Source organism: Amblyraja radiata, chromosome 1, assembly GCF_010909765.2.
Source record: "Amblyraja radiata isolate CabotCenter1 chromosome 1, sAmbRad1.1.pri, whole genome shotgun sequence".
Taxonomy (NCBI): domain Eukaryota; kingdom Metazoa; phylum Chordata; class Chondrichthyes; order Rajiformes; family Rajidae; genus Amblyraja; species Amblyraja radiata.
In genome coordinates, this window is record NC_045956.1 from 19,485,613 (window position 1) to 19,629,791 (window position 144,179).

A 144,179-nucleotide genomic window follows, 5' to 3' on the forward strand; every position below is an offset into this window, starting at 1 on the left:
GGCAGATAGGGAGGTGGGTAGGGGAGAGTGAGGGTGGAATCAGGAGAGAGTGGAAGATGGATTGTAGATGGACCAAAAAAAGGTTGATGGAGCCAGGTAGCGAAGGGAGGAGGGTGGATAGGAGAGGAAGGGGGAAACAGCTAGGGGACATACAGGAACACACATACAGCAATGTTAGCAGTGCTTTAACGTGATAAGTATGAAAAACAGTAATGTTTATGGGAACCATTAGGAGAGAGGCTAATGTGGGTGGATAAAACCAGAGATAGAAAGTAGACATTTCAAGCAAAAAGCAAAGGACTGGAGGAAATGTCAGGCGGTATCTGTGGAGGGAATGGACAGATAATGATGATATTGGAATACAACCAGAAAGATACCCAATACCGAACCAGTGGCACCCTTTAAAAATTGACGAGTTGGAATGTAGCTATCGCTGTTCCTCGGTAGTATAGTGGTTAGTATCCCCGCCTGTCACGCGGGAGACCGGGGTTCAATTCCCCGCCGGGGAGGATTTTTTTTAAACAATATCCCCGTGAACCGATGTTTAATCGTTAATATTTATTTACAAAATCAGTCCGCGTGCCAACGTTTAATCTATTTGGTAAATCTTCACTCTTTCACAGCTAAATCTTGCGGCGTGGTCGGTGCTTTTAGATTACAGACAGTGTGCAATGCGAACATGTTGCAGTTTCGGGCAGTGCAGGTCGTTGTCAGTTCTTTCACCTCTTTGCAAAGTTGTGTTTTATGATTATTTTCGCTCTCCTGCGCAGCACAGCGTCATGTTGGGGTCGACTTTATAGGTAGCCGCTGGGAGAGGGCAGAATTCAGTTCCAGCGCTCACAATAGAGCTGTGAAAACCAAAGATCTTATGCTATAAGATCTTTAGTGAAAACCAGGTGGGACACTGAAAATACACTGGAGGTGAAACACCTGCAGGGTTGCGGAATTTACGCTAGGAGGCTGACGAGAGTCAAGAGTCTTTTATTGTCCCGAAACGAGAACAATGAAATTCTCACAACAGATATGTGCACAAAGGACTCTGTAAACACCATAATAAACAACAACAAACACGTCTATGAAAAAATAATAGTGCAAAGACAAAAACACAAAGTTTTAGGGGGACTCAGCGGGTCTGGCAGCATATGTGGACGCAATGGATCCTTCTTCAGAGTATTTAAATTACAATTCTCACTACACTTCAGTGGTTCAAATAAGAAAATGTCAGTCTTTTGGAAACCCTGATTAGATTGATTTATATGAGATATGGATTAATTCTGTAAACAATATACCTTTGAGATTACAACATATATTTCCTTTGCTTTCCTTTACCTTGTTTAGATAAAAAAATCTTAAATGTATCGAATACATTGACGTGTTCTACATTTAATACAGTGGATTGTGTGTGTGTGTGTGTGTGTGTGGGGGGGGGGGGGGGGGGGGGGGTAAAGCATTCCTAATGCTGACGAGTAGTGATTGAACTTTTATGTTTTTTTAAATTCTTTTATTTTATTAGAAGTAAGTACAATCATATGGCACCAAAGTGCCTAATATATATTTTCATAATACATTTTATGTACAGCTTCTTTTTTTTTTGTTATATTAAAGAAAGATTAGAATAAGAAAAAGAAATTAGATAGTAAAGGATAGAAAGACGTGAAATATATAATGTGTGAAGAACTTTTATGTTAAAACTAAATAAATAGAATGTGCTTACTTAAAAATCCTCAAGTGGCAAAATTAATGACTGTGCAATATTATTCTGTTAAATCTCGAACATGTTGTGCAGCAAATAGAACGAACAATTGTTAACCGGAAGGCAATATATCAGAAAACCCCATTATGCACTTGAGGCAGGGTGAGCTATTAGACAATAGACAATAGACAATAGACAATAGGTGCCGGAGTTAATTAAATTATAGATAACCAGTTTGGCAAATTCTGATAGAAAGGTGACTGTGCCTGTGGCATTTTTGCTGTAAATTTAATTTATAGAATGCAATGTAATATGTAGTGTTCTTGAGAGACGTAAAGAGAAATTGGATTTCTCCCATTTTTGGCCCACAAAACAGAAATTACGTAGAACATCAAAATTCATGAAATTGAATAAAAATGCAATCAAATATGATCTAAAATATGGCCTGTTTGTTTCTTGAAGTGAGCTGTGCGAAGTCGTCTATTGTAAATAGAGTAAATTGGAGGGATATTATATCACTTTTTCACACAGAGAGTTGTGAGTCTGTGGAATTCTCTGACTCAGAGGGCGGTGGAGGCAGGTTCTCTGAATACTTTCAAGAGACAGCTAGATAGGGCACTTAAAGATAGCGGAGTCAGGGGATATGGGGAGAAGGCAGGAACGGGGTACTGACTGGGGATGATCAGCCATGATCACATTGAATGGCGGTGCTGGCTCGAAGGGCCGAATGGCCTACTCCTGCACCTATTGTCTATTGTCTATTGTAAAGTTACTTTGTCTTTGGTGGTCTATTGGATGAAATGCTTCCGTGCAGACAAGGGAGAATGTGGACGAAGAGGCCCAGTGATTTCCCATATGTTTGAAAAACCTAAGATCATTCGGCTGATTGAGCACAATCTACCAGTGGCCCCATATCACAGTTAAATGTGGAAACATCAATTGTGCAGATTGCAGCAAGAAGTTATATTTTAAAATGTATTCGTTGATGTCGCAACAGTGATGAGGATTCAAATATTCAGAGCTTTGAAAACTGAAAGCGATGAGATGCCGTGTGCAAGACATTGATGACAGAATGCCTAGTTATAATATTCTTGTGGTGTGTTCTTAGCCTTCTTTGTGTCTGTTCAACGAACGCTGTAAACTCCAACCACAAACTCAAAATTAAGTCGGTAGGGGAGGAAACATGGGTTGATCCAATTTATGATGCCACTCGGTGCGTGACTGACGCTGGAAAAACGTTGGATGCCCTGAGGTGAATCGTGTGGGAAAGTGCCTGGGCCAGATACACAGTGATTTCACCCGGAAATATTCTCAGACATGATCTAACCTGGGTTAACGCAGTTTCATGCAGGGGCTGCGCATTAAAAAAAACACAAGCTCATTTACCCCAGTCTCGGGATGTTATTACGGCTTACTCTGATCCCAGTTCAAATTAAATTAAGACTCGTTTTTTTTTTTTAATCAGACGTTTTCACCTTTCCCAGTTACTTTATTTATCTGCAAGACAGCGAAGATCAAGTTCTTATGTGCACTAAATTTCTATGGTTCGGTTACCAAGTTCAAACTTGTTTTTAAGAACCCTCAACATAATTGCAGGTCGGTGTGCGATAAAATGCATGCAAGAAGAAATTGAAATATTATGAGTCATGTGCAAATCATCTATTTCAGCTCTATTTAAGTTTCGAACAGATTATGTGTAATTTTCGTTCTAGTTTAAAAAAAACAATAGCATTCCTTAAAGGGGCAATGGTGTCAGTACGATGTTGTCAGTTTGAAACTATTCTTACTGTTATTTTCCGCTGATTTCTCAGCTTAGGTCACAGGAAGAACATGTTTGTTTAGCAATCGCTTGGCAATGAATGGGGAGAAATTCCGTTACTGTACTATTTTTTATTAAATCAGACCCTGGAGGAATGAATGTACCGTTCCAATGTCCTCTCACAAAATACAGTCTCGTGGATTATCATGTTCCACAGTACCCGCCCGAAAACGTCAAACGCGTCCTATCTGCAGCTTAATTTCCCGTCGTATTAACCGATCTTGCAAAAGTAACCATTTGGCCCCTTGAATAGAAATGCATAACCAATTAGCGATGGACGCCTTCGCATATCCATCGTACGAAGTTTTAGCAGTGACAAGGAACTCTAGTTTGCACCGTCTGGGAAAATTACACGATTGTAGACCAGCTTCTTCTAGACATGCGAATAATTGGTGAGATCATTCAGGCTGCATGTAATCACAAAATCTTTTCAATATGAAAAAAAACCCACTGTGCCAAACCTGCACCATTTGCGCAAAGCTAACGCACAGTTCTGGTGCGGTATGTTTTATTGAAGAGAGACACTCAGCGTGCGATGGGGCTTGTTACCTTGGAACAGCTGAAATTATTGACAGTGCAGGTTGTTTCGAACGAAAAAGTGACTGTTTCATCCAATCCAGTGGCGTCCCAACGTGAATAAAACGCCCCTCTCCAACGAGTGCTGTGCAGAATCTCACCAAGTTCAGCTCTCTCTCTCTCTCTGTCTTCTGTTGTGCGTGGGTGAGAGCAGTTTGCTCCATTCATTGCTTGCTAATCGCTAATACCATTTACAGAGAGGCGTGAGCCAGCGGGTGTTCACAGTTCCATATTTGCCAGTCAGATTGATGGGGGCTGGCAGACTGGAGAGCGGTTAAGGAGCATGCTGGCCACCTAATCTTTGGAAACCTCGCCTGTCACCGCTAGCCTCGTCCATCATGTTGGGACGCCGAAAGGATGGCTTATTTAAAACCCGGCAAACTTTGTTTCTTGTTGGTTGTCCCTTGTGTCTGGATGGCAAGCAGGAGGCGCCCCAAGAGCAAGAGGAATCTGGCGATCGCCGCAGCGTGTTTGATTTATGCCTTGGTGGTGATGCAGGGCACTGTTTTAATCCAGGTCCGGCTCTTTGACTATGTGGACAGAAGGGAGGTCGCGTCCGTTAATCGGCTCCCGAACAGCTTTCCAGCCGGGGAAAGCGAGCAAGAGAGGGTCACCTTCAACCCAAACGTGGTGTACATAACGATGAGATCAAAAAGGATCAAACCGGCCAACATCAGGGGGACAGTGAGACCCAAACGCAGGAAGAAATGGACGGCTAAACGCGCGCAAACTATGCGGGACAGTGACCCGGGTCCATTCAAGAGCCAAGGAAGCCAGTTAATAGACCACCGATTGTGGGGGGCCGAGAACGCAACACGTTTACACGCAACACTCGCCAGAGCTAAGGTGGAGCGGAGGGTGGAGAGTTTTCATCGTGCAGGTGAGAGGAGGTCCATCCAAGCAGAGAATCAAAACACTGGGAGCAATATTCGGATTTACAGCGACAGCGCTCCTCCCTGGCTCAGCCGCCAAGATATCAACGCCATGCGTTTCCTGGCCGATTCAAGCATCGCTCAGATCCACAAGGTCCCCCAAAACGGACGCCGATCCCTATATTTACTTGAAGGAGTTGCCGGGGAACAGCAATCATTGAACCCCAGCCCCCGGGACCTGTCGAAAGCACCGGGCTGCCGGCAGCCGTGCGGGGTCCTCAAGAGGCCGGTGGATGTCAGCGAAGTGTTTGCTTTCCATCTAGACCGCATCTTGGGCTTGAACAGAAGTCTGCCCGCTGTGGTCAGAAGGGTTCATTTTGTTAGAGGTGAGTCGCGCACCAGGTAACCTCGCTCCAGTCTAGCCAACCCAACCCTTGTCGGTCAGCTGTGGAGCGGGAACCCAGAGTGAATGTCCCGGTTGAACTTTCCAATAGGCTGCTCGGAGGCTGCAGGAGACAGCGCGCTTGCTCAGAGCAATTGCAGGCAGTTCTGCTGTAAAACATGTTTCCACAATTGGACATGACGCGTCTGATGAATACTATGTGTAGAAAAGGAACTGCAGATGCTGGTTTAAACCGAAGATAGGCACACCATGCTGGAGTAACTCAGCGGGACAGGCAGCATCTCTGGAGAGAAGGGTCTCATTTGAAGAAGGGTCTCGACCCGAAACACACCCATTCCTTCTCACCAGAGACACTGCCTGTCCCGTTCAGTTACTCCAGCATTTGAGTTTAATTAGGAACGATACGATAGAACTGTATTTATCTCGGAAGCGAAATTGATCTGCCAACAGTCATAAAACACAGGGAACATGAAATTAAAGTGACGAATGGAAAGGATTGGGGAAGTGCAAAGATTTGGGGGGGGGGGGGGGGGGGGGGTCATTATTCCCCACGCCAGAAGGGGGAGGAGTTGTAAGTAAGTAAGTAATTTTTTTTTTATATAGCACTTTTAAATCAAATCATGTTGAAGCCAAAGTGCTTCACAGAGAAAAAATAGATTATCATACAATTATGGAAATCGGGATAAGCGTGTGAGACATTTAGCCTACTTCAGAATTCGAAAAGTGAGGAGAAATGACGGTAGATAAAAACGAGAGCTGAAGGGACAACAACAGCCAGAGTGCTTGGCGAACATTGGCCGTTTGCTCACTGCATTTCATCAACAGTAAGGCATTATTTGTGTTTTTTCTTGATTCCTTTGGCATCTAAAACGTTTCAGAAGTGATAAATCTGTCTGTAATTTTTTTAAATGGTTCTCGTGGGTTTTTACATACAAAATGAAAACGCATCTGAAGAAAAATTTACAGCCAGATTGATCACTTCTGAGAATTTTTAGATACCAAAGGAATCAAGAAAAAGCACAAATAATGCCTTACTTGATGAAATGCAGTGAGCAAACGCGATAATTCCCAATATTTTCAATGTTTACCAAGCACTTTAGCTGCTGTAGTCCCTTCAGTTCTGCTTCTCTTTACCTTCATTTCGCTTCACGTTTGGAATTCTAAAGTTGGGGACATGTCTCTCACACTTACCCCGACTCCCACAATTTTTTTCAGCGCAAAAATTCAACATTTTGGCGGTTTTTAACAGGTAGGAAGGTACGCGTTTCTAGCATTAATAACATATATCGGAAGTGACGGATGTCTTCCAGTTGGATTTAGCGGCCCGTGCGTCGAGCCCTATGACCCAGTGACCTTTCGTGCAACCCCCCTATAAAATAAAAAAGAAGGAAAAAAAGACACAATACACTATAGGATTCAACATGAACGTCCACCCAACAGCAGAATCAACACTTTCCACTGTGAGGGAAGGCACCAAAAAGTCCTGTACAGTTTGATAGCCACACAGGGAAGAAGGATCTCTTCTTCTGTTGGTGAACCAGTCTGTTGCTGAAGGTTGACCAGTGTGTCATGGAGGGGGTGAGCTGTATTGTCCAGGATGCTCTGCAGTTTGAGGAGCATCCTCCCCTCCAAGACCACCTCCCATGAATCCAACTCTGCCCCCAGGACAGAGCCAGCCTTCCTGATGAGCTTCTTATTCCTGTTGACGTCCGCAGCCTTTGCCCTGCTGCCCCGGCACACAACAGCCAAGAAGATGGCACTGGCTACCACCGATTGGTAGAATATCTGCAGCATCTATTACTATTTGTACTAAGCGGAGCTGATTGGCTATAGCACGGTTTCGATCGGGAACTAGATAATCACTTACAAGATACTGACAAATGACAAGCAGAATTAAAACAAAACGTCTTGGTTAAAAAAAATATTTAGGTGAAAAATACTGTTTTCATAAGAATTCAGGAAGGAATGAAAGAAATTCGTAAACTGCTAATTTCACCGCAGATGATCATTGCAATTCATGGGATCATAAGTGATAGGAGTAGAATTAGGCCATTTGGCCCATCAAGACTACTCTGCCATTCAATCATGGCTGACCTATTTCTCCCTCCTAACCCCATTCTCCTGCTTTCTCCCCATAACCTCTGACACCCGTACCAATCAAGAATCTATCTATCTCTGCCTTAAATATATCCACTGACTTTGCCTCCACAGCCTTCTGTGGCAAAGAATTCCACAGATTCACCACCCTCTGACTAAAGACAAGCAATCACTTCTATTGCCATTTGATACGATATTAAACAATGTAACATACAGTTTTTGGTATGTTTAGCTCTTAGTAACAAAAATAAACTTCCAGCTAGTAAAAATAATTTTATTTCTAAAAATCCTATGTGAAAGAATTCTGTTATAGCAAGTCTGAAATGCTCTGGTCCCCTTCAAGAAGAGTCAAGAGAGTTTTAGTGTAATGTGTCCCAGATAGGACAATGAAATTCTTGCTTGCTGCAGCACCACAGAATATGTAAACATAATACAGAACGGGAGATAAATTTCAGTGTGTCTATATACCATAGACCATATATATATATATATATCTATATATATATATATACACAATAAATAAACAGATAAAGTGCAATAGTAATAATAGACTGTTATTGTTCAGAGTTTATTTGATGTTGTGTTTAATAGCCTGATGACTGTGGGGAAGTAGCTGTTCCTGAACCTGGATGTTACAGATTTCAGGCTCCTGTACCTTCTTCCCGATGGCAACGGAGAGATGAGTGTGTGGCCAGGATGGTGTGGGTCCTTGATGATGTTGACAGCCTTTTTGAGGCAGCGATTGCGATAGATCCTTTCAATGTTGGGGAGGTCAGAGCCGGTGATGGACTGGGTAGTGGTCACAACTTTCTGCATTCTTTTCCGCTCCTGGACGTTCAAGTTGCCGAACCAGGCCACAATGCAGCCAGTCAGTATACTCTCTTCTGTGCACATGTAGAAGTTTGAGGGAGTCTACATCAGCGCCTCTACTTCCTGAGAAGATTACGGAGAGTCGGATTGTCAAGGAAGACTCTCTCTAACTTCTACAGGTGCACAGTCGAGAGCATGCTGACCGGTTGCATCGTGGCTTGGTTCGGCAATTTGAGCGCCCCGGAGAGGAAAAGACTACAAAAAGTAGTAAACACTGCCCAGTCCATCATCGGCTCTGACATTCCTTCCATCGAGGGGATTTATCGCAGTCGCTGCCTCAAAAAGGCTGACAGTATCATCAAAGACCCACACCACCCTGGCCACACACTCATCTCCCTGCTACCTTCAGGTAGAAGGTACAGGAGCCTGAAGACTGCAACAACCAGGTTCAGGAATAGCTACTTCCCCTCAGCCATCAGGCTATTAAACCTGGCTCGGACAAAACTCTGATTATTAACAACCACTTTTTGTTATTTGCACTTTATTTGCAGTTTATTTATTCATGTGTGTATATATTTATATCATGGTATATGGACACATTTATCTGTACTGTAGTAAATGCCTTACTATTTTTCTGTGTGCTTAAGCAAAGCAAGAATTTCATTGTCCTATACAGGGACACATGACAATAAACTCACTTGAACTTGAACTTGAGTCCTCCTTGACATACAGACTCTCTGTAATCTTCTCAGGAAGTAGAGGCGCTGATATGCTTTCTTTATAATTGCATCAGTGTGCTGGGACCAGGAAAAATCTTTGGAAATATGCATGCCCAGGAATTTGAAGTTTTTGACCCTTTCCACTATATAAATAGAATTGTGGGTCCCTATCCTACCCATTCAAAAGTCCACAATGAGTTCCTTGGTTTTGCTGGTGTTGAGACCAAGTTATTGTGCTGGCACCATTTGGTCAATCGGTTGATCTCACTTCTATACTCTGACATCACCATCTGTGATTCGTCCAACAACAGTGGTGTCATCGGCGAACTTGATGATGGGGTTTGCACTGTGTCCGGCTACACTGTCATGAGTATAGAGTGAGTACAGCAGGGGGCTGAGCACGCAGCCTTGAGGTGCTCCTGTGTTGATTGTTATCGAGGCTGCCATATTTCCACCAATACGGACAGACTGTGGTCTGTGGATGAGGATGTTGAGGATCCAATTGCAGAGGGATGCGCAGACATTGACACAATTGTTTTTATATTGCGAGTTTCCACAACGCAAGGTTTCTTATGAATCAACTACCACGTTATAACAGAACTACCTGTACATTTCAAGCCTTTACTTTTATGGCAGTGTTCCCTTTGTTGGAATACTTTTTAAACTTTCTCAGGATTTCTCTTACCTGGTGAACTTACTTTTCTTGTGGAGATGCTTGTTCTTCCTGTGATCGCATGGGTTTCCTCTGGGTGCTCACATTTACTCCCACAGCTCAAAGATGTGTGAGTTTGTAGGATCAATTGACCTCTGTGAAATTGTCCCTGGTGTGCAGGGAGTAGAAGTGAAAGTGGGATACCAGAGAATCAATGTGACTTGGTGATTGATGGATGGCGTGGATTCGGTGGGACAAAGGGCCTGCTTCCATGCTATATCTCTAAACTAAAACAACCAATTGGCTTCATGGCAGGAAGTAGAGAGTAATAGTGAAGAGTTGCTTTTCAGATTGGAGACCTGTAACCAGTGGTGTATCATAGAGATTGGTGCTGGATCCTTTATTGTCCGTCATATGTACTTATGATTTTGAAGAGAATATAGTTGGCACAGATTCAAAGTTATACAGCACAGAAACATGCCCTCTGATCCAACCAAGCTTCATCATGCCATCTAAGATACCCATCTAAAATAATCCCTTTTTATCTAAACAAATTACATACATGCATCTGAACTGTCTTCCTTCTTCCTTAACTGTGGCCTCCTCTCTACAAAAATGGACAGAGCCCTTGACCACATCTCATTAATTCCCCAAATCTCTGCTCTCACCCCTTCTTCTGGTCAGAGGAAGAACAAAATTTCCCTTACCTTCAACCTTAACAGCCGCGGCATTCAACAAATCATCCTTCGCATTTTCTGCTCGGTCCATAAAGATTCCATCATTAAACATAATGTCCCCTCCCTCAAATCCTTGAGTAATGTCCCCCAGCATTTTGTGGAGATCCCCCCTGTGGTTCCCTGGTTCTCTCTTCCATCCCTGTCTACCATTCTCTGTTGTCTGACAGTTGCTCATGCCAAACACAGGAAATGGTACTTCCTTCGCTCCATAGATGCTGCTGCACCCGCTGAGTTTCTCCAGCTTTTTTGTGTACCTTCGATTTTCCAGCATCTGCAGTTCCTTCTTAAACAGGAAATGGTACACCTGTCCCTTTCATCTTTTCCCTTCCCACCATCCAGGGACATAAACAGACTTTCCCGGTGAATCAGTGATCCATTTTCAGAATGTTTAGCAAGTTTGTGGCACCAACATTGGTGGTACATTAACCTTGTCTAAGGTTACAACAGGATCTAGATTAACTGGGAAAGTGAGCAAGTGTGTTTGTGTGCAAAATTAGAACACATGGTATTAGTGTGCAAAATTAGAGCACATGGCATTGGGGGTAGGGTATTGACATGGATAGAAAGCTGGTAGGCAGACAGGAAGCAAAGAGTAAGTAGAAGGGTTTCTGAAGAAGGGTTTTGGCCCGAAACATTGCCTATTTCCTTTGCTCCATAGGTGGCAGACAGTGACTAGTGGGGTGCCGCAAGGCTCAGTGCTGGGACCCCAGCTATTTATCGATTTAGACTAAGGAATTAAATGTAACATCTCCAAGTTTGCGGATGACACAAAGTTGGGTGGAAGTGTGAGCTGCGAGGAGGATGCAATGAGGCTGCAGTATGACTTGGATAGGTTGGGTGAGTGGGCAGATGCATGGCAGATGCAGTATAATGTGGTTAAATGTGAGGTTATTGCTATTGAGGGAGTGCAGCATAGGTTCACCAGATTAATACCCGGGATGGTGGGACTGACATATGATGAAAGAATGGATCGAATGGGCTTATATTCACTGGAATTTAGAAGGATGAGGGGGATCTTATAGAAACATGTAAAATTCTTAAGGGATTGGACAGGCCAGATGCAGGAAAAATGTTCCCGATGTTGGGGCAGTCCAGAGCCAGTGGTCACAGTTTAAGAATAAGGGGTAGGCCATTTAGGACTGAGGTGAGAAAAACCTTTTCATCCAGAGAGTTGCGAATCTGTGGAATTCTTTGCCACAGAAGGCAGTGGAGGCCAATTCACTGGATATATTTAAGAGAGAATTAGATTGAGCTCTTCGGGCTAACGGCTTCAAGGGATATGGGGAGAAAGCCGGAGCAGGGTACTGATTTTGGATGATTCTATTGAATGGCAGTGCTGGCTCGAAGGGCCAAATGGCCTACTCCTGCACCTATTTTCTATGTTTCTATGATAATACAGTTAGAGCAGTTGAGCCAAGTCATACAGTGAATGGCATGCGTGAGAGTGTTACTGAACAGCAAGACCTTGGGTTACCAGCACATAGTTCCTTGAAAATGATAACAAAAATAAACAGTGAATTAATATGTATGAAATGTTTGAGTTTATCGGCCAAGGCATTGGGCATAGGAATTGGAATATGATGTTACAGTTGCACGTATAGTCTTGTGTGCAGTCTGGATGCCACATTACAGGAAGGATGTGATTAAGTTAGAGAGGATGCAGAAGTGATTTGCAGTTATGTTGCTTGGACAGGAGAGCTTGAGTTGTAAGGAGAGACTGGATAGGTTGTGATTCTATTCTCTGGAGCAAAGAAGGCTGAGACCTTACAGAGCATTTATAAAATGATGTGGGACAAAGATAAGGTAGGTATTCACAATATTTTTCCCAGGGTAGGGGGCATAATGTTATGGTGAAAGGGGAAAGATTGGAATGAAATCGAGGGGTAAGTATTCACATAGAGTGTGTTGAGTGTATGGAATGAGCTGTCAGAGGATGTGGGAATGGAAGGCACAATTACAGTAGTAAAGTAAAAAGTAAAGTATCCTTTATTGTCATTTAGACTTTTCAGTCTGAACGAAATTTCGGGCCTTGCAGTCATAACATAGAATAAAATAACAAAACACACAATAAACACAGATTTAACATCCACCACAGTGAGTCTACCAGGTCCTCCTCACTGTGATGGAAGACAAAAGCCTTAAGTCCTTGACACTTCCCCCCTTGTTCTCCCTCTGCGTTGAGGCGATCCAGGTTTCCGATGTTGGGACCCCGCTGGGTGATGGTAAGTAAGTCCAGCAGCTGAATCCGAGCTCCGCGAACGGACCGGTTCAAACTCCGCGGCCCGGGGCGGTCGAAGCTGCCGAAGCTGTCACCCTCTAGTCCAGCGGACGAAGCTGTCATTGCGGGAGCTCCGGAGAACAGGTCACCAACCTGGGACCTCCGAGCTCCCAACGATGTCATCCACTGAGCCCGCGGCCGAGCCTCGAGGCTCCGAAGTCGGGTCGGAAGTCGGGTCGCCGCCGCCACAACGCCACCACAGCCCCGAAGTCGGCCAGCCTTGTATTGGAAAGTCCTGGCTCTTCCTCCAGAGCCTCGAGGTCGGTCCCAGTTGGAGGCCGCCAGCCCCGCCATTAGGCCTCAGCACAGACGGAGACGGACACGGGGGATACAACAAGAAAAGGTCTCATCCCCCCGAAGAAAGAGACCAAAAACATGTTTCTCCCTCCCCCCCCCCCCCACACATACACAACCTAAATAAACTAAAATTAACTAAAACAGGACAAAAAGGAAACAAAAAAAAAGAAAAGACAAACGGACTGCAGGCGAGCCGCAGCTGCAGGGCAGCACCGCCACTTCCGGAAATGGAAGTGTAGGCATCTTAGCCAACATGGATGAGTTGGGCCAATGTGCCTGTTTCCATGCTTTATACTTTCTATATACTATTACAGCTCCAAATTTCATTTTTGTACGGCGGCTTTGACAATTGGAATAGTTATGCATTTACAATAAATGTAAACATACCGTTATTTCTGAGAGAAAAACAGAAAATCATGGAAGCACTCAGCAGGTCAGGCAACATCTGTGGAAAGAAAAAAAAGAGTTCACATTTCTGGTCAAATACTTTACAGTTATGGCATTGTCCCCATTGTTGAATCTAATACATTAAATATATTTCTCTTCCATGCAGATATTTTTCTCTTCCCGCAGATGCTGCCTGACCAGCTGAGTGTTTTCAGTATTTTCTGTTTTTATTTCCTATTTCCAGCACTGGGCATCAATTGCGAAAGAGCTCAAGGAATGCAGATTTACCCTCATCCAGCCATGGTATTTTTTTAAATTAAATTAAGAATCCAAGTGAAATCATCTGAATTCTCAGCATTTAAAATAGCAGTTTAATTTTAGAAATTGCTTTAAGACTTCCTGAGAATGTTTGAAACTAATTGATATGAATCAGTTTTGCCAAGTGCAACTTCAATCACTTGATAATCCGGAGCTTGTTGATGGTTATTTATCAAGCACCAGAATAATATTGAGGGGGTGGTGATGCCAATTTTCATTTGTTCCCTGTTGACCAGTTATTCTCAGCAATGATGTAGATACCACCAGACACCTAGGATTACAACCCCCTGCTGAGTGCAGGAGCTTAGAGCAAATTAATCTGGATGAGAGTGATAAATAACACATGCAGAACATTTAAAAAATACATTGCTACTAACTAAGGAAAGTCGAATGTCAAGGTAAAATTGGGGAAGTAGGATGGTTAAAAAATATCCCTAAACTGAAATGTGAAAAAAATCTGAAGAGTTCATAAACAACCTAATTTTACAAAAATAAACCAAAAACTGCAGAAGAAAATTTGGGATCTAAAAAGTGGGATTATTAGGGATAAAATATAAATATACGGAGTGGTCAACACATTGCACTATAAACAATAGGCGTGGCAGTTCCAAACAAGTTACTAAATATATTGCTGACACGGTTTAAAGTTATTGAAGTCGACTTGTTTGAGTTGATCTTATCCAGCCAATCCGCCTGAATACAAATTGGAAGATTATGCCTCTAACTATCTGTATATCACATGTGCTTGGTGTGAGGCTAAAAGTGACGTTTAAAGAGCTAATTTCGAGTGACAGTGAAGTGTTCTAGGAATAACTGTCTGCTGATGCTAGACTGCTGTCCCACCATGGAAATATTTACTTCACTCATGCTTGCTTTAGCTCTGGAGCTGGTGCATGCCTGTGAGAGTGAAAGGAAATGCATGGAGGCAGAACTGTGCAGGAAGAACCCACCCTATCTTTATGGCGGTTTTCCTTGAGGTCAGAGGGTGTGTGCATACTGTCGTTGCTGGTCGCAACATCAGGGTCAATGGACATCACGCTAAATCTAAAGTAAACTTTGAAGTGTTAATGGTCCAAAGTATATTACAACTTGGCAAAGTGGAAGTTGATTCATTGCCCACAATGCCTAAATAGTGTGAGATGGCAATAAACCAGAGATCATGTTGACATTGAACAGTGCCCTGACTGGGCTACACTTGGAGAATGGAGTATAGCTCGGGCCACTGTAACACAAAGCAGAAATCTATGCCTTGACGTTAGCACAAAGAAACAACATCAATTTGAATTTATATAGACCTGAAGAAGTGTCTCGAACCGAAACGGCACCCATTTCATTTCTCCAGAGATGCTACCTGATCCACTGAGTTACTCCAACATTTTGTGTCTATCTTTAAATTTATGTAGTACTAGACCAAGTGCAGACCCGTTGGGTCTGTTCCCCCAACGTGCGGTTGTGGGGGGGGGGAGGCGGTATGCAGCGTCACACACACTAACTATCCCCCCTCCCGCCCCCTGCACTCACGCTAATTATCCCCCTTGATATTATATTAATATTATTAATTTGCTCCTTTTACCCCATAACCACCCTATCTACTGACGCATAGCCCCCAACTTGCAGTCACATCTAGAGAGAGGAGGGGGGGGGTAGAGAGTGAGGGCAGAGAGAGAAGGGGCAGAGACACAGAGAGAGGGGCAAGAGGGAGAGGGGGTGGCGAGGAGGAGAAGAGGGAGGGTTGGTGAGAGGGGAAAGGTGGGGGTGGAGGGGAGGAGAGAGAGAGGGTGAGAGTGAGGGGGAGAGAGGGGGGGAGAGGTGAGGGGAGGGGGAGAGGTGAGGGGAGGGACGGTGGGGGAGGGGATGGAGGAGTGGAGTGGGAGAAAAAGAGGGGAGAAAGAGAGAGGGGGGAGAGGAGAGGGGGGGGGAGAGGAGAGGGGGGGAGAGGAGAGGGGGGAGTGAGGGGGGTGTGCTGAGAGGGGGGTGAGGTGAGGGGAGGGGAAGAGGTGGGGAGCAGGGAGGGGGAGGGGTGGTGGAGGGAAGGGGGTAGAGGTGTGTGGAGGGGAGGGGGGTTTAGGGGAGGGACGGTGGGGGAGGGGATGGAGGGGAGGTGGGGAGAGAGAGAGGGGGGGGAGTGGAGAGGAGAGGAGAGAGGGGAGAGGAGAGGGGGGAGAGGAGAGGGGGAGAGGAGGGGGGAGAGGAGAGGGAGGGGGAGAGGAGAGGGAGGAGAAGAGAGGGGGGAGAGGAGGGGGGGGAGAGGAGAGGGGGGGAGAGGAGAGGGGGGAGAGGAGAGGGGGGGAGGAGAGGGGGGAGAGGAGAGGGGGGGAGAGAGAGTGCATTTTTATTTCAACCCAAACCTCCCAAACAACCATTTGCAGGCAGTGCTTTTTTACTTTAACCATATTTTCATTTTCAAACCACATTAAGGGTACTTACTCACAGTTGTGTGCACATGTGTTCAGTGTTATTCACAGTTCAGAGAAACGTGACCCTCTGCCTTCCTCCAGCTTGCAGACTAATTGAGGCACACCACTTCCTGGTTTTATAGTCCATCCCCCCTGCCGCCAGCGGGAGCAGCAGAGAGAATGGGGAATTTTGTAAAATCATTAATATCTCTGTCATTTTTCATTGACTGGAAAAATCCTCGGCACACATGCGGCGGAGGGGGGCTCTGAGCGAGGTGGCCAAAAATAACGGCCGTAGGTGGCGGCGTTCTCTCGGAAATCGCAGCACAGATTGCCAAAACCGGTCAAGAACAGACTTTTAGTAATATAGATGTTTTATGTATATTCCATCGTAAAGCATTTAAAAACATGAAAAGCTGTAAAATACTCTAGGTCTGTGGTTCGATAAGTGAATCAATGGCCTTTTCATGAGAACTGGAGAGAATTTAAGATGGTTGGCTGTCCATTTCCTTGAGTAATTGCTGCCTGACCTGCTGAGTCCCTCAAGCATTTTTTTTCCGCTCCAGACTTCGGTATCTAAAGACTCTTGTGTCTCCAGAGTTAAAGGTCTGTTGGTCATAAAATTCTACGGTGGTCATTGATGGTGGTGCTTGCACATTCCTGTCATGCAGAATTGGCAGCTTGGATGCTAAATCATAGTGCAATACTGTCCTGAAACCAGTGCTGCCAAATTAGTCTTCAGCCATGCAGCTAGCACTATAAATGTAACCGGCAGAGAATCCAGTTTTTAGCAGAAACCTCCCTACCCACACCTATAGATAAAGTCAGTTACTTGCAAGTTGGTAGTTAGCATTGTTTAAATTAAGCAGCTGGTATTTCTGGCACATGTTGCTATTTTCGAAGACAACTGATGTAACAGAATGTGAGTTTTCAGTTCAAGCCTTCAAACAACTTTGGCTTCTTTGGACATCATTCCCTTCATGAATGACAAGGAGAAGAAGGTGCAGGAATGCAGAGGAGGAAGAAGAAAAGCAAAACAAGGCCATCTGCTGGAGGAGGATGGGCCTTAAATGGAGGTCTTATCCAGCGGTTCTCCTGGGTGCTCCAATAAAGAGCAATTGCTGGGACAATTCCACTTTAGCTCAAAATCCCTTAACAGTTGTTGGCAGCTGTTGGCGTAGCAGTAGAGTTGCTGCCTAACAGCACCAGAGACCCGGATTCAATCCTGACCACGGGTGCTGTCTGTACATTCTCCCCATGGTTGTGTGGGTTTTCCTCGGGTGCTCCCGTTTCTTCTCACACTTCAAAGAGGTACCAGTTTGTAGGTTAATTGGCTTCGGTAAAAATTATAAATTGTTCCCTGGTGTGACGGATAGTGCTAGTGTAGGGGGATCGCTGGTCAGCGTGGACTCGGTGGGTCGAAGGGCCTGTTTCAGTGCTGTATCTCTAAACTAAACTAAGTGCCACATGCTGCAGCCATGACTGGAAGCATTGAGCAGGGGGCAGACGTGTGTTGCCAGTGGCTATTAAATGTCAAGTTTTACAATTCTGGGATCTTCCAAGCTGAAACAGGGCAGATCTGTAATATTTCAGTGCATTGTTTCATTTGAGTGGCAACATGGTATTGGTGTTGATGTGTAGATTCAAGATTCTTTGTAGCCTCTTGTATGCTGCACAGCATTGCCAGCAACTCTGGTGCAGGAGGAAGAAGAGGAAAGGGAAAGAAGATGAGAAGGTACAGTGCCCTCCATAATGTTTTGGATAAAGACCCATTGTTTATTTATTTGCCTCTGTACTCCACAATTTGAGATTTGTAATAGAAAAAAAATCACATGTGGTTAAAGTGCACATTGTCAGATTTTAATAAAGTCCATTTTTATACATTTTGATTTCACCATGTAAAAATTACAGCAGTGTTTAGATTTAGTCCCCCCATTTCAGGGCACCGTAATGTTTGGGACACAGCAATGTCATGTAAATGAAAGTAGTCATGTTTAGTATTTTTTTGCATATCCTTTGTATGCAATGACTGCTTGAAGTCTGCGATTCATGAACATCACCAGTTGCTGGGTGTCTTCTCTGGTGATGCTCTGCCAGGCCTGTATTGCAGCCATCTTCAGCTTATGCTTGTTTTGGGGGCTATGTATTTGAAAGTATTTTGTGTGTTCCGTTGCTTTTTATTTGTATGGCTCACTTGACAAATGAAATTCCTCGTATGTTGCAAAACATACTTGGCTAATAAAGTATTATTGTGATTGTGTTTGTGATTGTCCCCTTCAGTTTTCTCTTCAGCATATAAAAGGCATACTCAATTGGGTTCAGAATGGGTGATTGACTTGGCCACTCAAGAATTTACCATTTTTTAGCTTTGAAAAACTCCTTTGTTGCTTTAGCAGTATGTTTGGGATCATTGTCTTGCTGTAGAATGAACTGCCAGCCAATGAGTTTTGAGGCATTTGTTTGAACTTGATTAGACAGGATGTGTCTATACACTTCAGAATTCATTTTTCTACTATCATCAGCAGTTGTATCATCAATGAAGATAAGTGAGCCAGTACCTTCAGCAGCCATACATGCCCAGGCCATAACACCCCCACCACTGTGTTTCACAGATGAGGTGGTATGCTAAGGATCTTGGGCAGTTTCTTCTCTCCTCCATATTTTGGTCTTGCCATCACTCTGATGTAAGTTAATCTTCGTCTCATCTGTCCCCAAGACCTTTTTTCCAGAACTGTGGTTGTTCTTTTAAAGGGGCTGTCCCACTTGGCGATTTTGCTGGCGTCATATCAGTGTTGCCAAAAGATTTTGAAATGTTCAAAATCCAGCAGCAACAAAAAAAATGTCGCGACACTTGAAAAAAACACAGCGCGTCATACGTCATCACGCCGTGTCACCGCTGCATCATACGTCATCACGCCGCGTCATACGTTATCACGCCGCATCACGCCGCGTATTTTTTGGTGACCTGATATGTCATTCAATGATGCTGGCAGTCGCCGAAAAAATCGCCAAGTGGAACAGTGGAACACTTCTTGGCAAACTGTAATCTGGCCATCCTATTTTGGCGGCTAACCAGTGCTTTGCATCTTGCAGTGTAGCCTCTGGATTTTTTGTCATAAACTCTTTTGCGGACAGTGGTCATTGACAAATCCACAACTGACTCCTGAAGAGTGTTTCTGATCTGTCGGACAGGTGTTTGGGGATTTTTCTTTATTAATGAGAGAATTCTTCTGTCATCAGCTGTGGAGGTCTTCCTTGGCTTGCCAGTCCCTTTGCGATTAGTAAGCTCACCAGTGCTTAATAAAGCTCCACTAAGTTGATTTTGGTAAGCCTAAGGTTTGGCTGATGTCTCGAACAGTTTTATTCTTGTTTCTCAGTCTCATAATGGCTTCTTTAACTTTCATTGGCACAACTTTGGTCGTCATGTTGATAAACAGCAATAATAGTTTCCAAAGGTGATGGAAAGACTGAAGGAAAGACTAGGTGCTGAGAGCTCGCTTATACCTGCATTAAGGAGGCAATTAAACGCACCCGAACAATTACAAACGCCTGAGAAGCCATGTGGCCCAAACATTATGGTGTCCTGAAATGGGGGGACTATATATAAACACAGCTGTAATTTCTACATGGTGGGACCAAAATGTATAAAAATACCCTTCAATAAAATCTGACAATGTGCATGTTAACCACATGTGATATTTTTCTATTGCAAATCTCAAATAGTGGAGTACAGAGGCAAATAAATAAATGAAGGGTCCTTGTTACAAACATTATGGAGTGCACTGTATGAGAAGGGTTGAAGTGAAACACATCAAGCACAAGGCTGAACATACATCAAGTGGATTTATGTGCATAAGTTAATTGAAAGAGTTAATTTCTGATCTGGTTCTGTATGTTTTCATATCTCTAGTTTCATTCTCCCCTGACCCTCAGTCTGAAGAAGGGTCTCTGACCTGAAACGTCAACTATTTCTTTTCTCCAGAGATGCTGCCTGACCCGCTGAGTTACTCCAGCATTTTGTGTCTATCTTTAATTTCTGATTTTCTGACTTTCAGATATTAACTCTACCAACAATAGGCCTCTGTTTTGACCTACTGTTCACCTACTTTATTGGAGGGAAGAGTGTTACACCTACACTCACTCCTTCATAAAGTTCCAGCTTAAAATGCAACAGGCGACCAGTCAGTCAGAATAGCCTCAGGTGTGTCAGGGTTATTCCAAATTCAGCATGAAATATCACTTAGCCTGCTTCTTGCTGTTCAGAACACCACCACATCCACACTAACACAACTTATATAATTGCAGAACTCCTGACATAGAGAAGATTTAAAGTATGTTTGAGATATCTGCAACCCAATTTATCCTATAGAGTTGAGCAGAAGAATCGTAATTGCCATGATGGAAGTAGCAGTAAAAATGCAGCTTCAAGTAAAACAACAGCGTCAGCCCATCTACCAAGTTGAGTTCACATAAACAGGATGGTAAGACCATAATAGACCATAAAGAAATATGTAGTTGAAATTAGTGAAAGGATATAAACTATTTGTGCAGATTAAACAGACATTCGAACCGGTACATAGAAAATAAAGTGTTAGAGGGACATGGGCCAAACGAGGACTCCATCAGTCTGAAGGCCCAAAACATCACCCAATCCTTCTGTCCAGAGATGCTGCATGTTACTCCAGCTTTTTGTGCCTATCTTCTGGTGGGTCTAGTGTAGATGGGGCATTTTGGTCAGCATGGGCAAGTTGCTCTATGACTATATTAGGGACGACAGATGGCACAATGGGCTAAGTGTTCGGCTGGCAACCGGAAGGTAGCCGGTTCGAATCCCGCTTGGAGTGCATACTGTCGTTGTGTCCTTGGGCAAGACACTTCACCCACCTTTGCCTGTGTGTGAATGTGTGTGAGTGATTGGTGGTGGTCGGAGGGGCCGTAGGCGCAGATTGGCAGCCACGCTTCCGTCAGTCTGCCCCAGGGCAGCTGTGGCTACAGAAGTAGCTTACCACCACCGAGTGTGACTGAGGAGTGAATGAATAATGCGATGTAAAGCGCCTTGAGTATTAGAAAGGCGCTATATAAATCCCATCCATTATTATTATTATATGACTGTAAATGATCTTCACTAGAAATGTGCCGAGTCAGGATAATAAACTGCACTATCATAAAATTCCATTTAAGTTGGATCCAGTGTAAACTTCAGGAATTAATGTGCCTAATCCAAACATGTCTCACAAAGAAGTAGGGCGTTCCTTGAGTTCAAATCCAGAAGCGTGTTACTCAATGTTCCTTTACATTTCCTGTATGTTTTTCAGCAGGTCTCTTAACGTAGCAAGTACTTCATATTACATACTCACCAACCTTCTCCCCTTAACAGTTCTTATATCAGTCATTTGAGTCATAACACATTACTTGTTTACATCACCTCATTGTTCCTGAAGTGTGCTGTCCCTGCCCTTATTATTGGTGCACAAGAGAAGCATTTGTCTTCATAACTACTGTAAAAATATGTTTCCACTTGTTAAGTAGATCGCTTTAGTACCAGTTGATAAGAACTAATTTATCACAATAGCCTTGAACATGTGAGATGAACTTTGGTGGATTTTCTAGGAATATGTTGAAACTGGAATGGGTTACTTCACACATCTTTGTCCACTTGACAAATCTAAGCTGGCCATGGAGATGTTATTAATTGGTTAGCACCCTTATTGTAAGCCTGTAGTCAGCAGAGCAGATGATGTTTAATGCAAAGAGTGAAGATCGTGAAATAAATTTAATATAATAGTCAGTAGCTCACTGTAAAGAGATGGTACTGTTTCTATGCAAAGAGCGATTGAGAGTCAGCAATTCTGCCGTTATGGCTAATAAGTGCAATGTGAGGTTTCCTGTTCTTGGATCAAAGCAATTATTTTCTGAATATCAACTCCCCGATAAATCTAAAAGCAAAAGATTAGAGAACTAATTGAGAACCCTCCGTCCTGACAAGGACAACAGCTCCAAGTTCTTCAATCTAGACTTTCTAACAAATACTTTAAGCGGCATGGAAAACAGTTGGGATACTTTAAAGCAGAACGGAACAAGGCAGCGCATTCAGATAACCACTTCCAAATGTCACAGGGAAGATCGTCCTCAAGCAAACTCATAATGAATATCTGAGCTGAGGGACAGCGATGAAAATTCTGCAGATATTTAAAAAATAATATAAGGAAAAAGATAATGGTTGGTATAATGCAATTCTAGGAGGATATGTTAATATAGCTGTCCTCGACGACAGCTACATGGTAATCTTGTAAAACATGGAACCTAAAGGTTGCCAAAATAGTTTTGGTCACCATGTTATAGGAGCGATGTTGTCAAGCTGTAAAGGGTGAAGAGAAGATTTACGAGGGTGTTTTCAGGACTCGAGGGCCTGAGCCATAGGAAGAGGTTGAGCAGACTAGGACTTTCTTCCTTGGAGCACAGGCGGATGTGGGGCGATCTTATCAAGGTATATAACATCATGAGAGAAATAAATAGGGTAAATGCATAAAATCTTTTGCCCAAAGTAGGGGAATCGAGAACCTGAGGACATAGGTTTAAGGTGAGGGGGGGGGAGATTTAATAGGAACCTGAGTGGTAACTTTTAAATTTTTTTATACAAAGTGTATGGATATATGGACCGAGCTGCCAGAGGAGGTGGTTGAGGCAGGTACTATTATACCATTTAAGAAACACTTGGACAGGTACATGGATAGGATAGGTGTAGAGAGTCAATCAAGGGCAGGTGGGAATAGTGTAGATGGGGCAAAAGGTACACAAAATTGCTGGGGAAACTCAGCGGGTGCAGCAGCATCTATGGAGCGAAGGAAATAGGCGACGTTTCGGGCCGAAACTCTTCTTCAGACTGATGGGGGGTGGGGGGGGAGAAAGAAGGAAAAGGGGAGGAGGAGGAGGAGCCCGAGGGCGGGCGGATGGGAGGGTGGGAGGAGACAGCTAGAGGGTTAAGGAAGGGGAGGAGACAGCAAGGGCTAGCAAAATTAGGAGAATTCAATGTTAATGCCATACGGACGCAAGGTCCCCAGACGGAATATGAGGTGCTGTTCCTCCAATTTCCGCTGTTGCTCACTCTGGCAATGGAGGAGACCCAGGACAGAGAGGTCGGATTGGGAATGGGAGGGGGAGTTGAAGTGCTGAGCCACCGGGAGTTCAGGTAGGTTATTGCGGACTGAGCGGAGGTGTTCGGCGAAACGATCGCCCAACCTACGCTTGGTCTCCCCGATGTAAATTAGCTGACATCTAGAGCAGCGGATGCAGTAGATGAGGTTGGAGGAGATACAGGTGAACCTTTGTCGCACCTGGAACGACTGCTTGGGTCCTTGAATGGAGTCGAGGGGGGAGGTGAAGGGACAGGTGTTGCATTTCTTTCTTGCGTGTAGATGGGGCATGTTGGTCAGCGGGGCAAGTTGGGCCGAAGGGCCTGCTTTCATGTCATACAACATGAGCAATATATCTCTATTGCTCATAATATATCTTTCATATGAAGACTCACCAACCCTGGCCTTCCTACTTGATGCTGTAATGATTTATGTTATAAAGGATTTACAGAAGAAGTATGGCATGAAAAGTGGTTGCAGCATATGAAATTGACATTTATATTGTATGCCCCAATGGGAGTTTACTTAACTGGTTCATTACGAGAGAGAAGATGAAAATGTGACCTTGTGCCAGTTGCTTTTAGCTCTGCTATTTCTTGCTGCCATCGCACATGTGTGGGAGGCACTGATTTGTCATCAATTGTCTGACTTCCAATAATTGCAGAATGATTAATGCATTAAAAAGAATCAAACATTCTGCACACAAAGCTGCAAAATGCAGCCACATAATTTTGGCAAAATTACATTATTTTGGAATTTATCTTTTACCCTTTTATGCATTAACTGTGGACCATCTTTTCTTTGAGTAAATGGATAACGTGGATGTGGAGAGGATGTTTCCATTAGTGGGAGAGTCTAGAACTAGAGGTCATAGCCTCATAACAAAAGGACATTCTTTTAGGAAGATGAGGAGAAATGTCTTTAGTCAGAGGATGGTGAATATGTGGAATTCTTTGCCACAGAAGGCTGTGGAGGCCAAGTCAGTGGATATTTTTTTAAGGCAGAGATGGATAGATTCTTCATTTGTACAGGGTAAACAAAAGTGCTGGAGAAACTCAGCGGGTGAGGCAGCATCTATGGAGTGAAGGAAATAGGCAAAGTTTCGGGCTGAAACCCTTCTTCAGAAGTACAGGTGCCAGAGGTTATGGGGAGAATGCAGGAGAATGGGGTTAGGAGAGAACTATAGATCAGACATGATTGAATAGCGGAATAGACTTGATGGGCCGAATGGCCTAATTCTACTCCTATTCCTTATGACCTTATGTGTTCCAAAAGACCATATCATTACAAAGGGCCCAATGGGGTGGTCACATGTTGGCTTGGTTTGGGGTACACATTGTACCTCACATGTCAGGAGCCGCATGCGTGGCGGGAGTATCCCGAGGAGCTGTGGCCCCGAGACCGAGGGTCCACCCGGAATTCCAGACTCTTCGGCCGCGGCAGACTGGAACCCGGCCGGAGGGCCGAGCATGCCTGCCTGCTGCGGATCGAGGACCCGCGCCATTGACTGCGAACCCACCTGAAGGTCCGGTTTGCCCACCCAGAGAGGAAGTAGTTGGACTGAGGGTCAGTAAGCAGACAAAGTGTGTGCAACAGCCTGGGGCTCGGCTGGACCAGGCGCCGATCCAAGATGCCCAGCACGTGGTCTGGACCCATCCTACAGCTGTGGAGCAGCAGCAGAAGACAGCACGGCCACGCTTGGCCGGGCCGGGAATGTGAACTTGATGAAATGGCGTCAAACATGGCGTCGCCAGCATTATATGCAAAATGAATTTCACTATGTAATGTTTAATTGCATATGTGACAATAAATAAATATCCATTGAGATAGGCTCAGAATTTCTAGTCAACAGTGAACTGCTAAAGTCAGCTGCTTGCCGACAAGAGATATTATGATAGCGCAGTTGGTACCATGAGTTTGTATTCATCTTTTGGAGACTTGAATTCAAATTCTATCTGTGAGAGTTGTAGTTACTAATCTGGAATATATTTTTTGAAGAGAACAACTGCCTTTAGTAATGATGACCACAAAACAAGTGGATTTTTGTACATTCATTTGGTTCAATATTATGCTTCTGGGGAGGAAATCTGCTGGCCTTACATGGACTCTGAAGTTACACAGCAAGCTACTTCGTTCAGGATAATTAACGCAGGCAATAAAGATTAGGCTTGCAGTGATGTTCACAGACCCAGTTCTGCACTCTGTGCTGCACTCAATTCTGCACCTTGCTCTATCTATTGCATGTGGATTTGACAATTGTACGTATGTATGGTATATCTGATCTGCTTGGATATAATGTTTTTTACTCTACCTCAGCACACATGACAATAATAAATCTTAATCTTAAGCTAAACCTAAATCCAAACCTAACCCTAAAATATAAATTAATAAAAACACACACACACTTCCCTTGCACAGATCTTTTAAGCACTACTTGCTGTAATGAAATATTTTGACATTGGTCAGGAATTGGCTCAGTGGAACAGGAAATAGAAGTGGAAAACTGTGATAACAATGAAGGAAGTGTCTGAGACATTTAAGAGATATTTTGTTTCAGGGTGGAGATAGGAAAGGGGCTATGAATGTTTAACTATTGATTATATTCATGGCTGTGAATTATAAATTTGTTGACACTAAATGAACAGGAGGATATGGCCATTAGGTACAAAGATGAACTTGAGATATCAGCTCAGCTGCAATGGTATTGAATGGCAGAATTGGCTCGAGGGTCTATATGAAAACTCCTACTGCTTTTTCTTTTGTTCATATGTAAATATGAATGAATAGTTTGCAGGTTCTTAACCATTGCTATACCAATGGACAGTGTATTAATGGAAAAATAACACTTGCTCGTAACATAGGAAATTATTTTTTACATAGCCTGAACAAATGGAGTCAAGAGAGAGTTAGATTTAGCTCTTAGGGCTAGCAGAATCAAGGGACATGGGGAAAAAGCAGGAAAGGGATAATGATGTTGGATGATCAGCCATAATAATAATAATAATAATAATTTTATTTATAGAGCACTTTAAAAACAATCACAGTTGCAACAAAGTGCTGTACATCACTAATCATTGACAAAAAAGTTAATACACACCAATAATAACAATTAAAAGATGGAGTAAGTAAAGATATTCAAAATAAAGAAATATTAAAAACACTAAAAACAGGAGCAAAGTCTCATGCATGGTCACAAGCCAGGGAGTATAAATGTGTTTTAGCCATGATCATATTGAATGGCGGTACTGGCTCAAAGGGCCGAATGGCCTATCCTGCACCTATTTTCTATGTTTCTATGTTTCTATGAGTTGGCTCACGTCCATCAGAAGGGTTTATGGAATGTATTCAAGATTGACATCCTTTCCAGCTTCACACCATCTGGTGATCAAAACTGAAGACAATACTCTAATTATGGCGTCACCAATGTTTTATATAGCTGTAACGTGACCTTCCAACTTCTATACTCTGTATTGAGATGAAGCCCAAAGTACCAAAAGCCTTTTTGATCATCCTATCTGCCTGTGATGTTACTTTCAAGGTTTGTGATCAATTGGTTGCAATATCCTAATGTTTCCAATATTCTGGAACAGTATCAGCAAATTAGAAAAGTACATTGAATTCAAGAAGGAGGGTGTGAGAGTAGTAAGTATACGCCATTTTGTCAATCAGTTGTTGGCAAATGAAGTCAATTTTTAAAGTATGGAAATAGGACACTTATGGGCATGTCCCACATACGCGCCTTTTTCGGCGACTGCCAATACCCGTCATAGGACGTTGCAGGTTGCCGAAAATTTTCAACATGTTGAAAATCCAGCGGCGACCGGAAAGACACTACGACTCTTTGGGCAACCGAGGAGACGACTCACGACCATACAGGCGACACCCCGGCGACATGTCGCGGGATGAAGCCTGTATGGTCGTGAGCAGTCGCCCAAAGTGTCGTACCTTGTTCTGGTCACCGCTGGATTTTCAACATGTTGAACATTTTTGGTGACCTGCAACGACCTATGACGGGTGCCGGCAGTCGCCGAAAAAGTCCCCTTAAGTGGGACAGGCCCATTAGAGAAGTAACAGTTTGTCTTCACGATACACCACCATTTTATTTATCCCAGAGGGAAAATAGGTCTGCTGAGAGAGTTTTATCATGTTAAATTTTTGGGATTTTCAACTGTTGTAATTTCCTACATGTTGTTACATTGAAGATTATGGCTGTTCAGTTGTTGAGTATATTTAAAGCTGAGAGTCATTGATTTTTGGAATCCAGGGAAATCAAAGGGTAGAGGGAATTGGTAGGAAGTATTGAGGGAGATCAACTATTATCTTTTCTATTGCAGTATTATTCACAAGTTACTCCTGCCTCTATTTCTAATTTTCTAATGTTGTTTGGTTATCATATGTGGGGTGGGAGTTTGCAACCTTCACGTGGTCCACTCTGTTTCGACAAATGCAATCAACCTGGCGTGCATAATCAAATAAGATCAAATAGAACAAGTTGTCCAACAACTAGGCTGCGCACGTCATACGCAACAAGAAGATCATATGTCACTTCATTCTAAGGAAGGGTCGCTGACTGGTTTGTCTGTCCACAGATGCTGCTTGACTGGCTGGCTCTTCCAGAATTTCTGATTTAGATTCAGATTCCAGCAGCTGCAGCTTTATTTGTTCTCCACTTTCTTTATGTTTCTTGTATTCCAAGAGTTGCAATTCCTCTGCTCTCCGTCTCTTCTCCATAAGATAATATGTTATCACTGAGGAATCACATGTATTAAATTCCAAAGTTTGCCTTTTTCCCCCAAACTTGGCACACAATTAAAACTGATACGTAGAAAGAGGCTAGATGCGAAAGGATGAACTATGACCCCCGCCAATTATTTTCTCACAAACTTTACATAGATATTCTGATTCAGTGTCTTGGGCACACTGATTGTAAGTTCAGAACAAAAACACTATTGTCATTCTTTTTATAGCACAATACATTGTGCACAAATGATTGGAGACTTTCACTTGGAAAACATAAAAAGGTGAAAAAGTTATATGATGTTTATACGAGTATGCCTGTAACGCCACCAGGACAACAGGCCTTCATGGACAGGTCAAGAATCCCACAGTAACAACAAATGGGACTTGAAAATGTCGCAAACTGGCGACTCTGCAGATTGTCTCAGTGTACCACAGCTATACACCTGTACTGTATCTGAGATGCTTATCTAAGGTGCTTATATAAAGTGATATCTTGTGATTAAAAAAATGAATGACACTGTATCTTGGTGACATGTGACAACTAATGTCTCATATCATACCCGTAAATTTCTGCTAATGTTAAAGTTATATCCAGAGGTGTAGAATGGCTTTTGTAAAATGCAAGAATGGCAATACCACTCCAGGCGATGTAATCATTGTGCACTCCCAAAGCCAACTGAGTTCACTTCAGTATTCATTACCTATTGAATTGAATTGAATTGAATTGAATTGAATGCCTTTATTGTCATTCAGACCTTATGGTCTGAACGAAATTTCGTGCCTGCAGTCATACATACATCATACAATAATAACAACAATAAACACAAATTAACACCACCACAGTGAGTCCTCCAAGCACCTCACTGTGGTGGAGGCAAAAATCATAGGGCTGCAGTCTTTTCCCTCCTCTTCTCCCTCTGCGCTGAGGCGAGTCCCCACTGGGCGATGGTACAAACTGTCCCGCGGCTCACCGAACCCCGCAGCGGGCTGGCTCAAACACCGCGGCCCGGGGTGGTCGAAGCTGCCGCCCTCCAGTCCAACGGACGCAGCCGCTGGCCCGCGGCTCAACCCCGGACCCAGGTCACCGCCGCCAGAACGCCGTCCCCGCCACCGGAGCACCGTTCCTGCCCCGAGCCGGATCGCCCTCACGTGAGTGCCTTTCCTCCCTCGGGCTGGGCCACTCCGACGGGAGTGCCGTTCCTCCCTCGGGCTGGGCCACTCCGACGGGAGCGCCGTACCTCCCTCGAGCTGGGCCACTCCGACGGGAGTGCCGTTCCACCCTCGGGCTGGGCCACTCCGACGGGAGTGCCGTTCCTCCCTCGGGCTGGGCCACTCCAACGGGAGTGCCACAGCCCCTCACAGGAGAGTCTCGGCCCCTCGCCAGGCCGTCCTCACGGGAGCGCAGTTCCAGCCCCGAGCTGGGCCGCCCTCACGGGAGCGAGCCCAGGGCAAGTCCTGACAGGCTGCCTCCGGAGTCCCGAGGTCGCCAGCTCCGCCATTAGGCCTCAGCGCAGACGGAGGCAGAGAGGGGGGATACGACGAAAAAGTCGTATTCCCCCCAAGGGAGAGACAGCAAACCCCGTTTCAACCCCCCCCCACATAAACACAACCTAAAAACCAAAAACACAACTAGACAAAACGAAAAAAACGACACAAAAAAGTAAAGACAAACAGACTGCAGGCGAGCCGCAGACGTTCCCAGCGCCGCCACTTCCTATATCCTTTGGGTCAAATTGAACAGATGTTACGTTGTTCATTTTGTTCTGGCAATTTCAATTAAAAAATTTTTTTGATAATTGTGGCTTAATAGGGATGAATAAGGGCCGGAGCTCACAGTGTGCAAAGAATGGTAATTCAGAGTAAGATTGGGATTGGGTTTAAAGAGGACACATTTTGATTGATTGTAGTCATTTAGAAAATTGATTTTTGATCCAATTTGTGATGGTAACATGACTCCTTTTAACCCAGCTCACATTTTTAGTAGAAGATCTTCTGGAGTAGATCAAAAACCCAGAAGGGTCCTAACCCAAGGTATTGCCTGTCCATTCCCTCCTTAGATGATGCCTGACCCACGAAGTTCCTCCAGCTCTTAGTATTTTACTCAGATCATAAACCCATTCTGGTTCATTGGCTGGGCATGGCTGGACCAAGTAGCTGCCAATCACTGCTACCTACTCATTGCCTGTATCACATGACCCCCGCCAATTATTTTCTCACCAACTTTACATAGATATTCTGATTCAGTGTCTTGGGCACACTGATTGTAAGTTCAGAACAAAAACACTACTGTCATTCTTTTTATAGCACAATACATTGTGCACAAATGATTGGAGACTTTCACTTGGAAAACATAAAAAGTTGAAAAAGTTATATGATGTTTATACGAGTATGCCTGTAACGCCACCAGGACAACAGGCCTTCATGGTCAGGTCAAGAATCCCACAGTAACAACAAATGGGACTTGAAAATGTCGCAAACTGGCGACTCTGCAGATTATCTCAGTGTACCACAGCTATACACCTGTACTGTATCTGAGATGCTTATCTAAGATGTGCTTATATAAAGTGATATCTTGTGATAAAAAAAATGAATGACACTGTATCTTGGTGACATGTGATAACTAATGTCCCATATCATACCCGTAAATTTCTACTAATGTTAAAGTTATATCCTGAGGTGTAGAATGGCTTTTGTAAAATGCAAGAATGGCAATACCACTCCAGGCGATGTAATCATTGTGCACTCCCAAAGCCAACTGAGTTCACTTCAGTATTCATTACCTATTGAATTGAATTGAATTGAAGTGAATGCCTTTATTGTCATTCAGACCTTACGGTCTGAATGAAATTTCGTGCCTGCAGTCATACATACATCATACAATAATAACAACAATAAACACAAATTAACACCAGCACAGTGAGTCCTCCAAGCACCTCACTGTGGTGGAGGCAAAAATCATAGGGCTGCAGTCTCTTCCCTCCTCTTCTCCCTCTGCGCTGAGGCGAGTCCCCACTGGGCGATGGTACAAACAGTCCCGCGGCTCACCGAACCCCGCAACGGGCTGGCTCAAACACCGCGGCCCGGGGTGGTCGAAGCTGCCGCCCTCCAGTCCAACGGACGCAGCCGCTGGCCCGCGGCTCAACCCCGGACCCAGGTCACCGCCGCCAGAACGCCGTCCCCGCCACCGGAGCACCGTTCCTGCCCCGAGCCGGATCGCCCTCACGTGAGTGCCTTTCCTCCCTCGGGCTGGGCCACTCCGACGGGAGTGCCGTTCCTCCCTCGGGCTGGGCCACTCCGACGGGAGCGCCGTACCTCCCTCGAGCTGGGCCACTCCGACGGGAGTGCCGTTCCACCCTCGGGCTGGGCCACTCCGACGGGAGTGCCGTTCCTCCCTCGGGCTGGGCCACTCCAACGGGAGTGCCACAGCCCCTCACAGGAGAGTCTCGGCCCCTCGCCAGGCCGTCCTCACGGGAGGGCAGTTCCAGCCCCGAGCTGGGCCGCCCTCACGGGAGCGAGCCCAGGGCAAGTCCTGACAGGCTGCCTCCGGAGTCCCGAGGTCGCCAGCTCCGCCATTAGGCCTCAGCGCAGACGGAGGCAGAGAGGGGGGATACGACGAAAAAGTCGTATTCCCCCCAAGGGAGAGACAGCAAACCCCGTTTCAACCCCCCCCCACATAAACACAACCTAAAAACCAAAAACACAACTAGACAAAACGAAAAAAACGACACAAAAAAGTAAAGACAAACAGACTGCAGGCGAGCCGCAGACGTTCCCAGCGCCGCCACTTCCTATATCATTTGGGTCAAATTGAACAGATGTTACGTTGTTCATTTTGTTCTGGCAATTTCAATTAAAAAAATTTTTTGATAATTGTGGCTTAATAGGGATGAATAAGGGCCGGAGCTCACAGTGTGCAAAGAATGGTAATTCAGAGTAAGATTGGGATTGGGTTTAAAGAGGACACATTTTGATTGATTGTAGTCATTTAGAAAATTGATTTTTGATCCAATTTGTGATGGTAACATGACTCCTTTTAACCCAGCTCACATTTTTAGTAGAAGATCTTCTGGAGTAGATCAAAAACCCAGAAGGGTCCTAACCCAAGGTATTGCCTGTCCATTCCCTCCTTAGATGATGCCTGACCCACGAAGTTCCTCCAGCTCTTAGTATTTTACTCAGATCATAAACCCATTCTGGTTCATTGGCTGGGCATGGCTGGACCAAGTAGCTGCCAATCACTGCTACCTACTCATTGCCTGTATCACATGACCCCCGCCAATTATTTTCTCACCAACTTTACATAGATATTCTGATTCAGTGTCTTGGGCACACTGATTGTAAGTTCAGAACAAAAACACTACTGTCATTCTTTTTATAGCACAATACATTGTGCACAAATGATTGGAGACTTTCACTTGGAAAACATAAAAAGTTGAAAAAGTTATATGATGTTTATACGAGTATGCCTGTAACGCCACCAGGACAACAGGCCTTCATGGTCAGGTCAAGAATCCCACAGTAACAACAAATGGGACTTGAAAATGTCGCAAACTGGCGACTCTGCAGATTATCTCAGTGTACCACAGCTATACACCTGTACTGTATCTGAGATGCTTATCTAAGATGTGCTTATATAAAGTGATATCTTGTGATAAAAAAAATGAATGACACTGTATCTTGGTGACATGTGACAACTAATGTCCCATATCATACCCGTAAATTTCTACTAATGTTAAAGTTATATCCTGAGGTGTAGAATGGCTTTTGTAAAATGCAAGAATGGCAATACCACTCCAGGCGATGTAATCATTGTGCACTCCCAAAGCCAACTGAGTTCACTTCAGTATTCATTACCTATTGAATTGAATTGAATTGAATTGAATGCCTTTATTGTCATTCAGACCTTACGGTCTGAATGAAATTTCGTGCCTGCAGTCATACATACATCATACAATAATAACAACAATAAACACAAATTAACACCAGCACAGTGAGTCCTCCAAGCACCTCACTGTGGTGGAGGCAAAAATCATAGGGCTGCAGTCTCTTCCCTCCTCTTCTCCCTCTGCGCTGAGGCGAGTCCCCACTGGGCGATGGTACAAACAGTCCCGCGGCTCACCGAACCCCGCAACGGGCTGGCTCAAACACCGCGGCCCGGGGTGGTCGAAGCTGCCGCCCTCCAGTCCAACGGACGCAGCCGCTGGCCCGCGGCTCAACCCCGGACCCAGGTCACCGCCGCCAGAACGCCGTCCCAGCCACCGGAGCACCGTTCCAGCCCCGAGCCGGATCGCCCTCACGTGAGTGCCGTTCCTCCCTCGGGCTGGGCCACTCCGATGGGAGTGCCGTTCCTCCCTCGGGCTGGGCCACTCCGACGGGAGCGCCGTACCTCCCTCGAGCTGGGCCACTCCGACGGGAGTGCCGTTCCACCCTCGGGCTGGGCCACTCCGACGGGAGTGCCACAGCCCCTCACGGGAGAGTCTCGGCCCCTCGCCAGGCCGTCCTCACGGGAGCGCAGTTCCAGCCCCGAGCTGGGCCGCCCTCACGGGATCGAGCCCAGGGCAAGTCCTGACAGGCTGCCTCCGGAGTCCCGAGGTCGCCAGCTCCGCCATTAGGCCTCAGCGCAGACGGAGGCAGAGAGGGGGGATACGACGAAAAAGTCGTATTCCCCCCAAGGGAGAGACAGCAAACCCCGTTTCAACCCCCCACCCCCCCCCCCACATAAACACAACCTAAAAACCAAAAACACAACTAGACAAAACGAAAAAAACGACACAAAAAAGTAAAGACAAACGGACTGCAGGCGAGCCGCAGACGTTCCCAGCGCCGCCACTTCCTATATCATTTGGGTCAAATTGAACAGATGTTACGTTGTTCATTTTGTTCTGGCAATTTCAATTAAAAAAAATTTTTGATAATTGTGGCTTAATAGGGATGAATAAGGGCCGGAGCTCACAGTGTGCAAAGAATGGTAGTTCAGAGTAAGATTGGGATTGGGTCTAAAGAGGACACATTTTGATTGATTGTAGTCATTTAGAAAATTGATTTTTGATCCAATTTGTGATGGTAACATGACTCCTTTTAACCCAGCTCACATTTTTAGTAGAAGATCTTCTGGAGTAGATCAAAAACCCAGAAGGGTCCTAACCCAAGGTATTGCCTGTCCATTCCCTCCTTAGATGATGCCTGACCCACGAAGTTCCTCCAGCTCTTAGTATTTACTCAGATCATAAACCCATTCTGGTTCATTGGCTGGGCATGGCTGGACCAAGTAGCTGCCAATCACTGCTACCTACTCATTGCCTGTATCACATGACCCCCGCCAATTATTTTCTCACCAACTTTACATAGATATTCTGATTCAGTGTCTTGGGCACACTGATTGTAAGTTCAGAACAAAAACACTACTGTCATTCTTTTTATAGCACAATACATTGTGCACAAATGATTGGAGACTTTCACTTGGAAAACATAAAAAGTTGAAAAAGTTATATGATGTTTATACGAGTATGCCTGTAACGCCACCAGGACAACAGGCCTTCATGGTCAGGTCAAGAATCCCACAGTAACAACAAATGGGACTTGAAAATGTCGCAAACTGGCGACTCTGCAGATTATCTCAGTGTACCACAGCTATACACCTGTACTGTATCTGAGATGCTTATCTAAGATGTGCTTATATAAAGTGATATCTTGTGATAAAAAAAATGAATGACACTGTATCTTGGTGACATGTGACAACTAATGTCCCATATCATACCCGTAAATTTCTACTAATGTTAAAGTTATATCCTGAGGTGTAGAATGGCTTTTGTAAAATGCAAGAATGGCAATACCACTCCAGGCGATGTAATCATTGTGCACTCCCAAAGCCAACTGAGTTCACTTCAGTATTCATTACCTATTGAATTGAATTGAATTGAATTGAATGCCTTTATTGTCATTCAGACCTTACGGTCTGAATGAAATTTCGTGCCTGCAGTCATACATACATCATACAATAATAACAACAATAAACACAAATTAACACCAGCACAGTGAGTCCTCCAAGCACCTCACTGTGGTGGAGGCAAAAATCATAGGGCTGCAGTCTCTTCCCTCCTCTTCTCCCTCTGCGCTGAGGCGAGTCCCCACTGGGCGATGGTACAAACAGTCCCGCGGCTCACCGAACCCCGCAACGGGCTGGCTCAAACACCGCGGCCCGGGGTGGTCGAAGCTGCCGCCCTCCAGTCCAACGGACGCAGCCGCTGGCCCGCGGCTCAACCCCGGACCCAGGTCACCGCCGCCAGAACGCCGTCCCAGCCACCGGAGCACCGTTCCAGCCCCGAGCCGGATCGCCCTCACGTGAGTGCCGTTCCTCCCTCGGGCTGGGCCACTCCGATGGGAGTGCCGTTCCTCCCTCGGGCTGGGCCACTCCGACGGGAGCGCCGTACCTCCCTCGAGCTGGGCCACTCCGACGGGAGTGCCGTTCCACCCTCGGGCTGGGCCACTCCGACGGGAGTGCCACAGCCCCTCACGGGAGAGTCTCGGCCCCTCGCCAGGCCGTCCTCACGGGAGCGCAGTTCCAGCCCCGAGCTGGGCCGCCCTCACGGGATCGAGCCCAGGGCAAGTCCTGACAGGCTGCCTCCGGAGTCCCGAGGTCGCCAGCTCCGCCATTAGGCCTCAGCGCAGACGGAGGCAGAGAGGGGGGATACGACGAAAAAGTCGTATTCCCCCCAAGGGAGAGACAGCAAACCCCGTTTCAACCCCCCACCCCCCCCCCCACATAAACACAACCTAAAAACCAAAAACACAACTAGACAAAACGAAAAAAACGACACAAAAAAGTAAAGACAAACGGACTGCAGGCGAGCCGCAGACGTTCCCAGCGCCGCCACTTCCTATATCATTTGGGTCAAATTGAACAGATGTTACGTTGTTCATTTTGTTCTGGCAATTTCAATTAAAAAAAATTTTTGATAATTGTGGCTTAATAGGGATGAATAAGGGCCGGAGCTCACAGTGTGCAAAGAATGGTAGTTCAGAGTAAGATTGGGATTGGGTCTAAAGAGGACACATTTTGATTGATTGTAGTCATTTAGAAAATTGATTTTTGATCCAATTTGTGATGGTAACATGACTCCTTTTAACCCAGCTCACATTTTTAGTAGAAGATCTTCTGGAGTAGATCAAAAACCCAGAAGGGTCCTAACCCAAGGTATTGCCTGTCCATTCCCTCCTTAGATGATGCCTGACCCACGAAGTTCCTCCAGCTCTTAGTATTTTACTCAGATCATAAACCCATTCTGGTTCATTGGCTGGGCATGGCTGGACCAAGTAGCTGCCAATCACTGCTACCTACTCATTGCCTGTATCACATTCTTCCTGTGCTTTTCCATAGCTGCCTTTATCCACAGGCCTAATGGCCATGTATCACACTTGGTGTTCACTGCCACAGGGGCTGAGTAGAAGGTCGCAGACTCTGAATGTTCTCCTTATGATTCCACCTGGAACAGACCCAAACAAGCAATGCCAAGATCTGTAACCGATCCCGAGAGATCACTGACCCTCAGTCTTGTGAAATTGCATAGATTGGGTGATTCCTAATACTGTTCTTGACTAAAGCATCTGAGTTAATCATACAAGCATGTCAGCATTCCCTTTAATCCTCGGATCCCACTTTGAGTCGCTATTTTGGAATTTCCTCTATGCTTGGTCTAGTTGGATTACTGGAGCATCTTGTCTCCAAGGCTGACCTTGTGAAGGAAACACATGTCATGTTTCCTCCCAGAAATCCAGTTAATAAAGGCAAGCATTCTGAAAATCAAATGTCTTGTTATTGTGAAAACGTTGCATCTCACATATTCATTGACAACTTCTTAAAATTTCCATAAGTCACAGAAAATTTCCATATGGCCCTTTTTCTTATATGGCACAGAAAACGTACTGTTTTGTTGAGAATATATGAAAGGTAATAAGCCACCTATTAGTACTTTTCCCAATAAATCAGTAATACCTCAAATGATGGCGATGGGGATGGAGTTTCCAGAGGTTAATTTGCATATTCTCCAGAAATGGACATGGATGACATTGGTTAATTCCGCCACATTGTTTGGTATCTTCATATTTGCATGAGCATAAATTTGATTTTTATGTACAGGAAATGCTAGTCATGGTGTGCAATGGTACAACATTGCAGAGTTGGGCCAAAATCAATACCTCTATTGACCACACAACCAGCGCATGCAGAAATCTTAAAGTTGGGAAAAAGTCCTAAGGATTTGACACGTGAACACTGAATGAACACCACATTCTTGTTGAGTTCTGCAACTTAAAATGTATGAATGTACAAAGATTTTCCCTCATTTGAAGACCAAGCATGGACATCAGCCACAGGATTTGCCATCATGTTTAACACTGAGTTTTCACTGTTCAATTGTAATCATGCTGTCTTTCTGCTGACAGGTTAGCTTTTCACTGTACCTTGGTATACGTGGCAATAAACTAAACTAAACTATTCCCTAAGTTAAAAACATGGGAGTTATTTTTCCTCCAGGGCATATTGACTGATGTAGCAGGTCACGTTGCACTTCTGTTGTTATCTTGAGCTAAACAAGCTTTCCTGGGTCAAAGGTTATTTTCTTGCACAGTCGATTCTCAGTGGGATTCCTGCTAAAAAACGAGAGCCAACAGCTCCAAAAAAGCAATAGCAGATGAAGGAACATCCACAGGACGTCCGGCAAGAGGAGCCAGGTTCTGGTGCCATTTTAAAATCCCAATCTGCGCTCTACTGTATGTCTTATGAGTGGCGCTTGATCCAGGCGAGGCCCAGGCTGTTGAAGAGCCTTCAGCCATTCTCTTCCTTGGACATTCGGATCGTCCAGCAAGCCAATGTCCCTCTCCTCGCTCATGCACTTTCATTCCCCTGGGGTGCCTCCCGCAGTACACCTCGAGGGTGCGGAATGCAAGACCGCGGCTCCCTCTCCTACCAGCCTTGCTCCCCGTATCCATCATCACAGGCTCCTTCCTCTCCAGTCTCTGGACTTCAGAGGACAAGCAGGGGCCGACTTGGTGGCTTCCCCCCACAAGTCTTTATGCTTCTGGCTACGTGGCCCACTGGGTCTTTGCGCGGATAGCTTTGTGCTATATTATTATCTAAATGGTGGCCGACTAGGAAAAGGGGAGATGCAGCGAGACCTGGGTGTCATGGTACACCAGTCATTGAAAGTGGGCATGCAGGTGCAGCAGGCAGTGAAGAAAGCGAATGGTATGTTAGCTTTCATAGCAAAAGGATTTGAGTCTACTGCAGTTGTACAGGGTCTTGGTGAGACCACACCTGGAGTATTGCGTACAGTTTTGGTCTCCAAATCTGAGGAAGGACATTATTGCCATAGAGGGAGTGCAGAGAAGGTTCACCAGACTGATTCCTGGGATGTCAGGACTGTCTTATGAAGAAAGACTGGATAGACTTGGTTTATACTCTCTAGAATTTAGGAGATTGAGAGGGGATCTTATAGAAACTTACAAAATTCTTAAGGGGTTGGACAGGCTAGATGCAGGAAGATTGCTCCCGATGTTGGGGAAGTCCAGGACAAGGGGTCACAGCTTAAGGATAAGGGGGAAATCCTTTAAAACCGAGATGAGAATAACTTTTTTCACACAGAGAGTGGTGAATCTCTGGAACTCTCTGCCACAGAGGGTAGTCGAGGCCAGTTCATTGGCTATATTTAAGAGGGAGTTAGATGTGGCCCTTGTGGCTAAGGGGATCAGAGGGTATGGAGAGAAGGCAGGTACGGGATACTGAGTTGGATGATCAGCCATGATCATATTGAATGGCGGTGCAGGCTCGAAGGGCCGAATGGCCTACTCCTGCACCTAATTTCTATGTTTCTATGTCTATGTTTCTATATATTGACCATCTATCTTAATTCCGGATAACAACTGAGGGACATCCAATGATCCCTTTTCATTATACAGTATATTTTAGTTTCTTTCTTAATTTTCAGCAATTTATTTTCATGCTGGAAACATGCAATTAAAATGTTTTAGATTAGACCTGATGTTGGTACATCCATTTTATTGTGTTTAGGAAAATGCATAGTGTTCATGTAATACACTTCTGTTCAAGTATTCAGAGCATGCAGTGCTAAATGACACAACTTCACATTCCAACTAATGCTCTGCCCTAAAGTTCCACAGCTGAGCATATATTAAGTAGCAGGAAGTAATCTCCTGCAATGTTATTTACATATTTAAATAAACATGCATAAATATAAAACATCACATACATTTCTTTATTGCAATTATGGGGAATAAAAGTTAATCAAAACTCATAACTAAATCTTCTGTTCTTCTCCCCTACTCCCAATTCCGACATCCACTATAAACCCACTGACTCCCATGGTTATCTAGACTACATTTCTTCCCACCCTGCTTCCTGTAAGGACTCCATCCCCTACTCCCAATTCCTCCGTCTACACCACATCTGCTCCCAGGGTGAGGCGTTCCACACCAGGGCATCGGAAATAATAATAATAATAATAATAATAATACATTTTATTTGTGGGCGCCTTTCAAAGTCTCAAGGACACCTTACAGAGATTAACAAGAGAGAAAAAACATATAGTCGGAGTAAAATAAATAATAAGGACATCACGAATACACAAATTAAAGACAGAAATCGCTCCAAAGACAAAAAAATCAAAAACACAATGTGAAGAGAGAGCAGCGGCAGCTAAAGCGCGCCAGCGTCCACTCTCCCTTCCGACAGCCATCTTGGACACAGACTAACATATTAACTTACACACAAAAAAAATCATCCCCCCACAATGATTGCCACTGTGGGGGAAGGCACAATGTCCAGTCTCCATCTCCAGTTCTCCCAATGTCCTCATTCTTCAGGGAACGGGAGTTCCCCTCCCCTACTATAGATGAGGCTCGCACCAGGGTCTCTTCCATACCCTGTAACACTGCTCTCTCTCCCCATCCCCTACTCGTAACAAGGGCAGAATCCCCCTAGTCCGCACCTTTCACCCCACTAGCCGTCACATACAACAAATAGTCCTCCGTCATTTTTTCCACCTCCAACGTGACCCCACCACTCGCCACATCTTCCCATCTCCCCCCCTGTCTGCTTTCTGCAAAGACCGCTCCGTCCGTAACTCCCTGGTCAATTCTTCCCTTCCCTCCCACACCACCCCCTCCCCGGGCACTTTCCCTTGCAACCGCAAGAGATGCTACACTTGTCGCTTTACCTCCCCCTTCAACTCCATTCAAGGACCCAAGCAGTCGTTCCAGGTGCGACAGAGGTTCACCTGTATCTCCTCCAACCTCATCTATTGCATCCGTTGCTCTAGATGTCAGCTGATCTACATTGGTGAGACCAAGCGTAGGCTTGGCGATCGTTTCGCCGAACACCTCCGCTCGGTCCGCATTAACCAACCTGATTTCCCGGTGGCTTAGCACTTCAACTACCCCTCCCATTCCGAATCCGACCTTTCTGTCCTGGGCCTCCTCCATGGCCAGAGTGAGCAGCACCTCATATTCTGCTTGGCAGTTTGCACCCTAGCGGCATAAACATTGACTTCTCCAATTTCCGGTAGCCCTTGCTGTCTCAACTATACATTGGATATGGTCTTCTTCCATAAACTACTTCTCCCTCATGGTAATTTATATCATGTAGGTGAGTCTCTTATATTCCTTTCCTGTGCTCCCATCGATTTCTTTGCAATCAGTCAGTTGCGGTAGGTAATTAAAGCTAGAATTTCATTATTTTCATTATTATTTTCATTTAACACAGTCTTTACGTCACAGTATGTATCCACTTAGTGGAGTCAGGGGATATGGGGAGAAGGCAGGAACGGGGTACTGATTGGGGATGATCAGCCATGATCACATTGAATCGCGGTGTTGGCTGGAAGGTGCTGCACCTATTGTCTATTGTCTATTGTCACTTCCCAGAAAAACTGCTGCTTTCTTGGGTTTGTGGGGATGGGAACAACGAAGCTGGTGATCTTCACAAATTATCTGTCATTCATGAACGACGTGTGTGTTAGACGGAAATACAACTGTAGGCTGGAACACAATCATATCTAAACTTAATACTGGTAGTTTAAGAAATGAATGATTTGTTTATGAGTTGTGTTTGTCACTGGCAATATCGGCACTTATTGGCTATAACCCCTATTGACTACATATAACTTCATTATATCTCTTCAGCTACATTATATTTCTTCAGCTACCAAAATCCATATTTAATTTAGCATTATTGTTTTTTTTTTCATTTAGCCTTAAATTATTAAGACCCTATATTTTTTTTTTAAGTAGAATGTTTGTTCCTTAGGAACAAATTTTTTTTTTTTCTCACCTTAAATTTCATTTTGAAAATGTTCTACTAACTCGTTATCATTTTACCTATTTACACATCTGCTCAGTTTACCATGGACACTCTCTGAAATCAGACTTACCCAAATTTAGAATATCAGCAGCTGTTTCCGGTTTCCCTTTCAAATATTCAATCAGACATTTTGATCTCTATCACATAAACATTCACAGACCGCGAGTGTACAATCAAGTCCTGATCGTGCTATGTGACTGCATCTGATCTGGCCTGCTCTTTGTTGGTTCTGAGCCATTTTATCACAAAAAGCTACTTTCAATACATTCCAGATAAACAATATACTTCAGACTGAGCTAATTTGCTTTCTCAAACTATGCTAAACTTGAAATTTCCATGAAAAGAACTGTTTTTTGCGATCTACATAACCCTGCGACCTGCACAACCCTAACCACAATTATATCTATAGGGGTATAGGGGTATAGGGGTAACATGAGGGGGAACTTCTTTACTCAGAGAGTGGTGGCTGTGTGGAATGAGCTTCCAGGGAAGGTGGTGGAGGCAGGTTAGTTTTTATCATTTAAAAATAAATTGGATAGTTATATGGACGGGAAAGGAATGGAGGGTTATGGTCTGAGCGCAGGTAGATGGGACTAGGGGAGAATACGTGTTCGGCACGGACTAGAAGGGTCGAGATGGCCTGTTTCCGTGCTGTAATTGTTATATGGTTATATGGTTATATATCGCAACAATTTCTACGGTGGACTTTGCTGAGGTTGGATTATGGAACTTGGTTTGCATTATTATGGTCTGAGCACATATTGTTACAGAAAATGCATTGTATTATTTTATATTTATTTCTTGTGTTGTAGTGTTCATGTAAAGTTGCAGTAAGAGTGTAATTGTTCCATTCCTGATGCAGATGACAATTTTAATCAGTCATGACTCTCTCCAGACTCTCTCTATGCTAGACCTAATTTCTGTAACAAATGTTACAGAATTGTGTAAGTAGGCCAGTTTAGATTTAGTAATGGGTAAATAAGAAGAATATTAATGAACCCAATCCAAATAAAGGTTTAACGGACTAATTTGAATCTAAACAACACCTCCACTGAATTTTAAGTGTGTGCTAAAAATATGGGCAATAATAGAATATTCTAAATAATTTTAGAGCGGCACAACAGGGAGTTGTTGCCTTTACAGCGCCAGATATCTGGGTTCAAGTCAAGTCAAGTCAAGTTTATTCGTCGCATACGCATACGAGATGTGCAGTGAAATGAAAAGTGGCAATGCTTGCGGACTTTGTGCAAAAAACAAACAAACAAACAAACTACAAACAGAATGGAACAGAATGGTTCAATACTGACTATGGGTGTTGGCTGTATGGAGTTTGTACTTTCTCCTCGTGACCACGTGGGTTTTCTCCAGTTTCCAGTTTAATTGGCTTCTTTAAATTGCCCCTAGTGTGTAGGATAGAATGTGTGTATGATAGGAGAGAGGTATGGGTGATCATTGGTTGGCATAGACTAGGGGGGTCAAAGGACATGTTTCAAAGCTGTATCTCTGAACTAAACTAAACTAAACTAAACTAAACAAAATTCTTGTTTTGTTTTGAAAGAAAATTTGAAACAGGTATTTGCAAAAAATGTATTTTTCTGTGCATTAATGAAATTAGGTGGAATTGCCTGATAATATTCCCGTTTTAAACTATTGATTTAGCACTTATTATTTTGAGATTTCTAGATTGTCAACACATGCAATGGCGACATCAGCCAAATTACATTGAAACTGCTAAATCCCCCTTAGGTTATACAACCTCACAGAAGTTAAAATCAAAATAAAAGAATACATAGAAACATAGAAACATAGAAAATAGGTGCAGGAGTAGGCCATTCGGCCCGTCGAGCCTGCACCGCCATTCAATATGATCATGGCTGATCATTCAACTCAGTATCCCGTACCTGCCTTCTCTCCATACCCCCTGATCCCTTTAGCCACAAGTTCCACATCTAACTCCCTCTTAAATATAGCCAATGATCTGGCCTCAACTACCTTCTGTGGCAGAGAGTTCCAGAGATTCACCACTCTCTGTGTGAAAAAAGTTTTTCTCATCTCGGTCCTAAAGGATTTCCCCTCTATCCTTAAACTGTGACCCCTTGTCCTGGACTTCCCCAACATCGGGAACAATCTTCCTGCATCTAGCCTGTCCAACCCCTTAAGAATGTTGTAAGTTTCTATAAGATCCCCCCTCAATCTCCTAAATTCTAGCGAGTACAAGCCGAGTCTATCCAGTCTTTCTTCATATGAAAGTCCTGACATCCCAGGAATCAGTCTGGTGAACCTTCTCTGCACTCCCTCTATGGCAATAATGTCCTTCCTCAGATTAGGAGACCAAAACTGTACGCAATACTCCAGGTGTGGTGTCACCAAGACCCTGTACAACAGCAGTAGAACCTCCCTGCTCCTATACTCAAATCTGTTGATGCTATTGCGAGGGATACTGTGATAAGGAAACTCCCTTCATAACAAAACATTTAATACCTGCCAACATCACCACACCTTCCACCCCACTGTAAAAAGATATTCATTCCCAGACAGAGAAATAGGGTTGCATGGCACAGAAACAAATCCTTAGCCCATCAAATGCATGCTGTATCATGCACCCATTTAAACCAATCGTATATTAATCATGTATTATTCTCCTCACATTCCTATCAACTCCCTCACAGATTCTACCACTCACCAACACCAACAAGGGGCAATTTACAGTGGGCCGTGGACTTACCAACCCATATATCTTTGAAATATGGAAGGAAACCAGAGAACTCAGAAAAAAACCGACATGGTCGCGTGAAAAATGTGCAAAATCCACACAGACAGCAACAAAAGTCAGGTTTAATTTCAGGGTCCTGAAACACTGGGACAGCGCCAGAGACCCGGGTTCGATCCTGACTACAGGTACTGTCTGTACGGCGTTTGTACGTTCTCCCTGTGACCTGCTTGGGTTTTCTACGGGATCTCCAATTTCCTCCCACATTCCAAAGACGTACAGGTTTGTAGGTTAATTGGCTTTGGCAAAAAATTGAAATTTGCTCCTAGTGCCTAGGATAGTGTTAGTGTGTGGGGATCGCTGGCCGGCTCGGACTCGGTGGGCCGAAGGGCCTGTTTCCGCGCTGTATCTCTAAACTAAACTAAACCCATAATACTATCAACATTTGAAGTTTGAATTTTACTACAATCTATTGGAATTTATGGTCAAAGACATGTTATGATTCATTGTAGTGTAATTTACAAGCAAGTCTTGATGTATTGTCATAGTTTATACCTTAAGAGATAATCAATAAATATTGCACTTTGCATTACTATATTAATGAATTGTCTATTACAAGCCAATTGACATTATGGATGCATATCTAAAGAATTAAGATCTCAAATGTAGGAAATGTGTTTTTTTCCACATCCATTTGATTCAAGAATTACGCTTGGGTAACTATCCATGTCACGTCACTACTTAAAGACGGTGACGGGTGATCTGGGAAATTATAAATAAAATAAGACTAATTATTAGACACAACACGGGTTTTGTAGGAGTAAGGTATGCTAACGCTAAATTAATTGATTTTTTTTTAATAGATAGTGATACGACTGAATTTGGGAATGCTCATGAATGTATTTGTAGAAACTTCCAGAAGACAATTGATGAGTGATGAATCTGTGGAATTCATTGCCACAGATGGCTGTGGAGGCCATGTCATTGAGTATTTTAAAACATAGTTTGATAGGTGAGCAAAGATTATGGGGACATTTGCGGAAGAACGGGATTGAGAGGGAAAAATAGATCCGCCACGATTGAATGGTGGAGCAAAGACGTTTGGCCGAATGGACTAATTCTGCTCCTATGTCTTATGATCTTATGATCTAAGTCCCTTGTGAGCAATTTTTAACTGAGCTTGACGCTCATTAAATTAGGAGCGTGGTATTGGCACACAAAGGAAAATCTCTGAAAGGCAGGATACAGAGTGTAAGGACAATGGGCCAATTTTCTAAATGGGCTAGATGTGACAAGTGGTGACCTGGAAATGGCTACAACTATTTGCCGTTTTTATAAATCCGTGAGATGATTGAACAGGAAGTGACGTAAGTAAATTAAAAACAAACTTCCCTTCCCCAGGAACTTTCCCCTCAACTGTAGGAGGTGCAACATCTGTCCTTACAACTCCTCTCTCACCGCTATTCGGGGACCCTTCCAGTGAGACAGATGTTTATACATACCTCCTCCAACCTTACCTCTTGCATTTGGTGCTCTAAACATGGGCTCCTCTACATTGGTGAGACCAAATCTAGACGAGGCAACCTCTTCCGTGAACACAGGTGCTGTGTCAACCATTTTAATTCCCCATTCCTAAATAGATCTTTCTGTCCTCCTCCACTGCCAGAGCAAGGGTACCTAATTTTCCACTTGAGTAGTCTATGAAGTAACGACATGAACAATTAATTCCCTAAATTGAGGTAACTTCCTCTTGCCCTCCCCCTCAGCTTTTCCTCCCCCTCTGCTGTACACATTTTACTCTCCTGTTCCTTTCCCCTTCTCCGCTTCCTCCATCTGCTCTTCTCACTGCCCCCCCCCCCCCCCCCCATCCTGAGTGCCCCAGCTCTTCTTCCACCCCTCTGTTCTCTTCTACCCAGCTTTCCTCCCTCTGGTTCTACATTTCACTCCCCACCTCCCTTCTTATCAGATTCCACCTTTTCACCTTCTCCGGCTCCACCCTTGGTTTCTTTCCCCACCCTTCTCCCCCCCCTCCTGACTCATCAGCCACTCAACCCCATTTCCCCCTGAATCCATCTATCACTTGCAAGCTTTTGTCCCATCCCTTCTTCTCATATCTTTCTATTGGTATCTCTCCTCTACTCCATCAGTCTGAAGTAAGGTTCCAACCCGAAACAACGTCTCTCCTTTTCCCTCTGCGGATGCTGCCCGACCCACTGACCTATAGAGTTATATATTCATAGGGGTACAGCACAGTATCAATGGGTTTGACTCACCATAACCAACAGTACATCCAGCAGTTTGATTTTTGTTCACGATTCTGGCATCTCGAGTCTCTTAACATAGAAACATAGAAAATAAGTGCAGGAGGAGGCCATTCGGCCCTTCGAGCCAGCACCGCCATTCAATGTGATCATGGCAGATCATCCCCAATCAGTACCCCGTTCCTGCCTTCTCCCCATATCCCTTGATTCTGTTAGCTATATCTAACTCACTTGACTCTCATGCTTTACCACAGAACTAAGGCTGTCTGACGTGCTCTTTCCAACATTTCCTGCTTTAATATCAGATTTCCAATAACTGTAACTTTTTCTGTATTTTCAAGCCACATATTAAGTTGACCAAAAAAATGGCATCTTTGTAAATAGAATGGAGGAAGCATTAAATTACAACAACATGTACTGATTGATGAATTGGATAGGCAAATGTGTGGCAAATGGTCTTCATTATGGCTATGTTTGATGCCATCTTCTTTGATCAAAATGACTGGATCAGTACATTACTAAACAGTGAGAATCTGGCAATGGGCCGCATGGTGGAAGAAGGATGTGCCGTAGAGCTGAACGACCAGCGAACCACTGAGAGCAACCTGATGGATGGGCCGCTGAGAACAAAGAGGAACTCAGTGGAGGGGGGGGTCGCTGAGAGCAAAGAGGGACCCGTTGGGATCGACCGAGAGCCATCTGCCGGTTGGCCGCTGAGAACCAAGAGGGTCCGGCAGGGGGCCACTGAGAACCAAGAGGGTCTCAGCAGGCCGCCTGCAGTTACGTGCAGCGACAGGCCTGGTTCACCTCTTCGAGAAGATAACCCTGTACTAAGAACTTTTGGAACTTTATCTCTGGCTGATCGTGGCGGCTCTTTGTGTACTGCCCAGGTGAAGACTGCTGTATGATTTCACTGGGTTGTAAGCAAAAACAAAGAATTTCACTGTACCTAGGTACATGTGACCATAAAGTACCATTGAATCATTGACATGGATAGTCATAAAGGTTTGGAGGAGCATGAATATTAAAATCTCATTTTCGGGTACAGAAAATAATCAAAAAAACTATTAAAATGTCTTCCTTTACTGTAAAAGAAACAGAATATATAGGCCTGGATAGACGACAGGCAAAGTATTATAAACAGCTCTGGGCACTGTATTTGATGAATAATCTATTGGCCTTAAACAAAACTTAGCATTGACTCATCGGAATCTTATCATGACTGCTTGGGTTAAATTAAATGTCTGCTTAAGTAAACAAACGTGGAGAAGAAGCAATTTTGATCCCCAAATTCTACCATGATCAATTTTGCCCCTTTGATTCTTTGATTGTTTAAATTTGGAAATGTAAAATAATTGAAAAGTTGAAAATATAGGTGAATAATAGTGAAGATACCTTTCTTGGGAAAAGTCCAATATAGGTCATGTTTAAGGAATGTAACTTCTAGAGATTGATTTGCTCATAATGTGGCCTCTGTAGACACGGATTTGTGACTTTATTCTTTGTATGCATTCCCAAGCTTCACTGCGGGTTGTAACTTGCTGCCTCCTGTCAGTTTGTTTAAGGTGCGCTATTGCAGGATAAGTGACTTCCACTTTTCCATCCTGTTGGTGAATTATATGTTAGAAAAGTACCTATTTTTCCACTTATCTCCTGTCTTTAATAATTATTCTCAGCAATAGCTGTTTTGTATCCAGAGCCAAAAATTGCAATTGCTGGCAACCTGCACCAAATCATTAGATGCTGGCAGCACTCAGCAGGTTAAGCAGCATTTATGCAGAGCAAAAAAGGAGTTCATAAGTTCCTAGTTCATAATTGATAGGAGCAGAACTAGGCCATTTGGCCCATCAAGTCTACTCTGCCATTCAATCATCTCTCCTAACCCCATTCTCCTACCTTCTCCCCATAAACTCTGGCGCCCCTCCTAATCAGGTTAAGGGTTTCGTCATGAGAACTGGAAAAGTAAGAAAACAAGGGTGTTTTAAATTGTGGGATAAAGGGGCGGTGAAAGGAACAAAAGGAATGTGTTTGATAGGATAAGATCAGAATTGTAAAGGATCAAAACGTTATAACGGATAGAGAACAGAGGATACCTGACATTATGGGAGAGGGAGAGGGAGAGGGAGAGGGAGAAGGAGAAGGAGAGGGAGAGTTTAATTTTAACTTAAACTAGACCAAGTGCAGACCCGTTGGGTCTGTTCCCCCAACGTGCGGTTGTGGGGGGGGAGGCGGCATGCATCCTCACACATTAACTACCCCCACCCCCCCACTCTCACGCTAATGGAGGGGAGGAGGGGAGAGAGAGAGAGAGGGGGGGGGAGGAGGGGGGAGGAGAGAGGGGGAGGGGGGAGGAGAGAGGGGGAGGAGAGAGGGGGAGGAGAGAGGGGGAGGATGAGAGGGGGAGGAGAGAGGGGGAGGAGAGAGGGGGAGGAGAGAGGGGGAAGAGAGAGGGGGAGAGAGAGGGGTGCTGAGAGGGGGGTGAGATGAGGGGCGGGGGAGAGGTGGGAGCAGGGAGGGAGAGGGAGGGTGGAGGGAAGGGGGTAGGGGTGTGTGGAGGGGAGGGGGGTTAGGGGAGGGTCGGTGGGGGAGGGGAAGGAGGGGGGAGTGGGAGAAAAAGAGGGGAGAGAGAGGGGGAGGGAGGGGGGAGAGGGAGGGGGGAGAGAGGGGGGGAGAGGGGGGGGAGAGGGGGGGAGAGGGGGGGGAGAGGGGGGGGAGAGGAGGGGGGGAGAGGAGGGGGGGAGAGGAGAGGGAGGGGAGGGGGTGAGAGGAGAGGGAGGGGGGAGAGGAGAGGGGGGGGAGGGGAGGAGTGGGGGAGAAGGGGGGAGAGGAGGGGGGAGAGGAGAGGAGGGGAGAGGAGGGGGGAGGAGAGGGGGGGAGAGAGGGGGTGGGGGAGAGAGGAGGGGGGGGGGGAGAGAGGAGAGGGGGGGGGGAGAGATGAGAGGGGGGGGGAGAGGAGAGGGGGGAGAGAGAGAGAAAGAGTGAGGGATAGGGAGAGAGAGAGAAGTGGGGAGAGAGAGGAGGGGAAGAGAGAGAGAGAGAGTGCCTTTTTACTTCAACCCAAACCCAAACAACCATTTGCAGGCAGTGCTTTTTTACCTCTAACCATATTTTCATTTTCAAACCAAATTAAGGGTACTCACAGTGCTGTAGACGTTTGTTCAGTGTCATTCAGAGCTCTGATTGAGGCACACCACTTGCAGAGACTGATTGAGGCACACCACTTCCTGGTTTTATAGTCCCTCCCCCGTGCCGCCAGCGGGGGCAGCAGAGAGAATGGGGAATTTTGTAAAAACATTAATATCTCTGTCATTTTTAATCGACGGGAAAAATCCTCGGCACACATGCGGCGGAGGGGGGCTCTGAGCGAGGTGGCCAAAAATGACGGCCGTAGGTGGCGGCGTTCTCTCGGAAATCGCAGCACGGATTGCCAAAACCGGTCAAGAACAGACTTTTAGTAATATAGTTTTTGGAAAAATATATATCTGCCCCATCTCTTAAAATGTGGACTACAAACATGTCTGAGACGCTACATCTTGAAAATATGAGACTTGTCTTAGCAGGACAACCAAAGCAATTTTCGAAGACATGGATTCCATTCATTGATTCATTCCAAGGATAGTATGGTGCAACACAACTTCGAAATTAAACCGACTTACGGGTTGGGTGATGGGTGGGGAGAGATATGAAGCAGGTATATCATCACTTTTTGTTTCTCTTTCTGTTTTTGTCTTTTTATTTCTTTACCTTTTTCTCATTTCTTTTACTTACTCACTCTTCGACTACATTTATTTGGTAGTCTAGGGATTCTATTCTTACACATTCACTTTCTCTTTCATTTTCTCTCTTTCTTGCTTTTTCTCTCTTTTTCTATTTCATCTTAGCTAAAAATTAAAATTGAAGCTGTACAATAAATGTATTAAGTCATATGCCACGGTTTATACTTTTGTACACTGCTTCTAATAAAAATAAATATTAAATTTTTTTTTTTTTAAATCCCTCGGTAGTTGTCACATTTTCTTAGGTCACCTTTTTTTTGGCAGTTTCACGATGTATCCCATCTGCCCATTCTGTTGGGTGTCTTTTCCTCTTTCCAAATTCTCTCAAAAAAGCCATAGAGCATGACTGTTGATGAGTCTATATCTACTTTCAGGGCTTCAGGTGGAATATTATCAGGGCCAGCAGCCTTGCCAGTTTTCTGTTGCTTGATTGCAGCCTTTACTTCTGATTTTGTTGGTCTGTCACATTTAATTTGTAGTGGTATCGTGACTTTGGGAATGTGTGCCTGTACAGCCGGTGGTGGCCTGTTTAGGACTTCTTCAAAATGTTCTACCCATCTGTCGAGCTGCGCCTCCTGGGTTGAAAGCAGTTGACCATTCTTGTCTGTAATTGGTTTATTACTATGCAGATATGTCCCGGACAATTTCCTTGTGATGGTATATAATTCCTTCATGTTCCTTTGAGTCACCGCAATTTCTACCTCTTCGGCTGGCCTCTCCACCTGTGTTCTCTTGACTCTCCTGATGTTCTTTCACAGTTCTTTGTGGCATCTGTTGCACTCCTTTTGGGGCTAAAGTATTTTCAGCTCTTGTTCTTGAGTTGTTCCTTTAACTTTCTCCTCTGTTGGATTGTGTGGAGGGTTTCTGGTGTTATCCACTCTTTGTGCTTTTGTGTCCTTCTCCCTAGGGTCTCCTCACAGGTTGAGCTCCAAGCAGCTTTTAGGTGTTCCCTCTCCTCATTTATTGTCCATCCTTCCTTTCTCCTCCGCTGTAGCTCTGTGTTTTCCCTTGAGAGTGTATTCTTGAACTTCTTCACCAATTGAGTACTACTGAGGTATTCAATGTTGTATCTAGCTCTTTGGCTTTTGGCCTGGTGGTGTCTCTTCAGCCTTAGCTTTAATTTCCCTACCAGGAGGTGGTGGCCTGAGGCTGCGTCTGCTCCTCTTCTTGTTCTGACATCTTCCATGGACCTTCTGAACTTTTTACAGATACGGATGTGATCAATTTTATTTTCTGTGACATGATCTGATGACACCCAAGTGATGGGCGTGTGAGAAGAACATGTGGCTGGAGCATAGGGAAAATAAGGAGTGAGGAATGGGATTGTTCCTGTTGGTTCCAGCATGTTTCTGATAGATCTAATGGCTTCCTTTTGTATTTTTAGGAGTTAAGAAAAATGTTTACTACTTTGCATCACAGCAGCTCAAATGACCCTTCATGAGAACATATTCAACATTTGTGATTGAAGTTCATTGACCTGAAATGTTAACGTTGTAAATAAAAGCATACAAAGTTATGAGAGGCATAGATAGGATTGGTAGCCAGAATCTTTTTCCCAGGATTGAAATATTGCAGAGTAGAGGGCATAGCTTTGAGGTGAGTGGAGCAAAGTTTAAAGGAGATGTGCAGATAAAGTACTTTACACAGAGGGTAGTGGGTGTCTGTAACACATTGCCAAGGGTGGTGGCTGTATAAGCACATGGATATGCAGGGAATGGTGAGATATGGATTATGTGCTGTCAGATACGAGTTGGTCTTGGCATTATGTTTGGCACAAACACTGTGAGCTGAAGGGCCGGTACTGTGCTGTACTGTGTTCGATGATCTGTGTTTTTCTTTCTGTACAGCTGTGGTCCGAGCTGCTAAGACTTCTCCGCCACATTCTGTGTGACATCAGAACTAGCAGCACCATATTTTTTACATGAAAGCATCCAATATGTTATTATCTAAAGATTGCATTGTTCTGTTTGTAGCTTTGAATTTACACTCTTACACAGGAAGCTCAAATTTCTTATAAAATTGTCCCCATTAACCAGGATGCATTTGCACAGGAAATATACCGGCTCTTAAGCTGTTCTTGTAACCCGCTCATGGCCTAAATGATGAAAATATGTGATCTTGAAATTCTGTCTGATAGCATTAAATTTCCATGCAGTAAGCTAACAAATTAAATTTAAATACCGTTGAGAAATTGCTTATTTGGTCTGTAGACAGCACAGTTATGTACATTTTACCTGGGCCATCTATGGTTATTGAAATACATAAAGCTGGAGATGCTGGAAATCTGAAATCAAAACACTCAGCAGGTCAGTCAACATTTATGGGGAGAGAAACAGAATTAATATTTTGGGTGAAAGATGTCTAACCTGAAATGTGAATTCTGTTTCTCTCACCATAGCTGCTAACCGGCTTGATCTGCTGAATATTTTGAGCATTTTAAAAATTATTTCATTATCATAGAAACATAGAAACATAGAAAATAGGTGCAGGAGGAGGCCATTCGGCCCTTCGAGCCAGCACCGCCATTCATCGTGATCATGGCTGATCGTCCCGTATCAATAACCTGTGCCTGCCTTCTCCCCATATCCCTTGACTCCACTAGCCCCTAGAGCTCTATCTAACTCTCTCTTAAATCCATCCAGTGACTTGGCCTCCACTGCCCTCTGCGGCAGGGAATTCCATAAATTCACAACTCTCTGGGTGAAAAAGAAATCATGACACATACCTATACAGATGCTGCTGGGATTTCACTATGGCATCAAACGACATTGAGCTTGAGTTTGAATTTAGTTTATTGTCACATGTAAAGTGAAAAACGTTTGTTGTCCGCTAACCAGTCAGTGGATAGACAATATACGATTACAATCGAGCCATCCACAATGTGCAGATACATGATAAAGGGAATAACATGAATAACATTTATAACACAAGATAAAGTCCAGTAAAGTCCCAGCAAAGATAGTCTGAGGGTCTCCAATGTGGTAGATAGTAGTTCAGGACTGCTGTCGAGTTGTTAGTAGGATGGTTCAGTTGCCTGAAAACAGCTGGGAAGAAACTGTCCCTGAATCTGGAGGTGTGCGTTTTCGCTCTTCTATACTTGCCTGATTGGAGAGGGGAGACGAGGGAATGGCTGGGATGCATTTTGATGCGCTGGAGCAACATTATAGACTTACAAAAAATGTGACTCTTGAATACCTAAGCAAGCCTTCACAGGAAAGTTGAAGCTATTGTCCAATGTTTGATCATCCTCCAGATGAAGTAGTCCTTCAATTTTTCATTATTAATGATCACCCACTTCTCATTCTTTAACAAAGTCACTAGAAACATAGAAACATAGAAAATAGGAGCAGGAGTAGGCCATTCGGCCCTTCAAGCCTGCACCGCCATTCAATATGATCATGGCTGATCATCCAACTCACTAACGAGAGTTGGTTTATTCCATAGTCAGAACTGATTTTGTTGCATATTTCTGAAAGTCAAATCAGGTGACCTCTTTGCTCTTTTTCAACAGACGGCTTACCTCGTCCTGTCATCCTCTGGGATGATTCCTTGCAAATGGCCGACAATGACACGCAGTCTACAGTCAAATTGGATTGGATGTCCTACCAGCAATTACTAAAATGGAAGTGTTGGGTCCACGGCAAGGTTCCTAAGCCGGATTGGAGGTGTACGGATATTCACCACTATGAATGGTGCAAACTAGCTCTTTTTGATTTTCTACTTCAGGTAAGATACAATTGGCTGGTGTTATACTGTGTATTTTTTAATGTTATGTAGGGTTACCGCTCCATCTAGAAAGGCCAATGTTTATATTTGATGTTTGTCAGTGATAATTTCGCCCATGTGCCTATGTCTTCCCTGGTTAATTTTTTAATGAACCGGGTAAATTATATTATTCCTCAAAAAAGTATCTGCACACGTTCAACGTGCAAGGTCAATTTCTGGATCACATGTTTTCCATATTTCCATAGAAAGAGGTAATTCAGCCTACCCTATGCCTGTCCACAATCTCATTCCACCACCATATCCCCCTGTATCCTGTTGTTCTGCTACACATTATATGCATAATAGAATTTTGCAGTGTAAGGCCCCCCAAGTATTTGTGCAACCTTATCATTGTTTAATATACTTTGTTCCACTGTTGAAATCTAAGGAAATAGATTCCTCCTTGGCCTCGTTGCAAGGAGGTGTAAGGTGAGTGTTGGCTGCTTGTTGTACGGCATTGAGGCCTGTGATCACTGGTTAGGGGTGGAGTGATGGTGATTTAGAGTCTGCAATAGGCCTTGAATGGGGTTATTAGTGGGTCGGAAACTTCAATTAGGGACACAATGCATGGGTGAAGAGCCCCATCAAGTGATCTGCGATTAAATGAGGGTTATGCCAGTTGATTTCAATAGACAATAGACAAAGGACAATAGACAATAAGTACAGGAGTAGGCCATATGGCCCTTCAAGCCAGCACTGCCATTCAATGGGATCATGGCTGATCATCCATAATCAGTACTCTGTTCCTGCCTTCTCCTCATATCCCCTGACTCTGCTTTCTTCAAGAGCCCTATCTAGCTCTCTCTTGAAAGTTTCCAGAGAACCGGCCTCCACCGCCCTCTGAGGCAGAGAATTCCACAGACTCACAACTCTCGGTGTGAAGAAGTGTTTCCTCGTCTCAGTTCTGAACAGCCGGCCCCTGGTTCTGGACTCCCCCAACATCAGGAACATGTTTCCTGCTTACGGCCCTTCAAAGCCAGCACCGCCATTACTGCCTATGGAAGTGGAGGAGGTGATTTAAGTGGGGTTATCAGATGATGTATAGGGGTGGGTTTTTCAGGAGGGATGGGTCTAGCAGTGGGTAACAACACACCATGGATGAAGGTGGCCATCGTGATGTAGAGGTAATGTTGTCAAATGTGACATATGATGATGATGAAACTTGTACCTAGGTACAGTGAAATTATTTGTTTTGCATACAATCCAGTAAAATCATACTGTAGACAAGCCCAATAATAATAATAATAATAATAATAAATTTTATTTGCGGGCGCCTTTCAAAGTCTCAAGGACACCTTACAGAAATTAACAAGAGAGAAAAAACATATAGTCGGAGTAAAATAAATAATAAGGACATCACCAATACACAAATTAAAGACGGAAATCGCTCCAAAGACAAAAAATCAAAAACACAATTTGAAGAGAGAGCAGCGGCAGCTAAACCACGCCAGCGTCCACTCTCTCTTCCGACAGCCATCTTGGACACAGACTAACATATTAACTTACACACAAAAAAATCATCCCCCCACAATGGTTACCACTGTGGGGGAAGGCACAATGTCCAGTCCCCATCTCCAGTTCTCCCAAAGTCAGGCCTATTGAGGCCACCGCTATTGCCTCTACGGAGGCCCGATGTTCCTGGCCGTTCTGGCCGGGTGGTGTTGCCCCGGCGTCGGGAGAGTCCTCTCAGCGGCTGGGCCACCTGGAACGGACGCTTCCTAACTGGGGACCGCAGCTTCCGAAGCCGACAAGGCCGTGCCGGTTTGGAGCTCCCAGGCTCCCGATGTTAGAGTCGGCGCCGCCCGCTCTGCTCCGCAGACCCGCAGCCCGGAGGTGTTGATCTCGGCAGTCACAGCACACCGGAGCTCCAGCGCGTCGATCCAGCATGGCGACCCAGGCAAGGCATCGCCTGCTCCGCTCCGCGATAGCGCTCCAGCGCTGTGCCGCCACCGAAGCTGAGGTGCTGGGCGGTCCCCGCCAGGAAACGGCACTCCACGCCCGCTGGTAGGCCACGAGGACGGGTCGACGGGGCAGCCCGGAGAAAAAGCTGCCCCACCAACCAGGTAGGGACCTAGAAATATAGTTACCCCCTACCCCCCACATTAAAAAGTAATTTCTCCAACAGACAAGGCACAGGACTCACTAAAACTGCAAAAAAAAAGTGAATTAAACAGACGGCTGTTGGTTAATAGATAAGTACACTATATTTCTATGAGCAGAATTGCGTTTGAATTTGGCGAGTCTTCAAATATATGCACTCGTACATGAAATCTATCGTGCCACATTCTTAAGGGAATTAAGAAGGAATCAATGGAATTGGAATTAGAGGAAGTATGATTCATTTTAGGGAATTAGATAAATAGATCCCCCCCCAAGGTTAATTGCATGTTGAGGAGACTAAAACGATCCTTTAACATTGCTTACTTCATGTTGCCAAATGCCATAATGGCACCATTGAAGTAATTTCATCATCAATCTCTTCTTTCACCAAGAGATGACGAATGAAATATGGCAACTGAGCCGTGTTCTTCATGGTCTTGTCATGGAACACTGGGCAGTATTTTTCAGTGATGCCAAGTTGGTTCACGGCTAAAGGAGACTTTCTTATAATATAAAATAGTAAGATTAAACGAGAACTTACCAGTTTGAAGTTTGTTCTGTATTTTATGAGGAGTTACGATGAGGGATTACGTGAAGAACCCGTCCAGCACGCATGCGCGGCATACTTCAAAGCAGCGGAGTGGAATCACAGGAAACAGAATAATTGAAATAAACATAGTAAAGAAAAGGAGAACTAAAAATACCAATTGATCTCTATAATTGAAGGTGGGAGCGGAGGGCACGTAATCCCTCATCGTAACTCCTCATAAAATACAGATCAAACTTCAAACTGGTAAGTTCTCGTTTAATTTTACTATTTTACTTCGGAGTCACGTGAGTGACTACGTGAAGATTTTAAAGCTCTGTGATTTCAAACCGTGTAACAGTTCATACTTCACTCGCTGTCTAAGTCATTCGAGGGAGGAAGTATGTTATCGTAATCAATCATGAATCTGTTTGTAAAACAATAATGGTGTTATTAACAATAACAAGACCAAAATGCTCCCCCGGGCTTAAATTATATATTTGCGGAGTCTAATACTTTTTCTGCAAACGATACAGGTTCTGCCAGCGGCTTATTATAAAAGTTTGGAACGTATACTCCCTAGACCACCCCGCTGTAGCCAGGATGTGGTCCATAGGCACATCCATCCTCTTAGTCACCGATGTGGATGCTGCCCTGGTGGAGTAAGATTTATACACGTTAGTATTTACTCCAGCAACTCCCAGTACCTGCTTGGGCCACTTGAGATAGTTTGGCTCGTCACCCGACCATGAGGTTTCTTGTGGCTGACCCATAAGGCTTTTTCCCTCCCTCGGGGATTTCTTATTGTGTCGATGTAGTTCAATAAGTGGGTCATGACACATAACCGTGGTCAGGTGGGTGTGCCCGGAATTCCATGACTGGACCTGATGTTCCTGGTCTGCTCTGTTTGGCCAGCCCCTGAATGGAAAATGTGACACTATCTGGTGTTATAACCATATTGTCCAGATGGAGGAACTGGACTCTTTGTGCTGAGACAAGGCCATCAGCATGACCGTCTACAGGGTAGGTTGTTCCAGGGTGAGGGACCTGGCTGGTGACCATCCCCTAAGGTACGTCAGGACCACACTGACATCCCAGATTTGGGTGTACCTAGGTCTGGGGGATTAGAGTTGAATATGCCTCTCCTGAATTTGATCACCAGTGGGTGGTACCCTATGGCCTGTTGTCCTGGTGCCTGAGTTAAGTAGGCTGACAGAACACTTCTGGCTGTATTAATGGCGCTGTAGCTGAGTCCTTCATTGTGGTGAAGACCTGCCAGGAACTCCAGTACAGGTTTTGTTGTAGTTGAGTGTGTAGTTCCTGTATTTGAACAGTATCTTCCCACTTCTTGATGTTCGCCAAGTATGTTCCCTAGTGGATATGCGATGGGATGCTGCCATCGTGTCGATAGTGCTGTCTGACAATCCAGGCCCAGCAGTGGTCTTCCCAATTCTGCAACCCAGGCCCAGCAGTGTTTTTTTCAAATCTGCAACCCAGTAGTTTAATTTATCGTGGCATGGGTGGCTTATGCCTGAAACTGGGTGAGTTGATAAGTCTGGGCTACTGGGAAAATCATTAGGGTTTTAATGACCATGTCGAGGACCACTGGGAACCATGACTGTGGGTTTAGTCGGGGTACTATCAAAATACCTGAGTCCATCTGTATTTTGCGTAGTACCCGACTGATGAGGCCGTAGTACCTGACTGATGAGGTAGAAAAGGGGAGAACATAGAGATTAGATTCTCCCCCCCCCCCCCAGTTCAGCGGGAATGTATCCATTGCCGCTGCCTCAAAGTTTGGTTTCATGCGACATACATCGGTACGTGGTGATTCAATTGGAATACAAGGAAATCGATATCTGGTGTTCCATATTGCTTTGTAATTTCAGCAAATACTTTGGTTTAATATGTCTGTTTATAGTATTTAGCTCACCTGGCAGGTAAGTTGCTGATGGTCAAATATGTTTGACGACATACGGTTACCAATTGTTAAATAAATTGTCACATGATATCGATTTTATTCCGCCTAAGTGGCTTGGTATATGCCACCACTGTGATGTTGTTAATTTATAAACGAACATGCAAAATCGTGCACTACTGAACAATATGCTTTTACCAATAGAACGTACTCAATATTTCCAACTAGGTTTTATGCCCAGTGTCTATAGTGATGACGACTCCAGATTAGTCCATTTGCCACCATTTTCTGGGTATGGGTTCTTTTGTTTAAACACTAGCACCTTAGCTCTAATGGAAAGGTTCAAGTTAAGTAGCTGGTAATGCTGCTACTAATTCCCAATTACTCTTGCCACTTTGTTGAATGGTTGGTTGATTGTTACCATTAATTGTTGCAGGTTGTGTCATACGCTGACTCTCCTTTTGGCAATGTTATAGATGAGTGGGTAGAGTTAATTGAATACCAGATAATCAATAGTTGTGGATGGTGTCAACGTAGATTTATCTGGATTGTATGACAGAGCCCAGGCTAAATAAGTTTTAGTAGCTAATGCTGCTGATTTAGCTATTTCCATGGATTTGTCTGTCGTTAATATCATAGAGACATGCCATGACGATATGTTCCTTAATAGTGTCAAGGCTGGTTTGAATATCTGGAAACAGTTTTGGCTCATATTAGCCATTGTTAATAATTTATATTGCCATAGTTACCCCATCCAGGTAAATTGTGGTATCTCCGAAGATCTTTTATGAATGGGTACTGAATAGTATGCATCTTTTAAGTCGATGTCTACCATAAAGTATCCTAGGAAATCTACGGTTAGCAGTTACAAGTTTCCATAAAGTGTGTATACCTGGTGAAAATACTCAAGTGGTTAAGTCAATGATGGTGCTACATTCATCATCTTTGGGTTTTTTGGTACCAAAGGTTCATATTAGACTTCTTTATGACCCCTTTGTATATCTTCTCCAGTTAGCTAGTCCCTCATGTTCTTTTTTAGTGGGAGGGTAGACCCCTTTGGGGTGCATGCTGAACTGGTGGCAAGTTTCTTAATTCAATTTTTATCCTTGAATACTTTTGGTATATAACTACCAAGTGTGATAGTTCTTCATGCTTCCAACCCAGGTGTGATTCCCCCCCCCTGTTAGTACAAACCCTTCACCTTTTATGTGATGGTAGGAACCATACTTATCTGCCTTCACTGTTGTTTAGTGGTGTGTTCATTTCTTCGATTTCTGGTTCCTTGTCTGTAGGTGTTGTTGGGGGGTGGCACATTTTCCATGGGGCCCACTCTGAACCCTGGCCTGAAAAGGCTTAAGGGGGCTGGCATGCGGGCCCCGGGCTTTCACCAGTACCATTAAGTAGACGCCTACTGGTGGACGCGTAGAGGTACTGCTGTCTGGTTTTGTGTGGTTTGCTCATTCCAGGCCCTGCCCTATTGATGCCGAATATCTTGGATACTTTGTCCAGTTTTTTAGGCTTGGTTTGGTAACTTTGCCAGATAGTAGGATCTGTGGTTGTGAGGTAGGCGTTCTCACAGTCCTGTGAATTTTTTAGGTTGAGGGCAGGTTTTATGACTTCCTTCGAGAAGTTGAGGAGCATACCGTGAACAGTAGGGCCAGGTGTTTTGCCATACTACCCTGCCCCTCTGGAATGAGCATGCGAAAATGATAGCCGACGTCAGGGGTATCAAATGCAATTTAAGATATTTGGGTTTTTAAATGCCCTGCTCAATGTACCCCCCAATAATGGTGGGCACTTTGAGTAAATGCAATTTTGGGGAGGCGTGATAAAATCCAACGCCTCATGACTACCTGTCTTGGATCGTTTTTTTTTTTTTTTTTTTTTTTTTGAAAAACCAGGTAGTAAGCTGGCCGTCAGTTTAGACTGAAAACGCCATCTCGCTCATGGTGTAGCCACGTAGCGGCCACACCCAGCAGCTCTTCCTGATCCTGTACCTCAAGCATACTCCCGATGTTGTTCAGCCAGTGACCCCTCTTCTTGACCAGCCTAGCCCTGGTCGCCATCGATCCCTCGATAAGGGAGATGGCCAGTGCTGTTAGTGCACTGGAGCAGGAGTGTTATGCTCCCTTGGCGAGCTTGCCCCAGCTCCCGAGGCAAGTCTCGCTGGAGTTTTTTACTCCATGACCTTACTCTAGGCTTGGAGAACAGACACTTACTCGCTCTCGGGCGGTAGTTTGAAGTGCCGGTTCCATCTTCCGTGTCTGTCTCCAGCCCGAGGTTTGGTTGCTGACTTTGCTCTAGAGGCTGCCTGCCGTTTTCGGGCGGCATTTCTGCGGTTCTCGGGCTGTGAGTCTCTTTGTCGGGAGTATGCAGGGGTTACCGGCCGGTTTTTGAGTTTCCCTCCAGTCCGCTGCTGTTGGTCAGACTGCTGTTAGCGGACTGGGCATCGGCTCAGTACCCTGACTGTGGACCGCAGCGTGTGCAGTCCAGGTGCCACCTCTCCCCCCTCCACTGATGGAACGCTCCTTCCCTGGAGTCGAATGGGGGCCGCTTCCCTCTGTTCTGCTATGCTCTCTCCAGTTTCCCCTGGAGCAACAAAGAGGAGCAAAGTTGTAAAATCGAACCTGTGGGTAAGTACTTACCTAACAGTCCGTTCCTTCAGGCTTGTAGCGGGAGCGCCCGTACTCTCGTTCGTCGCTGTTGCATCTGCGTGAACGCTCATGTCGCGCATGTGTGCTGGACGGGTTCTTCACGTAGTCACTCACGTGACTCCGGAGTAAAATGCAGTATTTGTTTCCACTCATGTAATCTTTATAAATGAACAGGAAATCCAATAGTATCAATATCATCAGAGTCTATAATTTTCTCTCTTCCTTTGCTTAAGAGGCATGATGTTGACTCCTGTTGGTATCTTAACAGTCAGTGTTTGTCAATTGCAGCCAGTATCAACCATGCCTATTTTCAGCTTTCAGCAGCAATACATTGTTGATCTAAAGGTTTATGAAAATAAGATCTTCAAGTTCAACATTGCAAAATGTTGGCAACTATTTCATTCTCCAAACGATACAATAATTTCAAAAATTAAGTATAAAATTGAGTGTTCAAAGTACACGTTGAATATTACTGTAAAGCATTCAAGATCTGAAATCAATGTGCAATGGGTGGTCATGGTTAAAGATATTAGAGGAGCTCCTCTAGGATCTTTGTAGATTAAATATCTTTATTGGAAATGAGTTATAAATGCCAATTATCTTTTATTAAATGTCCACATGATCTTCCTCAGATATATTTGTGGTGCCATCACTTGTATCTGGTTTGCCATGGTTTTAAAAACCTTTTATATAGAGAATGCTTTACTTTACAGATATTGAAGGTGCAATAAAATACTGTTCCTTCAGTGATGCTCCAACCACTGGAGGTACTATAAGCAATGTCCAGAAGATAATATTTAAAATGTGTTAATCTGCCATTTGTGATGAATCCCAATGCTGGCTATTGTTTTAAAATAATTGGTATTAGTTTATTACTGTCATGTGTACACAAATACAGTGAACATTTGTTTGCGTGCTTTATTTGCATGCATATTATATATGAGTATGATCAAGCTATACACAAGTACAACAGGTCATGCAAAGAGAAAAAATACATGAGTGTACAACATGGTGTTCAGCATTATATTGTTAAAATTATAGAAAAAGTGCTGGTTAAAAAAAGTGCAAGGACTACAATGAGGTAGGTTGGGTAATTGGGACTATATCTCAGCTTATGAGCTGCATTTATCTACTGCATTTGGTACTCCAGATGTGACCTCCTTTATATTGCTGTGACCAAATTTAGACCAGGCGATCATTTACGTACCACTTGTGATCAGCGTGCCAAGATCTACCAGTTGCTAACCTTTTTAACTCCCCTTCCTGTTCCCATACCATCCTTCCTGTTCTGGGTCTCATTCATTGCCAGAGTGAAGACACACACACACTGGAGTAACAGCGCCACATATTCTGCTTGGTATGAAGATTGAATTCTCCAATTTTAGGGAACCAACAATCCCCCTTCTCTCTTTAACCCCCCTCTCTTCCCTGTGCCTTTCCAAGATGTGCACCCATTTCTCATATTATTCTGCCCTCTTTGCTCTCCCATGGTCCCCTTCTTCATCTCTTCTTCTGGCCTCTCTTCTCTTCTTAGGATTTTGTTTCCTTTTCACCATCTGGCCTTTGCCCACCCGTCTGCCAATCACCCCCTCTCATCTGTATCCACCTGTTACTTGCCTGGTTTTGTCCCATGCCCTCCTCTCTTCCAGCTTTCTCCTTTCCCTGCAAACAGTCTGAAGAAGGGTCCAGATCTGCAATTTTGTTTGTCCATTCTCTCCACAGATGCTGCCTGACCCATTGAGTTACTCCAGCGCCTTGTATTTTTTTGCACAAGACTGCAGTTCCTCCTGCCTTCTGTTTGTTTTGTTTTTGTTCTGCATTTACAGTTGATACTATTTTATTTTCAACATAATCTCAGGGAAGCTTTCTCTTTCAGGTTTATAATCGACTTGACAGAAATTGCTGTGGATTTCGACCTAGAAAGGAAGATACTTGTGCTCAAAATGGCCTGAAAATGAAATGTGACAATCAGGACAACATCAGCTTGTTTCACATTTTGTACAGAGATCGTGATCCACGGCATTTGGTCTTCATAGACAATAAGGGCTTCTTTGACAGAAATGAAGACAACTTAAATTTTAAAGTATTGCAAGGAATAACTGAGTGAGTATCTATTTGGAATGGGATATTAAAATTACAGCAGGATTATATGCTATGTTGAGACCCAATATACACACTATAGTGATACTGTTATGAGCCAAGCCATGAAGAGTATCTCTCTTCACTTCTTTATTTTTAGATTACCATCCATGGAGCAAAACACAAAAGTAATGAGGAGATGGAAACATAAAATACACGTATGATCAAGTGTTTCATTTTCATTCAGTCTAGCAGATTTGATTCTTGACAAAGAAATCCCATCTGATTGAAGGTATTAAAAGGAGAAGTAAAAGACAAATATTATTGCATAGCCATCAGTCTGAAGAAGGGTCTCAACTCAAAATGTCACCTATCCATGTTCTCCAGAGATGTGCCTGACCTGTTGAGTTACTCCAGTACTTTGTATCATTGTGTGTATTAATCAGCATCTGCAGTTCTTTTGTTTCTTCAGCAATTTTTGGTTTACTTTTAATTTTCATTATATTTCAGTCAGTACAACTGAAATGGCTGTTAGAATTTAGCAAGACTATTGACAGAGCATTACTGTTGGTTTAAGTCCCATGTTAGGTCCTCCTTTCCTGAAGAACACCTGTGATTTGATATTGCAGAAACTTGAAAGTCACCATGACCATTTAAAATTTCAGATTAATCAATTAGCCAAATCTAAATTTACCACCTGAATTCTCTCAGCAATTGAGGACACGTGGTTTCCTGCAGTAGCCTTCTGTGAGTTGTGGAACTGAGAAAAAAAAATCATATTCCCTTTGCAGAGCTGCCCCAAATTATTGCAGGATGCAGCTGTTGGCTTCCAATGTTGGAAAGAGACCTGATAAGATTTAGTTTAGATACGGCGTGAAAACAGGTCGTTTGGCCCACCGAGTCCACGCCGACAATTGATCACTCACACACTAGTTCCACGTTATCCCAGTTTTGCATTCTACACATTATGGGCATATTACACAAAGTGCTGCAGTCGGTACCCGGACGTGGCGTTGAAGGACGAGAAGCCGAAGCAAAGAAGTTGAAGCCAAATAGCCGAATGGAAACGAAGCCGAAACGCCAAATAACCTAAAGCATATGAAGCCGAAACGCCAACGAATCGAAAGCATACGAAGCCGAAACGCCAACGAACAGAAAGGGCAGGACGCCCAAAAACCAACTAACTGAAAGGCTGCGTCACCTGAAAGCAAACTCACCGAATGGCTGCTCTGCCGAAAACGCCACCTAACCGAAAAGATGCGTCACCTACAAGCCAACTAACCGAATGCCACTCTGCCAAAAAGTCAAATAACGGACATGAGGTCGCTGGGGGGCAGGACTTGTTAGCAATTGTTCCAGACCCCCGCGTCCATCACATCACTGGCCGGTGGAGACGGGAGGGTGGGGGTCATTTTCCCACACAAGCCATTATTTGACTTTTCGGGCAGAGCGGCATTCGGTTAGTTGGCTTGTAGGCGACGCAGCCTTTCAGTTAGGTGGCGTTTCGGCAGAGCGGCCATTTGGTGAGTTTGCTTTTAGCCGACGCAGCCTTTCGGTTAGTTGGCTTTTCGGCTTCGTATGCTTTCGATTATTTGGCATTTCAGCTTTGTTTCCATTCGGCTATTTGGCTTCAACTTCTTTGCTTTGGCTTCTCGTCCTTCGATGCCACATCCGCACACGCTGTAGTCACTCAGCCGACTCAATCATTCTGAAGAAGGGTCCTGACATCACCAATCCATGTTCTCCAGCGATGCTGCCTGGCCCACTAAGTTACTCTATCAGTTTGTGGCCTTTTATATATTAACCATCATCTGCAGTTCTTTAACTACATCCAATGATAATACCTTACTTGGTTAAAGCAGACAATTGGAAATAACGGACACCATTCGCCCCCTCCCCCCAATGGTCCGTTATAATGTGGGTGTGCTGCACTAAACACAAATACAATCAAGCAAGGTACAAAGGGTTAAGTGAAGATAGTTAATGGCTACAGGGAAGGGAAATAGTAAATAGCACAGCGGGAGAATTCTGGTCCAAATTCAATATTTCAAAATGATACTTGGCCATTTGGGCATAAAATTATATATTCAATGTACCTCATCCAAGCCAAGTTCTGTGCTCTCCTGGGAAAGAAATAATGCAAAATGGAATGTGTTCAGGTCCATGCTCTAAATAGAATTACCCATTGAGCACTGTGAAATCGGCAGATTGTCCATGAGATGCGATTTTTTGCTCGCCTGCAATAGCCCAGATGGTTATGAAATATATAAATCTTCCATAGCAATTAGGATAAACTCTTTTTGCAATTTGAATACTGTATGTAGGCTCCTTAAAGTGCTAAATATCAGGAGAATTCAGCCACAGAATCACGATTCCCAGGGGCATGCTGTTAAGTTTGACTGTTACCACATTTTTACAGTGGAGAAAGACGGGAGGACAGAGGATCTCGTGGGAGTCACTGGAAGGGTCTTGAGAGCAGTCAGTGTTACGGACACAGATGCTGAAGACCCTGTGCGTATGAAGATAGACAAATCTCCTGAGCCTGATTAGATATATCCAAGGACACTTTGGGAAGCTAGATAGGAATTTGCAGGAGCCCTAGGGAAAATTTATGAGTCGTCTTTAAATATAGGGGAGATGCCGGAAGACTGGAGGGAGACAAATGTTGTGCCTCTATTCAAGAATGGCTACAAAGAAAAGGCTGGGAACTACAGGTCAGCGAGCTAAACATCTGTGATTGGAAAGTATTCTGAGGGATAGGATATACATGCACTTCTGTGGACTGTGCTGATTCGGGTGAGTCAACATGGTTTTGTACGTGGGAGGTCGTGTCTCATGAATCTGATTGAGTTTTTCAAGGATGTGACCAGAAAGGTCAACAACGGCAGAAATGTAGACATAGATTTTAGTATGACATTTGACAAGATTCCGCATGGTAGGCTGCTCTGGAAGTTTCGATCCCAAGGGATTCAAGGAGAGATAGCTGAATGGATAGAAAATTGGCTTCATGGAAGGAAGCAGAGGGTGATGGTGGAAGGTTGCTTTTCGGACTGGAGGCTTGTCACTAATGGTGTGCCTCAGCAGTTTGTCAACTACATTAATGATTTGGATGAGAACATACAGGGCATGGTTAGCAAGTTTGTAGACGACACAAAAGTGGGAGGTATTGCAGATAGTGTAGGTGGTTATCAAAAATTGCAGCAGGATCTTGACCGGTTTTGATGGAATTTAATACAGAGAAATATGAGGTGTTGCATTTTGGGAGCACTAACATGGGCAGAACCCACACAGTGAATGGTAGGGCTCTGGCTAGTGTTGTAGAGCAGACGGATCTAGGAGTACAGGTACACAGTTCATTGAAAATGGCATCACAGGTAGATAAGGTGGTCAAAAAGCATTTAGCACATTGGTTTTCATCAGTCAGAGCATTGAGTATAGAAGTTGGGAGGTTATGTTGTAGTTGCATAAGACGTTGATGAGACCGCATTTAGAGTATTGTGTTCAGTTTTGGGCACCATGTTATAGGAAAGATGTTGTCAAGCTTGAAAAGGTTCAGAGAGGATTTACAAGGAGGTTGCCAGGGCTTGAGGGTCTGAGCTATAGGGAGAGGTTGAGCAGGCTAGGACTCTATTCCTTGGAGCACAGGAGGATGAACGGTGATCTTATAGAGGTGTACAAAATCATGAGAGGGATGGATCGGGTAGACGCACAGTGTTTCCTTTTGCCCCGAGTAGGGGAATCGAGAACCAGAAGGCTTAGGTTTACTGTGAGGGAGGAAAGGTTTAATAGGAACCGGAGGGGAAACTTTTTCACACAAAGGTTGGTAGGTGTATGGAGCGAGCTGCCGGAGGATATGTGCACCTGATGATTTTATAAATCTCAATAAGATCACCACTCAGCCACCGAAACTCCGGGGAAAAAAGACCCAGTCGACCCAGCCTCTTCTGATCCGAGAACACCCTCATAAAGTTTTTTTGCGCCCTTTCCAGTTTAATGACATATTTCCCATAACTGGGCAGTCATATGTATACAATACTCCATATGTGTCTTTACCAAAGTCTTGCCCAACTTTAATATAATGTCCCTATATCCATATACTATTTAGCAGGATAAAAAGACACAAAATGCTGGAGTAACTCAGCGGGTTAGGTGGCATCCCTGCAGAACATAGGTGACATTTCGAGTTGGGACCCTTCTTCAGACTCACTTACTTGGCTTTGACCCACCCTCACCTCTCTTATTCAGCATTCTCTCTTCTACTACAATCAATCTGAAGAAGGGTCCTGACCCCAAACCTCACCTATCCTTTCCTTCCACAGATGCTGCGCGACCTGTTGAGTTACTCCAGCGCTTTGTGCTTTGCTGCAGTTCCTTGTATCTCCATGTTCCAACTCCTGTACTCAATATCTCAATTGTTGAGGACCAGCGTGCCAAACGCCTTCTTCATCACCCTCTCCACTTGAGTCACACTTTCATGGAACCATGCACCTGTACCCTTGGACTCTCTGTTCTGCAGCGCTCTGCTTTACTACCCTGGTTTGTCTTACATGCAACACATTATATCTATCTTAATTAAATTTAATCTGCCATTCCTTATCCATGCTACAGTAAATTATCTAATGCAAAAATTCTTGCAAGAATTACATTCTAAATGTTGCACAGCTTCAAAGAAAGATTTAAATTCAGCTATAAATAAATGACTTTGGGGGTAACAAAAAGAACAATGTTGAGTAAAATTGGTCTTTGGATCATTCATTGGATCATTGGGTTAGCACGATCAAAGCTTCATCTGTCAGCCAAGATTTTTCAATGTAATTTGTTGGAGGCTGGTCATCCAGTTAGCTATGGTGATGGCAGGACAGACAGAGTTGGGTGCAAACAACAGCTTTGGATAATTTGGCTTGAACAGTGAGGAGGACACTAAAAGATGCAGTGCCAAGATGTGGCAAACTCCCAACGAAAGAATTTATGCAGCTTGGAAACATGATCATGGAAATCTAGGTGGCAAACTGAGCTTGTCTTATAAAGAGGGCAACTGTTTCTCTTACTTACATTAATGCACATGAATGAGTCTGAAGAAGGGTCTTGACCCTAAACGTCACCTATTCCTTCTGCAGTTGTTCAGAGCCCTAGTGAGACCACACCTGGTGTATTGTGTGCAGTTTTGGTCCCCTAATTTGAGGTAGGACATTCTTGCTATTGAGGGAGTGCAGCGTAGGTTTACAAGGTTAATTCCCGGGATGGCAGGACTGTCATATGCTGAGAGAATGGAGCAACTGGGCTTGTACACTCTGGAGTTTAGAAGGATGAGAGGGAATCTCATTGAAACATATAAGATTGTTAAGGGCTTGGACACGCTAGAGGCAGGAAACATGTTCCCGATGTTGGGGGAGTCCAGAACCAGGGGCCACAGTTTAAGAATGAGTAAGCCATTTAGAACGGAGACGAGGAAACACTTTTTCTCACAGAGAGTGGTGAGTCTGTGGAATTCTCTGCCTCAGAGGGCGGTGGAGGCAGGTTCTCTGGATGCTTTCAAGAGAGAGGACTCTTAAAATAGTGGAGTCAGGGGATATGGGGAGAAGGCAGGAACGTGGGTACTGATTTAGGATGATCAGCCATGATCACATTGAATGGCGGTGCTGGCTTGAAGGGCCAAATGGCCTACTCCTGTACCTATTGTCTATTGTCTATTGTCTATTCCTTTTCTCCAGAGATGCTGCCTGACCCGCTGAGTTACCCCAGCATTTTGTATCTATCCTCGGTGTAAACCAGCATCTGTAGGTCCTTCCTACACATTCAAAATATGACATGGTTTGCTTCCGTATAATATGTGCAGGAAGAAGGCTGTGAACAGCACATAAGATCTTTTGTGATATTTCCACAGATTTCCGGAATCTGCCATATCCATACTGAAGAACGGACTTCTCCGAGAGAGACTTCTTCAGTCCTTGTTCCTTGACCAACTTTACTGGGAGAGCCAGGGAGGTCGCAGGGGAATCGAGAAGCTGATTGATGTGATTGAAAGGAGGGCAACTATTTTTCTTACTTACATTAATGCACATGGACTCAAGGTGCTACCTATGAATGAGTAATTGCACTATTGATTAGTATCCTGTGAAGCATCAACTATTGACAAAAGAGGTTATTCCTCAATGCTTTATTCTTGACAGCAATTTTCTGTATTAATTTTTATACATATAAAATCTATTCTAGATTTACTTTTAGTTATTAAAAAGTAAAATAAATAGTTAAAAGGCAGGGAAGATGTCTGTAACAAAAAAAATACTGCCAGCCAAAGTACTTAAAGAACAGCAATTTTGGAATGAGCACTTTTTGTAAAAATGTCTTCGCCATTGGACACTGACGAGGCAGAATAATCAAAGTTTGATAGGCTTTGAAGAAGTTATTTTTGCCTGCCTGAGAACATATGAATTATATAAAACAAAGACACTTTTAAATATCTATATATTTTAATGTACCAAGAAACTGACTAGTACTCAAATGCAACGTGAATATTTCAGTATAGTTTTTTTTAAAGCTATTTTCTGTAATATAAAATGAAGTCACTCACATGTTGGACCAGACTTTTATTAAAATCATTTTGGTCTTCCATAAAATGCATTTATTTATTACATCTTCATACTGTTTTGAGATTATGAGCTCTGAATAGACCCCCTGGAATACACAAAGTATTACTTATTTTTGATCTGCAGTGGGCTGGTCAGAGTGGAGACCTGGCTTGTGATCTCTGCACAAAAATAAAGAAGCAAAAACAACATTTCTTCAATTTGTTCATGAATTGCAACCACAAGCTGCTGACAATGCCTGTATTTAATATCCATAACCATTCTATAGCCAATAGAATGGTAGTGGTTCCCTCTGACAGATGAATCACCTGCCCTGCACAATTGCCTAAGAGTTGGTCAAGCTTTGCCCTCTCTCTTGCCGGGCTCACTACATGTTGCCTGAGAAAACTCTCCCGAACACACTTGACAAATTTCACCCCAACTAAGCCATTGGCACCTTGGCAGTCCCAGTGCCAGGGAAAAATTAAAATCCCCTATTATGATAACCCTATTAGTCTCACAGCTGTCTGCAATGTCCTGGAATATTTGTTCCTCTAAGTCCCAATGACTATTGTGAGCCGAAACTGCAATCGCAGCAAGATAACCATTGCCCCGAGTGAGTAAGGGAGTGGATGAGAAAATGGGAGTGAATGGTAGCACAACGGTCAAAAACCTGATGTGAGTCTCCAAACTTTTTAGTAAGGATATTGAGATAGCATTGCACTTCTGAAAGACCTCTGTTGTCTGGACCATCGGAAATTTTATCCATGAAGGCAGTTCTTGGAATATTTGCAAAACTGACCTGGGTCTATCCAAGGCACCAAAGAAACATTTCTTATCAACTAATAATGGAGTGCTCAAATGTATTGTTTGGAAAAAATCCAACTCCCTCAACCAGACTGCTTCCTCAAGGAGAGGACAAGAATAAATAAGAAATTAGTCAACTAGGCAGGGGTGGTCTCTGGAGGTCTGTTTGCGTACAAGGTAAAAACCTGGCATTAACACAGCAATCACAACCTGGCCACATCAAACTGATTTTAAACTGAGCACAAGCATTTCAGCATGTTCCATAGCTCACCAGAAGCAGTTACAGAAAGTAGAGAAAAAGACTTGCAATGCTATTTACCGGAGATAACACCGGAATAGTACCCAGCAAATCATCTTCACTTGGGTATGTTACTTTTTCTCATAACACGGAAGCAGGCCATTTGGCCTATCGAGTCTCAGTTGGTTCCCGCAGCAATTCCATCATTCCCCTATTTATAGGAATGAATGTGTTAACATATGATGAGCATTTGACGGCACTGGGCCTCTACTTGCTGCAGTTTACAAAGATGAGGGGGGGGACCTCATTGAAACGTTGAGGTCCCTTTTCCCTTCACTGTCTTTCATACCACACCGCTCATCGTGAGCTGTCATTAGTCCTCCCAAAGTGCATCACTGTGAACTGATCAGCATTATATGCAATTTGCCACTGCTCCGTCCATTATTCTGTAACCTATGATTATCGTCCTCACTATCAAAAACTCTGTCCATATTTGTGTCATTTTTAAACTTACTATTCATACATCCGACATTCATATCCGAAGTAATTTAACATACAGTATATATCAAACAGTAAAGGTCTGAGCGCTGATTTTTATAGCCCACCACAGGACACAGTCTTCCAGCACAAAAGCAACCCACCACCATTAACCTCTTCCTCCTATTACCAAACCAACAGAGCCATAGAGTTATAGAGTCATACGGCGTGGAAACAGGCCCTTCGGCCCAACTTGCGCGCAACAGCCAACATGTCCCAGCTACACTAGTCCCACACAAATCCCACCTGCCCGTGTTTGGTCCATATCCCTCCAAATCTGTCCTATCCATGTGCCTCTCTAACTGTTTCTTAAATGTTGGGTTAGTCCCTGCCTCAACTACTTCCTTTGGCAGCTTGTCCCATACACCCACCACCCTTTGTGTGAAAAACTTACCGCTCAGATTCCTATTAAATCTTTTCCCTATGAACTCTGGTCCTCAATTCACCTACTCTGGGCAAGAGACTCTGTGCCTCTCAGCCACTTGTACTTCCATTCACAGAGGATCTTCTTTATTCTAAACTGATATTCCCAAACATTAGAAATAGGATATTAAATTCAGATGCAATTTTGAATCACTGCATCCTGGTGTATATGACAATAAACTAATGTAAGTATCCTTCAGAAAGTAAAATGACTTTACACAATATTTTCATGTCCATGTATACTCGCTTTTAGATATCTGTGAAGTGAAAATGCCTTTCAATTATCTTATAAATTACTGTACATGGACTTGATATATACTCAAATCCATATATACGTATACTATTTTATGAGATTATTAAAAAATATTTTATTTTGCACTGATAGCGTCTTCTTATTGAGTCCACACACAAGATTTGATGTTGTTCAGCCAGAGCTGAACACACTTCTCAGCATCTGCACAATAGTGTCTGTCTTGCGCCTCTTGTGCATCTTGTGTGTGGTGGTGGAAAGATTGGTGATAACAGGGCCGTGACGTGAATGCTCTTTCATGACCCCACTGATACCTTAAAGATCTGAAGCAACATCATTTAGTCTCTCAAATTTCTTATTCCTGTGACCTCGCAGGGCCAGAGTGCCACAGGATCACACACTCATTTCTTTCACAAGGAGTACACTAGTTGCTTATGAATTATTTGACAAAACCACAAGCTTTGCAACTCTTCCAATGAAACTCAAGCTCGGAGAAGGGAAGATCAGCCGACCTTAAAATAATTGGTTTGTTCCGCAAGAGGAGATGAACACTTGCATGTAAACTGGGGAATTGAGCAGTGTTAGTAAACTCACGAGAGACTAAACAGGGGCTTAAATTCCAATTAGGCTGCCTTTGCTGAATTAAGAATGGGGAAGCCAGCCATATCATGCCAACAGCCTTAGATCCTACCCCTCATGATAACAAAGGATATATTTAATGCAAAGCTAGATAGATTCTTGATTAGTACACATGTCAGAGGTTATGGGGAGAAGGCAGGAGAATGGGGTTAGAAGGGAGGGATAGATCAGCCATGATTGAATGGCAGAGTAGATTTGATGGGCCGAATGGCCTTATGACAACATCTGTGGGTGTACTGAATCACGACAACCAGTGCATGCACCTGCACACTCAGGGCCGCCTCTTTAAACTGCCAACATAAAGCAGAGTAGATGACATTTTCTCTGCTGGCCGTAGCCAAGATCTTTCTGGGGCTGCATATTAAAACACTTTATATTTCCTCCACTGGGAAGAGCATAACGCTGAAGTAATCAACCCTGGAAGCTCAGTCATTCCTACATTCAGCTGGAAAACATCTGTCTGAGGTCTTCAAGGATGGACTGACTGAACTACTGAGGGAGGTCGCATCTCGCTGAAGAATACTCCTCGACCCAACGATGCAAGTGAGGGATCAGCCTCTGGGCCACACAAAGAGAAATGGATTTCTGAAATATGCCACTGTAGCCTTGGGATCTGCTCTTATTATCCTATTCTTGCTCCAAAAGTTGGCAAAGCTCTTGCTGGTGAAAGAATCAAATTAAGAAATAAGAATTAAAACTAAGTTATATTCCCAATTGTTAACACGATGTTTCCTTTTGACTCTTCAAAACCTCTTCAAGAGGTTTTAATCTAATCACTTTTGAAATATATAATGCCACAGTAGATAGTGTGCAGACTGATTGAAATTACATATACCTACTAGACTAAGTGGGACCCGTTGGGTCCCAGCATCACACAGGAGGGCTGGTCATCCAACGCAATATTCCACCTCTCCACCAATTCTAATATTGGTGGCCAGTTGGGGGGGGGGGGGGGGGGGCTTTCTGGAGTGCTAGTATGGGTGTTGTGGGCTGAAGGGACTGGTTTCCAGTGGGCTAGTATGCAAATTGCGCGCCAAATGGATTCTTGGGCTGGCGTCTCAGTCAATCAAGCCTGTTGTGCTGGCAACTCACTCACTCACGGCTGGTGGGCTGGTAGTTGACTCACGGCTAATCCTTGAAATTCTATTTCAAGCAGGGTATAAGGCCACCAAATTCAAGTGCAGTTTCTTACCACTTCTAGCAGGGTGCAAGGCCACTAAATTCAAGTGCAGTTTCATACCATTTGAAGTAGGGTGCAAAGCCACTAAAGACAGCGAGTCGTGACCTCTCCCTCCTCCATCTTGCAGAGACTGAGCCACACCCACATTTCCGGGTTTTATAACCCCTCCCCCCCCCCCCCCCGCCGGAAAAGGTGTGGCTTTCATGGAGTGATTGACAGGAGAGAGATTCTCAACATTTAAAAAAAAACACTTTTATTTTTCATTGATGGGAAGAATTCTCTGCACCTGCTCAGCAGAGGGGGACTGAGTAAGATGGCCAAAAATCACAGCCGTAAGTGGTAGCGTTTTATCTAAAATCAATATACAGTGCAAACAGGAAGTAAGTGTATTTACAGTAGTGCCGTTTAACTTCAAGCCAAGGCACCCAAGCCACCATTTGCAGTAAGTAGTGCCTTTCAACTTCATGCCAAAGCACCCAAGCCACCATTTGCAGTAAGTAGTGCATTTCAACTACATGCCACCATTTGCAGTAAGTGGTGCCTTTCAACTTCAAGCCAAAGTACCCAAGCCACCATTTGCAGTAAGCAATGCCTTTTAACTTCAAGCCATTGCATCCAAGCCACCATTTGCAGTAAGTAGTGGCTTTCAACTTCATGTCACCATTTGCAGTAAGTGGTGCCTTTCAACTTCAAGCCAATGCACCCACGCCACCATTTGCAGTAAGTAGTGGCTTTCAACTTCAAACCACACCCAAGCCACACCCAAGCCACCAATAGCTGTAAGAGGTGCCTTTCAACTTCAAATCAAAGCAACCAAGCCACCATTTGCAGTAAGTAGTGCCTTTCAACTTCAAGCCACACCCAAGCCACCATTTTCAGTAAGTAGTGCCTTTCAACATCAAGCCACACCCAGGCCACACCCAAGCCACCATTTGCAGTAAGTAGTGCCTTTCAACTTCAAGCCAAAGCAACAAGCCACCATTTGCAGTAATAGTGCCTTTCAACTTCAAGCCAAAGCTCCCAAGCCACCATTTGCAGTAAGTAGTGCCTTTCAACTTCATGCCACCATTTGCAGTAAGTGGTGTCTTTCAACTTCAAGCCACACCCAAGCCACACCCGCCACCATTTGCAGTAAGTAGTGCCTTTCAACTTCATGCCACCATTTGCAGTAAGTAATGCCTTTCAACTTCAAGCCAATGCACCCACGCCCCCCCATTTGCAGTAAGTAGTGCATTTCAACTTCAAGCCACACACAAGCCACCATTTGCAGTAAGTAGTGCCTTTCAACTTCAAGCCAAAGCTCCCAAGCCTCCATTTGCAGTAAGTAGTGCTTTTCAACTTCAAGTCAAAGCTCCCAAGCCACCATTTGCAGTAAGTAGTGCCTTTCAACTTCATGCCACCATTTGCAGTAAGTGGTGTCTTTCAACTTCAAGCCACACCCAAGCCACACCCAAGCCACCATTTGCAGTAAGTAGTGCCTTTCAACTTCAAGCCACAATTTGCAGTAAGTAGTGCCTTTCAACTTCAAGCCAATGCACCCACGCCCACCATTTGCAGTAAGTAATGCCTTTCAACTTCAAGCCACACCCAAGCCACCATTTGCAGTAAGTAGTGCCTTTCAACTTCATGCCAACATTTGCAGTAAGTGGTGTCTTTCAACTTCAAGCAACACCCAAGCCACCATTTGCAGTAAGTAGTGCCTTTCAACTTCAAGCCAAAGCAACCAAGCCACCATTTGCAGTAATAGTGCCTTTCAACTTCAAGCCAAAGCTCCCAAGCCACCATTTGCAGTAAGTAGTGCCTTTCAACTTCATTCCAACATTTGCAGTAAGTGGTGTCTTTCAACTTCAAGCCACACCCAAGCCACCATTTGCAGTAAGTAGTGCCTTTCAACTTCAAGCCAAAGCAACCAATCCACCATTTGCAGTAAGTAGTGCCTTTCAACTCATGCCACCATTTGCAGTAAGTGGTGTCTTTCAACTTCAAGCCACACCCAAGCCACACTCAAGCCACCATTTGCAGTAAGTAGTGCCTTTCAACTTCAAGCCAAAGCAACCAAGCCACCATTTGCAGTAATAGTGCCTTTCAACTTCAAGCCACAGCTCCCAAGCCACCATTTGCAGTAAGTAGTGCCTTTCAACTTCCTGCCACCATTTGCAGTAAGTAGTGCCTTTCAATTTCAAGACACACCCAAGCCACGCCAACCAGGGGAGGGGGGGGGGGGGGGTGGCGCTTTCTGGAGCGCTGGTATGATCCATTTTACAACCAATAGACATTTTCTTGCAAGCTTTAGAACCAATAGAGACACTTTTTGTAAGCTTTAGAACCAATAGACATTTTTTTGCAAGCTTTAGAACCAATAGACATTTTTTTGCAAGCTTTAGAACCAATAGAAATTTTCTTGCAAGCTTTAGAACCAATAGACATTTTTTTGCAAACTTTAGAACCAATAGACATTTTTTTTGCAAGCTTTAGAACCAATAGACATTTTTTGCAAGGTTTAGAACCAATAGACATTTTTTGCAAGCTTTAGAACCAATAGACATTGTTTTTGCAAGCTTTAGAACCAATAGACATTGTTTTTGCAAGCTTTAGAACCAATAGACATTTTTTGCAAGCTTTAGAACCAATAGAGACACTTTTTGCAAGCTTTAGAACCAATAGAGACACTTTTTGCTAGCTTTAGAACCAATAGACATTTTTGCAAGCTTTTGATCCAATAGACATTTTTTTTGCAAGCTTTAGAACCACTAGACATTTTTTGCAAGCTTTAGAACCAATAGAGACACTTTTTGCTAGCTTTAGAACCAATAGACATTTTTTGCAAGCTTTTGAACCAATAGACATATTTTTTGCAAGCTTTAGAACCAATAGACATTTTTTGCAAGCTTTGGAACCAATAGAGACACGTTTTGCAAGCTTTAGAACCAATAGACATTTTTTTGCAAGCTTTAGAACCAATAGACGTTTTTTTGCAAGCTTTAGAACCAATAGACACTTTCTTTGCAAGCGTTAGAACCAATAGACATTTTTGTGCAAGCTTTATAACCAAGAGACATTTTTTTGCAAGCTTTAGAACCAATAGAGACACTTTTTGCAAGCTATAGAACCAATAGTCATTTTTTGAAATCTTTAGAACCAATAGACATTTTTTTGCAAGCTTTAGAACCAATAGACATTGTTTTGCAAGCTTTAGAACCAATAGACACTTTTTTGCAAGCTTTAGAACCAATAGACACATTCTGCAAGCATTTTAGAACCGCTAAGGGCACTTACATTTGAGTAAACATGTGTTCAGTGTTATTCACAGCTTAGAGAAACGTGACCCTCTGCCTTCCTCCATCTTGAAGAGACTGTGTGGCACACCACTTCCTGGTTTTATAGTCCCTCCCCCCTTCCGCCAGCGGGGGCAGCAGAGAGAATGGGGAATTTTGTAAAAACATTAATATCTCTGTCATTTTTAATCGACGGGAAAAATCCTCGGCACACATGCGGCGGAGGGGGGTTCTGAGCGAGGTGACCAAAAATGACGGCCGTAGGTGGCGGAGTTCTCTCGGAAATTGCAGCACAGATGGCCCAAAGCGGTCATGAACAGACTTTTAGTAATATAGATAGATAGTGACTCCTGCTGTGTGTTAGGAAACGTTTTCACATTTCTTTGCACTTCTGATAATCATTCTGAGTTTATAGAGTATTTTCACACACAGAAAAGCCTCTTTTGATGTAAAATTATCTTCCCGCATATTTTGTTTAGTTTAGAGATATAGCATGGAAACAGGCTTTTCAGGCCACTGTCCAAGCTGACCTTCAATCACCTGTTGACACGAGTTCTATGTTTTCAATGCACTCTACCACTTTGTACACATTACCAGCAATTTTACAGAGATCAATTAACCCTCAAACCCACACGTCTTTGGGACAGGGGTGCAAGGTGAAGTCCCCACAGGAATTCCATTCAGTCAGGGAGAACGTGCAAACTCCACTAAGACAGCACCCGAGGGCAGGATTGAACCCAGGTCTCTTGTGCGATGAGGCAGCAGCTCTACCAACTGCGCCACTGTGCTCACTCTTTCTGCGGCATCCAAGTCTTTTCTCTTTTCATATTGGAGATAAAAACTGTAATTAAGTGATGTCATCCCTTAAATATGGTGCGGAACAGCTGAAATCCATCTTTAGATAATAGTTTGGAACAGGACAGATAGAAGTTCTGCCTTTAATTGCTTCATTGGAAAGTAACAAAACCTTTAATTGTCAATGAGCAACTAAATGGCTTCAGCCATATATGGGAATGGTAATAAAATAAATGTGTTATTAGATGAATAATTGATTGACTAAAGCGGAGTCAAGAACTCAAATTACTCCATGGCAGTTGTGGAATTTAAATTCTGTTAATTAAATAAATTAATTTTTGAGCATATTTCAAGTTATTCAAAATGTTTATCCGGGGCAGTGTATACGTCATCTGATATGAATAAAACCAGATGTCAGTTTCTCTTGTAAAGTCTTCATCTCAAATAGAGACTAACCCGTGCCAAAATTGTGAGAGTCTTGCCATGGACTTGTTAAGAAACAAGCAGGTACAATCATACTCACAGATTCAATGCCCAAGATAAACACAACATGCTGGAGTAACTCAGCGGTCTCTGGAGAGAAGGAATTGGTGACGTTTTGGGTCGCGCTCCTTCTTCAATAAAGGGGAGAGGGAAACTGGAGGTGTGAAAAGGTACGGCGACTAGGAGTGGCGCCCGGTCTAATCGAGCCCAAGGCTGCAGCGGGGCCTCCAGTGGCCCACCACGCTGACACCTCAATCTTAACGCATTAACCCACAAACATGCGGTCCCTCACCTCACACGGCTGCCGCTCGGACACCGTGCCCCAGAGTGCCTCCCACAGCTGTTCATAACTCCTTTCCAGACCTCCAGTTTCCCTCTCCCCTGACTCTCAATCTGAAGAAGGGTCTCAACCCGAGACATCACCTATTCTTTTTCCCCAGAGATGCCTCCTGACTCGCTGAGTTACTCCGGCATTTTGTGTCTATCTTCGGTGTAAACCAGAATCTGCAGTTCCTTCCTACACAGCAAGGTCTTAGACCCGTCCATCTCTATGCTGTCCCATTGGCGGGGGCGATGGCAAAGTAGCAGTGGTATTGTCAATAGAAAGTAGGTCCTGGAGATTTCAGCTTTGGCTCAAATCACAAGAGGGTAAGGACATCTCCTGTGAATGACCACCTAGTGATCACCAAGAGTTGGAAACAATAGTTGAACATCAGGATAATCCTTCAATATGGCGGTGTCGTGGCGGATGGAGGAAAAGAATGATTCTGATGTGCAGGCTGGGGTTTTACCTCCCAGGCCCTCGGACGGGCTCTGTGCGTCCCAAGGTCAGCTGTGGGAGGCGCCCTGGGGCACGGTGTCCGAGTGGCGACTGTGTGAGGTGATGGGTCGATGTGTCAAGATCGAGGTGTCAGCGTAGGGGGCCACTGGAGGCCCTGCTGCAGCCTGGGGCTCGATTAGCTTGGGTGCCGCTTCAAGTGGCCATTCACGTGGATTGGACACGGCCTGCAGCAGCACGGAGCTGCGGGGGCAGTGGCGCACGACACCGACAGCATTGCCTGGCCAGACCAACCCCCACCATTCCAACCCAGTGCCGACGTCAGGACAATGGGCCTTTATGGCCAAGTTAAAACTCTTAACAAGTCTGAACATTACAACTGAAATCATGGCGACCCTTGTATGCTGCTTCAGTGCAATCTACTATCTTACCTTCTTGTACTTAAGTATGATTGTGCAAAATATATAGTTCAAGTTCAAGTGAGTTTATTGTCATGTGTCCCTGATAGGACAATGAAATTCTTGCTTTGCTTCAGCACACAGAACATAGTAGGCATTTACTACAAAACAGATCAGTGAGTCCATATACCATAATATAAATATATACACACATGAATAAATAAACTGATAAAGTGCAAATAACAGATAATTGGTTATTAATAATCAAAGTTTTGTCCGAGCCAGGTTTAATAGCCTGATGGCTGTGGGGAAGTAGCTATTCCTGAACCTGGTTGTTGCAGTCTTCAGGCTCCTGTACCTTCTACCTGAAGGTAGCAGGGAGATGAGTGTGTGGCCAGGATGTTGTGGGTCTTTGATGATACTGCCAGACTTTTTGAGGCAGCGACTGCGATAAATCCCCTCGATGGAAGGAAGGTCAGAGCCGATGATGGACTGGGCAGTGTTTACTACTTTTTGTAGTCTTTTCCTCTCCAGGGCGCTCAGCTTGCCAAACCTAGCCACGATGCAACCGGTCAGCATGCTCTCTACTGTGCACCTGTAGAAGTTAGAGAGAGTCCTCCTTGATAAACCGACTCTCCGTAATCTTCTCAGGAAGTAGAGGCGCTGATGAGCTTTCTTGAAAATTGCATTAGTGTTCTCGGATCAGGAAAGATCTTCAGAGATGTGCACGCCCAGGAATTTGAAGCTCTTGACCCTTTCAACCATCGACTCGTTGAAATAAACGGGGCTGTGGGTCCCCATCCTACTCCTTCCAAAGTCCACAATCAGTTCCTTGGTTTTGCTGGTGTTGAGGGCCAGGTTATTGTGCTGGCACCATATGGACAGTTGCTCGATCTCTCTTCTATACTCTGACTCATCCCCATCAGTGATACGTAAGATATTTTCTGAACTGTGTGCAAAAATAATTTCACTTTACCTAGGTTCATGTAACAATAAAGTACCATTGAACCATTGTGTTGGGAGAGACACTGAATATTTGCTTTGGAGAGAATTTGAATATCCCAGATTTCTCCATCAGCAAGAGTGACAATCGTTAAATCCCTTTAAATTATGTGGGCCTAGAAGGGCATAGTTACCGGACAAGGTCCATGATAAGTGATGAGATAGCCAACATGTGGAGAAAGTTACTTCATTTATCTTTACAAATTCACTTGTTACAAATGTATGTTACATTACGGTATTCTTAACGTTAACGATACGATACGATAGAACTTTATTTATTCCAGGAGGGAAATTGATCTACCAACAGACATAAAAACACAAATACGAGAAACATGAAATTAAAGTGACGAGTGGAAAGGCTTGGGCGGATGTGCAAAGATTGGGGAGGGGGGAGGGGAGTCAGTCTCAGTCTACCCCACGACAGAAGGGGGAGGAGTTGTACAGTTTGATAGCCACAGGAAAGAAGGATCTCCTGTGGTGTTCTGTCCAGTCTGATGCAAAAGGTAATCCTCAGATTGATCAGTGTGTCATGGAGGGGGTGAGCTGCATTGTCCAGGATGCTCTGCAGTTTGAGGAGCATCCTCCCCCCCAAGAACACCTCCCATGAATCCAACTACGCCCCCAGGATTGAGCCAGCCTTCCTGATGAGTTTGTTAATCCTGTTGGCATTCGCAGCCTTTGCCCTGCTGCCCCAGCACACGGCAGTGAAGAAGATGGCACTGGCTACCATCTTACTGCAAACGTTGAAGGAGTGGTGTCTTAACAAAAAGTACAGCCGGCTCTGTCCCTTCTTGTACAGGGACCTCAGCGTTCCTGGACCAGTCCAGTGTACTAACCAGGTACACGCCAAGGTATTTGTACTCCCTCGTAAACTGCATATTCACAGCATTGATGGATGTAATCCTTATGGAGGCAGCATCACATATTTACTTTTAAATCCCCTCTATGCTCATGTGCAGCACGCACATTATCATGAATGCTATAGGCTAGAACAGGGAGCTTTGCTTCAAAGTGTGCGTTTCCACAATGCAAACTGGATGTCACGCGATCAATGAATTAGGGAACACTATTTGTATTACACGGGCCTAATTGGTTAGAAGGTGATTTCGATTGGGAACTAGAGAACCAATTAAAAGTTACTTTGGAAATTGCCAAGCAGATAAAAAGATGTCTCGGGGGGAAAAAATGTTTCCATATAACTTCACGGCGTTAATCATACACCATTGTCTCATAAGAACACAGCTGCTAGTCTGAAGAAGGGTCTCGACCCGAAACGTCACCCATTCCTTCTCTCCAGAGATGCTGCCTGTCCCGCTGAGTTACTCCAGCATTGTATGTCTACAGCTGCTACTCTAACCGCGGGTGGCCATTAAAATGTCCGGGTGATTGCTTCTAATGCGATTTGTGTAACGAAACTATTATCAGTACAATGTAACATACATTCTTTAATATTTTTAGCTCAGTAACAAAAATAAACTTGTGACTATTAAAAATACCTTTATTTTTGAAAGTCCTGCAAAAATAACTTTGTTATTGCAAGCCTGAAATTCTCCAACCCCTGACGCTCTTTTCCCTATTGACATAATTGTTTTATAAAATGATTTTCTGTAACGTGGGATTTCTTAGGAATGCAATTATTGAATTAACTGTACTCAAAGCTGGGCATTGTTGAAAATTTGTGGATTACGTTCCACCATAATTAATAACCTTACATCTCACCATGTCCAACACTGTGACATTACCTTCAGCTTGGATCTAAGAAGGGCATGGAAGAGCATATCAAGAGATGTAGCAGCCACACCTAGAAATGAAGTACCAACCGGATAAACAACACAAACATGGATATTACACTCGAGAGAGACGGAACAAAGCAATTCCAACAGATCAAAAGACATAGAACGTAGAACGGTACAGCACTGCACAGTACAGAATGGGCCCTTTGGCCCACAATGTTCATGCCGAACGTGATGCCCAGTTGGACTGATCTCATCTGCTTGCACGCGATCCACATCCCTCCATTCCCTGCAAGTCCATGTGCCTATCTAAAAGCTCCTTAAACAGCACTATCATATCTGTTTCCACCACAACCTCTGGCATAACGTTCCAGGCACCCACCATTCTCTGTGTGAAACACTTGCCCCACACATCTCCATTACATTTTTCCCCTCTCACCTTATAGCCATAAACTTTAATGTTGGACATTTCCAACATGGAAAACAAGACCTGACTGTCTATCCTATCTTTGCCTTATGTAATATTATATACTTCTTTCAAATCTCCCCTCAGCCTCCAATGTTCCGGAGAAAACAATCCAACCACTTCCTGTAGCTGCAACCCTCTATTCCAGGCAGCATTCTGGTAAACCTCCTTTGCATCCTCTCCAAAGCTTCCACATCTTTCCCATGAACTGCATGTAATACTCCAAATATGGCCAAGCCAAAGTCCTTTTGAGCTGCATCAACTTTCTGACTCTTATGTTCAATACCATAAGCAATGAAGGCAAGCATATCATCTATGCTTGTGCTGCCACCTTTAGTGAGCTATGATCTTGGACTCAAAGATCCCTCTGCACATCAATGCTGTTCAAGGGCATTGCTATTATAGCCCACCGTATCTCCTGACAGTCTCCATCACTGCCTGTAAAGGGTCTGTCCCACTTGGGCGACCTAATCCGTGAGTTCTGGTGAGTTTGCCCTCAACTCATTCTCGCAGCATGGTCGACACGAGGTTGTAGGTGGTCTTCGTAACTCTCCTTCATGCTCCACGTACTCGAGGCCTCAGCTAGGTTGCGGCGTTTTTTCAATATGTTAAAAAATGCTCGCAAGTAAAAAAAGGTCGCCATGGGATAAATCAATTATTTTTTTACTCGTAAGTTTAATCGTAGTAGGTGGTAGTAGGTCAGCATGTTAGTCGTAGGTAATCGAGGATAGTCAAAGGTAGTCGTAGATAGTCTTCATCATAGTCGAAGGGAGGTCGAAGGAGAACAAAGGAGGTCGTTTTCACTCTCCACTATTCGGTGTCCAATTTTCCCAAAGTTAATCGTAGCTAGTTGTAGCTAGTCGAAGCTAATCTTCAACACAGTCGAAGGAGGTCGACGGAGGTCTTCTACATAGTCGAAGGAGGTCTTCAACATGTCATTTTTTCAAACTATTCTAAATTCGCCAATTAGGTCACACAAGTGGGACAGACACTCTTCCAATTTTGGTGTACTCAAATCTATATTTACATCAAGTGTTTAAGAAGGAACTGCAGATGCTGGAAAATCGAAGGTACACAAAAATGCTGGAGAAACTCAGCGGGTGCAGCAGCATCTATGGAGCAAAGGAAATAGGCAATGTTTCGGGCCGAAACCCTTCTGAACCAGTCTGAAGAAGGGTTTCGGCCCGAAACGTTGCCTATTTCCTTCGCTCCATTGATGCTGCTGCATCCGCTGAGTTTCTCCAGCATTTCTGGGTACCTTACATTTACATCAAGGTCATTTTTCTATATCACAAACAGCAGAGGTCCCAGCACAGATCCCTATGGAACTCCGCTGGTCACAGGCCTCCAGCCAGCATATCCACAACTCTCTGTCTATTATGAATAAGCCAATTCTAAATCCATACAACCAAATCATTGGGTATCCCATACATCTTATTCTTCTGGATCAGCCTTCCATGAGGGACCTTACCAAAAGCCTTATTAAAATCCATGTACACAACAACTACCCCCCTACCTTCAACAATCTTCTTTGTCACCTCCTCAAAAAACACAACCAAGTTAGTGAGACACAGCCTGCCACATACAAAGCCTTGCTGGCTATGCCTAAACAGCCCATTTTCTTCTAAATCTTCCTATCTTGAAGAATTCTCTCCGATAGTTTCCCTACGACTGACATGAGGCTTATTGACATATGGTTCACTGGATTCTCTCTACTTTCTACCGTCTCTCCGCTTCCTTTCTTAAACAGAGGAACAACATTGACCACTCCGCAGTCCTCTGGGATCTCACCGGAGGCTAGAGAAAAAGCAAAGGTCCTCATCAAGGCCCCTGCAATCTCCTCTCTTGCCTTCCTCAATAACCTGGAATAGATCCCATCAGGCCCTGGGGACTTATCCACCCTAAAGTTCTTCAAGAGTCTCAGCACCACCTCCTGCTCAATTTCAAACTGCGCTAGCATATTTCTATTCTCTACACTGATATCACTGTCCTCCCATCCTTTCCCTTGGTGAATGCAGGTGAAAAGTACGTTTACTACATCACCCACATCCTCCGACCAAGCATAGATTCCCTCCTTTATCTTTGAGCTGCTCTACATTCTTCCTGGTCCATCTCTTATTTTTAACATACATATAAAGCCTTGGGGTTTTCCTTAATCCGCCTTGCTAATGACATTTCATGGCCCCTTTCTGGGCCTTCTAATTGCCCACATGAGTTCTTTGCTATTTGCATTATATTCCTCATGTCCCGTCAGATGCCGCCTTCTTAAACCTGACCCACACTTCCTTTTTCTTCCAGACCTCCTTGGTCATCCATGGTTCCCTTACGTTGACCGTGCACTTTGATCAGCTGGCCTTTAAATGACTCCCAAATGCTATCTGTGGACTTACCCAATAACAACTGAGCCCAATTTTCCCCTACCTATCCCCTGCCTAATGACATTGTGTCTGCCTTGCCCCAATTAAGTATCTTCCCCCAAGGCTCACACCCGTCCCTATTCAAAACAATCTTAAAACTTATGGAGTTGTGATCGCAATCACCAAATTCTTCTTCCACCAGACCACCCTAGAGTTCCATTTGTGGTCACAGAATCTCCTGTCTGTCTCCCAAACTATTGAGTCTCCTATCACTATTGGACGCGGAGAGCTTCCACGAGTGTGAGAGTCTAGGACTAGAGGTCATAGCCTCGGAATTAAAGGACGTTCTTTTAGGAAGGAGATGAGGAGAAATTTCTCTAGTCAGAGGGTGGTGAACCTGTGGGATTCTTTGCCACAGAAGGTTGTGGAGTCAGTGGATATTTTTAAGGACGAGATAGACAGATTCTTGATTAGTACAGGTGTCAGAGGTTATGGGGAGAAAGGAGGAGAATGGGGTTCGGAGGGAGAGATAGATCAGCCATGATTGAATTGCGGAGTAGACTTGATGGGACAAATGACCTAATTCTACACCTACTCCTTATGACCTTATGACTATTACTCTGCCTGACTTCATCCTACTCTGTTGTGCCGCAGACTGGAGGTGGGTAATTTGGAACAGGTCAGGTCTGTACTTTCTGTAATTGAAGCAGAATAAATCTTCGAAACACACATTCCAGAAATGCAGAATGCCAAAGACCCCAAATTATACTAAACCTTTATAAACACTGGTTAGATCTGAGGTTGATGAATGTGTCCAGTATTAGACAGCACACTTTAAGAAGGCCATGTGGCAGATCCAAAATAGATTTGTTTTATAATAGGAGGAGAGAGGAGAGTCTTTAATTGTGGAAAAAGTGAAGAATTTGGGTTTGTTCCCTTTGGCTCAAAGGCGGTTAGATTGTTTCTATTCCTTCTTAACAAGCCTTGAATATTATAAAACATGTTAACGATGAATGAAGACATGAGGAAATAAAACCTTAATGCACCATCATCAATCTTACCTTAAAGGACACAAAGCGCTGGAGTAACTCAGCAGGTCAGGCAGCATCTCTGGAGAACATGGACATGTGACGTTTTGGGTCGAGACCTTTCTTCTGACAGTTTCTCGACCCACAGCAGAGATGCTGCCTGACCTACGGAGTTACTCCTGCACTTTGTGTCCTTTTGTGTATTAACAAGCATCTGCAGTTCTTCGTTTCCACTTCTCTTGTCTATCAGTCTTTCTTTCTCTGTTCCACATCATTAATCTCATTACATTGTCAGCTTTCTATTAAGGAAACCAAGTTTGATTATAATATAGAGACTATAAATACAGAATCATGGAAAATATGCGAATGTTTCCTCTTGAGTACAGTCCTTCAACTTGCTGAATCTTTTACTGTTTGACTCAGCTTCTCATTTCTCCAAGGTGATTCAGACTGACAACTGGACAGTTACAGATGTAGAACACAGAAAAGTACAACCCAGGAACAGGCCCTTTGGCCCACAATGTCTGTGAACATGATGCCAAGTTAAACCTATCTCATCTCTCTGTTTCGGATCCATATTCCTCCATTCCATGCATATGCATTTGTCCATCTGAAAGCCTCTTAAATGGCACTATTGTATCTACCTCCACCACCACCCCTGGCAGCGTGTTCCAGGCATTCACCCACTCTGTGTAGAAAACGTTAATATTTACCACTCTCAGTTTTGTCCTCTAGCCTTTGATTAGACATGGAACTAGAAATGCATTCTCAGTGTACATATCTACATTCTGTTTTAGCTAAATAATTAGAGCAACATCACAAATAGACCTGGTGCCCTGAGTGGACTGTTGTCATTGTCATGACATTAATGTTAATTATAATGAAGAAAATGTCAGATTAGTGACAGCTCATTTCAGCGTTTGTGTCCTGAAAAGTTTAATTACCAATTCGTCTTTATTTATTTCCAAACACATTTCTCATAAAATTATTACAAAATGAAGTGCAACAAGTTCTGGCAAACAAAATCTGTAAATCATTAGACAGTGAAGTTATGCACCTGCCCCACTTAGGAAACCTGAACGGAAACCTCTGGAGACGTTGCGCCCCACCCAAGGTTTCCGTGCGGTTCCCGAAGGTTGCCGGTGGTTGCCGGAGGTTGCAGGTAGTGGAAGCAGGTAGGGAGACTGACAAAAACCTCCGGGAACCGCACGGAAACCTTGGGTGAGGCGCAAAGTCTCCAGAGGTTTCCGTTCAGGTTTCCTAAGTGGGACAGGGGCATTAGCTAACTGTTTTTCAGGCTGTTAAATGTTATGTGAAATGTGAAAAACATCAAACATATCCTGTTATTCTTTTAATCCTTACCATGAAGGAACAGGAACTCAGCAGTTCACATAAATATTGTGATTAGTCCTTTCCATTGAAACAGCCTAGTTGTTTCTGTTGTCAGATTAGAATGCTGACCCAGCTTCAAATTCCTTTTGTATCAGAGATTTTCTTTGTCTGCAAAATGTAACCTCAAAGAAAGAAGAGATACTTACACTCATAAATCATCTCCCGCAGTATTGGGGTGTCCCAGTTAATTTTTGCAGCTGCCAATCATTGTTGAAGTCATCTTTGTATGTTTGACCCTGGGATTGAGGATGTCCAGTTCAGTTGTGCTTTGTATTGGCTGATGAAACCATTGTGGGATTTACTGAGAATGTTGTTCGTATCTATCCTGTGCATTAGAAAGATTACGAGAGTGCACTCACCGCTTTGTCTGGATGAGCACAGGTCCAACATCTCTCAAGAAGAACAACGATATCCCAGTCAAACCTGATTTATTCAGTGCTCAAAAAGAAATTATTTTCATCACAGTTTCAGTACAAACTATAAAACACACCATAGTTACAGACCCAAGCGACTCTAGAAGTATCTCCAACAACAAAGAAAGAAAAGGATTTGTATGCATAGGATTTGTGTCCCAACTTGCTCATTGCTCTGATCTGGAAATACACCAGTGTCTAAATCACAAAGCTGTAGTGGAGAATTTAAGCATTGATATCTGTTTTCACTGAAGGATGGCTCCTGTGTTATTTGCCAAGGACTTTATACTTTAGAGATACTGCGCGGAAACAGGCTCTTCAGCCGGCCAGGTCCGCGCTGAGCAGCGATCACGCAGTACACTGGCACCATCCTACACACTAGGGACAATTGACAATTTTACTGAAGCCAATTAACCTAACAACCTGCACGTCTTTGGAGTGTTGGAGGAAACCAGAGCACCCAGAGAAAACCCATGCAGTCACAGGTAGAACATACAAACTCTGTACAGACAGCCCTGGAAGTCAGGATCCAATCTCTGATGCTGTAAGGAAGCAACTCTACCGCTGCCCCACTGTGCCGCCCATGATCTAGAACTTGTTCTGGAGTTTGGCTGTTGGAAATCAGTTTTCTGCACAGGCATCTTGATGCAGGACATTTCTTTTCTGGAAGGTGAGTGTAAGATCCACTGTCACATAAACTTTAGAACCTGATTTCCAAATGTGTGTGTGTACAAGCATAATTACAGTAGTGTAGGTCGATGACCTTGGTTTAGCAGCAAAGATAGAGGTTGAATAGTTTCCTATTAATTCTGTGGATTAGCTCCACTCCAGCAGAAAAGTTGTTGAAGGTAAAATGTGGGATTGAGGTGAGAAAAGTGGAAAATAATATTGAAGCAATGAGGCAGGTCTTAGTGGACTCAAGACAGCAGTGAGAATGGGCCTGTTTACCTTTTAGGTAGATCTAAAGAAAAGACACAAAGTGCTGCAGTAATGCCCCTGTCCCACTTAGGAAACCTGAACGGAAACCTCTGGAAACTTTGCGCCCCACCCAAGGTTTCCATGCGGTTCCAAGAGGTTCCCGGAGGTTTTTGTCAGTCTCCCTACCTGCTTCCACTACCTGCAACCTCCGGCAACCACCTGCAACCTCAACTCCTTTAAACCTAAAGGATAGATTCATTGATGCCTATTCAGTGCAGCACAGTGTTCATGTGCCTCTTCATGGGGCCAATATTGGAGGTTACTTGCACTTCTTAAACTAGCCTCTGAAACAGGAGGAGTATTTATGGCTGGAGTAATTCATGGAGATCTACTTTTGTGATCTAGAAAGAGAGGGAGAGGGCAGGTTCAGCAGTTTCTGAACTCTGTAAGAGTACTCATGGTGGAGTAGATGCAGGATAGGAGATATGCAATCCATCTATGAGATCTTAGGAAGACATCTAGATGGTGTGGTGGTCAATGTCATAGGAAGTCCTGTGGGCATCAGTAAGGTGCTTTAAAGGTTCGACAAACTTATCCTGGCCTTCTGTTGGTTTCCTTACCCCCATTTGAGATCAAGGAAGCATTTTTCGAAGGCCATATCCTACCAAAAGCACAACTAGACTCACAAACTGACCAATGGAACACTTCAATCTCTCAACTACCAACAACCAAAAGAATGGTTTACATGCTCAGTGACACCCATTCTCACTGCTGTCTTGAGTTCACTAAGACCTGCCTCATTGCTTCAATATTACTTTCCACTTTTCTCACCTCAATCCCACATTTTACCTTCAACAACATTTCTGCTGGAGTGGAGCTAATTTGCAGAATTAATAGGAAACTATTGCTCACTGGCAAAAATGAAATGTCATTAATCTTTTTGGAAGTGAGACGGCTGGAGACCTCCCGACTGGACTGAACACAGATTTTGCCTGTGACTGCAACTGGTTCTATATTTCAAAGAGGATTTCTTAATGAGGCACAGACTTCTCCCACGCTGTTCAGTGCCAGAATGTTCAGTGCCAGAATGGCTTTCAAAAGGCACTTGGGTGGACATGGCCTTCAGCTATCATCCTCCTCCATCCGTCCTCGTCCTCCTCCAAATGTTCAAACAGCTCTTCATGCTCTCTGTTGATTATGCCCATGCAATCCTTCAGGGGAATGCTTACTCATGCTTTAAGTCGAGAAGTGCCTGGTTCAATCAGAATGATTGAAGCCAGGACAAACTCCGTCACGATCTGGCACACCATGTTCCTGTAAACTTCAGTAACTGTACAGAGGATATTGGCTGAACATGGAGCTGTGTAAGGGCAGTGCTGGAGTCAAAACAGCATATTCACAAATATGTACATGGAGGATGAATATTACCTTTTTGCTGTTGTAATATTCATAGAATTATTAATTTTAAACAACATGTTTGATTTAATGTAAAGCAGTTTATTTATTTATAAAGATGTGTTTCCACTCTCAAATTATCCCATGGGTACAGCAGCCAGCAATGCATGGCATTTATTGCCAGCGTCATATTTTATTCTTGCGTACTTTGGTAACAAAAAAAAAACAAAGCCTAGGAATTGCATTGGATGCAATCCCATGAACTCGTCATAGTTTTTAGGGAAACCAAACCAAGGGTATTTAAGGTATAGCTAAATTTGAAGGTTTTAGTTTGGATTGCAAATTTTTAGAATTCCTGTTATGTATATAAGCTTTCTTACTTTTTGTAAAGGATTGAATATAAACAAAGATGAGGGGGAGCCAAATCTAGGAGGAGTCGGGACTCGAGTGTCTGCGCAAGGTTGAGTAGGCTGAGACTCTATTCCTTGGAGCACAGGTGAAGGGTGATCTTATAGAGGTGTATAAAATCATGGGAGGAATAGATCGAATAGATGCACAGAGTCTCTTGCCCAGAATAGGGGAATCGAGAAACTGAGGGCATAGGTTCAAGGTGAAGGGGAAAGGATTTAATAGGAATATGAGGGGTCACTTTCTCATACAAATGGTGGTTGGTGAATGGAATGAGCTGCCAGAGGAGGTAGTCGAGGCAGGGACTATCACATAATTTAACAAACAATTAAGGGGCTCTCCCACTGTACGAGCTAATTCAAGAGCTCTCCCGAGTTTAAAAAAAAAAATCAAACTTGTGGTAATAACGTAGAATGTACGTAGCGGGTACGTCGGAGCTCGGGATGTCTCTTAGCGGCTCGTGACGCTAATGGCAGGTACTCGGGGAACGCGGTAAGCTCGGAAAGATTCATGAAGATTTGTCAACATGTTGAAAAATGTCCACGAGTGGCTATTACCGTAATTCTCCGAGTTCGAATTAGGGGAAACTCGGGGGAACTCTTGAATTAGCTCGTACAGTGGGACAGGCCCTTAAGACGTACATGGATAGAACAGGTTTAGCGGGCTATGGGCCAAGTGCAAGCAGGTGGGACTAGTGTAGCTGGGACATGTTGGCCGGTGTGGGCAAATTGGACTGAAGGGCTATTTCCATGCTGTAGCACTCTAAGATGCTATGACAAAAAGATAGATGACATCTTATGCCTAGATCTTGTATCAAGATTGACAGTGTACAGGCAAAATAACTTCTATAAAGAGGTAAGAGGGAGGGATGAGGTAGGGGTTGGCAGTGCTAGGTGGAAACAGGTGAGTAGGGAGATAATGGGCAGATGGAGCCAGGTGGGTAGAGGGGGAGGGTGGGGGTAGAGAGGGAGGTTGGAAGATGCTGTGAGGCTGCAGATGCTGGAAAGGTGGACTATCCCCCACACACCCAAAATGTCAACTATCTCTTTCCCTCCCCTGTTGCGGCCTTACTGAGATCCTACAACAGTTTGTTTTTTGCGTACAAAGGAACTGCGGATGCTGGTTTAAACCGAAGTTAGGCACAAAAAGCTGGAGTAACTCAGTGGGACAGGCAGCATCTCTGGAGAGAAGGAACGGGTGATGTTTCAGGTGAAGAATGGTCTCGACCCGAAAAGTCACCCATTCCTTCTCTCCAGAGTTTGTTTTATGCGCCTGATTCTAACACCTGTGTCTCCAAAGATTAGGAGGAAATGTTTCCATTGATGGAAGGGCCATGAACCAGATCACATATTTTCTAAGTACCAGGGTAGCAAGAGGAGAAATGGTTTCATGCAATGGAAGTGTTATGATACACCAAGATACACCAGATTCATGGACAGTTTCTTCCCAGCCGTTATCAGGCAACTGAATCACCCTACCACTACCAGAGAACAGTGCTGAACTACTATCTACCTCTTTGGTGACCCTTGGACAATCCTTGGTTGGATTTTGCTGGCTTTACTTGCACTAAATGTTATTGCCTTATCATGTATCTATCCACTATAAATGAATCAATTGTAATCATGAATAGTCTTTCTGCCGACTGGTTAGCACGCAACAATAGCTTTTCACTCTACCTCGGTACACGTGACAATAAACTAAATGGAACTTGTGGTATCCCTTGGGATTATTTGAAAGGTAGGTGGAATAAATTCTCCAGGAAGAAATAATTGTAGGGTTTTAGAGAAAGATCAGGTGAATAAGGCACTGAAGAAAGGTCTGGTGAAGGGTTCCTACCCAGAAATATCGCCCATCCATTCCCTCCACTGAAGCTGCCTGATCCACTGTTTTGATATCTGTCTACTTACAAAGTAAGTAAACTAGCACATTATATACAGAGAAAGATGGCTGCACACACACTCGTGTTGGAATCAAAAACAGGAATGATTTATTTCCAAGTCAAAGGTCACTGACTGATTTACTGAGCATGTGTGAGAATGAGTACAGCTCATGTGCATAAATTACATGGACATTGTCACACCCACTAAGTTCCTCCAGCACTTTGTGGTTTGCTTGAGGTTCCAGCATTTGCAGTTCCCCGTGACTCCCGGTGAATAGGACTGCTCACATTTCTCATGCAAAGAGCCAGCATGGTCTGAATGGCTACCTTCTGGGCTTTCATAGTTCTTTGATTCTGTGATTTAATTCAATGACTTGAGCCAACAATTTATCTTGTGTTAAATTGTTGCATTCGCAAGGAATTCCTGAAGCAGCATCGCTCTCATTGCAGAGTGCTAATGCTAATCCAGTTACAGAGAATTACATAGAAGCTCCATTGCACTTGGTTTAGGGTACAACTTTGTATCAGCTGCAGAAGTAGATGAGCCTGGGAAATCACCCTGACTCCCTATTAGGCTTATTTATTTTTTCTCTTACTTCCAATTCCCATGCACTAGCTTGGTTTTAATCACGCTGCAGTTTCACTTATTATTCTTTTAAATTCAGATAACTGCTTGCGATCTTCAAAGAACAAAAATCATTGCAGAACACTGTGGAGCAGTTGATCTGTGATGTGGTCATTTGTTGCTTCCTAAATTCATTATGATTCCAGACAGACTATTGCAAAACCTGTGATGTGGTTAAAATGTGAACATTGTTTTATTAACAGAAAAAAGTATTTGAATACATATTAGTTGTGATATAGGGCTAATTTACTTTCTAAAATATTGTTACAATCCAGACAACATGTGTTTAAATCTTAGCATGGCAGGTTAAAAATATGTATTTTGTATGGAAGGTCTGGACACAATTGTTCTGTAAGGAAGGAAATCTGTTGTTTTTTCCTTTATCCTGTCGGACCTATTTTTGTTTCCTATCTTATACCAACATGCTTGGCTTTTATTTGCCCTTTGAAGTGATTCCGCAAGCCATTTAGTTAAATTAAACAATTAAAACCAACGAATATCAAGGTTGCCATCATTGTCTTCTCAGTGTAGCTTTGAAGTGTCTCAGTGTAGACAATTAGGTGACTTCCACAATTCGGATATAAATTATAGATTGACCAGAATGTACCAGCTCCATCCATGAGTGTTTTATCCAACATTATGAGATATTAAGGGATACCCCTGAGAAATATTGGGAAACCATAAATAACTTGGAACATGAAATGCAAATCTTTGGAAAGAAACCTCCTCCACTGGAAGTTGTGAGTTGCTGCCTGATGGTTGAGATTCCTTGGCTGCAGCACAAATATGGAAAATTATTTCCATAATATTAGCATGACGGAGTACATTAAAAGGATAGCCTCGTGAAATGTTACGAGGCTATCATTCATTGCCGTAGCAAATTCCATTTTCAAACCACAAGGAACAATCAACTCATTCTACGGTCTGAAGAAGGGTCTCGACCCGAAACATCACCCATTCCTTCTCTCCATAGATGCTGCCTGTCCCAATGAATTACTCCAGCATTTTGCGTCTATCTTCGATTTAAACCAACATCTACAGTTCTTTCCTGCTAATTCTACCTATCAATGCTGCATTATTTAAAGATATCACCATCTCCCTTAATTTAATTGCTGATTGTTTTCTTTAATGTGCTCTTTGCTTCTGCAAATATCTGGTGTTTTACATGGCTCAAATGAAGAGACAGAGGTATGCCAACTGATCTAAAATATGTGACTAATGTCTCTGCATTAATCTCCTTAATCTGGCTGCTTGCAGTCATGGGTGCATTGGTGGGAATCCCACGCATTAAAGCATGCCTGAGAAAATGAATGGAAGGCAGGGAAAGCAGGGCAATTGTTGGAGGAGGGAGGAGGTGCAAGAGGAGAAGAAAGAGAACAGGTCTCAGCAGGATGTCGTATTGGCGTGAGTGCTCGGAGAACAATTCTCTCACATGGACTTCATTCAGGCACAATGGCTTGGATATCCGTGGCTCAGTGCGGAAGTACTGATTAAAATCATCCATATAGCAGCAACTTTGTGGTAGTAGATGTACGGCAGCTTCTAGGTCTGGAATGGAGACTGTGCCTTTCACTATTGAGTAAAGGAAATTGCTGAAGCTCCCTCTTCAAGTACAGCTAACCAAATGTAATCCTGTGGAATGGAATTCAAGAGGAAGGTGTTGTATGGTGTCGGAAGCCCTGAATCTCCGGAGAGCCTCACTCCCCCCCCCCCCCCCCCCCCCCCCCCCCCCCCCCCTCCCCCCCCCCCCCCCCACACACACCCTCTCACAGCCCAAGAACAACGTCAGGAGGAAGGGGAGGGGGAAGCTATGAAAGCTGTATCATTATGCCCGACACTAAAAAAACACACTCTGACATTGATACCGTAAGGATAAAATCCATTTCTATGAGGCAGTGTGAAGTGTAGATGGAGTCAATGGAATGGCGGTTGGTTTGCGTAATGCTCTGGGCTAACTCCACAACTATCTAAGAGAAATTAAGATTGCAGATTTGAATGGTTGTAAGGTTGCAGATTTATCCTGAGTGCCTATTAATATTAAGATGCAAAACTGACCCTCGTGTCCACAGATTAGCAACAGTTCATAAAACTCTTGAAGTTCTTATCTTGACCATGTGGCGGTTGGGCCACTTACTGGGCGAACCCTCGGCAGTCGGGGGCAGGGTCACGAGACTGGGCGGGAAGGCGTCGTCACGGGGTTTAGGGGTGTGCCCTGGTATATACAGTATAATGAACCCCGCCCGGGTTAACCTTTCCCCATTCGAGTGTGGGCTGATCTCTTTACTGTGTTAATAAAGATCTTTTTGTTTCACCACGCGTGGCTTGTTTATTCGCCCGCCAGAACTAATTAGAGATGGGCAACATGAATGGAGAGCAATAGATGAAGCCAAAGTCAATGGATGCCCCTTGTTCATGGCTGGGAAAGCCTGTAATGCTGGTCCTGCAAAGAATCCATGCTCTGATAAAATTAAGTATTATCATGCAGTTTCTGTGGCCATCTGCAGATCCCATTCATTTTACGAGAAAAATTGTGGAAACCTCAAGATCCCTCATGTCCTTTGTCAGATGATCAGTAATGGCTTTCCTTCCAACTACTCCTCCGGAGAGTCATGCGATTTCATTGAGAGATTCCATCAATGCTACATCTGCATGAGCAAGATCATCCTCGGAAATGTTGTTGTTCCCAGAGCCTTGGTGAATACAAGTCATTGTCTGTATTTGCTTTTGCCTAATGTTTAGTTCATTAGTTCAGCATCTGGTTTAATGCTCGTGCCAGGATTACAAATACCACTCTGCAGAAGCAAAAAAATATTTCTGATCGATTTTATCAACTTAGCATTTCATCTGCTTCCTGCAAAATAGTTATCAATACAATTATTCGTCAATTAGCTAAATAGTTGCTCTTTATGGGGAAACTGGACATTAAATTTAAAACCCCTCTAAAAATGTCATGATTCTTCTCAATGACTATTGAATTGCAATACAGAGACATGTCTTCAATGAATATGGTTGATAGAAATCCTGAAGGATTTTTGATGGAATTAAATAGTCACAGTCATACAGCATGAAACAGGCCCTTCAGCTCAACTCACCCTTGCCGAACAAGATGCCCCATCTAAGCTAGTCCCATTTGCCTGCCTTTGGCATATATCCCTGTAAACCTATCATATCCATGTACTTTTCCAAATGTCTTTTGAATGTCAGAAATGTATCCATCTCTACCACTTCTTCTGGCAACTGATTGCATGTGTGAAGAATATCCTCAGCATGATAAATATCCCCATGTATCTAGGAGATTTGCTGGAATGCCATAGTTCAGCTGCCACTGACAGCAGATGGCACCTGCGAACGTGTTTTCAACCTTAAACATTAATACTGTTACTCTTCCCACAGATAGGTTCAAAAGTTCATGTCCTCAGAGCAGAATTAGACCATTCGGTCCATCAGATCTACTCCAGAAGGTTGCCAGAAGGTTGATGGTTCGCCACCTTTGTGTGAGGAAGTTGTCCCTCACGTTCCTTTTAAATCTTTCCCTACTCAGCATAAACCTATCCTCTCTAGTTCTCAATTCCCCTTCCCTGGGAAACAAGACTATGCACATTTATGCCCCTGTCCCACTTAGGAAACCTGAACGGAAACCTCTGGAGACTTTGCGCCCCACCCAAGGTTTCCGTGCGGTTCCTGGAGGTTGCAGGTGGTTGCCGGAGGTTGCAGGTAATGGAAGCAGGTAGGGAGACTGACAAAAACCTCCAGGAACCTCCGGGAACCGCACGGAAACCTTGGGTGGGGCGCAAAGTCTCCAGGGGTTTCCGTTCAGGTTTCCTAAGTGGGACAGGGGCATTACCCTCTCCATGCCCCTCCAGATTTTAAACACCTCTATAGGATCATCCTACAGCCTTCTGCACTCTTGGTCTCTGTGAGGCAGGAGCTCTAACAGCTGTGCTACTATGTCTTCTCTCTCACTAGTGTGACCTCTGTGGATGAGCCTCTTCAAGCAATAAACACTTATGGAGCCAGAGAGTCACAGAACTATTCAGCATGTAAACAGCCTCTGTGGCCCAACCTATCCATGCCATCCAAGTTACCTAACTGAGCTAGACAAACTTGGCCTATGGTTTTCCATGTACCTGCCCGAGTGCCTTTTGAATGTCAAAATTGTACCTCCTCAACCACTTCCTCGGGCAGTTTGTTCCATATATACATCACCCTCTGAGAGAAAAGATTACCTAATAGGCCACTTTTATTTTTTTCCCTGTCACCTTAAACATATGGCCTCTAATTTATTTACACACTAACCCATATAAAAAGTGCAACAACTCATATTATTTATGCATTTTATGATTTTATAAATCTTTACAAGGGCATCTTCAACCTCCTACACTCCACAGAAACCAACCTATTCAACCTCTCCTTATAATTCAAACCCTCCAGACACAGTAACATCCTTGTAAATGCTTTTTGCACCAGTTTCATAACATCCTTCCTTTAGCAGGATGACAGGAATTGTACAGTACTCATATGGTTTTACCACTGTCTATACAGCTGCATCATGACAAACCCACTCCTGCCTTCAATACCACCACTAATGAAGGCAAACATGCCAAATGCCTTCTTCACTATGCAGTCATGATATAATGGCAGGGTAGACTGGATGGGCTGAAAGGCCTGATTTTGCACTTATGTCTTATGGTCTTAAGCAAGTTAGTGACTGAAAGGAGTTTCTTTGTATTTATAATCAACTAGACTAAGTGGGAGCCGTTGGGTCCCAGCATCACACAGGAGGGCTGGTCATCCAACGCAATATTCCACCTCTCCACCAATTCTAATATTGGTGGCCAGTTGGGGGGGGGGGGGGGGGGGGCTTTCTGGAGTGCTAGTATGGGTGTTGTGGGCTGAAGGGACTGGTTTCCAGTGGGCTAGTATGCAAATTGTGCGCCAAATGGATTCTTGGGCTGGCGTCTCAGTCAATCAAGCCTGTTGTGCTGGCAACTCACTCACTCACGGCGGGTGGGCTGGTAGTTGACTCACGGCTAATCCTTGAAATTCTATTTCAAGCAGGGTATAAGGCCACCAAATTCAAGTGCAGTTTCTTACCACTTCTAGCAGGGTGCAAGGCCACAAAATTCAAGTGCAGTTTCATACCATTTGAAGTAGGGTGCAAAGCCACTAAAGACAGCGAGTCGTGACCTCTCCCTCCTCCATCTTGCAGAGACTGAGCCACACCCACATTTCCGAGTTTTATAACCCCTCCCCCCCCCACCGGAAAAGGTGTGGCTTTCATGGAGTGATTGACAGGAGAGAGATTCACAACATTAAAAAAAAAAACTAATAACACTTTTATTATTCATTGATGGGAAGAATTCTCTGCACCTGCTCAGCAGAGGGGGACTGAGTAAGATGGCCAAAAATCACAGCCGTAAGTGGTAGCGTTTTATCTAAAATCAATATACAGTGCAAACAGGAAGTAAGTGCATTTACAGTAGTGCCGTTTAACTTCAAGCCAAAGCACCCAAGCCACCATTTGCAGTAAGTAGTGCCTTTCAACTTCATGACAAAGCACCCAAACCACCATTTGCAGTAAGTAGTGCATTTCAACTTCATGCCACCATTTGCAGTAAGTGCTGCCTTTCAACTTCAAGCCAATGCACCCACGCCACCATTTGCAGTAAGTAGTGCCTTTCAACTTCAAGCCACACCCAAGCCACCATTTGCAGTAAGTAGTGCCTTTCAACTTCAAGCCACACCCAGGCCACACCCAAGCCACCATTTGCAGTAAGTAGTGCCTTTCAACTGCAAGCCAAAGCACCCAAACCACCATTTGCAGTAAGTAGTGCCTTTCAACTTAATGACACCATTTGCAGTAAGTAGTGCCTTTCAACTTCATGCCACCATTTGCAGTAAGTAATGCCTTTCAAATTCAAGCCAATGCACCCACGCCCCCCCCCCCATTTGCAGTAAGTAGTGCCTTTCAACTTCAAGCCAAAGCTCCAAGCCACCATTTGCAGTAAGTAGTGCCTTTCAACTTCAAGCCAAAGCTCCCAAGCCACCATTTGCAGTAAGTAGTGTCTTTCAACTTCAAGCCAAAGCTCCCAAGCCACCATTTGCAGTAAGTAGTGCCTTTCAACTTCAAGCCAAAGCTCCCAAGCCACCATTTGCAGTAAGTAGTGCCTTTCAACTTCAAGCCAAAGCTCCCAAGCCACCATTTGCGGTAAGTAGTGTCTTTCAACTTAATGCCAAAGCACCCAATCTACAATTTGCAGTAAGTAGTGTCTTTCAACTTCAAGCCAAAGCAACCAAGCCACCATTTGCAGTAAGTAGTGCCTTTCAACTTAAAGCCAAAGCACCCAAGCCTCCATTTGCAGTAAGTAGTGCATTTCAACTTCAAGCCACACCCAAGCCACACCCAAGCCATCATATGCAGTAAGTGGTGCCTTTCAACTTCAAGCCACACCCAAGCCACACCCAAGCCATCATATGCAGTAAGTGGTGCCTTTCAACTTCAAGCCACACCCAAGCCACCATTTGCAGTAAGTAGTGCCTTTCAACTTCAAGCCACACCCAAGCCACCATTTGCAGTAAGTAGTGCCTTTCAACTTCAAGTCAAAGCTCCCAAGCCACCATTTGCAGTAAGTAGTGCCTTTCAACCTCATGCCAAAGCAACCAAGCCATCATTTGCAGTAAGTAGTGCTTTTCAACTTCATGCCACCATTTGCAGTAAGTGGTGTCTTTCAACTTCAAGCCACACCTAAGCCACACCCAAGCCATCATTTGCAGGAAGTAGTGCCTTTCAACTTCAAGCCACAATTTGCAGTAAGTAGTGCCTTTCAACTTCAAGCCAATGCACCCACGCCCCCCATTTGCAGTAAGTAGTGCCTTTCAACTTCAAGTCAAAGCCCCCAAGCCACAATTTGCAGTAAGTAGTGCCTTTCAACTTAAAGCCAAAGCACCCAAGCCTCCATTTGCAGTAAGTAGTGCATTTCAACTTCAAGCCACACCCAAGCCACACCCAAGCCATCATATGCAGTAAGTGGTGCCTTTCAACTTCAAGCCACACCCAAGCCACCATTTGCAGTAAGTAGTGCCTTTCAACTTCAAGTCAAAGCTCCCAAAGCCACCATTTGCAGTAAGTAGTGCCTTTCAACTTCAATCCAAAGCAACCAAGCCATCATTTGCAGTAAGTAGTGCCTTTCAACTTCATGCCACCATTTGCAGTAAGTGGTGTCTTTCAACTTCAAGCCACACCTAAGCCACACCCAAGCCATCATTTGCAGGAAGTAGTGCCTTTCAACTTCAAGCCACAATTTGCAGTAAGTAGTGCCTTTCAACTTCAAGCCAATGCACCCACGCCCCCCATTTGCAGTAAGTAGTGCCTTTCAACTTCAAGTCAAAGCCCCCAAGCCACAATTTGCAGTAAGCAGTGCCTTTCAACTTAAAGCCAAAGCACCCAAGCCTCCATTTGCAGTAAGTAGTGCATTTCAACTTCAAGCCACACCCAAGCCACACCCAAGCCATCATATGCAGTAAGTGGTGCCTTTCAACACAAGCCACACCCAAGCCACCATTTGCAGTAAGTAGTGCCTTTCAACTTCAAGCCACACCCAAGCCACCATTTGCAGTAAGTAGTGCCTTTCAACTTCAAGTCAAAGCTCCCAAGCCACCATTTGCAGTAAGTAGTGCCTTTCAACTTCAAGCCAAAGCAACCAAGCCATCATTTGCAGTAAGTAGTGCTTTTCAACTTCATGCCACCATTTGCAGTAAGTGGTGTCTTTCAACTTCAAGCCACACCTAAACCACACCCAAGCCATCATTTGCAGGAAGTAGTGCCTTTCAACTTCAAGCCACAATTTGCAGTAAGTAGTGCCATTCAACTTCAAGCCAATGCACCCACTCCCCCCATTTGCAGTAAGTAGTGCCTTTCAACTTCAAGTCAAAGCCCCCAAGCCACAATTTGCAGTAAGTAGTGCCTTTCAACTTCAAGTCAAAGCTCCCAAGCCACCATTTGCAGTAATAGTGCCTTTCAACTTCAAGTCAAAGCACCTACGCCCCCCATTTGCAGTAAGTAGTGCCTTTCAACTTCAAGCCACACACAAGCCACCATTTGCAGTAAGTAGTGCCTTTCAATTTCAAGCCAAAGCTCCCAAGCCTCCATTTGCAGTAAGTAGTGCTTTTCAACTTCAAGTCAACGCTCCCAAGCCGCCATTTGCAGTAAGTAGTGCCTTTCAACCTCATGCCACCATTTGCAGTAAGTGGTGTCTTTCAACTTCAAGCCACACCTATGCCACACCAAAGCCACCATTTGCAGTAAGTAGTGCCTTTCAACCTCGTGCCACCATTTGCAGTAAGTAATGCCTTTCAACTTCAAGCCAATGCACCCACGCACCCCATTTGCAGTAAGTAGTGCCTTTCAACTTCAAGCCACACCCAAGCCACCATTTGCAGTAAGTAGTGCCTTTCAACTTCAAGCCAAAGCTCCGAAGCTAACATTTGCAGTAATGGTGCCTTTCAACTTCAAGCCAAAGCAACCAATCCACCATTTGCAGTAAGTAGTGCCTTTCAACTTCATGCCACCATTTCCAGTAAGTGGCGTCTTTCAACTTCAAGCCACACACAAGCCACCATTTGCAGTAAGTAGTGCCTTTCAACTTCAAGCCAAAGCAACCAAGCCACCATTTGCAGTAATAGTGCCTTTCAACTTCGCTACCTGTAGCTGTAAATGGCGCCTTTCAACTTCAAGCCAATGCACCCAAGCCACCATTTGCAGTAAGTAGTGCCTGTCAACCCCATGCCACCATTTGCAGTAAGTAGTGCCTTTCAACTTCAAGCCAAAACTCCCAAGCCACCATTTGCAGTAAGTAGTGCCTTTCAACTTCAAGCCAAAGCTCCCAAGCCACCATTTGCAGTAAGTAGTGCCTTTCAACTTCAAGCCAAAGCTCCCAAGCCACCATTTGCAGTAAGTAGTGCCTTTCAACTTCAAGCCACACCCAAGCCACGCCCAAGCCATCATATGCAGTAAGTGGTGCCTTTAAACTTCAAGCCACACCCAAGCCACCATTTGCAGTAAGTAGTGCCATTCAACTTCAAGCCACACCCAAGCCACCATTTGCAGTATGTAGTGCCTTTCAACTTCGTCAAAGCTCCCAAGCCACCATTTGCAGTAAGTAGTGCCTTTCAACTTCAAGCCAAAGCAACCAAGCCACCATTTGCAGTAAGTAGTGCCTTTCAACTTCAAGCCAAAGCACCCAAGACTCCATTTGCAGTAAGTAGTGCCTTTCAACTTCAAATCAAAGCTCCCAAGCCACCATTTGCAGTAAGTAGTGCCTTTCAACTTCAAGCCACAATTTGCAGTAAGTAGTGCCTTTCAACTTCAATCCAATGCACCCACGCACCCCATTTGCAGTAAGTAGTGCCTTTCAACTTCAGGTCAAAGCCCCCAAGCCACAATTTGCAGTAAGTAGTGCCTTTCAACTTCAAGCCAAAGCTCCCAAGCCACCATTTGCAGTAAGTAGTGCCTTTCAACTTCAAACCAAAGCAACCAATCCACCATTTGCAGTAATAGTGCCTTTCAACCTCATGCCACCATTTGCAGTAAGTGGTCTTTCAACTTCAAGCCACACCCAAGCCACACTCAAGCCACCATTTGCAGTAAGTAGTGCCTTTCAACTTCAAGCCAAAGCAACCAAGCCACCATTTGCAGTAATAGTGCCTTTCAACTTCAAGCCAAAGCTCCCAAGCCACCATTTGCAGTAAGTAGTGCCTTTCAACTTCATGCCACCATTTGCAGTAAGTAGTGCCTTTCAATTTCAAGACACATCCAAGCCACGCCAACCAGGGGAGGGGGGACGGGGGGGGTGGGGGTTGTGCTTTCTGGAGCGTTAGTATGATCCATTTTAGAACCAATAGACATTTTTTTTTGCAAGCTTTAGAACCAATAGACATTTTTTGCAAGCTTTAGAACCAATAGACATTTTTTTTGTAAGCTTTAGAACCAATAGACAAGTTTTTGCAAGCTTTAGAACCAATAGACATTGTTTTTGCAAGCTTTAGAACCAACAGACATTTTTTGTAAGCTTTAGAACCAATAGATACTTTTTTGCAAGCTTTAGAACCAATAGACAAATTCTGCAAGCATTTTAGAACCACTAAGAGCACTTACATTTGAGTAGACATGTGTTCAGTGTTATTCACAGCTCAGAGAAACGTGACCCTCTGCCTTCCTCCATCTTGAAGAGACTGTGTGGCACACCACTTCCTAGTTTTATAGTCCCTCCCCCCTGCCGCCAGCGGGGGCAGCAGAGAGAATGGGGAATTTTGTAAAAACATTAATATCTCTGTCATTTTTAATCGACGGGAAAAACCCTTGGCACACATGCGGCAGAGGGGGGCTCTGAGCGAGGTGGCCAAAAATGACGGCCGTAGGTGGCGGCGTTCTCTCGGAAATCGCAGCACAGATGGCCAAAAGCGGTCAAGAACAGAGTTTTAGTAATATAGAAGATACAGCTGTGTTACTCAGTGAGATGATAAAATGCTATGAAGTGTTAAATGCCGAGTCATTGAGTATTTTTAAAGTGAAGATTGATAGGTTCCTAATTAGTAAAGGCATCAAAGATTCCTGGAAGAATGCCGGATAATGGGGTTTAGAGGGAAAAATAGCTCAGCTATGATTAAATGTTGGAGCAGACACGATGAGTTGAATGACCTAATTCTGCTCTGAATTTGTATGATCTTATAAACATTTCCTCACTGGGGTCAAGATGGAAAATTATTCCTTTAAACCCTTGGTAGACACAAATGCTGGAGAAACTCAGCGGGTTTAACCCTTGGTATCTAGGGCCTGGTAATGAAAACCTCTTTCCCATCTCCTTTCTGCGTCTTTCAGTTGCTTGTTTTGATCTAAATGTTTTTCTAATTAGGTTGTCATCCCAAGAGCGATGCTTTTTCGTGCTCCCTTGAAAGTGATCAACCTGGATTTTTACCAAAGCCTTGAAATTAACCAAAATGTCTTTAAGGATTAGACAAATCTGTAAGTCTTTCGAACATGAAACTGCTGCATAAGACAATGACCTTAAAATATTTTGAAGAAGTCTGAAGAAGGGTTTCGGCCCGAAACGTTGCCTATTTCCTTCGCTCCATAGATGCTGCCTCACTTTCTCCAGCACTTTTGTCTACCATTCTGCATAATATTCTGCATTCAAATCCTATGACAATTTCTTTTCCAGATTTGAAGTATTGGCAAACCAATGTAATTTGAAACATTATTGAGAATTCTGCATTTACTGGCATCACCCTGTCTGGATTAAAAATATATAAATGCTGTATTGAGAAGTAATCTCCACTACTGTACTGACATTGTAAACATTATTCAAATTGCCTTGACTTCAGTGCCATATACTTTCAATTTAAACACAGACTAAGTGTTTAAAGACAGTCCACATCTATGCTGGCAAGTTTCTGTAGAAACACAATAAGCATTCAATTAAACTGACCTTTCCATTACTGAAGTGAACTATAAGGTTGTATAATGTTTGTTATATTGCAGAGATAATTATTTATTTGTGGCATTTGATTCTGAAGATTAAATTGAACTGCACGATCTTTGTCACTTTGGGGATAGTTTTGAAACTAAAGGAATGCGTCCCTGAAAATCCATATTGTTGTTAATACAGCCATGACGGCAGCAAAAGGCCAGTGAGGCCTGGCCTTCGAAAGGCCTGGTGGTGACCTGGACTGCTGACGCATGTGGAATTTACAGGGCCACATACTGTGGAATGGGAAATGGCTGTGTCCTCATGATATCTCGATTGTGAATGATTCACTCTACTGCTTGTTGCAGGCACCCACTGAGCCAAGTAACAACTAAAAATACTGGAAACACACAACAGGACAGGCAGCGTCTGTATTGGGTAATAGCAGCATGTCAGGGATGATGGGGAGAAGGCAGGAGAATGGAGGTGAGAAGGAAAGATAGATCAGCCATGATTGAATGGCGGTGATGGGCCAAATGGTCTAATTCTACTCCTATCACTAAGCCACGATTGAATGGTGGATTAGATCTGATGCGCCAAATGGCCTAATTCTGCTACTAGAATTTATCAACTTATGAACTTATCTGTGGGAAGAGTGACAGTATTAATGTTTAAGGCCGGAAACACGTTTGCAGGAGCCATCTGTTGTTTGTGGCAGCTGAACTATGGCATTCCAACAAATCTCGTGGATATATGGGGATATTTATGATGCTGAGGATATTTTTGCCAGTGTTCACACTGGATGCCATCAAGAAGGGGGATTCCAAGCTGAGTTATTTTATTTGTCTAAAATGGCAATCTAAAATCCAATCTCCCAGCTCGGATCATACCAGCTTCACAAAGATCAGGCAGCAAATGTTACATCTTCCTGAAGTCTGAATGATTCTTTACATATTTGACAATGACACCTTTTATTTAGGATGCTGACAAATTGTTAATTCATAAAAAACTTTAATTTGATATATTGCAGAAAATATACATGACTGTACCATTTTATGCCCTGTGTTTTTACCTTAGTTTTAAAAGGTTAATGAGTTTTCATTGTTGTGCCTGCAAAGTCTGCTCTGGGTAATTATGTTACAATGGAGATAATCAGTATTATCTATACTACTTGGGGAGAAAAATAAAATAAGAATAAAAATGCCCCATGCTTATCCATTCCTTTCAATCCAATCCATGAACATTGATCTCCAATTTCCGGTAGCACTTGCTGTCTCCTCCCCTTCCCAGCTCTCCCTCGGCCCTCTGGCTCCTCCTCTTCCTTTCTCCTTTCTTCTCCCCGCCCCCCCCCCCCCCCACCCTACATCAGTCTGAAGAAGGGTTTCGGCATGAAACGTTGCCTATTTCCTTCACTCCATAGATGCTGCCTCACCCGCTGAGTTTCTCCAGCACTTTTGTCTACCTCCGATCCACACTTATCTTTACCTTCCGCAGATGTAACCTCGTCCAACAAGTTACTCCAACACTTCATCTTTTGTTCAAGATTCCAGCATCTGCAGTTCATTGTGTCCCCATGCTTAAGTTGTTGTTCTTGGGACGGTGGCTTTTTGCACAAAAGTCTCATGAGCCCGTTTCTTTCTAATGGTGTTTGCCCATGGCTGCAGCCAAGTCATGAGAGAGAAAATCACCCACATGATAGACTGTGAACTGCGAATGAAGATTCCATGCAATCTTTTAAATTCATCAAAAGTGACAGGTTGTAAATCTAATTTGCTGTTATGCCCGTCACTATAACATGACAATGTTGTAACTTGTTTGTGGAAACCATGCTTATTAATTGATATGGCCTTCAATGCTCCAGTTTAAGGCCATTGGCTTGTGTACAAAATTGATTAAAATTCTGGTGCTTGAGTCAGGTCCCACATATGTTATCAATGGTCACTGAATCTAACCATTCAGTGCTAAACTTGTGAAATCTTCCAATCTGCCTTGTACAGACTGCGTTAGAGAGCCAAACACCCCCTTTGTTGATGCAAAAAGGGACAATTGGTTAAAATAGGGGAACAATGACTTGTGTGTTTGCAATATTGAAAAGAAAATAGCACCAAGTATTCAAGTTCATTTCTGTTTAAAGATAATTGGAGAACCATACAAAATAATTTTTAGGCCTCGTAAAAATTTTTCCACATGATGGTTGCTGGGGAAGATACATGAAAGTATTTTAAGCACTTTTTATTATTTGCCTAAGAAGTACTGTGGCATGGAAAGATACAAATAGGTTTCACTCAGAGGGTAGTCCATATCTATAATGAACTGCCAGAGAAAGCAATAGAAAATACAATTATGACTTTCAGAGTATATTTGGGTAGATATATGTATAGGAGGGGTTTGGAGGGGGACAAATACAGGCAAATGGGATTAACCGAGAATGTCAATTTGGTTGGCATGCACAAGGGCCAGAGGGCCTGTTTCCCTGTTGTATAATTCCATGACTTTATGTCACTGAATTTAGTATTCAGGTTTATATAAATACTTAGAAATTATTTGGGACTGTATCAATTCATGAAAATGTTGAAGCAACTTTTACAAGTTGTACCATATATAAGTATATGCATAAAATTCATCAACAGATGCACTGTAAAAATGTAGAAACATCTGGGCCTGTAAGATTATGCTAATGGTGAGACCACAGATGCTGGAATCCGGAGCAAACAACAAACAACTAGAGGAATTCAACGAGTCGAACAGCATCTGTAGGGGGGGAAAGAATGGCCGCATTTTTGGGAAGTAGACGGAAACGCTTGAGCCCCTGAATTCCTTGTGTAGTTTGTTTTTATCGTATTTATGGCCTCCACCCCTCAAACTATTTTCAGATTACAATATTAGATTATCACTAGAGCCAGGATATTTGGGCACTAAAAAACCCCGAAATAGGCGGGCAAAAAGGCATAATAAAATTTCAAAAAAGGCACGAAAAGGGCATTTATGACAAACAAAAGCATAACAAGGCATTTATTTCCAAGGTACACAAAAAAGCTGGAGAAACTCAGCGGGTGCAGCAGCATCTATGGAGCGAAGGAAATAGGCAACGTTTCGGGCCGAAACCCTTCTTCAATCATTTATTTCCAACTGGTTAAAAATAATAATTATAAAGGAATATTTCATTAAATGACCAAAGTTGCCTGATTGCACATAATTACTAGCATATTTTTTTCAAATTATCTGGTGTTAAACTATGCCGTCTGTCAAACAGAGTATGCTTCAGTTGTGAAAAACTTCTTTCTACCCCAGCTGAGGTCACTGGTGCATACTCGAAACAAGCTACCGACTCTATATTCATGTTGATATCTTGTGTATTACAACTATCTTTCAGAACTTTAGCTATGTTTTGTATTTCTTCAAGATCGTTGTTAGCTAAAATCACATCTCTCACATTTTCCGTGTATGTCTTTACCTACATCGCCAAGAACTTTACGAATATTGTCAGTTACTTTGTTGAAAACCAGCAAGTTATTCACTAATGTTTTGCCACATTTCTCAAGGGAAGTGATAGCTTGTGGGAAGTTTGCAAAATTGGAAGCAATAAACACAAGATCGTGGTGGAGGGATTTTTTCTGCATTATTTCACTGTAGATCCTGACTGCAGCAGATTCTTCTTCAAAACAGTTGACGATTTCTTTTATCTTTTCAAAATTTGCAGCATAGTAGAGTACAGCAGAGAGCCATGTACCCCACCTAGTCAAAACGGGCTGAGGAGGTAGCGTAATCTCGGGTGCCATTTCCTTGAACAACTGCACACTCTGAGGATTTTCTTGACATTGGAAACTAGGCGATTAATATTTGGAAACAAGCTATGTATGTGCTTGGCAATTCTATGAAGTCCTTGAGCTAAGCTAATGCAACATCTGCAGTTCTTTCTTAAATAGATCTTGGAGAAAAGTGAACCAGTGGGCAGCGGCATGAACGAATGAACGACCGTATGTGGCGCCCTGGTTTTGCACCGGTGGTGGAAGATTTCTTGTAAGTATACTATGATAACACGTTAATAATAACATATGTATTAACATATTAACAGAGAAAAACGTCATTGTAATCATGGTACAACAAGAGAAAATAGCAGGACCTTTTAGTAAAACGGCAAGAAAAGGCTGATTTAGGCACTCGATCGTGAAAAAGGCGTTATCCTGGTGAAATCATCAAAAAAGGCAAAATCCTGGCTCTAATTATCACATTACTAAGATCAGTTATAAATTGAATCATGTAACAGATGAGAATGCTTCCAGAAATGTCTTCAAATAATCTTTCAAATGTTTCAAATGTTTTCAAAAAATAAAATCATTTTGTTTGACTTTGTCTATGTCAATACCTCAGATTTTCCATTTGACTGCGCATCGATATCTTGTTCGAATTCGAATTTTCTCTGTTTTTCTTCACCTCACCATTGTCACAAATCATCAAAAGGTATGAGTTTCAAATATTTCAAACGTTTTCAAAAAATTGAAATCATTTTGTTTGACTTTGTTTATGTTGATACCACAGATTATCCATTTGTCTGCGCATCGATATCTTGTTCAAATGTTCTCTGTTTTTCTCCACTTCTTACTGTTGTCACAAATCCTCAAAAGGTTTGAGTTTCAATCATTTGCGACATTCATTGCACATTCATTTTTCAGAAAGGAAGAAAGGTGTTCGAAATATTTGCAAATTGCACCACATTATCCATAGTTGCAGTCTGTTTTTGTGTCTGCAGTCTGAATTTCATCGTGTCGACACAGGCACGATTGCAAAATATGTTCATGTTACAGCAAGACTTTTGATCCTTATCTCTAGTTAGACAAACTTACATAAGATAGTTTTACTACCTGCAGCTCAGTATTTTGTTGTTGTTAGTGATCGATGGACAACTCAAAATAGCATTCTTGGTATATATAAAAAGCATGTACATATATATATATATATAGCTGCTCCTTGATTTAACAACAATGGATTCCAAGATTAATCACAGCATTCCTTCTTTGATCATGTGATCTTTCAGTGGCTGCTTAGCTATTTTGCAGTTGGAAGTCATTAGTCTAGTTCACTGACACTGAGGACAAAATATTTTAATCTTTGCCATTTCTGACATTTTTTCCAAAGACAAAGACAAAAATGTTAAGGATTCATGATTAAAATGGGCGTATGGGAGATCAAGTATTGCCCAACTTATTTTCAAGCTGTTCATGCCTTGGTTTAACATTGACTCCAGCCTGCCACATCACACGCACAGTGTTGGAGAAAATGGTGCAGATGCGTAGCCCAGTCTAAGTGGCAGCTAGGATGACAAGCAAGCCGACTTTATTTCCAGCCCTTTCCCCAGTCAAATGTTGGCATCTGAAAGTCAAATCGACTTGATAGCTCCAGACGAAATGTGTAGGAAGAAGCGGCAGATGCTGGTTTAAACCGAAGATAGACACAGAATGCAGGAGTACTCAGTGGGAACAGGCAGCATCTCTGGAGAGAAGGAATGGGTGGCGTTTTGGGTCGAGACTCTTCTTCAGACCCTTCAGGTGTTTCTTTCTGAAACTTTCTACTTTCTAGCTGTTCGCTCAGGCCAGTGCTACTTGAGGTCTAATTCCATGATTGTCTCAAGAGCCTTCAGTGAATAACCAATTATTCAGCTGCTTTGTGGCTATTATAGCGACACCTCACAATAGAAAGTGTGCCTCTCAAATAGAGAAGTTTTTAGTTTTTTAATGCTGGAGTAACTCAATGGGTCAGGCAGCATCTCTGGAGAACATGGATGGACGATGTTTCGGGTCGGAACCCTTCTTCAGGCCAACGTGTTTAGTTGAGAGGTGCAGCATGGAAGCAGGCCCTTCAGCCCACCGAGTCCATGCTAACCATTGATCACTCGTTCACACTAATGTATGTTATCCCATCTTCTTATTCACTCCCTAATTCAATCCCTAAATTAGGAGGAATTTACAGAGGCCAATTTATCTACAAACCGTCTTTGGGACGTGGGAGGAATCAGAGCACCCAGACAAAATCCAAGTGGTAACAGAGAGAACATGCAAACTCCACATAGACAGCGCCAGAGGTCAGGATGAACTCAAGTACCTGATATTGTGAGGTGGCAGCTCAGTGCCACTGTGCAGAGTAAGGAAATAAACCTGCTTGTTGTAATTCTAGTTTCAGCGCAGACAGTATCAGGGTTTCGGCCCGAAACGTTGCCTATCTCCTTCGCTCCATAGATGCTGCTGCACCCGCTGAGTTTCTCCAACATTTTTGTGTACCTTCAGACAGTATCAAACCTTTGTGATCTCATTTTAGATTCATAGAATTATACAGTTGTGAAGTTATTCTTTAAAATCCCTTCCTCTCACCTTAAACCGATACCCTTGGCAGAAATATTTTGATTATCTACTCTATCTATGCCTCAGAATTACATACAATTGTAACAGGTCACCCCAGCCTCCAGAAAACAAAGCCAGCCTATCCTATCTCTTGCCATTACCTAAACCCTCAAATCCAAGCAACATCATAGTGAATCTCCTCTGCACGATCACCAGCATAACTAATGATTACAGTTTACAAACACAGAAAGAACTGATTTATTTCTCCTGTGGGAAGAGACACAGATGGACTCTGTAGGAAGGAACTGCAGATGCTGGTCTACACTGAAGATAGACACAATATGCTGGAGTAACTCTGCAGGCCAGGCAGCATCTCTGGAGAGAAGGAGTGGGTGATGTTTCCGGTTGAGACCTGAGGTCTGAGGATGGGTCTCGACCCAAAACATACCCCCTTCCTTCTCTCCAGAGATGTTGCCGGTCCCGCTGAGTTACTCCAGCATTTTGTGTCTATCACAGATGGTCTCTGTTGCCCTTCCCACTGATGCTGCCTGACCTGCTGAGTGTTTCTGGTGTTTTCAGTGTTTATTTTAGATTTCCAGAATCGGCGGGTGTATTTTGGATTTCTAGGTTTATCCCCCCTCTTAGTTTTCAACCTCTTAACCAATTCCCATTTGACACTGTTATTTTTATCACCAATTTCATGTGCTCTAACCTTTTTCAGCATCTTCCTGTATTGCACCTAATTCGGAGCATTCTGAAAATGAAACATGCACCATTCACTGGCTGTCCTGCAGTTGCATTGTTAGCCACATCCACAAAGAACTTTAATACGTTGATCAAAAATGATTTATTTCATAATTCCATGTTATCTTGCTTCAATCATAATATTATTTTCTAAGTGGCTTGATGTCACTTTGTTTATCATTGCCTACAATATTTTCCCATCTACTGATGTCAAGCTAATAGGTTGGCAGTTCCTTGTTTTCCCTCCCTCCTTGCTGAAAGAGTGAAGTCACATTTGTTGCCTTCTAATCTGCAAAAACTATTCCAGAATCTACATGATTTCGATGATAATAACCAATGCATCCACTATCACAAGAACCTTCTCCTTAAAACCCCGTGGATGTAGGTTATCAGTGTGTAGGAAGGCACTGCAGATGCTGGTTTAAACCGAAGATAGACACAAAATACTGGAGTAACTCAAAAGAGATAAATATTAGCATTGTTTGTAGCAGACTAGTCCGAAGAAGGGTCTCGACCCGATACGTCACCTACTCCGTCTCTCCAGAGATGCTGCATGTTCCGATGAGTTACTCCAGCATTTTGTGTCTATTTAGATCATCAGATTTTTCAGTTGTTTCTGTTGTTATTCTTTGCAATGGCAGTTCTTTGACAATATTTATCTTTTACATTTTTCCCTTCATCTTCATAATCATAATCATAATAATCATAATCATACTTTATTAGCCAAGTATGTTTTGCAACATACGAGGAATTTCATTGGCCAAACAGTCATACCAATAAAAAGCAACAGAACACACAAAATACATTTTAACATAAACATCCACCCCAGTGACTCCTCCGCATTCCTCTCTGTGATGGAAGGCGAAAAAAAGTTCAGTCTCTTCCCTTCTTTATCCTCCCGCGATCGGGGGCCTCGGGCCTACTGTTGACGGGGCGATCTTGGCTCCCGTAGCCGGCTGCGTTTGGACCTTCACGACAGGGCGTCCAAGCTCTTCAAGGCGTCCAAGCCCTTCTGCGTCGTTTGGAGCTCCCGACATTGGTCTCTATCCGAGACTGCGAGCTCCTCAATGGTGAAATCCGCAGGCTGGGGTTGGAACGTCGATCCCAGGCAAGAGATCGGCTTCAATGGTAAGTTCACATCCCCGTGGTGGGGCTCAAGGTCAGCCCCAAGCAAGGCCTCCAGCTCCATGATGTTAGGCCACAGAGTGACTGGAGATACGATCCGGAAAACAATCGCATAGATCTCCGGCAAGGTAAGAGATTGAAAAAAAGTTCCGCGTGACCCCCACCCCCCCCGCCCACCCCCCACATAAAACACACCAGAGAAAATTAACACAAACTTTAAAAACACACTAAACATAACAAAAAAAGACGAAAAGACAGACAGACGGTTGGCGAGGCTGCCATTGTGCTGTCACCCGGTGGAAGACTTACACTGGATTCTTGCTTCTCCAGTATTTCTGGGAGGGTTCTTGTGCCTTTTTCTGTGGAGATACATGAAATGTTTGTTCAATTCCACAATCATTTCCTTCTTCCCCAATATAAATTCTCTCATCTTTATTTATTTTTTGTACATACTCTCATTTTCTTTTTTCTTTTGTTTCTCACTACTTTTGGTTTCTTTAATGAATTCTAGGCCATCCTTTATTGATTTCTAAAGCATTGCCAATCCTCAGTTTTACTGCTTTCCCTGCTATCTTTAAAAACTAAAGAGATCGTTAATTTCACGTCATCCTTGGTTATATCTTTATCCCTTAATGTAATGTATATTTGTTGCAGTCTACCTGAGTTTGCCTGTGTGTAACTTAATAAGTTTATTTGTTTAGATTGAAACCTCTGGCATCACTTTCAAACTTAACAGCAAGTTCTGTTGCATTACGGTTAATCTTCAAAGGGCCCCCCTTTATATCAAGATTATTGATCAACCTTTTCTTGTTTTACAATACTAAATCTAAAATAGCCAGTTCCTTTGTCAGCTATTCAACATACTGATCTAGAAATCCATCTCATATCTATTCACATTGTTAATCCTAATTTGATTTGCTCAATATATATGTAGATTATTGTATCGTGTAAGAAAGAACTGCAGATGCTAGTTTGCACAAAATGCTGGAGAAACTCAGCGGGTGAGGCAGCAACTCTGGAGAGAAGGAATGGGTGACGTTTCGGGTCGAGACCCTTTCTTCAGACTGATGTCAGGGGAGGGGGCAGGACAAAGATAGAATGTAGGTGGGGACAGTAAGATTAGTGGGAGAACTGGGAAGGGGGAGGGGATGGAAAAAGAAAGCAAGGGCTATCTAAAGTTAGAGAAGTCAATGTTCATACCGCTGGGGTGTAAACTACACAAGCAAAATATGAGGTGCTGTTCCTTCAATTTGCGCTGGATCTCACTCTGACAATGGAGGGGGCCCAGGACAGAAAGGTCAGATTGGGAATTGGAGGGGGAGTTGAAGTGCTAAGTAGGTTAAGATGGACTGAGCCGAGGTGTTCAGTGAAATGATCACCGAGCCTGCGCTTGGTCTCGCCGATGTAGAGACATTGACACCTAGAACAGCAGACACAGTAGATGAGGTTGGTGGTGCAAGTGAACATCTGCTCACCTGGAAAGACTGTGAGGTTCTTGGATGGAGTCGAGGGGGCAGGTAAAGGGACTGGTGTTGCATCTCCTGCGGTTGCAGGGAAAAGTACCTGGGGAGGGGGTGGTTTGGGTGTGAAGGGACGAGTTGACCAGGGAGTTTCGGAGGGAACGGTCCCTGCGGAGAGCAGAAAGGAGTGGAGATGGGAAGATGTGGCCAGTAGTGGGATCCCGTTGGTGAAAATGTTTGAGGATTATATGCTGTATGAGACGACCGATGGGGTGGAAGGTGGGGACAAGGGAGACTCTGTCCTTGTTACGAGTGGGGGAGGGGGAGTAAGGGCGGAGCTGTGGGATATCGAGGAGACCCTAGTGAGAACCTCATCTATAATGGAAGAGGGGAGCCCCCGTTTCCTAAAGAATGAGGACATCTCCGATGCCCTGGTATGGAAAACCTCATCCTGGGCGCAGTTGGGGAGTAGACGGAGGAATTGGGAGTAGGGGATAGAGTCTTTACAGGAAGCAGGGTGGGGAGGAGTGTAGTCAAGATGGCTATGGGAGTCAGTAGGTTTCTAGTAGATGTCGGTCAGTTTCCTGTGATGGGAACGGTGAGATCTAGATAGATAGATAGATAGATAGATAGCCTTTATTGTCATTCAGACCGTAGGGAGATGTTGGAGATGGTACAAGTGAATTGGAGTGCAGGATGGAAATTAGTGGTGAAGTTTATGAAGTCATTGAGTTGTGTATGGGTGCAGGAGGTAGCACCAATGCAGTCGTCAATGTAGCAGAGGTAGAGTTCGGGGATAGGGCCAGTGTACGCCTGGAACAGTGATTGTTCGATGTAGCCTGCAAAGAGGCAGGTATAGGGCCCATGCGAGTACCCATAGCTATGCCTTGGATTTGGAGGAAGTGGGCAGAGTCAAAGGAGACGTTGTCGAGGGTATGGACCAGCAATACTAGGTGGAGGAGAGTATTGGTAGACGGAAATTGGCTGGTTCTGCGCTCGAGGAAGAAATGGAGGGCTTTAAGACCCTTCTGGTGGGGGATGGAGGTGTAGAGTGACTGTAGATTGTACCAGGGGGGATAGGATGGAGTCGAGGTATGTGGAAATTAATTCGGTGGGACATGAACGAAACAAAAACAATGGGTCTGCCAGGACAGTTCTGTTTGTGGATTTTGGGGAGGTTAAAATCGGGCCATGCGGGGCTGGGGAACAATAGGTTTGGAGGCTTTAGAGGGCAGAGAGCCGGAAGTGATGAAATCAGTAATGGTGCTAGAGATTAAGGCCTGGTGCTCGTCTGTGGGGTCATAGTCCAAGGAGTTATACATGGTACAATGTACATGGTACATTGATTATTGTATCACTCCATTACTTCTGCCTCTAGATCCCGATTTTGTACTGGACCCTACACCTTTAATGTTATTTAGATGTCTATGACAATCCCCACTTATAGTGTCTGCTCCCTGCTCCTTTAAGCTCTAACCAGTCAGATTCTAATTCTAAACACATCTGCCAAACCAACATACTTCTTCTCTATTATCATGAGATCATTCCTTTTTAATAGCGCAACCTCACCTCCCTTTCCTTTTTGCCTGTATCAAATTCCCTGTAATAATTAACGCCCAGCTTTGGTTACCCTTCAGCTATGTTTCTGTAATGGAAATTAATTCACAACAGTTTAGCAACAAATTTAACTATTGGGCCTGTCCCACTTAGGTGATTTTTTCAGCGACTGCCGGTGACTGTCATAGTTGTAGCAGGTCACCGAAAATCCGGTGACTGGACCCCCCGTGACAATGACTACAACAATGTCTACAACAATGTCTACAACCACCTACCACCTAGTTGACGTTAAGCTACGGCAAGCTACCTACAACTGGCGACCCATTAGGACGTCCACCTACGACCACACCTATGACAACCTATGTCCACCTGCGACAAGCTACGACAAGGTACGACCCTGTCGGTGACAACTGAAGACAACTTAAGACAATTCAGTCGCTGGTGCCTGTCACCGGTTGACGAAGATTGACGTAGGTAGTCGCCCATGGAATTCACTGGTCAGCACCAGCGACAACCTACGTCACCCTGGTGACAACTTACGACAGCACCTACATCAGGAGAAGTCAAGCTACACTCATTGGTGTCAAGCTACCTGTCGCCGACTGTCGCCGAAAAGTTTTGAACATTTCAAAATCCAGCGGCCACCAGAAAAACACTACGATTCTTTGGGCGACTGAGGAGACTACTCACGACTATACAGGCGACACCCTGGCGACCATGTGGTGACAGCCTGGTTGCCTATAGTCACCTAAAAAATTGCCTAAGTGGGACGGGCCCTTATGGTTTTAATATCTTTAAATTTGACTTTTGAAGGTTTTCTTACACACTCTGATCCTATTTATTGCCTTCCTTTGTTTCCACTATTTGTTTATTTTCCTCACTACATTTCTAACTTTTAGCTTACGTTCTCTAACTCCTCAATCTCTTCTCAACTGACCTGCTGAAATTGTCTAAACTCTTCCCAAAAGCATGAGTTCAAAAGACCCATGCCGACCAATTTTTACTCGCGGAAAATCTTTCAACATGCTGAAAATGTTTCCTCGACCAAACCGAGGCCGCGAGTATGCGGGAACTTCCCTCGAGCATGCAGGAGAGTTCCAGTGACCTCATAGAACCTCCTAGGACCACGTGTCGACCATGCTGCGAGTATGAGTCGAGGGCAAACTCTTCTAAACTCGCAGATTATGTCGCCGCAGTGGGACAGCCCCTTTAATTGGCTTCTCTTCATAACCCCTCATCACGCCCATGTCCCAAGCTTGTGACCCCATTGAACCACCCTATCCCTCCCTTTCTTCCTTCACCATGTTCAATCTGTCTACCAGACTCACCCTCCGCATTCATTGATCTGTTGATCTGTTGACCCGGACTTGGAATTTCCCCCTGACAATTGACTGCAACCCTGACTGCTAATCCTAACCTATGACCTCTAACTAGCCTCACCTTCTGGCTACATTTCCTGATCCCATCTACAAGTCCTATCAAACACAGAGGAATGATTTTGAATGCAAATACCGTGTGAGTGGTAAAATTGGGACCGTCCAGATGTTTGCAATATATCGTGCATGAAATGTGGAATTGGTTGAAATGTATTTACGAGCCTCAGCTGGCCTTTGTGATGGTGTCCTGTTCTGGTGGGAACTCACACTTCAACCACTGGGCCATTTGAGTTGGGAGAATATTGGACACAAGCAAAACATGATGCTGCTGAACTAAGTCACTTTTCAACTCGTTGCAAAATTATGTTCTATTTTTGTCACTCTTTCCTAGGGGTTCCTTTACAGCAAAATGCAAGAACAATAACAGTGGCACAGTGGTGCAGCGGGTAGAGCTGCTGCCTCACAATGCCTGAGACCTGGGTTCGATCCTGACCACAGGTGCTATCGGTGTGGAGTTTGCACATTCTTCCTGTGACCGCGTGTCTTCCTGTTTCCTCCGGGTGCTCTGGTTTCATCCCACATTTCAAAGATATGCAGGTTTGTAGGTTAGCTGGCCTCTGTAAACCTGTCCCTAGTGGGTAGGGAGTAGTTGAGAAAGTGGGATAATATAGAATTCTTGTGAACGGGTGGGTGATCGATGGTCAATGTAGACTCGATGGGCCAAAGCACCCATTTCCATGCTGTATTTCTAAAGTAAACATTTGCTGGGGTAGCGAGAATGAGGACAAACACCATCCAGAGAGAAAGGGGAAGATTTAGCCTAGAGAACAAAATGCTTTAAATTAAGTTCAGTTTTCATTGCTGTCCTTCCCAGGAGTAGGCCAGTTAGGTTAGGGCACTTTCACTAATGTTGGATGACAAGAGACAATAGACAATAGACAATAGATAATAGACAATAGACAATAGGATGAGGTCGTCACTCTGCAGGAAAAGCCAGCACCCAGATTAGTGACATAATGCTGTGTGCCCTGCAGCTGACATGCCTAGGCTCGTTACACACCAAAAGGCTCATGAGTCAGTTTCTGGAAAAAAAAACATATGTATCTGGTGTCTGCAATTTCTTTAGTCTTTGTCTTCATAACATAATTCAACCACATCACAGAAGAAACTGGTTTATAGAAAAGATCGGTTTGGTCATGTAGATGTGACTGCTTGTGTTTATCCAGGGCCAATCAAAGTGAAATTAATGTTCTAGTAACTTGTGTAGAAAGAAAAAAGTCCTCAAACAGTTTGCACTGATTTGTAATACAGCTTCGTTTTTAGGAGCTAAAGCAAGTTAACTGGTTGAAGGTTAGGAATTTGAATGCTGGATCATGATCTGGTCAGCTGCGAGTGTGATCATAGAATCATAACATTGAACAGCACAGAAACAGGCTCTTTCAGTTCAACTCATCCTTGCCGACTGTGAGACTTTTGGTGATCTTTGAACTATCATTAATCAGACTTTAGTTTGCACTAAATGCTGTACCCTTTATCCTTTGTTTGTGCACTTTGGACAGCTTGCTTGTAACCATGCATTGTCTTTGACTGGATAGCACACAAACAAACACTTTTCACTATATATGTGACAATAATAAACTAAACTAAACTAAGCTAAAGTAATCTAAACTTATCTAAACTGAACTGAACTAAACTAAACTAAACTAAACTAAATTAAACTAAACTAAACAAAACTTAACTAAACTTAACTAATCTAAACTCAACTAAACTAAACTAGACTATGATGCGAAGCAATGCTATTTCTATTTGCCTGCATTAGACATGTATCCTTCTATGTCTCTGCTATCAGAGTACATGACCAGATGTATTTGCAGGACATAAAGAACTCAGCAGCATAGTGAACAACCTAATGTAAGCGTGCCCTGGAGCTATCTGTATGCAACCCTCCAGGACTTTCAAAAAATCGTTATACGATTTTCATTAAAAATACTGAGGACTTGCTGCATCTGTTTACAGCTGAGCTGAGATTTGGTTCTAAAACTCTTCTCTCGTTTCAAAGCCAACGTCTTACTGAGCTCCGAGATAAAGTTTCATGGGCTGCCCTGATGAAGTTTGGTGTTAACTCCTGTTTTTTTGCTAACCGTTCTTCCTCAAAATAAATGTGCAGTTTCTTTCACTGAGAATGAGCTGACTCATGGGTGACTGAGTCAAGAATACAATGCAGGCAATATCAATCAGCTTTTTGAACTTTACGTCTGTTGAAAGTACTGGATGTACCAGACCAGCAAAGCTCCAAGCAAAAATGGGGGAAGAAAAAGTGCAGCAAAACAAAACTGAAATAAATATTAAATATTTTCAAAACTACGAGGCCTGAAGTGGGATGATAATATTTTCTGAGGGAGAACAGATGGGGTGGGGGTAGGGGGGATGGGTGCTGAAGAGAGATTTAATTATATATATAAGTAGGTGAGATCTTGTTAGGTGTGAGAAATTATTCCTATTGGCTGGGAAACTAGTTGTGGGAATCTGAAAATCACTGCCTGAAAATGTGGTGACTTTCATCTTCAAGAAAGAACTGCAGATGCTGGAAAAATCGAAGGTGGACAAAAATGCTGGAGGAACTTAGCGGGCGAGGCAGCCTCTATGGAGAGAAGGAATAGGTGATGTTTTGGGTCTCGACCCGAAACGTCGCCTATTCCTTCTCTCCATAGTGGCTGCCTCACCCGGAGAGTTCCTCCAGCATTTTTGTCTATCTGGTGACTTTCATCATTGCATTGTGCTGGAGAGGGTTCAGAGGAGGTTTATGAGAATTATCACAGGAATGAGTGGGTTAACATATGATGAGTATTTGACAGCACTGGGTCTCAACTTCCTGGAGTTCAGAAGGATGAAGGGGACCCTCATTGAAACTTACTGATTAGTGAAAGGCTTGGATGCGGAGAGGATGTTTCCACTAGTGGGAGAGTCTAGGACCAGAGGGCATAGCCTCAGAATAAAAGGACGTCCCTTTTGGAAGGAAATGAAGAGGAATTTATTTAGTCAGAGGGTGATGAATCTGTGGAATTCATAGCCACAGAAGGCTGTGGAGGCCAAGGCAATGGATAATTTTAAGGCAGAGATAGATAGATTCTTGATTAGTACGGTTGTCAGGGTATATGGGGAGAAGGCAGGAGAATGGGGTTAAGAGGGAGAGATAGATCAGCCATGATTGCATGGAGGAGCAGTATGGCCTAATTATTCTTCTATCACATGAACATGAAAACATTTGAAAATGCTATGGAGCTTTGAGTCTAGAGCTAAGCGATAGCATTCGGCCAAATCGCTCTTCATTGCCTCGCGTGAACATGATAAACGGAAACCCTTCTTCTTGTGCCATAAACGAAAGATCATAGAGTGGAGCAAGATGGTTCACTCCACGAAAAGCCCGTAGTAGGTGATGGATGGATAGCTTCAGCGCCATTTCCGTCATGGCATCCAGCTCATTCAGGAAGATTCTGCTATATCAGGCTGAGAGATTAAAGGGTAAACAAAATGCAGCATGTCTGGCAGCATTTCTGGACAAAAGGAATAGGTGACACTTTTTGGGCGAAACCCGTCTTCAGACTGAGTCAGGGGATAGAGGAACTAAAACCATCCTCCCCCCCCCTTCCCTCCGACACGGACACGGAGCGATCGCACCCCCCCCCCCCCCCTTTTTTGTTAAACATCTCATTCCTTCGGGTGTTTTTTTTAATTTCCCCCTTACCATTTCCGTACTTTTTCGATAGCTGCCATGACCCGCTTGATGTCATCCTTCACCCTGCTCCTGTTCGCGGCCCGCACCGATCTGCCGGACATGCTGTGTGTGTGTGTGTTTGTTTGGCGGATTCGGAGGGAAGAAGCGCCGGCACCAAGAGCGAGCGAAGGCGCGGACAGGCGGACGAAAGCAACGATTATTGAGCAGAATAGGTGACATTTCGGGTCGAGACCCTTCTTCAGATGGAGTCAGGGGAAAGAGGAACAAGAGATATAGACGGTACTAAGGACAAATTAATGGAAGATATGCCTATATCTCCCGTCTCCCTTTTCGTCAAGGTTGCAGCCAACAACCTTCTCAGCTGATCGGACGATTCGCTGCAGCTTCCGGGTGCCTTGTTTGGTGGCTGAGCCAAACCAGACCATGATGGAGAAGGTGAGGACAGACTCTGCGATGGCCGTGTAGAATTGGACCATCATTGCCTGTGGCAGATTGTGCTTCCTCAGCTGCCGCAGGAAGTACATCCTCTGCTGTGCCGTTTTGACTGTGAAATAGATGGTAGCTTCCCCACTAAGGTCCTTGGAGATGATGGTTCCCAGGAACTTAAAAGACTCCACATATGTGACTGTGGTGTTGTTGATGGTGAGTGGGGTGAGGGGAGGGGGAGCTCTACTAATGTCCACAATCAATTCCACTGTCTTAAGATCATTGAGCTCCAGGTTGTTGCGGGTTGTCCAGGTTATTCTCAGTCCTATGCCGATCTTTACATCCCTCTCCTTCTCTCAGGTGCAACACTTGCTTTAAGCTTGTTACATCTCTACATTTTTCATATGTTGAAAGATCTGATTCTCACTTTACAGAAGCCACCTGAGCAGTTGAACATTTCCAGCATTTTCTCTTGGCATATTCAAATGATACGTGGCAGATATATAACATGTTCTTTCCTTCCGATATTGCCATGTTGACCAGAGAATGAAAACCAAAAGGGTGGATATTGTTTTCTGCACATCCCTCAATTCTTCGAGGAGCTCTGATAAGGGTAAAGTCATCTTAAGATAGCTTAAAAAATGATGCAATTTGCTTTTACTAATCATAGTTTGCATCCAATCTCCATTTTATTGGTATGAGTGGGTTATTGTCTGAGTTGTATATACTTGGCCGTGCTGAGGTTACCTGATTCCTTTCCATGGAAACAGCTTCAGACTCAAATTCATACCTCTCATCTCCCACCTAACCTCCTTTCCCCTCAGGCACATCTGTCCTATTGCTGCACCCTTTATCTGCTCAGGCTACTTGCCTCTTACACCTTTTCTGGGAATCTTCAGTTCCCTTAACCTCATGCCCATCCTCCTATCAGTACTCCTCTTCCCTACTCTCTTGCTTTTGTTCCAGTTCTTTGTGTTTTCCAAAGGGCATATTGCAATGCATTTGGTTTATGTCTTATTCACCACATCCTCATTTTTTCCAACCACTCATTCTAATGTTGAAGGTGGTGGCTAACGTTACCAATTCTTGTTGCACTCACTCTACCCATTGCTTCCGCTGAGTCCCGATGAAAAATCAATACCCAGCCCCATACTTCATCTGAGTAGAGATGTACATTCATAAGCAACACTTGTCGAGAGAATTAAGGCTTCTGCCAGGGATGCCTGAATATCACGAGAGCCAAGTTGCACTAAAACTATTTCACACTTGTATGATGGACACGATTTTCGCCATTTTACACAACCTTTCCTTGTGGCCAAGAAATAGGCTTTGGAAACATGAAATGAAACCTCGTAAAATAAAGAAGTGAGGTAATGCTTTCCGTGACGGCATTGAGTGATTTTCCACAGAATCCCTCTTGATTTTCTCCACATATTTGGTGGAACACAGATACACCTTCCAATGAAGTTACATGGGGAGCTTAGGCAATTCCCACACAGATTATCTTCCTTATGTTGTTGACAGATCATCCCTGTTTAGATCACATGGCGACCCAAGGTGCGATAGAATGGATAGAAAATTAGCTTCTTGGAAGGAAGCAGAGGGCCATAAGCAATGTCATAAGGAATAGTAGTGAAATTTGGCTATTCGGCCTATCAAGTTGACTGTCATTCAATCAAGGCTGATCTATCTCTCCCTCCTAACCCCATTCTCCTACTTTCTCCCCATAACCTCTGACACCCGTAATAATCAAGAATCAAGGGTGATGGTGGAAGGTTGCTTTTTTGACCGGAGGCCAAAGGGTTCAGGGCCTCAGGGTTTGGTGCCTGACCCATTATTTTTTGCCATCTCTATTAATAATTTGGATGAGAATGTACATGGCATGGATAGCAAGTTTTCAGATGACACAAAAGTGGGTGGTATTGTAGACAGTGAAGATGGTTGTCAAAAGTTGCTGCAGGATCTTGATCGGTTGGGCAGGTGGGCTGTGGAATGGTTGATGGAATTTAAACAGAGAAATGTGAGTGTTGTACTTTGGCAAGTCCAACATGGGCAGTACTTACACAGTGAGCTGGTAGAGCTCAGGGGAGTGATGCAGAGCAGAGGGGTCTAGGGGCACAGGTACAGTACATTGTTAGTTGAAAGTGGCATTACAGATAGATAGGGTCGTCAAAAAGGCTTTTGGAACATTGGTCTTCATCAATCAAACCATTAAGTATAGAATATAGAAATTATAGAAGTATAGAATGTTTAAGAAGGAACTGCAGATGCTGGAAAATCGAAGGTACACAAAAATGCTGGAGAAACTCAGCGGGTACAGTAGCATCTATGGAGCGAAAAATTGCCTATTTCCTTCGCTCCATAGATGCTGCTGCACCCGCTGAGTTTCTCCAGCATTTTTGTGTACCATTAAGTATAGAAGTTGGGAGGTGATGTTGCAGTTGTATAAGATGTTAGTGAGGCCGCATTTGGTGTATTGTGTTCAGTTTTAAGCATCGTGCTATAGGAAAGATGTTGTCAAGCTGGAAAGTGTGCAGAGATGATTTACAAGGATGTTGCCAGGACGAGAGGGTCTGAGCTATAGGGAGAGGCTGAGCAGACAAGCAGACAGGAGGATGGGGATGATCTTATAGAGGTGCACAAAATCATGACAGGAATAGATCAGTAGACGCAGTAGAGTCTCTTGCCCAGAGTAGGGGACTCAAGACCCAGAGGACATAGGCTTAAGGTGAGGGGGGAAAGATTTAATAGGACCCGAGGGATAACTTTTGCACACAAAGGGTGATGGCTGTGTGGAATGAGCTGCCGGGGGAGGTAGTTGAGGCAGTTGAAGAAACATTTTGACAGGTACATGAATAGGACAGGTTTAAAGGGATATGGGCCAAAGGCAGGCAGGTTGGGTGACTACAGATGGGACATGTTGACTGGTGTGGGCAGGTTGGGCCGAAGGGCCTGTTTGCATGCTGTAAGACTATGACTACGATTGACCTACTGAATAGAGCACGGCAGATTTTGGTCCATTTGCATTTTCTGGGCTTGATCCACACATAAAAATCTGTCGGTCATATTTAGAACATATTGCCAGAGGAATCTTCCCGCTGCCAGCTTCTACTTGAAAATGATCTCCTCCCCCAATTTCAGATAATGAGCTATGGGTTATTATCCAGATGATAAATTATGGGTTATGATCAGATAACTGGTGTCTAATCTTATCTCTGTAAAGCCAAATTAAATTTTACAGTTGATTCTTATTTCTGGACTGATGCCACATTTCAATAGGGGAATTGCTGATCGGGGAGGATAGGGTGAGGTGTGGATTAGTTGATTCCTGTCATCTTAGCAAAATCATTTTAAGACCTGAATTCTATCCAACTTGCAAAGCACATTATCATAAAACCGAAGATAGACACAAAAAGCTGGAGTAACTCGGCAGGACAGGCATCATCTCTGGAGAGAAGGAATGGGTGATGTTTCGGGTCAAGTCAAGACCCTTCTTCAGATAAATCCAAAGCCTTCTGGCATCATAATGTATTTTTCTTCTTTCTGTACATTGTCGAAAACTGATTTAAGGACTTTCTTGTTGGTTCATTTCATTCAGTATAACAAAAAGCAGTGTCATTCTGTACCTCAGGGCATTTGGGAAGTTAAAATGAATAAAACCTGTTTCCATTCAGGGTGGGGTTGTGTTGAGTGCTAATTATGCAAGGCATTCCTATTTCTGTACAGTTAAAAAAATGAGTGAGATTGTTGTTGCTAAAGTCACTGCCACATGGAGGTGAAAATAAGAGGCTACAGGCTGGTTTAGATGGAATAGATTAAAAGATACAGCATGAGATCACAATCACAATCACAAATGATACTTTATTCGTCAAGTATGTTTTGCAACATACGAGGAATTTCATTTGCCAAGTCAGTCATACAAATAAAAAGCAACGGAACACACAAAATACATTTTAACATAAACATCCACCACAGTGACTCCTCCACATTCCTCACTGTGATGGCCTCCCCAGCCATTGACCTCATCAGCACGGCTGCGCTGGTAAAGGGCCTGTCCCACGAGCATGCGAGCTGCATGCGCCAGGCGCGACCAAACCGGAAGACGCTGCATCCGGCGTCGAGATACTGCGTATGCCAGTCGAGGCGGTGCGTATGGCGTTGAGGCACTGCGTATGCCAGTCGAGACGCTGCGTATGCCAATCGAGGCGGTGCGTATGGCGTTGAGGCGCTGTGGGCCGGCAGGCCAATGCCGTGCGGGATTTTTGAAGACGGTCAGTTTTTCGGAGCCCCGCACGATGTCGGGACCAGCTCCGCACAACTCCATACGGCTCTGGCGATTGAAGTGGGACCGGCCCCGCGAGGCTGTACGGCTCAAGCGACCACGTTAGGTCGCACTTGCCGCATGGAGTCGCACGCTCGTGGGACAAGCCCTTAAGAATTTTCACTCCTCCTGTCTTAGCTCACATGAAAGGTTGCAAATGGGAATGGTTACTCCAAATATGATGCTGCGACTAATCCAACCTTTGAATTGGGGGACAGATTAGTATGTGGCTGCTTTTTAAACCCGCTCCGCGTTGTGGAGACAAAAGTAATGTAGAATATAGAACAAAAAACAGAATGATGGAAGAACCTACCATGTCAGTTAGCATCTGTGGATGTATAAGCTATAAGCTGACATTTCAGGTTGAGGCCCTGCGTCACGACTAAGAGGGAAGAAGAGAGATGACCTGGTTGGTGGGTGATAGATTAAACTAAATGCAATCAATCAATCAACCTTTATTGTCATCTTGCAAGCAACAGTTGTACAGTGCAAAATGAAAATACATTTCCCAGGGAATACCGGAGCATCGCACATGAAATTTAAAGCATTTCACACATAATAACACTAAAAACAATCCAGTCCCTGATGGAACAGTATAATAGTTAAAAGCAGGTAAAACAACAACGTTAAAATACAGTAAAACCAATCATAAAAATGTCCGGGGCAGCTGATTTGAGTGGCCAGTGCCAGTTATTAAAGTGGCCAGTGCCAGTTATTAAAGTGGCCGTGCCAAGCCTCAGAATCAGGTGTCTGTGAGTACAGAGTGACTGTTTAGCAGCCTCACAGCCTGTGGCAGGAAGCTGTGTAGCAGTCTTGTAGTCCAGGCTTTGATGCTGCGATATCTCTTGCCTGATGGCAGGAGATCCAGGTGTATGTGGAGGGGGTGCAGTTTGTCCTTAGCAATTCTCTGAGCTTTTTTCAGACAGTGGCTCTGGAACAGTTCTTGTACCGAGGGTAGGGAGACGCCAATGATCCTCTCTGCTCCCCTCACTACCCTCTGCAGAGCCTTCCTGTCCGAGCAGTTGCAGGTGGAGTACCACGTATTTATGCAGTACGTGAGTACAGACTCCACCGTACCCCTGTAGAAAGTCCTGAGGATGTTGGTGGGGAGTGAGGCCTGTTTTAGTTTCCTCAGGAAGTGCAGTCGCTGATGGGCCCGTTTGACGGTCCCAGTGGTGTTCCTGGACCAGGTGAGGCTGTCTGTAATTTGCACACCGAGGAACTTTATGCTCTCCACTCTCTCCACTGTGGTGCCACTGATGTTGAGGGGTGTGTGTTTTGGCTGCGCCCTCCTGAAGTCGACAACCATCTCCTTTGTTTTGTCGACATTTAATTCTAGATTATTTTTGCCGCACCAGTCCACTAGTTGTTTTACTTCCTCCCTGTACATTGACTCGTCATCTCCGCTGATGAGTCCCACCACTGTTGTGTCATCCGCAAATTTTATGATCTTATTGTCCCTGAATCTGGCAGCACAGTCATGTGTGAGCAATGTGAACAACAGCGGGCTGAGCACACAGCCTTGAGGGGAGCCGGTGCTCAGCGTGATCGAGCCTGAAGTGTTCTTGCCAACACGGACTGACTGCGGTCTCTCTGTCAGAAAGTCCAAGATCCAGTGACACAGGGTGGTGTTGAGGCCCAGCAGGGTTAGTTTCTCCACAAGTCTCTGTGGGATGATGGTGTTAAACGCTGAGCTGAAGTCAATGTACAGGATTCTGGCGTATGTGTTTTTGTTTTCCAGATGCGTGAGTATTGTGTGCAGCGTGGTAGAGATGGCATCCTCTGTAGAACGGTTGGGGCGATAGGCAAACTGGAGGGGTCTAACGATGAGGGGAGGCTGGCAGTAATGTGGGGTTTCACCAGGCGTTCAAAACACTTCATTATTATTGGGGTCAGGGTGACAGGGCGGTAGTCATTTAGGCAGGCAACAACTGGTTTCTTCGCTATGGGGATTATCGTGGAAGTTTTGAGGCATGTGGGGACAATGGCTTGACTAAGGGAGATGTTAAAGATGTCTGTTAGCACATCTGCTAACTCCTCAGCACATTCCTTAAGCACACGTCCTGGGATGTTGTCGGGTCCGACTGCTTTCCACGGGTTGACCTTGGACAGGGTTCTCCGTGTGTCCATCGGGTCTATGGTCAGGACTGGCTGGTCGGTTTGTAAGCAGGGGCTGGCTCTCCCCTTGGGTGTGGTGTTTGCTGCATCAAAACGTGCAAAGAAGTTGTTCAGTTCATCTGGGAGAGAAGTGTCGGTGTCAGTTACCTGCTGCCTTGCCTTGTACCCCGTCAGTGTTTGGATTCCCTTCCACATCCTCCTGGTGTCTCCTGTGTCACAGAGGTGTCCCTGGATTTTCCCCGCGTAGGCACGTTTCGCTGCCCTGATTCCTTTTTCCAGTGCAGTCCTGGTAGATCGAAGAGCGGCTGTGTTACCGGCTCTGTAGGCTGCATCACGAGCCCTCAGCAGCGAGCGCACCTCTGCTGTCATCCATGGCTTTTCGTTTCCACGTGCAGTGAAGGTTTTCATGATAGTGACATCCTCGGTGCACTTGGCAATGTAGCTGGTTACAGTCTCTGCGTACTCCTCGATGTTGATGAGGTCATCATAGGATGCCGCTGTCCTGAACACATCCCAGTCAGTGTGCAGGAAACAATCCTGTAGTGCTGAGGCTGCTCCCTCTGGCCAGACCCTGGTGTGTTTTCTCTCCGCTCTGACTTGCTTTTGCAGAGGTCTGTAGGCTGGTGTTAAAAACACTGAAATGTGGTCGGAGTGGCCCAGGTGAGGGCGTGGGGCTGCCTTGTAAGCCTCTGGGGTGTTGGTGTAAACCAAGTCCAAGATGTTCTCTCCCCTGGTCTCAAAATCCACATATTGCTTGAATTTTGGGAGCACAGTCTTAAGGCTGGTGTGATTAAAATCCCCAGCCACCACAATGAAGCTATCAGGATATTTGGTCTGGAATTCACTGATGGCATCATGCAGGGCTCCCAGTGCTTCGTTGGCCTTAGAATTCACATTAGCACTTGGAGCAACATATACAGCCACAACTTGGAGCAACATATACAGCCACAACAAAAACAACGGAGAATTCCCTCGGCAGATAGAAAGGCCGACATTTCACGATGAGGAATTCTATCAGCGGAGAGCAGTGTTTCCCGGCTATCGTAGCGTTCACACACCAGTCCTTGTTTATGTACAAGCACAGGCCTCCACCTCGGCTCTTACCAGAGCTAGCTGCCTCTCTGTCCGCACGGAACGATGTCATTCCCTCCAGCTGTATTGCCGTATCCGGGATATTGCCGTGGAGCCATGATTCCGTGAAAACAAACACACAGCAGTCTCTTATATCCCTGTATATTGTTTTGAGAAGACGCAGTTCGTCAAGTTTGTTGTCCAGGGAGCGGACATTAGAGAGGAGAAGCGAGGGCACTGCCGGTCGGGTGCGGTTAGCTGTTAGCCTAGCGCGAATGCCTGCTCTTTCCCCCCGTCTCCGCCTTGTGTAAGAGCCTGCTCTTTTACCCCGTTTCTGCCTCCTCTCACACCGCTTGCGTCTCCTCCTCCTCCTCTCTCTCATCTCCCGCCTCCTCTCTCCGGTCGTATTCATATCTGCGGCCGATATGTTCGGCTTCGCAGCCGGTTGTAGTAGTCCATAGCGGCGTATTTGGTCTAAATCGCACCAAAACGTGCCCGTACTACTACCGTGGTTTGCCCCGATGTTTAGGAGCATGTTCCTGCAGTACATATATCTTGGACAGACTGGACAAAACACACAACACTCACTTTTTAATGCTCCGACTATCTCCCGAGGGGCCGCTGCGACTGTGCGCGCCGCCATCTTGGATATTTGGGGGTGTAAGGGGGTGTGGGATAGGCAGAATGCGATGGAGGTGAGGGAAGGGCTGGGGGGAAAGGTGAACAAAGGGAGATGCAACGAGGTGGACAGGTAAGTGTGAGGAAGGTAAACATTGGGGGCGCGGGTTGTAAACATTGAACTTTCTAATTTCAAATAACTCACCTTTGATAATTGTGGACACAAGGGACAAAGGCAGATGCTGGTTTGCAAAAAGAAGTTTGAAGAAGCGTCCCAACCCAAAACATCGCCTATCCACATTCTCCAGAGATTGCCTGACTCGCTGAGTTGCTCCAGCAATTTGTGTCTTTTTTGATTGATTTGGGGAGATTTATTTTCTGAAAATACATCTGCAGCATAACAGAAGCCATAGACCATTGTGAATTTGTACAATCATTACATTTATTTTCCTGGGTTGACCTTTGACCGGGAACATTATTCAAATACCTTGTTCTGTCAGCAGTAAGCCTCCATTAAATACAGCATTTTGAGATCTAATTTGCTCTATAATCCCACTGTATATGCCTATTCCTTTATACATTTGGAGACATTTTTCAAATATATGAAACATGTTTATATTGTTACAGAACATTCAAAACTATAGAGGAGCCCAAATAGCTTTGTAGCTTTAGTATTAACAGGATATTTAATGTCTCAAATATGATTCGTACTTGATTCGACTTGTGGCGTGATTCGACCTTGGTGTGATGTCACTCTTAGAATTAAATTGGGGCTTACATTCAATGTCCAAAAAAGGTCTGATTCAGACATTAACTCTTTTTTACATAGGCAGTAAGCATCTGTGATATTACACAGAAGTGGCATTTTAGGGTTAACTGTCTGCAACCTATAACATTCCAGTGGTAAAAACAGAAAAATGTTCAGCCTTCTTTATCTTGTAACCCTTTCTTTATTTTTCTGGTCAACAGAGGAGTGGACGTCCACATTTCCAACACTAAGATAGTCTTTGGCCCTGCAGCACTGAGACTCCGATTCTCTGCAATCATAACCTTGTATCCCTTCGTGACTTACTTTTCACAGTTCCGACGTAATATTGTATGTGGGAAATTGCACTGTGACTGTTTGACTTCCTAATCATGTGTGACAAGAACTTCAAAGTCATGGACTCAGTGCATGATCCAACACACAGAGCTAGTACACTGCCCAAATACGAAAATTCTCAAATAAAGGATTTTAATGACATAGAAACATAGAAAATAGGTGCAGGAGCAGGCCATTCGACCCTTCAAGCCTGCAACGCCATTCAATATGATCATGGCTGATCATCCAACTCAGTATCCTGTACCTCTCCATACCCCCTGATCCCTTTAGCCACAAGGGCCACATCTAACTCCCTCTTAAATATAGCCAATGAACTGGCCTCAACTACCTTCTGTGGCAGAGATTTCCACAGATTCACCACTCTCTGTGTGAAAAATGTTTTTCTCATCTCGGTCCTAAAAGACTTCCCCCTTTTCCTTAAACGGCGACCCCTTGTTCTGGACATCCCCAACAGGGGGAACAATCTTCCTGCATCTAGCCTGTCCAACCCCTTAAGAATTTTCTATAAGATCCCCCCTCAATCTTCTAAATTCTAGCGAGTACAAGCCGAGTCTATCCAGTCTTTCTTCATATGAAAGTCCTGACATCCCAGGAATCAGTCTGGTGAACCTTCTCTGCACTCCCTCTATGGCAAGAATGTCTTTCCTCAGATTAGGAGACCAAAACTGTACGCAATACTCCAGGTGTGGTCTCACCAAGACCCTGTACAACTGCAGTAGAACCTCCCCGCTCCTATACTCAAATCCTTTTGCTATGAATGCTAACATACCATTCGCTTTCTTCACTGCCTGCTGCACCTGCATGCCTACTTTCAATGACTGGTGTACCATGACACCCAGGTCTTGTTGCATCTCCCCTTTTCCTAGTCTGCCACCATTCAGATGACATTTTAGTCCATCTCTGAGTTTCCATTACTAATTATATTCATAATGGCAATTGGTCTCCATGTCATCATTCCTCCATTTGTATTCTTCTTTAGCTCTACAGAGTTTTAGACAATAGACAATAGGTGCAGGAGTAGGCCATTCGTCCCTTCTAGCCAGCACCGCCATTCAATGTGATCATGCCTGATCATCCCCAATCTGTACCCCATTCCCGCCTTCTCCCCATATCCCCTGATTCCGCTATCTTTAAGAGCCCTGTCTAGCTCTCTCTTGAAAATAATCCAGAGAATGTTACTCCAATTGTCTGTGTAGAGTTTGCATGTTCTCCTTGTGACTGCATGGGTTTCCTCTGGTATCCTCCCACATCCTATAGATGTGCAGGCTTGTAGGATAATTGGCTGCTGTAAATTGGCTTGAGTGTGCAGCGAGTGGGTGCAAAAGTGGAATAACATAGAATTAGTGTGAATGGGTGATTGATGAGGTGGGCCGAAGGGCTCTTTTGCCCACTGTATTTCTAAGTGCTAAGTACGATTCTGGTTCATTGAGCATTCTCCATTTTAATTCGTTGATTAATTCTTGGCTTGTTCTTTGAATTCTGAAATGACTTCTCCAGTCTTCTCAAACTTACCTTCCCATTCTTTAAACAGCGTTTTGACTAACGCCTTTGTTGTTGTGTTGTGATATATATGAGATTCAAATACTGTTTGGTAATGGCTCCTGTAAAGCATCTTGTGCCATTTTACTGTGTTAATGTGCCATGTAAATGCAAGCTGACGTTTTTTATTGTCATCTGATATTCAGCGTAATACTTCAGGAAACAGGTTCATACAATCGATGGGCAATAAACCCCTTAATGTAAGTGCAGTCATTTTTAATTAATTACATTTTAAAGGCTTCAGGTAACTTGCTTTGTCTGCATTTGCATGTGATCCAGTCATGATGTCTGTACCTCAGTTAATAATTTATGTCGGGCCGCCTAATATGAACCATCAAAATGAGAGTTCATGACCTTCAAGTACAGTAAGTTTATTGTTGGAAGTCTGCTCTATTGCTTGCAGTTTTATCCTGTGCACATGATTCAAACTGTTGTACTTACATTTTACATGTTTAATGCTTCCAGTATAATGGTTCACACAATAGAAATGCAAATGCATAACATCCATGGTTGAATTCTTGTTGTTTTCTCCCCACTGGGTGGTTACCAAGGAATGTATGGGTTGTGAAAGTTAATATTAAATAATGGCAAAACACAAAGTGGCTGATTGCTACATCGTCATTCCTTTTACACAGCATTTACAGTTCATTTTCTCATACTCTCTCCCCATTTAACCTCACAAATAAAAAATATTGCAATATTGCAGATATTTGATCTTCTAAGGGGCAAATAAGAGAAAACACCAAAATCCCCTTCCCCCCCCCCCCCCCCCCCCCCCCTCAGTTCACTCTTTGCAATTGCCTCATACTTGGTTATAACCTGCTACATCTCGAACATTGACAATAGCTTTCTACAGATGCCGTTTGATCTTTCAAGCATTTTCTTTTGTCTTCCAAAATATTTTCCAGGTGTGATATTGCACATTTCAGATCCAGGATCAGTTAATTTATTTGGCAAGAATTCTTTGAGTGAAGGTATTTCGGAATAATTTTCCTCTCACTTTTCTCTATGTTTCTTATCCTCAATCCGTGAATAAGCTTTTAAGCCCTTTTCACTTGACACTACATCGCTCAGTGATCGTTTCATTATGTTCAACTCGCTGCGTACACTGGAAGTGCCTTCTTCAGCAATAACAACAACAGGAAGGGATCTACCACAGTCGCTGTCTCAAGCAGGTGGCCAAAATCATCAAGGACCCACACCATCCTGGTCACACACTCATCTCTCCATTGCCATCAGGTAGAAGGTACAGGAGCTTGAAATCTGGTACATCCAGGTTCAGGAATAGTGTCTTCCCCACAGCCATCAGGCTAATAAACACAACAGCAAACAAACTCTGAACTATAACAGCCTATTGCCTTTATCTGCTTATTTATGTGTATATATATATATGTTCCATGATATATAGACACACTGATCTGTTCTGTATTATGCCTACAATATTCTGCTGTGCTGCAGCAAGCAAGAATTTCATTGTCCTGTCTGGGACACATGATAATAAACTCTCTTGACTCCTGACTTGACTTGAGGTTTTATAAAGTACTTCACATAGTAAAACCTGCAGAGAGACGTCACTACGGTAGTACCAATAAGAATGTCAAAACATTTAGTACTGACTCACAGGCGGCATAGTGTCGCAGCAGTTGAGTTGCTGTCTTGCAACACCAGAGACCCTGGTTCAATCCTGACTACGTGACTGCATGGGTTTTCTCCGGATACTCCGGTTTCCTCCTACGCTCCAAAGACCTACAGATTTGTAGGTTAATTGGCTTCAGTAAAATTGTAAATTGTCCCTAGCATGTAGGACAGTGCTAGAGTATGGGGTAATCGTTGGTCAGTGTGGATGGTGGGCCAAAGGGCCTGTTTTTGTGCTGCATCTCTAAAGTATAAAAAATGAAATATCAGAAAAACTGATTAAAAACCTTGTCTTAAGGGTGATTTTAAGGAGCATCTTATGGGAGGAAAGAAAGGATGCCAGACCGAACAGGTGGTATTTCCAGCAGGTAGGGCCTTGGGAGTTGAAGACATCACGATCACAGATAAAGTGTTGAAAGTCAGGTGAGTAGGAAAGGGAAGAATTGATGGGATGCCACAATCTCAGAGATAGTATATCAGGAGAAGGTTACAAGAGGTCACCGGTAAGGAGAGGAGGGGTCATTAGAAATGCCTAGATTTTTTACAGCCTATTTCGGGTCTGGTTTCTCCTTTGGAAGTTTCAAAGGCCATTCATAGTGAACAAACTCTTTATTGCATTTCCCAATGTATTACATTCCACTTTGATAGGCCTTGGTGAGGTGTACTGCCCTTTCTCCAGTTTGTTACTTATTTGTTATGGATTATTTTGCAACACGGTGGAGGAATTAAAGTTAAAGCAAATGCATTGATGGAGGGCAGTTATTCAGGTGTCCATCACCTGAATCCATCCCCTTTATAGTTTAAGAATCTTCTTTTTGTTCAGGCAGTGTCCTGGGATCAATGATGACTTAAGGGCCTGTCCCACTTACGCAACCTTGGCTCACAAATTACGTGACCTCGTGGTCGCTTGAGATGGACAGGCACCGTATGGCCGCGCGGGGCCGGTCCCACTTAGAAGCGCGGAGGGGTATGGAGTTGTGCGAGGCTGGTCCTGACATCGCACGGGGCTCCGAAATTCTTGCAGTGACCGAAATCTTTGCGCGCGAATGGCCTATTGGCCCGCGTACGCACGCAGGCGCATTGCGGTCGTACGCAGCATCTTGACGGCGTACGCAGCAACTTGACGGCATACGCCTAGTGCGTGGCATTGCGTGATGACTTCACCGCCCGACGCTGTGCGACGCCCAAATTCAGTCGGCCCGCCTCCTGCCCAGCTGATTTGTAAGCATGACGTAAATTACGTCACGCGCGAACTTAGCACAAACTTAAAGCGAACTTAGCGCGAACTTAGCGCGAAGCGTGCGACCTCCGCTTCCGATTGGTCGCGCCAAACGCACGCAATCGCATGCAAGTGGGACAGGCACTTTACTTCCTCTATTGTTCTGAGGCAACAGAAGAGACCAATGTGGAATCGACAGACTCTGCCACAAATAGGATAGGAGGAGCGTGAAAGGATGTGGACTGTTAGCTCATCAGGTTCTATGTTCCTTATGTTCTTTCCACCATTTACGCCAAAGTTTTTAATTCTCCCATTGAAGACACCCCACTATAGGAATTGCAAAGAAGATTTTCAAGGATGTTGCTATAGGGAGCGGATGGGCAGGCTAGGGCTATATCCCTTAGAATGCAGGAGGTTGAGGGGTGTTCTTATAGAGATGAATAAGATTGTGAGGCGACTAGATAGGGCAAATGCACAGAGTCTATTACGCAGAGTGGGGGAATCAAGAACCAGAAGACATAGGTTTAAGGTGTGATAGAAAAAAATTAATATGAACCTGAGGGGCAACTTTTTCCACACATTACCAGAGGAGGAAGATGAGGCAGGTACTATAACAACATTTAAAATACATTTGGTCAGATGGATAGGAAATGTTTAGGGGGATATGGGCCAAACACAGGCAGATGGCACTAGAGTAAATGGGACATATTGGTCTGCATGTGCAAGTTGGGCTGAAGGGCCTGTTTCCATGTATATGACTCTATGACTGTGAATCTATCACTGGATGTTTTCATAGCCAGGGCTGAGCAGTTATTGGCTGTAATTTCTAGGAGTTGGTGAGGAACTTACGCTTTTTCCAGGAGACTTGGCAACATGCCTGAATCATTTCATCTGTCTATCTATTCATTTCTTTTTGCAATGGACTCAGATTTGAGCATTTGTATTGGGAGTCTAATATCAAGCATGTAGATAATGTTGGCTGTCCACTGGACATGGCTGGGTGTAGTTAGAGCCTTGATGTTGGGAATGTTGGTATGGGAAGGGATACTGACATTGGTTTGTTTATCCTGCAAATGGATTTGGAGGATTTTGCCGTCACGGTGTTGGCAGTGCCTGCCTTAGGTAGCTCACATCTCAGAAGCATGCAGGAAGACAGGGATCTCCACTGTACCTGTGGACCATGAGCTACGTGTAACGATTTATCTTCATCTTCAAACACTTGTTTGCTCAGATGGTCCAAGTCTGTGCTAGTGCCTTTAGGGCCTGTCCCAATAACGCAACTTTTCAGTGACTGTCTTCGACCTTCAAGCTCAAGGGCACTCGCCTAAAAAACCTCGAGCTGGATCGACCGCCAGCGATGAAACCGCGAGCCGATCGTCCGTCTGCACACACACACATGCAAACACATCGCAAAGACGGGAGCCAGGGAAAGCGGGGGAGCGCTGTCTGAAATTCACACCTGCGATGAACAGGAAGGTAAAAGACGGCTGGCTCTGTGTACGGTAAGTCCTTTAGAGAGCGCAAAGGGGGGTGGGGGGAGGGAGAAGGGGAGAGAAGGGGAGAGAAGGGGAGAGTAGGGGGAGAAGGGGGGGAGACGGAGTGGAGACACTTTTAAGAAGCCAGACAACTTTTAATAAGCATATTTAGCAGGCATATAATATTACCGGTCGGTTTACTTACCTTATTTTCTCAACAAGCTTTACCTTCGATTAGCTTCGATTGCCTTTGATTACCTACGATAGCATTACGATCTACTATGACCTAGCTCGACTAAACCTACGAGTTAAAAAATATAGATTTATTCCATGGCAACCTTTCTTTACTTGCGGGCATTTTTCAGCATGTTGAAAAAACGCCGTGACCTAGCTGAGGCCTCGAGTACGCGGGGACTACCGTCGAGCATGAAGGAAAGTTACAAAGACCTCCGAAGACCTCGTGTCGACCATGCTGCGAGTATGAGTCGTGGGAAAACTCTTCTAAACTCGCCAATTAGGTCGCTGCAGTGGGACAGGCCCTTTATGCTTTGCTGCCCCAACCATGATGAAGTCAATAGGCTGTCTAACTGCGGCGACCTAATCCTCGAGTTAAGAAGAGTGTCTTCGACCTTCAATCTCGTGGGCACTCGCCTGGAAAACCTCGAGATGCATCGACCATCCATGTTGAAACCGTTGGATTGACCGACTGCACACACACACACACACACACACACACACACACACACACACACACACACACACACACACACACACACACACACACACACACACACACACACACACACACACACACACACAAACACATTGCAAAGGCGGGGGCCAGGGAAAGCAGGGGAGCGCTGCCTGAAATTCACACCCGCGATGAACAGGAAGGTAAAAGACGGCTGCACAGTGTAAGGTATGTCCTTTAGAGAGGGGGGGTGAACGGGAGAGAAGGAGAGAGAAGCAGAGAGGAGGGGGAGAGAGAGGGGGAGAGAGAGGGGGAAAGAAGGAGTGGAGACACGTTTAAGAAGTATAATAAAGTTTAGCGGGCATTTTACACACCGGTCGGTTTTCCCTGGTCCTGAAAACTCCAATGAGCCAATTAAAATGCCCGGTCAGCGAAGGAGATTGCCTACGGCTGCCCTCGACTGCCTGTAACTAAATAGCGACCCAGCTCCATTGCACTACGAGTTAAAAAGAAGCATGCCGACCAAATTTTACTCGCGGAAAATATTTCACCATGCGGAAACATTTTCCGCAACCTAGCTGAGGCCGCGAGTATTCGGGAACTTCCCTCGAGCATGAAGGAGAGTTTCAGTGACCTCATAGGACCTCCTAGGACCACGTGTCGACCATGCTGCGAGTTTGAGTCGAGGGCAAACTCGCCTAAACTCGCGGATTAGGTCGCCGCAGTGGGACAGCCCCTTTAGGAGATAAATGAGGTACATCTTTCCAAATCCTCATTGAACCAGTGTTCCTTCCTTCATCCTCCTCTTCCAGGCTTGTGTTTTAACTGCTTGGGAATCTGTTGGGCAGATACCTCTATAACTGACACAATGAAGAAATAAAGGCAATCAAGCCGGGCAAGAAGGCAAATGATACATTTTTGGCGTCAGCTGATAGATCACACGGTCGAACCCTCGTCAGTGGTTTACGATGGCTGTCACATAACGTTATGGGTTAAGCAGAGTGTCCTGCTACATAAGCAGATCTCACCTTGAGATTAGGGGAGTCGACAGGTAGCTGAGCTCGAGACAACACCCTCGCTCAGCGGCAGCAGCAATAACAATATGAGAGAGGACCAAACTTGCATGTACGTCAACCATGTAATGTCTGAATAAAGCAACTATTTGTTCACCACGTTTGGTGCCGCTACATTGGTGACCCGTGACGATCCAAATTGGGATTTTGGATTTCTCCCGACACACGCAGCCTTGGGAGACCTGATGTCTCCAGGTCAATGGGGGCAGAACTGTAAACAATGTATATATGGACTTCAGCAAAGCAATTGACCAGGTTCAACATGGTAGGTTGCTCTGGAAGGTTAGATTGCATGGGATCCAAGGAGAGATATCTGAAGTAATAGAAAATTGGCTTTATGGAAGGAAGCAGTGGGTGATGGTGGAAGGTTGCTTTTCGGACTGTAGGCATGTGACTAGCGGTGTGCCTCAGGGTTCTGTGATTGGCCCATTGTTGTCTGTTATCTATATCAATGATATAGATGAGAACATAAACGGCAAGATTAGGAAGTTTGCAGAAGACACAAAAGTGAGTGGTATTGTAGATAGTGAAGATGGTACTGAAAAATTGCAGAGGGATCTAGGAGTGCAGGTGCATAGTTTCTTGAAGGTAGAGTTGCAGGTGGATAGGGTGGTCAAAAAGGCTTTTGGCATATTGGCCTTCTTTTGTCAAAGTATTGTATAGAAGTTGGGAGGTCATGTTGCAGTTGTATAAGATGTTGGTGAGGCCGCATTTAGAGTATTGTATTAAGTTCTGCGCACCATGTTATGCGAAAGATGTTATCAAGCTGGAAAGGGTACAGAAAAGATTTACAAGACCTTTGCCAGGACTAGCAGGTCTGATCTATAGGAAGAGGTTGAGTAGGCTGGGACTATTTATTGGAGTGTGGGAGGATGAGGGGTGATCTTATAGAGGTATGTAATATCATGAGAGGAATAGATCGGGTAGATGCAAAGAGTCTCTTGCCTAGAGTAGGCGAAGTAAGGACAAAAGGGCATAGGTTTAAGGTGAAGGTGAAAAGATTTAATAGGAATCTGAGGGGTATCTGTTTCACACAAAGGGTAGTGGGTGTATGGAACAAGCTGACAGAGGAGGTGGTTGTGGCAGGGACTATCCATCATTTAAGAAACAGTTAGACAGGTACTTGGATAAGGCAGGTACACAAAAATGCTGGAGAAACTCAGCGGGTGCAGCAGCATCTATGGAGCGAAGGAAATAGGCGATGTTTCGGGCCGAAACCCTTCTTCAGACTGATGGGGGGTGGGGGGGAGAAGGAAGGAAAAAGGGAGGAGGAGGAGCCCGAGGGCGGGGGAATGGGAGGAGACAGCTCGAGGGTTAAGGAAGGGGAGGAGACAGCTCGAGGGTTAAGGAAGGGGAGGAGACAGCAAGGGCTAGCAAAATTGGGAGAATTCAATGTTCATGCCATCCGGACGCAAGCAACCCAGGCGGAATATGAGGTGCTGTTCCTGTTCACTCTGGATAAGGCAGGTTTGGAGAGATATGGGCTAAACGTGGGCAGGTGGGACTAATGCAATTGGGACATCATCGGCCGGTGTGGGAAAGTTGGGCCGAAGGGTCTGTTTCCACACTGTATTACTCTATGACTATGACTCCATGCTTGTAACAAAGGGACATGTAGTAAAATTATAACAGGAAACATTCAGATGCCTATTATCTGAAATCACCAAGGAGTAAAATTGAAAACAGTTCACTAGGAAAAAACATCTGCATCAGTATTAATTCTTCTGCTTCATCTTTGGATGCTCATAGTGTGTTGTTATGAATATTTGGTGCAATAACAGATGTTTCTCACGTTCAGTTGTTTAATTAATAAAAGGTGACTTTGTTTTCTTGGTCTGCAAATCTTAATTACATTCAGCTTTGTATTTATGAAACAAGCTATGAAATAAAATGTATTTACAACTGTACCAAGCAATCATTAACTATCTTTATTTCATAGTAACCTCATTCTAAATTCTTATTTGTGTTTACATCTATTTGGAAAGAAATACAGACTTCAAGAAAGTGGAGTAACTGGGCATCTGGGGTTCAGAGATTTTAATCAGCAAAAATGCCTTTAATGTACAAAATATTCCAGACTACGACACAAATCTTATCAAATACATTTTTATGTATTTGGTATTAGGTAACAAAATAAATATGAGTGAAATATTGATCAAAAAATTATTTTTTACTGAAAACATGTTAAAAGAGCATCTTAAACAGACATGTTTGGAAAAGGAATACCAGAACTAATGACATCAGTATGTGAGGGAATGGTGGGTGAGATCAACATTTCAGTGGATTCAATTAATAGAAACAGTGAACTGAAAAGTGTTGTAGGAATCCTTTCATTGTTGTACTGCCATTGACAATGCCATTGATTCCAGGTATATGCCTGTTATTCAACACGGAAGGAGATCAATACTGACAAAGATAAATGTGTTCAACAAACATTGACAAATATATGTAGCTGTGGCCCAACAGCAATTATTTTGAACAATAATTGCCAAGCCAAAGTCAAATATGATTCAAATTGTGCTTGAACATATTATATCAAAGCTCAGGAAAAATTCCATCGAGCTGTCCATCTACCAATCTATCTGAACCCAATGACTATGTGTTTCACCCATGTTCGATACAACAAATATACTGGGGACTCATTTATCTGCACAATCTTCACCACAATTACCTGCTTCATGATGGAATTCATGTCATTATTGTCCCATTGCAGCCATTTCATACACACCCATAAAAACATATATGTATATATATATACTGTGTAGGAAGGAAATGCAGATGCTGGTTTGAACCGAAGATAGATACATAAAGCTGAAGTAACTCAGCCGGTCAGACAGGATCTCTGGCCTTTTCTCCCCTTTCCCCACCCCCCCCCCCCCCCCTCCCGCCCTCTCTCTCCCCCCCCTCCTTCTTAGTGCGTGTGTGTGTGGGGTGGTTAGTGTGTGTGTGGGGGTGGTCGGTGTGTGAGTGATGCCGCAGGCCGCCCCACCCCCCCACCGCAACCACTTGTTGAGGGGACGGGACCCAATGGGCTAGTACTTAACTAAAACGCTCATCTACTCCTCTTCCAGTTTGTGTTGTTATCAAATTTGCACAAAAACGGTACCCGATAGCACTATGATTTTTTTGCCACCTTACTCACAATTCTCCTGTGCTCCAAGCGCATCAAGTTTTGTTCCGACCGGTGGAATATTACAAATGTTATGAAGGTTTAAAAATTGTAAGATCAGCAGATTGGTCTTCTCTCCTGTCAGTCGCCAGGAAGGCAATGCCCCTTCTGGCACCCGCTGTCAATCACCGGGGCGAGGATAATGAAGCCCTGGAAGCCGGGCTGTCGAGAAGCCGTGAGTGAGTCCACAAGCCATGGGTCAGTGAGTTGTGAGCCCAGAAGCCGTGAGTCAGTGAGTTGTGAGCGCAGAAGCTGTGGCTCAGTAAGAAGTGAGTCCAGAAAATTGTGTGTCTTTTTTTCATCAACAGCAAAGAGGCATCAAGAGGCAGTGAGCAGCAGAATGCAACACGAGACACAACAAGAAAGAACTGAACTGAATAAATCTCATCTTTAGCATTTAAATTGTTGTTCTAGAGTTATTCCCTTTTTAAGCTTTAATAAATCCCTTTTCCACTAGCCATGCCCATCAGCTGCGCCTACGCAGTAATGCCTGCGTGTTCTACATCACAATGGGAACCCAATGGGTGGGAATGGCTGCGCCACCGGGGAGCCGTTAAGAGTGGATGGGGGGAGGTTGAGGGGGGATGGAGTGAGTGTGTGTGTGTGGGGGAGGGGGGTTTGGGGAATGGCAAGGGGCAGAGTGGGGGGAGGGGGGGTTTGAGGGGAGGATCAGGAGTGTCACAACGGGAACCCGTCAGCCGCGCCTGTGCCGTTGGGGGCTATGGGTGAGTGGTGGAATATTGCATTGGGGGACCAGGCCTCCCGTGTGAGAATGGGACCCAACGGGTCCCACTTAGTCTAGTATATATGTATATATATGTGTATGTGTATATATATATACATATATATACTGCCAGATTGCCGCCATTATATATATAATTATTGTAAAATGGGTGCAATGGGGCAGTATTAGTATGAATTCCATTATGACGTAGGGGATTGTGGTGAGATTAGTGACGATTTTCTAATGCTCCCATAGACAGCCTGCTAACTGATCCCCTCCTCTTACTGCAGCTGCTAAACAAAGCTCTGGGAGACTGCAAAGTTGCTCTTCATTTTTTTGATGCCCTTTTGTGTGGATGCAGAAGGTTGTTCTCATTGATCCTGTAAAAATCACGGTGGTCACGATGGGGCAACGGTAGAGTTGCTGCCTTACAGCGAATGCAGCGCCAGAAACCCAGGTTCTATCCCGACTACGGGTGCTGTCTTTGCGGAGTTTGTACGTTCTCCCCGTGACCTGCGTGGGTTTTCTCCAAGATCTTCGGTTTCCTCCCACACTCCAAAGACATACAGGTTTGTAGGTTAATTGGCTTGGTAAATGTAAAAATCGTCCCAAGTGGGTGTAGGGTGGTGTTAATGTGCGGGGATCGCTGGTCGGCGTGGACTCGGTGGGCCGAAGGGCCTGTTTCCGCGCAGTATCTCTAAACTACAATCAAGTGTACTTTGATTTGCATATGTCTTTAGCCTGTTAAGTATTGTTACAAGTAATTCCTGTGTGTCCACAGATACATAGATTGGTCAGTCTGGGGAACAAATTTGTCTTCTTCAGCACTGGTCTCCTCACATTTCTTCCCTTCTGCAACATACTTTCTATTAAAGCAAGATCATGAGAGAGACAGAATGTTTATTTCTTGAAATAGCTACTGGATTATGAATATTGGACAAGGAATTGAGCAACACTGGGTAATGTGTTAAGAAAATACAATCTAGAGCTTCCTGAAGAAGTCCTCATTAATGAGCCACATTTTATTGGACTGGATTTGAAAATGTTCAAGATTGTGAATCTTTATTCATCTCAGTGATATTTCTGATCAATAAAGCTTATTTGAAATTCACCCGCCTCTAGCAAGCATGAACACAGGTGGACAAATAGAAATAGAAAAAGTAATATTAAATGATTTGCATGACTGTGTGAAATTTGCTGATACTTACAACTTGGAATGTGTGTACACTGTATGCAAATACATTGTCTTGGGTTCGTTGGGTACATATGTGATATTTTCACATGAGGAAAATTGGTATGCACACCAAAAATTTGGGCTTCATGCTGAAAAAAGCTCGGTGTGAGTTCACTCTTGCCCCCCACTTTGTTGTTAAAACACATCAATTTTTTTTACATTTTGCAACCGTTCATCAAATTCATCAAAGTTTATCTGTAGCCGTACATATGTATGACCAGTGATCTACTCATGTGCTGTCCCTACCACCTACCTGACCTAAGCACTCCTGTTTCTCACTATGTGTAGATCCTGCCTCTACTTTATTCTCAGATGTGCCAGGAGTGGGAATACTGCTGATTGTGAAGTTAAATCATTTGGAAGTATTATTTTATCATTTAATTTCCTTCAGCTGGAACTCCCGAAAGGATTGGATATTGGGAGGGGGGAGGGAGGAGAAGATCTTCTGGCCCTCATGCCAGTGATCTCCAAAATCACAACAATTGGAAGCAGATATAACTGGAGACACGCAAGAACCTGAACAGTGGGAAAGAGGCCAACTTCCCACTGATAATACTCCATTGCTTGCATTGCTTCTTAAAGTCATATGATAGGAGCAGAATATGGCCATTCGGCACATCAGGTCTACTATGCCATTCAATCATCCCTCATAACCCCATTCTCCTGCCTTCTCCCCATAACCCTTGACACCCGTACTAATCAAGAATCTATCGATCTCTGCCTTAAAAATATCCTTTGACTTGGCCTCCACAGCCTTCTGCGACAAAGAATTCTAAGGTAACTGGCAATACACATCAAACATGGAGACTCTATTGTGCTGCATATCATGTTTCAGAACACAAAGACTCAGAACCCCAGGACACAAAGATGGTCGGTCGTGCGAGGAGAGGAGAGGG

General features: G+C 44.0%; 1 protein-coding gene and 1 non-coding gene across 2 annotated transcripts; both read left to right on the plus strand.

Moving 5' to 3' along the window:
• Window positions 1-437: 437 nt before the first annotated feature.
• Window positions 438-509, plus strand: trnad-guc. The gene has a single exon. It is a non-coding gene; the product is annotated as a tRNA-Asp (tRNA).
• Window positions 510-4,175: 3,666 nt separating this feature from the next.
• On the plus strand, window positions 4,176-69,864 carry gask1b (golgi associated kinase 1B). Its single transcript, XM_033018486.1, has 4 exons — window positions 4,176-5,346; window positions 53,558-53,772; window positions 62,886-63,112; window positions 68,973-69,864. Exons 1-4 carry the CDS (start codon window positions 4,446-4,448, stop codon window positions 69,178-69,180), a joined length of 1,551 nt encoding a protein of 516 aa, XP_032874377.1. The 5' UTR covers window positions 4,176-4,445; the 3' UTR covers window positions 69,181-69,864.
• Window positions 69,865-144,179: the final 74,315 nt, after the last annotated feature.

What these genes read in the sequence shown, in the direction of transcription:
- gask1b (XM_033018486.1), top strand. Translation starts at nt 4,446, where the DNA reads ATGGCTTATTTAAAACCCGGCAAACTTTGTTTCTTGTTGGTTGTCCCT. An exon ending in TTTTTGATTTTCTACTTCAG is followed by an intron (nt 53,773 to 62,885) that starts GTAAGATACAAT and finishes TTTCTCTTTCAG; the next exon opens with GTTTATAATCGACTTGACAG. An exon ending in GTATTGCAAGGAATAACTGA is followed by an intron (nt 63,113 to 68,972) that starts GTGAGTATCTAT and finishes ATATTTCCACAG; the next exon opens with ATTTCCGGAATCTGCCATAT.